This window comes from Lepidochelys olivacea (assembly GCF_965140295.1).
Source record: "Lepidochelys olivacea isolate rLepOli2 genome assembly, chromosome: 6".
In the NCBI taxonomy this organism is placed as follows: domain Eukaryota; kingdom Metazoa; phylum Chordata; order Testudines; family Cheloniidae; genus Lepidochelys; species Lepidochelys olivacea.
Genome location: NC_140416.1, coordinates 184,968 through 298,098, shown reverse-complemented (window position 1 = coordinate 298,098; position 113,131 = coordinate 184,968). Strand labels below are relative to the sequence as shown.

At 57.9% G+C, this 113,131-nt stretch overlaps 8 protein-coding genes and 1 long non-coding RNA gene across 21 annotated transcripts; 4 read left to right on the top strand and 5 right to left on the bottom strand.

Moving 5' to 3' along the window:
• Nucleotides 1-652: 652 nt before the first annotated feature.
• LOC311521707 (protein mab-21-like 3) lies at nt 653-8,411 on the top strand. Of its 2 annotated transcripts, XM_084630202.1 has the most exons (7): nt 653-1,109; nt 1,726-1,869; nt 4,841-4,922; nt 6,204-6,227; nt 6,959-7,232; nt 7,440-7,590; nt 7,851-8,411. In XM_084630202.1, the coding sequence occupies exons 1-7, from the start codon at nt 996-998 to the stop codon at nt 8,256-8,258; spliced, it is 1,197 nt and encodes a 398-aa protein (XP_084486328.1). In that variant the 5' UTR covers nt 653-995; the 3' UTR covers nt 8,259-8,411. The 2 variants fall into 2 exon arrangements, with proteins under 2 accessions (XP_084486328.1, XP_084486327.1); XM_084630201.1 differs by lacking the exons at nt 653-1,109; nt 1,726-1,869 and adding an exon at nt 1,904-4,535.
• Nucleotides 8,412-9,869: 1,458 nt separating this feature from the next.
• LOC311521709 lies at nt 9,870-15,789 on the bottom strand. The gene is made up of 2 exons (XR_014711954.1): nt 15,234-15,789; nt 9,870-12,577 (listed from the first exon to the last, which is right to left on the bottom strand). It is a non-coding gene; the product is annotated as an uncharacterized lncRNA (long non-coding RNA).
• A 59-nt stretch (nt 15,790-15,848) lies between these two features.
• On the top strand, nt 15,849-32,240 carry LOC311521618 (cyclic GMP-AMP synthase-like receptor). Of its 3 annotated transcripts, none has more exons than XM_084629994.1 (7): nt 15,849-16,550; nt 16,750-16,831; nt 22,219-22,245; nt 22,786-23,047; nt 23,289-23,442; nt 23,661-23,770; nt 31,439-31,666. In XM_084629994.1, the coding sequence occupies exons 1-7, from the start codon at nt 15,987-15,989 to the stop codon at nt 31,518-31,520; spliced, it is 1,281 nt and encodes a 426-aa protein (XP_084486120.1). In that variant the 5' UTR covers nt 15,849-15,986; the 3' UTR covers nt 31,521-31,666. The 3 variants fall into 3 exon arrangements, with proteins under 3 accessions (XP_084486120.1, XP_084486121.1, XP_084486119.1); XM_084629995.1 differs by lacking the exon at nt 31,439-31,666 and adding an exon at nt 24,311-24,412; XM_084629993.1 differs by lacking the exon at nt 23,661-23,770 and having other exon boundaries at nt 31,439-32,240.
• Nucleotides 32,241-35,766: 3,526 nt separating this feature from the next.
• Nucleotides 35,767-46,053, bottom strand: THOC6 (THO complex subunit 6). 3 transcript variants are annotated; one of them, XM_084632493.1, is made up of 13 exons: nt 45,935-46,053; nt 42,801-42,916; nt 42,655-42,719; nt 42,286-42,389; nt 41,494-41,531; nt 41,377-41,425; nt 41,217-41,288; nt 39,409-39,511; nt 39,075-39,124; nt 38,336-38,398; nt 37,727-37,837; nt 36,229-36,357; nt 35,767-35,920 (listed from the first exon to the last, which is right to left on the bottom strand). In XM_084632493.1, the coding sequence occupies exons 1-13, from the start codon at nt 46,037-46,039 to the stop codon at nt 35,837-35,839; spliced, it is 1,089 nt and encodes a 362-aa protein (XP_084488619.1). In that variant the 5' UTR covers nt 46,040-46,053; the 3' UTR covers nt 35,767-35,836. The 3 variants fall into 3 exon arrangements, with proteins under 3 accessions (XP_084488619.1, XP_084488620.1, XP_084488621.1); XM_084632494.1 differs by having other exon boundaries at nt 39,409-39,508; XM_084632495.1 differs by lacking the exon at nt 45,935-46,053 and adding an exon at nt 45,533-45,682.
• On the top strand, nt 45,804-51,139 carry HCFC1R1 (host cell factor C1 regulator 1). 4 transcript variants are annotated; one of them, XM_084632496.1, is made up of 6 exons: nt 45,804-45,926; nt 48,035-48,267; nt 48,355-48,417; nt 50,255-50,434; nt 50,544-50,678; nt 50,761-51,139. In XM_084632496.1, exons 2-6 carry the CDS (start codon nt 48,125-48,127, stop codon nt 50,915-50,917), a joined length of 678 nt encoding a protein of 225 aa, XP_084488622.1. In that variant the 5' UTR covers nt 45,804-45,926; nt 48,035-48,124; the 3' UTR covers nt 50,918-51,139. The 4 variants fall into 4 exon arrangements, with proteins under 4 accessions (XP_084488622.1, XP_084488623.1, XP_084488624.1 ...); XM_084632497.1 differs by having other exon boundaries at nt 45,880-46,004; XM_084632498.1 differs by lacking the exon at nt 45,804-45,926 and adding an exon at nt 47,070-47,574.
• Nucleotides 51,140-52,849: 1,710 nt separating this feature from the next.
• Nucleotides 52,850-58,347, bottom strand: LOC311522913 (ras-related protein Rab-35-like). 2 transcript variants are annotated; one of them, XM_084632491.1, is made up of 6 exons: nt 57,920-58,347; nt 55,648-55,698; nt 54,993-55,116; nt 54,604-54,728; nt 53,615-53,739; nt 52,850-53,128 (listed from the first exon to the last, which is right to left on the bottom strand). In XM_084632491.1, the coding sequence occupies exons 1-6, from the start codon at nt 57,972-57,974 to the stop codon at nt 53,003-53,005; spliced, it is 606 nt and encodes a 201-aa protein (XP_084488617.1). In that variant the 5' UTR covers nt 57,975-58,347; the 3' UTR covers nt 52,850-53,002. The 2 variants fall into 2 exon arrangements, with proteins under 2 accessions (XP_084488617.1, XP_084488618.1); XM_084632492.1 differs by lacking the exon at nt 57,920-58,347 and adding an exon at nt 56,463-56,511.
• A 1,249-nt stretch (nt 58,348-59,596) lies between these two features.
• On the bottom strand, nt 59,597-68,968 carry BICDL2 (BICD family like cargo adaptor 2). Of its 2 annotated transcripts, XM_084631404.1 has the most exons (9): nt 68,606-68,968; nt 65,225-65,440; nt 64,418-64,534; nt 63,743-63,889; nt 63,471-63,653; nt 62,726-62,890; nt 62,464-62,594; nt 61,943-62,063; nt 59,597-61,652 (listed from the first exon to the last, which is right to left on the bottom strand). In XM_084631404.1, exons 1-9 carry the CDS (start codon nt 68,891-68,893, stop codon nt 61,473-61,475), a joined length of 1,548 nt encoding a protein of 515 aa, XP_084487530.1. In that variant the 5' UTR covers nt 68,894-68,968; the 3' UTR covers nt 59,597-61,472. The 2 variants fall into 2 exon arrangements, with proteins under 2 accessions (XP_084487530.1, XP_084487531.1); XM_084631405.1 differs by lacking the exon at nt 62,726-62,890.
• A 4,766-nt stretch (nt 68,969-73,734) lies between these two features.
• Nucleotides 73,735-90,884, top strand: MMP25 (matrix metallopeptidase 25). Of its 3 annotated transcripts, none has more exons than XM_084631113.1 (10): nt 73,735-73,901; nt 75,623-75,755; nt 76,089-76,224; nt 76,373-76,668; nt 77,090-77,251; nt 77,441-77,537; nt 77,679-77,761; nt 78,549-78,701; nt 89,952-90,212; nt 90,414-90,884. In XM_084631113.1, the coding sequence occupies exons 1-10, from the start codon at nt 73,809-73,811 to the stop codon at nt 90,668-90,670; spliced, it is 1,671 nt and encodes a 556-aa protein (XP_084487239.1). In that variant the 5' UTR covers nt 73,735-73,808; the 3' UTR covers nt 90,671-90,884. The 3 variants fall into 3 exon arrangements, with proteins under 3 accessions (XP_084487239.1, XP_084487238.1, XP_084487240.1); XM_084631112.1 differs by having other exon boundaries at nt 77,078-77,251; XM_084631114.1 differs by lacking the exons at nt 89,952-90,212; nt 90,414-90,884 and adding an exon at nt 82,144-83,553 and having other exon boundaries at nt 77,078-77,251.
• A 1,756-nt stretch (nt 90,885-92,640) lies between these two features.
• On the bottom strand, nt 92,641-99,381 carry LOC311522598 (caspase-14-like; the record flags this gene model as incomplete). The annotated part of the gene is made up of 5 exons (XM_084632070.1): nt 92,641-93,536; nt 93,840-93,941; nt 97,518-97,624; nt 98,403-98,522; nt 99,318-99,381. 5 exons carry the CDS (start codon nt 99,379-99,381, stop codon nt 93,531-93,533), a joined length of 399 nt encoding a protein of 132 aa, XP_084488196.1. The 3' UTR covers nt 92,641-93,530.
• Nucleotides 99,382-113,131: the final 13,750 nt, after the last annotated feature.

Sequence of the window (113,131 nt, the reverse complement as noted above, 5' to 3'; positions counted from 1 at the left end):
GGGACATTTGGGGTCTCTGAGGGGATATTGTGTATTTCTGAGGAGGCATGGAGTTCTCTGAGGTTCAGGAGGGGTCTCTGAGGAGAAACAGGTGGGTGTCTCTGAGGGGAGTATTGGAGGATCCCTGAGAGAGGGTCTGTCATAAATATCAAGGGAAGGGTAAACCCCTTTAAATCCCTCCTGGCCAGAGGGAAACCCTCTCACCTGGAAAGGGGTAAGAAGCTAGAATAACCTCGCTGGCACCTGACCACAATGACCCATGAGGAGACCAGATACTTTCAAAGCTGGAGGGGGGGGAAACAAAGGGTCTCTCTGTCTGTGGGAGGCTTTTGCCGGGGACAGAACAGGAATGGAGTCTGAGAACTGAGGCAGTAATCTAGCTAGAGACGCGTTAGATTCTGATTTCTTTAAATGGCTGCTAAAATAGGCTGTGCTGAATGGAACGGAGATTCCTGTTTTTCTGTCTTTTTGTCACTTAAGGTTTTGCCTAGAGGGATTCTCTATGTTTTGAATCTGATTACCCGGTAAAGTATTTACCAGCCTGATTTTACACAGGTGATTCTTTTACTTTTTCTTCTATTAAAATTCTTTGTTCTCAAGATCCAAGGGTTTGGGTCTGTGGTCACCTATGCAAATTGGTGAGGATTTTTATCAAACCTTCCCCAGGAAAGGGGGTGTAAGGTTTGGGGAGGATTTTGGGGGGGAAGACATTTCCAAGAGGGCTCTTTCCTGGTTATATATCTGTTAGACGCTTGTTGGTGGCAGCAATAAAGTCCAGGGGCAAAAGGTAAAATAGTTTGTACCTTGGGGAAGTTTTAACCTAAGCTGGTAAAAATAAGCTTAGGGGGTTTTCATGCAGGTCCCCACATCTGTACCGTAGAGTTCAGAGTGGGGAAGGAACCTTGACATGGTCTGTGGAGGGGATATTGCTGGGTCTCCAGTCTAGGGCTTGTCTAGGAGTACAGGATTTGGGGGTTTTTTTATGTCTGTGCAACATGCCCAAACCACTTCAGTCTTCTTTTTCCAATCATTATCTCTACAGCCTGTTTGTTGGACAGTCCTTCGTAACACATCAGGGTTGGTTACTTTGTCCCCACGGTGGACACCAGGTATTCTCAGCCAGCATCTCTGATGGAATGTGTTACATTTCCTGTTGTGGGCTTCTAGCACTTGCCAAGTTTCAGAAGCATGTAACAATGTCGGTATCACAATGGCATTGTATAATTTTTATCTTAGTTCTGATGTGAATCTCTTTATTTATTCAGATAGTCTCAAAAAACGCCGCTTGCCTTCCCAGTTCTTGTTTCGACTTCTTTATGGAGTTGGCCATCAGCACTGATTGTGCTTCCAAGATGTACAAATTCGTTAACCATGCCATATTCTTCACCATCAATCAGATACGCAACATTATTGCTGACTCCTCTTTCAACAATCATGACTTTTGTCTCCTTTTGGCTGTTTCTTAATCTTCTTTGATGGCACTCCATTTGACACTGTAGTGGTCTTTTCATGGCATCGTCATCTGTGTCCAACAGAACAATGTCATCTGCAAAGTTGATCTCTTGAAGTTTTTCTCTACTCCACGTAACTACTGTATCTTCCTTTGATGTTGCTTTTTGCATCACGTAATCTATGCAGAAAAGGAAAAGTGGTAAGATACAACCCTGCCACACTCCAGTGATGATCGCAAACCAAGCTGTCTCTCCACTTTCTGTCCTTACACAGCATTTTGAACCTTCATACAGCATCTTGGCCTGTGACACTATCTTTCTAGGAAGACCATATTGTCGCAAGATCTGCAATGGAGACCCTATGGATGCAGATGAAAGATTTGATGAAATCTGTGAAGTTCAAGATTCATCTTCTCTGGTAAGCAAGCCCTTTCTCAATCAATTGTCTCAGGGTAAAGATGTGATCTACACATGATGGTTTTGTGTTCATTCAGTACACAGTTTTTCATTGATGACCACTTTGGTTCTGTTCAGTCGTACGCTACAGAACACTTCTGTGGTACTGAAAGTAGTGCCATACTTCTGCTGAGTAGGGACCTAGCTGATGGTCTCAGCTTTAACAAAACTGTTTTTGGGGAGCGGTGGAGGGTTTGAGGAGGCACGAAGGAAAACAAGATCCTAAAAGGCTCAGAAACCCAACGGTGAATAAAGAGAACCCAACATTTTCTCCCTCCAAATCTCATGATTTTAAGCCATTTTCATGACTGTTGAATGTTTGTGATTGGCAACACTGGGTATCTCTCCCGGAGCAGGTAAGAGTCTATAAGTAGAGTACCGACATGGGGAACAGAAATAATAGGGAGCTCTTCAATCTAGCAGATAAGGTATAAAATCCAATGGCTGGAATTTTAAGCTGGACAGGTTTAGACTCGAAAGAAGAATGAATTTGTTTGTAGTGTGGGGACTTAACGGCTGCAACAACCTACCAGGAGCTCAGGTGGATTCTCCTTCACTGGCAAGTTGTAAATCAAGATGGGATGTTTTTCTGAAAAATCTGTGTGATGCTGGCAGACCAGGTGCCAGCTCATGCTAAGGCCCCAAGGTCTCAACCGAACACTGACAAATACATAGCTGGAAACCAGTCTGGCTCACCTGTGTGTCAGCAGTCTGTTAAGTTTCTAAGAATGTATTTAGGGTTCAGATTTTATGAAACGCTTGTAGGATGCTGCATGCATTAATCTCACTTATACCATCTGTACCCCATGTTCTAAGGTGGCAGGAAGTGCTTGTATTGTAATCCTCTGTAATTGTATAAATCGTCAAACAGGAAAGAAGCATAAATTAATGTACAATGCCAGCTTCCTACAGAAGGTGTTAGGGTCTGCCCACCAAGAAGGCTCATTGAATGCGCCATTGTGAAACCTCAAAGAACAAAGACTTTGTTAATTGCATTCCACCCCACCCAGTGAAGAGAAGACCTGTACATGAACTCATCCCATCAGCCTGAACTCTGGGAGGAAGGGAATAAAAATCCCTGACAGTAAGAAACTGTGTCTTTTTACTGCCTGGTCTCTGAGGGGTCAGGGTCACTAAGCATAAGCAAAAGATTCCCCAGTGCGTGGCAAGGGCTAGCCCTAAGGGATGTATAGAGCTTGCACATTGTAGAAGCTTCTGTCATCGTTTGGAACCTAAGGCTGTAACTCGTTTGTGTGTGTGTTACCTGCTTTAACCTTGTAAATAACTTCTCATTTCTTTTTCTTAGTAAATCTTTAGATAATTTATTATAGGATTTGCTACAAGTGGGTTGTCTTTGGTATAAGATTTAGGGTGCAATTTATCTGGGGTAAGTGATCGGTCTTTTGGGCTCGGGAGGAACCTGAATATTGTTGTGATTTTTGGTGTAAGGGACCATCTATCACAAAGGCAGGTGTGTGTAGGTGCAAGATAGATCAGAGTATCCAAAGGGACTGTCTGTCACTCTATCTTAAGGCTGGTATAGTGCCAGAGGAGTTTACACTTGATAACTAGTTGGCAAAATCTAAGTATAGAATTCACAACCAATTTTTGGTTTGTACCCTGCTTCTTAGCAGTCTGCCCTGAGGTTGGTGCTCATGCTCTTGAGCCGCTCCAGACAGCCTGCCAATATGAACTAGGGTTAGGTTCAAACAAGAATGAATTCAGGGCAGTCCACTGGCCTGTGTTATACAGGACTTTTCAGTAGATGATTACAGGGGTCCCTTCGGGTCTTAGAATCTATGAATCGGTGAGTCTGAAAGAAGTGGAATTTGTCTCCTAATGACTCATGTTTTTACTATTGTATTATTGTGGTGGCGTCATTTCCGGTAAGTCAGATGCCGAAGGTCTCTCTGGCAGAAATAACCAGCTGATTCCGCCTGCAAACAACACTCCCTTCCCCCATGCAGCTCAGCTATGAGCAGGAGAGGGGGTGTCTTTACAGGAAATGCAGAGCTGAACCACAAGAGTTTGTCAAGGGACTGAGGAGGGCTCAGCCCTGCCAGGAGCCATCTGTGCCTCGCAGGGATGGCGGGCAAGTACCAGAGTGAGGCAGGAGTGCCAAGGGAAATGGAAGAGGAACAGGCTGAGTTTCCTTCACATGTCCAGGAGTTACTGAAATGCTTCTTGGGGAACCATGTGTATCCCGAGCAAAAGGAACAGCAGAGAAGAAAGCAGGAGTGCCAGCTGGTGCAAGCTCTGGTCAGCAGGATCATGACTTCAGTGTGTAAGTGCAAGGTGGAGCTGTTCACAGGGGAAGCCATCCTAGTGGGCAGCCAAGCCCAGGACCTCCACGTCCAGACAGAGTCCAGCAGCAGCGACTACGACTTCCTGGTCCCCATCCATTACAACATGAACCTGATCCTTATGGGCAGCCTGTACAGCAAGCTGTACACCCCAAAAGGTCTTCTGCCTGTCTGGGACAGCTTGAAGCCCGAGGTGCCGGTGTACCGCTGGGGGAACAAGGTGGTGGTGGATTATAACAAGCTGATAATGAGAGATCTCTTGGAGAGGAAGACTGTAGACATGGACCTCACAGAGGAAGACATAAAAACAATAAATAAGCAGCAGGTAAATGAGATCATAGGGCATTCAAAAAGTCATTCCCGGCTAGCCCAGTTCTAGGATCTTCCCCCCGGCGCCCCCTCAGGTCTGCCAGTGCCCCTCGATCCTGATCTGCAGCCCCTGGCTAGCCCAGCCCGGGGCTTTCTGCCCCCACAGCTCTGCTGGCATCCCTTAGTCTCCACCCACAGCCCCCAGTCTCTCAGCCCTGGACTCCCCACCACAGCTCTGCTGGTACCACTCAGTCCCAACCTGCAGCTTCCTCTTGATTTGGATTAAAGCATCTAAAGATGTCTTATTACATCCCTTTTCAGCTACAGATTTGGAAGAATGGCATTGATCCATTTCGTGTAATGAAAACATTGTGGGACTGTGTCCAGGAAGCTCTGACTAAAGGTAAGTTTCTGTGTGAATATTAATTCATTATTACTGCATCAGTTAATTAAGGCCACAGGAAGATGATAAACACTGCCATAGAGTGTTTGTTTTGTTTTGCTTTCTTGGTTTTTTTCTATTAACTTTTAAGTTTTTTAAATATCTATATATATAAACAACAAACATAACAAACTATACGTAAACTTCTCGAGAGGCAATGTGCTTGGAGTCGGGCTCTCCAAGGTGGATGTGCACCCAGTGCCCTGGGATCATGGGGGTGTGGGGGTGGGTCGATACAGTGCACTGGAATTGTGGGGGGGGGGGCGGGTAGATGCTCTCACTGCACTGAAATCTTCAGGGGAGGGGGTAGAGGCTCCCAGCACACCAGAGTCCTAGAGGTGAGCTGGGGTGGGTGGATGCGCCCGGCACAATAGACTCTGGGTCACCCGGTGTCCGGTTTACCTCCTGCCGCCCCACATCTGCTACATTAAAGAACCAGTTAGTACCTGGGATTTTCTCCCCATGAAGAGCCTTATACACTGTAATCAAGTCACCTCTTACTCTTTTTTTTTTTTTTTTTTTGATAAAGTAAAGAGATTGAGCTCTTTCCAACCTCGTCTACACAGAAAAGTTAGGTGCATAGCTACGGCACTGAGGGGTCTGAATACTCCGTACCGTGAGTGCCGTAACTAGGGCGACCTAAACCCCAGCAGCTCGAGTGAGGAATATTTTTCAGGTTTATCTTTTTGCCACCTGCTGAAAATTCATTCTTTAACTTCCCAAGTAGTTTGCCAAAGAGGTGCGACCTTGGTAAAGGCATAACACCACCTTGCACTGGGTAACCGTTGTGTTTTTATATCCATGGCCTGAGGATGTTCTTAATTCCATTTCCACCGGGCTTGTGTTGCTGTAGCTCCAGTCAATTCTTTGCCAAGCGCGACAGCCCTTTAATAATGGTAGAACAGCACCCATGCGAGCAGGGGTTGTAAGGATTTTCCTATACTGGGATAAAAATCATCCCCATAAGTGAAGTAGTTAAACAGTGGAACAGTCGAGAGTGGAACAGGGCTAACATCGTATTTCCAGTGTGTGTTGATTTCAGCACTTAAGACAACCCCGTAGCTGTAACTGTGAGTTGGCCAAGACTTGATTAATATAGGCACAAAGAAATTCGACTTCTTCCAACCCTGCAGGAATCTCATCATTTTCTTCCAGTTTTACCTTTGTGATCAACCTTCTATACAAGACTCTGAGTGTCATAGATTTTAACTAGCCCTTTTCTTCTCCCATCTCTGTTTTTAGAGAGAAGCCTTGCTACCGGAATTAGTAAGTAAAAGTTATATACATTAAGGGACTCTGTAAGTGGAGAAATTATAAGCATGAGGGAAATACAGAAGGGAAAACTGTTAAATTGCATAGGGTAAAATAGTAAATACATTGAAAAGGGGGCTATGGGTCGGGTTTGAGGGGCATGACAGAGCTGTGCGGGGTGGGAGAACTCCTGGCTGGGATAGTAGGGGCTGCTGGTTGGGGTTCAGGGGCACAAGCAGAGCTGTGCGTTGGGGAAGCCCACAGCTGTAATAGCGGGGTCTATGGGTCAGGGCATCGGCAGAGCTGGGGGGCATAAAGGGGGAAGCCCAGGGCTGGAGTTCAGGATTAAGGGGCACCAGCAGAGCTGTATGGTGAGAAATTTTTCACTGTTCCTTCATAATCTCTCTCACATATTGGAGTTCCCAGAGTTAGGGATTGGGAGTCAGGATTCCTGGTTTCTATTCTCAGTTCTTCCACTAACTCACCGTGTGCCCATGGAGATGAAGTTAGTTACACAATGTCAAAGAGACACAGAAATAGAATCCAGGAATGCTGGCTGCCAGCCCCCACTGCTCTCACCGCTAGACCCTGCTCCCCTCCCAGAGCTGGGAGAGAACCCAGGAGTCCTAGGATCTTGGCCCTCATTCCCTTAACCTTTGCTCTTCCATCATCTCAGATCTGCAAAGCTTTGACCTATGTCAACTGTTTGCTTTTAACTCCCACTCCTCTGTCTTGCCTTCTCCAAGGAAACATTAAACTGGAGAACACTGTGGGTATTACACCAGTTAGTCCAGCTGTGCAGCTCAGTGCAGAGGTGAATGGCCGACCTGTGTCTATAGACCTGGTGCCCACCATCCGGAATAAAGTGGACATGTCCATGGATTGGCCGCAGCAGGATCTCAGGTGGCTTTCCGACTGGTGGGACCGGGAGCAGGGCGCTGAGCAGAGAAAACCCACCTGGAATATCATGGAAATTTACAAAACTGGGACCGATCTGGTGGCCAAGAATTCATACTGGAGGTAAAAATGCAAATTTCATGTGTTCCAGCAGAAGGCAACAGAAATGTACACCGAGCAGGGCTCATCCCCTCCAGCAGGGGGCGCAGGGGGACGGGGACACACACACACACACACACACACACACACAGAGTGTAGGTTTGGGATGGGGGTCTGTCTGACCCTGTACTCCCATTCAGCCCTGCCCCATTTCCCTCCACCCCACTCCAGGCTGACCTTCTCCCTGGCTGAGACCCAGCTCCTCAAGGACATTGACACCGATGGTGGGTGCAGGCTGAAGGTGTTGCGGATGCTGAAGCAAATCAATATGGAAAAGTGGGTACCGCGCTACGGCAAAGTCCTGACCTCCTACCACCTGAAGGTAACTCAAACTGAGGAGCCAGGGTAGGAGGGGGTGGAAAATGGGTGATAGGAGCATCCTTGGATATAGGGGAGAAAGATCTAGAAGGCTAGAGGGGGGGTCGGGGGGGGCTGGGAGCCAGGATTCCTCAGTTCTCTCCCCAGCTCTGGGAGGGGAGGGGGTTAGGGGAGGGGGGCCAGGAGCCAGGACTCCTGGGTTCTAGCCCTTGTTGTGGGAGGGTAGCAGTCTCTAGTGGTTAGAGCTGCATATTTCTTTTGCAGATGGTTCTTTTTTGGGCTTCCCACCTCAACCCAGAGACAGAGAACTGGGCCATGGAGCTGGATGCTCTGGGGACCCTGCTGAAGGTGCTGGAGTTCAGCCTGGATAAGAAACAGCTGCCCAGCTACTTCCTGCCTTCGATGAATTTCTTCGACTGGCACCGGAGTGAGGAAGAGAATTCCCTGAAAAACCGGGTGCTGGAGGTGCTCAGACTGGAGGTGAGGCTGATGAGATGCAGCCCAGAACAGTACCTCCAGCTGAGCTACGACCTGGCCAAGCCCCAAGGCCCGGGACCCTTCATCCAACGGGCGCGGGAGCTGGATGAGTTTAGAAAGAAGCATCAGAAAGACTTTGAAGAGTTCAAAAACCTGAAGATATCTTCTGACAGAAGCATCTTCAGGGAGTTGTGAGCAACCTCTGCTCCCAACGAAGATATTTGGGCTTCTGTCTGAACTGACATACCCCAATGGATCTGCAATTGCTCTGGATTTACACTGGGGGAACGGATACTTTACTTCAAAACCTTGAGATATGGAACAATAAATAGTGTCGGGTTCTTTTCATAGGTCTTCTGGGTTTTGTGAGAGTGGGGCTCACATGGGGTGACTCTGGCATGACCCCAGCATAACTGAGATCAGAATCCAGCCCTGATCTCATTGCAATCAGGGGTGACTCCAGATTGACCCTGGGGGGCTGAGATCAGAATCTGGCCTTGCCTTCATTGCAGGCAGGTGGTGACTCCAGATAGACCTGGGGGAGCTGAGATCGGACCCCACTGCAGTCTGTGGATATAAGAAGATCCAATGGCTGGAAGTTGAAGCTGGACAGGTTTAGACTTGAAATAGAGTGCAAATTGTTAACAAGTGATGGTAATTAACTATTGGAACAACTTAGAGAGTCATAGATTCTAAGGCCAGAAAGCTTCATTGTGATCATGTATTCTGACCTCCTGTATAACATGGGCCAAAATAATTCCTGGAGCAGATCTTTTAGAAAAACATTCAGTCTTGATTTTAAAATTGTCAGTGGGGGAGAATGACCCGTGGTAAATTGTTCCGATGGCTAATTAGCCTCACCATTAAAAATCAATGCCTTAGTCCCTGTGTGAATTTGTCTTGCTTCAACTTCCACCCTTTGGCTCATGTTAGACCTTTCTCGGCTACACTGAAGAGCTGATTATTAAATATTTTTTTCCATGTAGCTACTTATAGACTGGGATCAAGTCACCCCTTAACCTTCTCCTTGTGAAGCTAAATAGACTGATCTCTTTGAGTCTGTCACTCTACGGCAGATTTTCTATTTCTTTAATCATTCTCGTGGCTCTTCTCTGAACCCTCTCCAATTTATCAATATCCTTTTTGAACGGTGGGCACCAGAACTGGGCACAGGATTCCAGCAGCGATCACTCCAGGGCCAAATAGAGAGATAAAATGACCTCTCTGCTCCTACATGAGATTCCCTTGTTTATGCCCAGATTCCCAGGATCTTTTGGCCACCGTGTTGCTCTGGGAGCTCCTGTTCAGCTGATTGTCAACCACAACTCCCAAATTTATTAAGTCACTGCTTCCCAGGATAGAGTGCCCCAGCCTGTAAGTATGGCCTGCATTCTTTGTTCCCAGAGACATGCATTACATTTCGCTGTATTAAAATGCAGGGTTGGCTTAAGTCCAGTTTACCAAGTGATCTAGATCACTCTGAATCAGTGCCCTGTCCTCCTCATTGTTTTCCACTCCCCTAATTTTTTGTGTCATCTGCAAACTTGATCAGTGATGATTTTATGTTTTCTTCTAGGTCATTTATAAAGATGTTAAATAGCATAGGGCTAAGAACCGTCCCTGCGGGACCCCACTGGAAACGATTCGTTTGATGACGATTCCCCATTTGCAGTTACATTTTCAGACCTATTAGTTAGCTAGTTTTTAATCCATTTAATGTGTTCCATGATGATTTTATATCGTTCCACTTTTGTCATCAAAATGTTGCCCGGTACCAAGTCAAACGCCTTACAGAAGCCAGGTATATTACATCAAGACTATTACCTTTATCAATCAATTTGTAATCTCATCAAAAAAAGATATCAGACTAGTTTGACAGGGTCTTTCTTCCATAAACCCATGTTGCTTTGCATTAATTACATTCTCTTCTTTTAGTTCTTCATTAACCGAGTCCCGTATCAGCCACTCCATTATCTTGCTCAGGATTGATGTCAGGCTGACAGGCCTCAACTTACCCAGCCCATCCTGTTTACTCTCTTTAAAAATGGGCACAACATTAGCTTTCTTCCGGTCTTCTGGAACTTCCCCAGTGCTCCAAGATTTACTGATAATCAGCATTTAACAGTCCAGTGAGCTCCTCAGCCAGCTCCTTTAAGACTCTTGGATGCAAGTTATCTGGACCTGCTGATTTAAAAATGTCTGACTTTGGTAGCTTCTGTTTAACATCCTCCAGAGATACTAATGGAATGGAAAGAGTTCTCATCACCATTTGCTTTAGTTAATACAGACAAATATAATTGGGATTATAGAAGAAATCAATATGCATAAGTATAAGACAGTTGAATCAACGGATCATATATTATACTACAAAACAGTGTCATAAGGTATAATATGAAAATTGGAGACTCACTGGTCATGAATGTTTTTGGGTGATGTATGTACGGGTTGTGTATAAAGAGCTATGTACGTGTGCTAGAAATATGTTGTTTTGGAGGCTGTTGATAAACAAGCCTGTCCTAGACAAAGGAACGTGGATTTACCTGTCTGCCTTGCTTGATCACAGGCAGAGGACAGTGAAAGTGCATTGACATGTACCGTCAAGCTCACAAGTGGCGGAAGAAACAGCTTGGTGACACAGTAGGGGACACTCTGGAGTCTGAATCCCAGGAGGGCTTCCTGGCTTTTCAAGCAGACCGTGAACTCTGGGAAATATAAGGAGAGCAACAAGACATTTTAATTATCCATCACTTAGGGAACAGCACCCTCTAGTTCTGTGAACGCTGGATCCTCCTGCCAGATGGGCTGGCGATGCTGGTAGCTTGATGTACTTGAGAAAGCTGTTTAGCAAGTTACAATCTTTGCCTGAAGTTAGTCTGAGACACTAGAAAGCTTTTTTATTTCTAACCGTTTCCTGTTTCTCTTCTCTCTGCTTAGTATCACCAATAAGTAGCCGCCCGCAAAAGAACCTGTCATCTGTGACAAGTGCAGGTTGTACCCCCATAAATAATCTCGTAAGTGTAATAACTGATCATGCAGCACACCGAACTCTCTGTTCTGTATTAGCAAACTTCTTAGCTTCACTATTAACCGTCTCAGGGCTGTGTTATGAAGTGTGAGACCTCAGCTACACTAACAGGCTCTTGGGAGGCAGTGAACTTAATCATTTCTGTGAGTGTCCAATGGGAGGGCAAGAGTCTCTGGGGAGCTCTGGGCTTCGCTGCATGTTACCGGCAAGGCAAGGTTTGGGCTGGCAGAGTCCTGAGGAGTTTTTTGGGGCTGGCTGACAGGCTGGGGTGGCCGGGAGCGGACACAGTTTAAGCACCAGCAAAGTGCTCTCTCTTGCTGTGGCAGAGGGCTCACTGGCTGAGGGTTCTGGGCTCCCTGAGGAGAGCATCGCTCCCGTTGTCCTGTGTCTCTGTTCCTGGTGTCCCAACGACAGCTTGGATAATCACATCTTTTAAACACCTTTTCCTATTTCACCCAGACGTGTCCAGGACCACAGCTGCTGCATTTTCAGCCCGTCCAGTGCCCTTAACCGTGCCCATTTGAACATAGCAGAGTCTAAAAACCGTTTTATTTATTTCCCCCTACTTGCTGTTGTAGCTTCAAGAACTTCCTTTGTTTTTCCTGGAAGAACGCTTAGCAAATCAATGATATTTTACCCCAAACTACGCCCCCCTTCAAGATCAGGTTAGGGATCAAGTTCCTAGCAATGTTCAGCTAGTCTCGGAGGTGCCCTGCGCTGTCGTTTGGACCTCAGGGCTACCCCGAGACATCAGCACCATTGCTCTCAGGAGGCAGCAGGCCCACGTGTTCCGGTTTTACCCTGTCCTGCGGCTCTGTTGTCTCATTCTCTTGTATTTGTTGCCTGTCTGAGACCCTCTCAGGCAAGACGGCTGCTTTGATGCCCCTTATCTCTCTCGCTCCCTGGGATTTGGAGGTGTTGCCTATTCTTCTGTATTATGTCTCCATCTGGGGTGACAGCCTCAAATGACCCCATGGCAACCACTGCATCATTGTGAAGTGGATCCGAAATCATGCTGATTGCTTTGTTCTGCCTCGTCTGTCGGCAAGTCCCAGTGTCTTGCTGATGTCCGTGTCTGATGGTGAAAGCATTCTTCTTCTCCGTTTTCTGTTGATCAGAATGGCAGCGGGAACACCCCCTGGGGGCCAGTCTGTAATTTCATAGGGCTAAATACGGACCAGAGTCTGACTCGGCAGTCCTTTTCAGTAGCGGCTTAGGACATTTGACACTGTTCTCCACCATCCCGTTCGATGGGGGATAGCATGGACAGGGGTTCTCACAACAAAGTTTTTGGTGGCCCCCGAGTGCGGCCACCAAATCTTGCTAGTGGCCGCTCTGACAATTTTTCCTAAAATACTTAATTAACTTTAGGAAAAACAAATAAATATTCACATGCACATGTCCAAATTACTGTAGTTTATTTAGGTAGGGTTTGGGGTTTTTTTTGAAGACTCAATAATAAAAATCATGTCTCTGTTCTTTACTGGACCTAAACAGAATAGAAACACAAATAAGTTGCTTTACATGTTTTCCTTTTTTTGGTAGGGTTTTTTTTTCTTTTCTTTTTAGATTTGCTAGCTAGTAAATCTGCCACTGTGAAAAGTGAGATTTGTCTATTTGTTAATATCACTTTCCACAGCAAATTTACTCAGCCCTGGGAAGCTGGGAGCCAAATTAAGCCCCAGATGGGGAGGTGGGTAGGGAGGCGGAGAGGGCCATGGGGGACAGAGCCTGCCACCACACGGCCAGAGCCTGCCGCGCCCCCCCAGGGCTGAAGCCCAATGCCCGAGCCCCACCGCCCCGGGAAGGTGGGGAACTCACACTGGTCACCTGCTCCTACAGTGTTTGTGGCTCCAGACAGGGCAGGCACCACTGCTCCCCCCCCCTGCACCCCGTCACCACCCAGGAGGTCGTGGCAGCAAGAAAAGCCCCTGGTGGTCACCGTGGGCACATTTGAGAAACGCTGGACAAGTGGCTATATTCTAAACCCAAATTTCACTGCAAACTGCGTAACCTCATGGCCACCGAACTGCAGCCCCTGTCGGACATTACCATGACAGGTAGACCATGTCTAGCAAAAACAGGTTTGATATGTGCCATCACCCGTTTAGCCCTAGTGTCTTCTCGTAGGGTTATCTCGGGGAGGTGAGAACTATAGTCTAGGAGAAGTACACCGTTTTCTCCAGCCTCTGTAGACAAATCCAGGCTTCCTTTGCCCCAGGGGGCCAATCTTTTCCTGTGCCACCAACAGGGGCTCTTTTGCTTGACTTGGCCTGTATTTTTGGCACATACAGCAACTCTGGACAGTTTCCTCAATGTCGCTGTTCATGTGAGGCCAGCATAGAAGGGCTCTGGCCGTTCTCTGAGGTTTTCCAATCCCCAACTGATCTTCATGACTCCTTTCTAATGTATTTTTCTGTAACGCCTTGGGGATCGCCCTCCTGTGGCTTTAAACAAAATGCCATCTAGTGCTGAGAGCTCCCCTTGTATTGATAATAGGGGTTGGGAATCTGCTCTCCCAGCCACCCTGCGCTAACAGCCTCAGTTACTTTCTGCAGGCTTTCATCCCGAGCAGGAGCTCTGGCAATCCCGGTCTGCATTTTGCCTGAGACCGGACGGGATTTTTAAAATTCTGAGCAACGTACAAAATCTAGCTCTGAACTTTGCTCCACCGCACTTGTGTCCAGTGCTTCAGCGAGTGTGTTTGCAAGCAGCCAGCCAGCCTCTCCCAGGTTTGGGAGCAATGGGCAAAGGATACATTTGGAACCAAACATCTAGCCTCTGTATTCTGGGGGGAAGCGGGAGCTGGGAGTGGCAATGAGTGGCTTATGGTCAGTTTCAGCTACAGGGTCTTCCCATAAATAAAGATGTGAAACTCTTTTATGCCCATGGACTAGGCCCAAAGCCTCCTGCTGTATTTGAGTGTATTGGCACCCAGTTTTTGTGAGTACCCATGGCACACAAGTCACTGGTCTCCAGTTGGGACCTTGGTGCTGTAAGAGGACTACGCCAATATCTCCTTGGAGGGGTCCATGGACAACTTAGTTCTGCATGTACCCTCCTAGTACCTAGGACTGGGACCTCTTCAATTCCATCCGTTTCTCAGACTCTTTATTACGATTGGCAGCCCGTGTCTACATTGTAGCGCTCTCAGGTGGCTGGTCCGAGCAGCTACCTTAAGCACAAATTTCTCTCTATATTTCCCCATTCCAAGGAATCTTTGTCCCACACCCCCACCCCTTGTCTGTTGGCAAAGGGACAAGCAAGTGATCTACTCCTACACCTTCATGTGTGAATGTCTCTCCTGGGTATGTTATTTCCATTACACTGAATTTACATTGGTTTGGTTTAGCTTTAGCCCGGCACCTCTGGCTCTCTCCAAAGCTGCTCAGTGCCTCTGGTCATGCTGTTTACCTATTGTTTTTCCTTCTCCTTTCTGTACCCTGTTAGGGCTCCCCTGCCCTCCCTCAGTTCTCGCCCCGCAGACAGAAAGCAGAAGGCCAGAGTCCAACGTGCAGGCAATGTGCTGTTTAGTGGGGTCACCAAGCAAGCATATCCATCCATACGGCTTTTCCTGGCCTCCCTCCTCTTTCTTAGCAGGCTCAATTGTACCTGCAGTGCCCGCCCCTGGTCCCACCCCTTACAATTTATGGCCATGTTCTGTTTGGAAGGTCGTGAGTCTGGGGGCTTCAGTACCACCTCTTTTGTACCCGATGGGAGGAGTAGGCAGTGAGGTTGTGTTTCGGCCAGGGTCCCCTTTTCTCTGGCTTTTTAGTGTTTCTTATGGCTCCCCCTCCCAGCTGGTTGCTTGGCCTTGCCTTGAGACAGGAGTCGAGGCCATTTTCAAGTGTGCGCTCGTCTATTAAACTCCCCCGTGCCCAGCTATACCTTAACTCTCTTCCTCATCTCGTCTCCTTGTGCTAGCAACCACATCCGGCTGTGGGCAGATGCAACACCCCGGGTCTTTGTTCTTTGTTCACACGGTAGTAAGGATATAAGCATATCAAAAGTTAAACAAGCAAACAAAACCCCAAACTCTATCTCAGGCAAATATACAGGCCTGAATGCTATATTCCCCTCACTGACATATCCTCTGATTCAAAACATCTCTCTCCTCATAAGAATGAAACAGGAGTGCGCTATACCTCAACTTTCTCTCCAGTTTCATCGTTCGCCTCTCTGCCAGAGATAACTGAAACACATCAACGGCTTCCGGACCAGCTCTTGTCACGACTATCGCTACCTTCTGATTGTCTTCCTGTTTGCTGGATCCCATTGTTGCCAGTACAGAGGGAAGCGCTGTTTAAACCACCTCCAGTTTCCCACAAAGTTTTAACTCTGGTGGGGCTGTTCATTGCTCCATCCTTCCACCCAGCATCTGTTCTTCATTCATTTACTCCTGGTACCGGGTGGTGGTCAGTGATCACTCGATGCTCGCCAGGGCTCCGCTCTATCCTCGGTGTGGTTCCAGCCAGCTGTGCAACACAATAGGAGCTTCACAGCATCCCAGTCTGGGAGCTCAGCCCTTAAAGGCACAGCCCCTGACAGCACAATCCTACACCCTGTGTTATACAGGAAGTCAGACTAGAAACTATGAGTCCAAGTGGAATTTATCTCCGAACAACTGACACTTCTACTATTATAGTATTATGGGTGTGTCACTTTCAGTAAGTCAGAGGCCAAAGGTCCCTCTGGCACAGATAACCAGCGTACTCCCCCGGCAACCCCCCCCCGCCTCCCCCCCCCCACACACACCACCACACAGCTCAGCTACGAGCAGGAAACAGCTACAGCCAGGAGAGGAAGCACCTACAGGAAGTGCAGAGCTGAACTGCAAGAGTTTCCCCAGTGCCTCAGGAGGGCTCAGCCCTGCCAGGAGCCACCTGGGCCCCGCGGGGATGGCTGGCGCAACCCAGGGTGGGGCCCGAGGGCCAGGAGAAATGGAAGAGGAACAGGCTGAGTCTCATACAGTCGCCCAGGAGTTCCTGAACTGGTTCTTACGGCGCCATGTGTATCCCGAGCAAAGGGAACACCGGAGAAGGGAGCAGGAGTGCCAGCAGGTGCAAGCTCTGGTCAGCAGGATCATGGCTCGGGTGCATCAGTGGAATACGCTGTTGTTCACGGGGGAAGCCATCCTGGTGGGCTGCCAAGCCCAGGACCTCCATGTCCGGGCAGAGTCCAGCAGTAGCGACTACGACTTCCTGGCCCCCATCCAGTACAACACGAACGTGATCCTGCTGGGTACCCTGTACAGTGCGCCGTGCACAGAGCTCCACTTCCTGCCTTCCTGGCTGAGCCTGAGGTCTGGCGTGCCGGTGTACCGCTGGGAGAACAAGCTGGTGGTGGATTACAACAAGGTGACACTGAGAAAGATCTTGGATGAGAAGGCTGTAGACTTCGGCAGGAAGGATCTAGGCTTGGACCTCACGGAGGAAGACATCAAAGAAATAAATGGCCGACAGGTAAGTGAGATCATATCAGAATGTATCCTCCAGAGCCGTCCACACACTCAGCTCTGCCGGTGCCCCTCACTCCCGACCCACAGCCCCTGCTAGCCCAGCCCTGCCCCCCAGCTCTGCCGGTGCCCCTCACTCCTGAGCTGCAGCTTCTTTTTATTTTGGATTAAAGCATCTGAATAAATTTGATTTCACCCCTTTTCAGAAGGATCTTTGGACGGGCGGCATCGATCCATTTCTGGTAGCTAGAAAGTTCCATGAATTTGTCGAGAATGCTCTGGCTGAGGGTAAGTGTTGGTTTTAGCATTAATCCATTAGTGTTGCATTAATTAATCAAGGCCTGAAATGAAGATGATAAATAAACCCTGTGACGCTCCTCAAACTAATCCCCAGATATTCTCGTATCACAATCCCAGCTCTCCCAAAATGCTCCGGCTAATCCTTCCCCCAGTCAATACGGCCACACGTAACCCAGTCACTGCAGCTGCAGGGCAAGGGGGTCATTCTCAGGGGCTATTGCTAGAATTAGCCCTGTGCAGGCATTTACCTTAACTCTGTATTTCCTGGGCAATACAGGCCAGAGCATGAGTTAACCAGGCAACCTTAACTCTGCGTTAATCACGCTTTGGTCAGTGATTAGAATCGTAGATTCCAAGGCCAGCTGGCTTTGTTTGCACTAGGAGAATCGACCTCTCCCCTCTGGGCCTCTGTGGGGCAGAAACAGGGTAGAAAACGGTTGTAAATGTCTCTCAAGCCCTAGGCTGGGCCCAATTCCAAACCCGGGCGGCTGCCTTCCACCCTTCTCCTTCCTTCTAGGGCTGGATTTTTTAGCTCATCTCTGTTAGCAAGTTCCAAGATGGCGAGAGCTTTCAAGGAAAAACCTCTGGTCCATGGCAGTCAGGATCCTGGTCCCCTCATCGATCCGTCTTGTCATTCCAGACCAGGAGTGCTTTTGACCCGGGCAGTTGACCAAATCTGGGGAGCTGTTGCTTGTTCCTGCTAGGAGGAGAAATTGATGATAAGAGTCAAGTGTTTTCTTTGATGCAGTCTTGTTTGTTGACAAAGTTTATGCAGAAAGTCCTGTTTCCCTAAACGTAGTAGGAATCAAACAACAGAAAACCAGTTTCTCTGCTCACTGTCCCAAACATGCCTTTCCTAGGGTTACCAAACGTCTGGGGTTTCCCGGACAATATCTCTTTTTTTGAGCTTCCATTCTCTGTCCGGATGAATTGCTGAAATAACAGGAAATGTCCTGGATTTTTGCAGAGCAGATGCTGTAGCTCGGGGGCGAGGGATAGCTCAGTGGTTTGAGCATTGGCCTGCTAAACCCAAGGTTGTGAGTTCAATCCTTGAGGGGGCCATTATAGGGATCTGGGGCAAAAATTGAGGATTGGTCCTGCTTTGAGCAGGGGGTTGGACTAGATGATCTCCTGAGGTCCCTTCCAACCCTGATATTCTATGAGTCTATGAGAAGGAGCCCTGATTGGTCTGCTTCCCGATGGGTCTGTCTCCTGCATCCACAGCTGATTGGTCCATTCCCCGGGCATCCGCAGCTGCCAGATCCCACCCACCCAGGCCCCGATTCCCAGCCCTGGGGAGGGGGTCCCGCAGGGAGTCGATGACTGACGGCTGTCACTGCCTCCTGGGCTTGCGCCAGCCGCTCAGCCACCATGACAGGGAGAGCCCCCCACCTCCAGTGAGCACCCCCACTGCAGGTACCCCCTCCAGCTTCCCCAACTGTGCTCCCCAGTTCCCTCCCCCCCCAGTGTCCTGTTTTGGGGAACCTGAAATATGGTAACCCTAGCCTTTCCAGCCAGCACTCTGCCCAAAAAGCTTTTCTTTTAGCCACATTGCTAGCAGCGCTTCTATTCCTGTCTGCTGGGCTTTCTTCCTGCTTCTGTGTGTACTTGTGTACACACACACACACACACACACACACACACCGAACAGTGCCCAGCTAAGCCCCTGCCCACTAGTTCACATTGCCCCAGGTTACACCCAGTCCATAACAACAATTTTGTTTAACGCAACCTTTAACTAAGGCCTGGTCTGCGCTACAGAGTTAGGTTGACATAAGGCAGCTTACGTCAACCTCACTCTCTGTGTCTACACTACAGCCTTATTCCTGCTGATGGAAGTGCCCTACATCACTGACATCATAACTCCACCTACACATGAGGCGTAGGGCTTATGTTGGTGTAGTTAGGGTGACGCAGGGTCCCTGTAGACACCGCGTTACTTACATCCGCTGTTGGCTGTCATTCATTCAGCTAGAGCCCTGCTTCCCCCACAGGTTCCCGGCTCCCTGCTCCCAGCCGGGCTGCCACCTGGGCTCACTGATCCCCGCTGGGAGACCTGCTTCCCCACCCAGGTTCCCCGCACCCTGCTCCCAGCTGGGCACCCCACCGGTCTGAGCCAGACAATAGCAGCGTGAAATCGGCAAGTATGTCAATTTCCCTCTTGGTAGGCTCTGTGCTGTGAAATGGAACCTGCCCCGAGCTCACAGCTGGGGGTGTCACCCCGGGGCGGATGGGGGCCTCCAGCTGTGAGCCCCATATGGCTGCCAGTGCCCCACAATGCCCCACTTCAGTCTGTGCAAGTGTTCCTGGTAAGGACACGCTGCCCCAGCAGAAGGAGGGCAGCATGGACACCACCAGCCCATTGAATTACTGCGGTGGCTATAGGTTGACCTACATTAAGTTGACCTAATCTTGTAGTGTAGACAAGCCCTAGAGCCCTTCATTTTTTACTGGTTTTTACCCCCCCCCCCCCCGCAAAAAAAACAAACAAAAAAAAACCCTCCTGGGTTTACAAAAGCTCTTATTCAGCTTTTACCAATTTTCACCCAAATTGTGGATCACTCAAGTACATGAAAATACCAGTTATGTTAAGGAAATCCAATCCGTGACATCCGGTAGACGTGTTTATGTTAATAATGAATTCGTCTAAGTGTAAAAGCGAGGCTGTCTGTTAAAGCAAGGTAACGCCGTGGAAGATACACACACACGTCAGTGCTTGACTCCTAAACAAAAGGAAGCGCCAGAACCTGGCTGTCTGCTCCAGAAGGAGAGATGGTGGCTCAGTAACATGTGGCTCAAACCCAGCTCCCTGCTCTGGAAGGAGAGATGACATCTCAGTTAGCCTCAGCCACCATCTCTCCTTCTGGAGTAGGGAGCCAGGTCCGGGGAGCTTTTAGGACTGGAGCACGGATGTACTTTTCTTGATTTGTTGCTTTTTCTCTGTCTTCCCATCCCCCAATATCCATCCCGATGTTGACCCAGAAAACTGCGACTTTAATTTTTTGCACCGATTCTCATCCATCTTTAAGTTTTTTTAATAAACCCTTATGAATTCCCAAATAAAATCCGAAGGTGAAGGGCCTTGCCTACACCAACTTTTCGTGGCCTTACAAGGATTTAATTAATCCATTTTACAACCGACATCCATCTATTTCTGGCACTGTTTAACTAAGGATCTGTTTCCACAGCACACTAGTGTGTATTTCCATTTAGACCTGGGTGACATTTTTCAGCCAAAACTTTTCTTCAGTGAAAAATGCAGATTCAGGTCAGCTGAATCATTTTGCAAATTCATGCCTATTTTGGCCAGTAATTTAAAACAACAGGTTTAAAACAAACAAAAGGCAGTATTTCTTCACACAACGCACAGTCAACCTGTGGAACTCCTTGCCAGAGGATGTTGTGAAGGCCAAGACTATAACAAGGCTCAAAAAAGAACTAGATAAATTCATGGAGGATAAGTCCATCAATGGCTATTAGCCAGGATGGGCAGGGAGGGTGTCCCTAGCCTCTGTTTGCCAGAAGGTGGGAATGGACGACAGGGGATGGATCACATGGTGATTCCCTGTTCTGTTCATTCCCTCTGGGGCACCTGGCATTGGCCACTGTCGGAGACAGGACACTGGACTAGATGGACCTTTGGTCTGACCCAGTATGGCCATTCTTATGTGATGGGCATGTGTAGGACCCATGGATCTTGAAAGGTGCATTATGGGGAGTGTCGATCATTGTAGCAGTGGAGATGTGTCCGCAGGTTTTGCATCTGTTGTTCTGGCAGGGTCTGGTGCTACTTTGAGTTGGTGAGTCCTGGTCTGTGGGGAGCTTGCTTCTGTTGATGAGGTTGGAGCTTGTTTGAAGGCCAGAAAAGGGGGTTCAGGAAAGAACCCATCAGTATGGGTTGTAATTATTTGATGATACCCAGTATGGGCTCCAGTCTGGGGTGGTAGGTGACAACTGTGTGCGGTTGGTGGGATTTTTTCCCCCCTGTATTGAAGCAGGTTATCTCAGCGTATTTTGGTGACCCGTTCCATGACGCGATCTACTCCTCTTATGGAGTGTCCTTGTTTGGTGAAACTGACTCTGAGTGTGTTAAGGTGGGTGTCCTGGACTTTCTCCTCGGAACATATTCTGTGGTATCTGAGTGCCTGACTGTCGAGAACAGATTTCTAGGTGGGTTTGGGGTGGTTACTGGATCTGTGAAGGTAGGTGTGGTGATCCGTGGGTTTCTTGCGTCCATAGGGTTCCATTGCTGAAGTTGATCGCAGTGTCCAGGAAGTTGATGCTGGTGTGGGAGTGCTCCAGAGAGAGTTTAATGGATGAGTGGGGGTTGTTGAAGTTGTGGTGGAAATCTCTGAGGGAGTTTAAGTTGTCTGTCCAGAGGGTGTAAATATCATCAGTGTATCTCAGGTGTATCATTGGTTTTCTGGTGCACTTGTCCAGAAATTCTTCCTCAAGGTGGCCCATGAAGAGTTTGACATATTGGGGAGCCGTCCTAGTACCCACGGCTGCTTCCGTGGTTTGAACAAAGTTCTCATTGTCGAATGTACAGTTGTTATGGGTGAGGATGAAACGGACGAGTGTGGGGCGGGTATCTGAGGGTTGTCCCTTGTCTTGTAGCTATTTGAGGCAGGCAGCTCTGCCGTCATTGTGAGGGATGTCAGTGTACAGGGAGGTGACATCCATGGTGGCTGGGATGGTGTTCTGAGACAGGTTGTTAACGTTGCAGAGTCCGCGGACTGTGTCCTGTAGGAATCTGGTGTGTGCTCTGTCTCTTTGGCAGCAGCGAACCTAATAATTTCTGTGAGTGTTGAATGAGAGGGACTGGACCTGCAGGGAGAGGTCTCTGGGGAACTCGGGATGGGCTTCACTGATTGTTTTCTACACGGCAATGTTTGGACTATCAGATTCTCCAGAAGTTCGCGGGTGAGGCGGACAACTGGGGTGGCAGGGAGCTGGCACACAGTCTGATCTCCAGCAAAGCTCTCTGTTGCTAAGGCAGTGAGGTAAACTGGCTTACGGTTCTAAGTGCCCCCAGCAGAGCATCACACCGGGGTTGTATGGATTTTCTTTACTGGGATAAAAATCATCCTGTAAGTGAAGTAGTTAATCAGAGGAACTCACTGCTAAGTGTAGAACAGGCCCAGCTGATCGTATTTCCGGTGTGTGTTGATTTCAGCACTTCCGACAACCCGTAGCTGTAACTGTGAGCCGGCCAAGACTTGATTAATATAGACACAAAGAAATCCGACTTCTTCCAACCCTGCAGGAATCTCATCGTTTTCCTCCAGTTTTACCTTTGTGATCAGCCTTCTATGCAAGATTCTGAGTGTCATAGATTTTAACTAGCCCTTTTCTTCTCCCATCTCTGTTTTTAGAAGGAAGCAGCCCTGCTCCCGGAATTAGTAAGTATTAAAAGAGATAGAATAAGGCGCTCTGTAAGTGGAGAAATTACAAGCACCACCTATGAGGGAAATGCAGAAGGGAAACTGTTAAATTGCATAGGGTAAAATGGGGAATACATTTAAAAGGGGGCTGCAGGTCGGGATTCAGAGGTATCGGCACAGTTATGGGGGGAGCCCAGGGCTGGGCTAGCAGGGGGCTGTGGGTCGAGATTATGGGGCACCACAGAGTTGTTTTCTGAGAAATTTTACCCTGTTCCTTCTTAATCTCTCACACAATGGAGTTCCCAGAGTTAGGGGTTAGGGAGTCAGGATTCTTGGTTTCGATCTTCAGTTCTTCCACTAACTCACCATGTGCTCATGGAGGTGAAGTTATTCACACAATGTCACAGAGACTCAAAAGAAGACTCAGAAATAGAACCCAGGAGTCCTGGGCTCTTGGCCCTCATTCCCTTAATCTTTGCCCTTCCATCATCTCAGATCTGCAAAGCTTTTATCTCTGTTTGCTTTTGACTCCCACTCCACTGTCTTGCCCTCTCCAAGGCAACATTAGACTGAGCAACTTTGCAAAATGCTCTGCCGTGCAGCTCAGCCTGGAGGTGGACGGCCAAGCTGTGTCTATAGACCTGGTACCCACCATCCGGAATAAAGTGGACATGTCTATGGATTGGCCAAGGCAGGATCTCAGGTGGCTTTCCGACTGGTGGGACCAGGAGCAAGACACTGAGCGGATCAAACCCACCTGGAATATCATGGAAATTTACAAAACTGGGGCCGATCTGGTGGCCAAGAATCTGTACTGGAGGTAAAAATGCAAATCTCATTTGTTCTAGCAGAAGGCAACAAAAACACACACAGAGGGGGCTCAGCCCCTCCAGCAGGGGGGAGCAAGGACACACACACACACATACACACACAGCAGGGGCCATCCCCACCAGCAGGGGGCAGCAGGGACACACACACACCCTGGTGCAGGTGTGGGATGGGAGTCAGTCTGATCCCGTACTCCCATTCAGCCCTGTCTCATTTCCCCCACCCCTTCCCAGGCTCTCCTATTCCCTGGCTGAGACCCGACTCCTCAGGGACATTGACCTCGATGGTGCTGGGTGGAGGCGGGAGGCGCTGCAGCTGCTGAAGCAAATCAACATGGAGCAGTGGGTACCGCGCTACGGCAAAGTCCTGACCTCCTACCACCTGAAGGTAACTCAGACAGAGAGGGCGGAGTGGGAGGGGGTGGGGAATGGATGATACGAGCATCCACAGGTATAGGGGAGAAAGATCTAGTGGGTTAGAGCAGCAGGGGAGGGGCGGCAGAGAGGGCTGGGTTTTATTCCAGCTCCGGGAAGGGGAGTGGGGTCTAGTGGTTAGCGCTGCGTGTTTCTTCTTCCAACTGTTTCGCTCTGGGTTCTCCATCTCAGGTGCCCATGCGCCCCAGATGCCTTTGTTGGGAGAATTTTGGTAGCGGTGCCCATTCCGCCCAAGCACGCCCTCCAGACATCCTCGTGCCCCATACCGAGGATATAGAGAGGTGAGCAGGAGAACCACCCTCAGTTCCTTCTCTGCCGCCTGACAGCCTAAGATAGTGTCTCATGTGCCCGCTTCACCTTTGCTTAGCTTAGTCAAGCCTCCAATTTTAGTCACAATTAGAGTGCGGTGCTGTTTAGCTCACCTCGTTTATTTCTTTATACTTTGTGGGGGGGTCTGTTTAATGTTCCCCTTGTCCCCTCCCTCCTCCGCCTGCCCCTTCCCCTCCATTCTGAGAGGTTTATGCTTCGGGAGTTGTCATCAACTTGGTATGCCGGGATCCCCAGGATTTCAGCTTTCCCGGTCAGTGACGGACATTCCCGGTGTAGCTGCTGCCTGAGATACCCACAAATCCCAGCTAAGTGCAAAATCTGCTCGGCGGTTAAAAGGAGAGTTTGTAAAAATTGGAGATTAAATTTAGGCTCTTCACGATGGAGCTCTCCCTCTGACCAGTCATGGGTCCAGGCCCAGGTACCCCTTGGACATTGGCCTCTGAGTGAAAACAGTGCTCTGCTGATCTCAGTCCCCTCAAATTCCCGACCAGATTTTCCTGACGTGAGGGTTTCCAGAAGTGGACTTCTCTCCGACCACCACCAACAGAAAGTGTAAGAAAATCTGTTCGAGAGGAGGTCTGGATTATCAATCCTTGGGAGACGCCTTCCTCATTCCTTGGACAAGAGCTCTTCTTCATGCATATCCTCTGACACCATTGATTCAGAACAAGATCAAATGAGACAGAGACGGAGTCACTCTAGCTGCACCAACTCGCTCGAGCCAGGTCTGGTTCTCTGACCTGATTCGTCTCACTTCCTATCCAGCTGCAGCTTCTGGTTGTTTCCTGTCTGTTGCCCCAGGACTCCAGTTGGTCTCTCCACTTCAACATGGCCATCCATGGTTCCTCAATGGTTCTCGGGGATCATAGAATCATAGAATATCAGGGTTGGAAGGGACCTCAGGAAGTCATCTAGTCCAACCCCCTGCTCAAAAGCAGGACCCATCCCCAATTAAATCATCCCAGCCAAGGCTTTGTCAAGCCTGACCTTAAAAACTTCTAAGGAAGGAGATTCCACCACCTCCCTAGGCAATGCATTCCAGTGTTTCACCACCCTCCTAGTGAAAAAGTTTTTCCTAATATCCAACCTAAACCTCCCCCACTGCAACTTGAGACCATTACTTCTTGTCCTGTCCTCTTCCAGGGATAGAGGTTTCCTGCTCAGCAGATATAAAAGAGATACAGTGATCTGTACTAGAAATACTTACCTTCAGAAATGGAAGAGATTTTACCATTGGGGTCCCCAGTGACAGTTTTCACCTGTTCATTCTTCCCTCTCCGATATTCTTAATTATCTGATGGATTTTGAGAAATCAGGTCTTTCTATGAGTTCCGTCAGCGTTTGTTTCGTGGCTATTACAGCCTTTCATTCCCCTGTGCAAGGATTTTCAGTCTTTGGTCCAAGAGGTGAATCTAGCTAAATCGCTCAGTAATAGTGACCACAATGCAAATAAATTTAGCATCCTGGTAGGGGGGGATAATTAACCCCCCCCACACACACACACACACTGTAATATTTAACTTTAATGAGAAGCAATTTGCTAAAGATTGTGACGGGCTTGTACCAACCCTACGCTGGAGAAGCGAAGATTAACAAACTGCTCTGGGCCCAAGAAGCCACGCCCCCTCGCCCCTACTGGGCATGCTCCCAGTGGCAGGAGCATTGAAAAGGGAGCCGCTCGGCTCAGGCTGGGCTGATGGAGGAGGAGAGCGGTTGTTGGCAAGAGCCTCCTGCCGGGAAGCCTTCGGGGCTCCAAGCCACCGGGGTCAAGCCGCCTAGCTGCAGCGCGGGAAGCCAGCCAGCTGCGGGAGCCGAGAGGGACGACTTGCTGTTCCCAGCGAAGGAGTTGCCGGACACAGAGCAGGGCGAACACAAGAAGGACCCCACGTCCAACCCCCGGAGATGCCACTGGAGGGACAAGGGTAGAAAGCGACACAGGGAAAGCGCTCTGGGGTATCAGGACATGAACCCTGTGTCAGGGTACCTTGTTTTGAAGGGCCCTGGGTCAGAACTTGGTCGAGTAGGGTGGGCCTGGGTTCCCCTACCATCCCCACACTTGCCACTGGGCAATACTCCCCTTCTGCTATTGCTGCTAGGCAAAGCGACCCCTGGGACCGCCACTGGTGGATGTTATATCCTGGAGCGTCACCATTAGGTGGCACTATCCGTCCGAAGCACCCAGCCAGCCCCCCCGACAAAGATACAGAAACTAACAGTACAAATTTTTTTCAATACATCAGAAGCAGGAAGCCTCTCAAACAACCAGTGGGACCACTGGACAATGAGGGGCTAAAGAAGCCCTCAAGGAAGACAAGGCTGTTGTAGAGAAGCTAAATGAATTCTTTGCATCAGTCCTTACTGCAGAAGATGTGAGGGAGATTCCCACATCAGAACTGTCCTTTTGGGGCACCAGATCTGAAGTACTGACCCACACTGATGTGTTGTTGTCACGGAGTGTGGGGGAGTCCAGGCCCTGCACCCCTCTTCCTAGGATTCACTGAGACTCTCAGCCAGCCAGTAAAACAGAAGGTTTATTGGACAACAGGAACACAGTCCAAAACAGAGCTTGTGGGTACAACCAGGACCCCTCAGTCAAGTCCTTCTGGGGGAGCAGGGAGCTTAGACCCCAGCCCTGGGGTTCCCTGCGTTCCTCCACCCAGCCCCAAACTGAAACTAAACCCACCCAGCAGGTTCCCTGCTGTAGCCTCTGTTCACATTCCCGGGCAGAGGTGTCTCCTCCCCCTCCTGGCTCAGGTGACAGGCTCTCAGGTCTCCCATCCCCAGGGCACATTCCCAGGTCAACACTTCCCCCTCCCTGCTGCATCACATCCTCACATCTCTCCCCCCTTCGAGACTGAACTGAGCGGGGTCACTGTGACCAGTGACCTGGGGAAGTTCGGGGCCCCCTCTCCAGGACAGCGCATCCGCTATCAGGTTGGCCCTTCCCTTCACGTGGACCACGTCCATGTCGTAATCCTGCAGGAGCAGGCTCCATCTCAGGAGCTTGGCGTTGGCTCCTTTCATCGGGTGCAGCCAGGTCAGGGGAGAGTGGTCGGTGTAGACGGTGAAGTGTCGCCCGAAGAGATGGGGCTCTAGTTTCTTGAGGGCCCACACCATGGCCAGGCACTCCTTCTCGACGGCCGCGTAGTGTTGCTCCTGGGGTAGCAACTTCTTGCTCAGGTACATGATGGGGTGTCTCTCCCCCTTTTCATCCTCCTGCATTAACACCGCCCCCAGTCCCATGTCTGAGGCGTCGGTGAACACCACAAAGGGCTTGTCAAAGTCTGGGTTTGCCAGAACTGGGCCACTGACCAGAGCCTCCTTCAGCGCCCGGAAAGCCTCCTGGCACTGCTCGGTCCAGACCACCTTGTCTGGCTTCCCCTTCTTGCATAGCTCAGTGATGGGGGTGGCTATGGTGCTAAAGTGGGGCACAAATCTTCGGTAGTATCCTGCCATCCCAATAAAGGCTTGGACCTGCTTTTTGGTGTGGGGAGCGGGCCAGCCTCTGATCACCTCCACCTTGGCTGGTTCCGGCTTTAGGCGGCCGCTCCCCACCCGATGGCCCAGGTAAGATACTTCAGCCATCCCCACCTTGCACTTCTCCGCTTTTACCGTCAGCCCAGCCCCCTGGAGTCGGTCCAGCACTTGTCTAACCTGGGACACATGGTCCTCCCAGGTCTGGCTAAAGACACAGATGTCATCAATATACGCCACGGCAAAACTCTCCATCCCCCTCAGGAGCTGGTCCACCAGGCGCTGGAAGATGGCCAGCGCTCCCTTGAGGCCGAACGGCAGGGTCAGGAACTCATAGAGCCCCAGAGGGGTGATAAAGACGGATTTCAGCCGGGCATCTACATCCAGCGGCACTTGCCAGTAGCCTTTTGTAAGGTCCATGGTGGTAAGGTACCGAGCTCCTCCCAGCTTGTCTAGGAGCTCGTCAGGCCTGGGCATGGGGTAGGCATCAGATACAGTGATGGCATTGAGCTTCCGATAGTCCACACAGAACCGGACCGACCTGTCCTTTTTGGGGACCAGCACCACCGGCGAGGCCCAAGGGCTGGCAGAGGGCTGGATCACCCCCAAAGCCAGCATGTCCCGGACCTCTCTTTCCAGGTCCTGAGCAGTTTTCCCTGTGACTCGGAAGGGGGAGCATCTTATCGGCGGGTGCGACCCGGTCTGCACCCGGTGGACAGTCAGATTAGTGCGTCCAGGCTGGTTGGAAAACAGCTGTCGGTACGGATGCAGCACCCCCCTGATCTCAGCTTGCTGGGCAGGGGTTAGCTGATCCGAGAGGGGAATTGTTTCCAGGGGGGAACCAGCTCTGGTCCCAGGGAATAGATCTACTAAAGGGTGATCTCCCTGCTCCTCCCACTGTCCACACACGGCCAACACCACATTCCCCCTGGCATAATATGGCTTCATCATATTCACATGGTACACCCGGCGGTGGTGCGCCCGGTTCGACAGCTCCACCACACAGTTTACCTCATTGAGCTGCTTGACGACCTTGAAAGGGCCCTCCCAGGCGGCCTGTAGTTTGTTCTTTCTCACAGGGATGAGAACCATCACCGGATCCCCGGTGGCGTAGGCACGGGCCCGCGCCATGCGGTCATACCAGACCTTCTGCTTCTTCTGGGCTCGGGCCAGATTCTCGCTGGCCAGGCCCATGAGTTCAGCCAGTCTCTCTCGGAAGATCAGGACATACTCCACCACTGACTCTCCATCGGGAGTGGCCTTCCCCTCCCATTCGTCTCTCATCAGGTCCAGGGGGCCCCTCACCCTCCTTCCATATAACAGTTCGAAAGGCGAAAATCTGGTCGACTCCTGGGGCACCTCCCTGTACGCGAACAGCAGGTGAGGTAAGTACTTGTCCCAGTCCTGCGGGTGCTGGTTCATAAAGGTTTTCAGCATCATCTTCAGCGTCCCATTGAACCTCTCCACCAGCCCATTGGACTGGGGGTGATAAGCTGAGGCCCAGTCGTGCCGGACCCCACATTTCTCCCACAAGCACCGGAGCAGGGCCGACATGAAGTTGGAGCCTTGGTCTGTCAAGACTTCCTTGGGGAACCCCACTTGGCTGAAAATGGTCAGGAGCGCATCGGCCACGGTGTCGGCTTCAATGGAAGCTCAGGGCACTGCCTCGGGGTAGCGGGTGGCAAAATCTACCACCCCCAGAATGTATTTCTTCCCCGACCGGGTCGTCCTGCTGAGAGGCCCCACGATGTCCATGGCCACCTTCTGGAAAGGCTCCTCTATGATGGGCAAAGGTCTCAAAGCCGCTTTCCCCTTGTCTCGGGCCTTCCCCACCCTCTGACAGGGGTCACAGGATCGGCAATACTGCCGGACCGTGGTAAAGACCCCGGGCCAGTAAAAGTTCTGTAGCAACCTCTGCCGGGTGCGCCGGATTCCCTGGTGCCCTGCGAGGGGGATGTCATGGGCCAGGTACAGGAGCCTGCGGCGATACTTCTGGGGGACCCCCAGCTGCCTCCTGATCCCACAGGACTCTACTTCCCTTGTGGGAGCCCATTCTCGGTACAGGAACCCCTTCTCCCACAGGAACCTCTCCTGGCAGCCTCTCCTCATGGTCCGTACCACACCAAGGTCGGCCAGGTCCCTGAGCTTCTGCAAGGAGGGATCTTTCCTCAACTCGGCCTGGAACTCAGCGGCTGGGGCAGGGACGGGGCCCGGTTCCCCCTCAGTGGCCAGGTCTGAGGCCTCCACCTCTCTGAGCCGTGCCCCTCGGCGCTCCCTCCCCACCAGGGTAGGGTCCTGCGCCTCCGGTGTGATACCCTCCCCGAGGTCAGGGCGCAGTGCCCCTCGCCGGCTCTGGCTACGCGTCACAACCAGGGCGGCCTGGGGCTTGCTTGGCCAGTCCTCTAGGTCTCCCCCCATCAAAACTTCAGTGGGCAAATGGTGGTGTACCCCCACATCCTTGGGGCCCTCCTTGGCCCCCCATTTCAGGTGTACCCTTGCCACAGGCACCTTAAATGGGGTCCCGCCCACCCCTGTCAGGGTCAGGTAGGTGTTGGGCACCACCCGATCTGGGGCCACCACCTCGGGCCAGGCCAGCGTCACCTCCGCGCCCATATCCCAGTATCCATTGACCTTCCTCCCATCCACCTCCAGGGGAACAAGGCACTCTCTCCGGAGGGACAGTCCCGCGCCCACCCTGTAAACCGAGCACCCTGAGTCCAGAGCCTCCAGCCCTCTGGCGGAGCTGGCCGGGGGTACTCTTCCCTCCTGAGCAGGTGGTAAACTGGTAGCCCCCCTTGCCTGGGTCATCTGCCCCTCGTCCAGCTGAGTCCCTACCCAGTTAACCCTGGGTAGGTTGGGTCTGCTCAATTTGTCCCTGAGCCCGGGGCACTGGGTCCGTACGTAGCCTCTCTGGCTACAGTGATAGCAGCTTAGGTCACATTGGTCCCCTCGACCAGTGGCTGGCTTCCCGCGCTGCAGCTAGGCGGCAGATGGGATTCACCCAAAAGTTCTGAAGGAACTCAAATATGAAATTGCAGAACTACTATCTGTCGTATGTAGCCTATCGCTTAAATCAGCCGCTGTACCAGATGACTGGAAGATGACCACGCTAACGCCAGTTTTAGAAAAGGGTGCCAGAGGTGATCCTGGCAATTACAGGCCGGTAAGCCTGACTTCCGTACCAGGCGGCTTGGTAGAAACTATAGTAAAGAACAGAATTATCAGACTCATAAGCATGATTTGTTGCAGAAGAGTCAACCTGGCTTTTGTAAAGGGAAATCATGCCCCACCAATCTGTTAGAATTCTTTGAGGGTGTCAACAAACAAGTGGACAAGGGGGATCCAGTGGATACAGTGTACTTGGACTTTCAGAAAGCCTTTGACAAGTTCCCTCACCACAGGCTCTTAAGCAAATTAAGCTGTCATGGGATAAGAGGGAAGGTCCTCTCATGGATCGGTAACTGGCTGAAAGATAGGGCTGGAATAAATGGTCAGCTTTCACAATGGAGAGAGGGAAACAATGGGGTTCCCAAGGATCTGTACTGGGACCTGTGCTGCTCAACATACTCATTAATGATCTGGAAAAAGGGGTGAACAGTAAAGTGGCAAAATTATTCAGGATAATTAAGTCCAAAGCTGGCTGCAAAGAGTTGCAGGGGGTGTCACAAAACCGGGTGACGTATCAGTATTGATAAGTGCAAAGTAACGCACATTGGAAAACATAATCCCAACTATACATACATAACAATGGGTTCTCAATTCGCTATTTCCACTCGAGAGAGAGAGTTTGGTCACTGTGGATAGTCCTCTGAAAACTTCCACTCAAGGCGCAGCAGCAGTCAAACGGGCTAACCGTGTGTTAGAAACTATTAGGAGAGGGATAGAAAACGAGACAGAAAATGTTTCATCTTGTGGGACATCACAGTAGAGACGGAATGGAGGGTGGTTCGTCCGCTCACCTCTAGGGCTCGCGGTGTGGGACACACGGGTGTGTGGAGCTCACGCACAGAGCAGATGCTGCTACCGAAAAATCTCTGCTCGACGGCACAGGGGTGTGCGCACCTGAAGGGCAGCATCCGTCGGGGCCTGGTTCTGGGAGAACTCCAGCTGCTACACGAGGTGAGTAACTTCTCCTTCTCTCGCAGATGGTCCTGTTTTGGGCAGCCGACCTCAACCCAGAGACCAAGAACTGGGCCACGGTGCTGGATGCTCTGGGGACCCTGCTGAAGGTGCTGGAGTTCAGCCTGGAGAAGAAACAGCTGCCCAGCTACTTCCTGCCTTCGATGAATTTCTTCGACTGGCACCGGAGTGAGGAAGAGAATTCCCTGAAGAACCGGGTGCTGGAGGTGCTCAGACTGGAGGTGAGGCTGATGAGATGCAGCCCAGAACAGTACCTCCAGCTGAGCTACGACCTGGCCAAGCCCCAAGGCCCGGGACCCTTCATCCAACGGGCGCGGGAGCTGGGCGAGTTTAGAAGGAAGCATCAGAAACTCTTTGAAGAGTTCAAAAACCTGAAGGAAGAAAAACAGCCGGGACAGGGAGCTGCGAGTATCTTCTTCGCCCAACACAGACACTTGGGCTCGTGTCTGCAGTTGAATATTCTATGCCAGGGGTTCTGAAACTGGGGGTCGGGACCCCTCAGGAGGCCGTGAGGTTATTACATGGGGGGTCACGAGCTGTCAGCCTCCACCCCAAACCCTGCTTCGCCTCCAGCCTTTATAATGGTGTTAAATATATGAAAAAGTGTTTTTCATGTATAAGGGGGGGTCCCACTCAGAGGCTTGCTGTATGAAAGGGGTCACCAGGACAAAAGTCTGAGAACCCCTGTTCTACGCTAACTTCACTTGGCTTTGGATTTATCCTGGGGGAACAGAGTCTGCTTAAAAACCATGAGACTTTATTTAAAAAACCAATGTTTTTAAACAATAATAAATGCCAGGTTCTGTTTATTGGCCTTCAGAGTTTTGCAGTGGGTGTCACATGGGGACGCTCTGGGTTGACCCAAGGGGAGCTGGGATCAGAATCCAGCCCTGACCCCACTGCAGTCGGGGGGTGACTCTGGTTTGACCCCAGAATCCAGCCCTTTGGGAGTAGAAACCGAACCTCTTTTCTCCTTTTGCCCTCAAACACCGTTCGGTGGCTTAGTAGAGCACGTCCGCTTCCTTTCCGAAGGCCCAGCCCACTCCCTCCCTCCGCACGCCGGGCTCCAGTTACGCCGGCTCACGGAAATGTCGCCGTTCCTAAACCTCCGTTGTCTCGTCTCTGCTGTCAGCGAGCCTGCGTGTGGGCCCGCTCCACTTCAGTGCGTGTTGGAACGTGGGCTCGTTCTCCACGGGCCTAGAACGTGCGGGAAAGCACCTGCCGACCGCGCTCCTTTGAACAGCCGCTGCTTCGTGCCAGGCAGCCGTACCAGGCTCCTTGACACGGCTGCCAGTCAGCTGCGACTGGCAGGGGGTGAGTCCACCGCGCTCTGCCTGCCCCGCTGGGAGCCCACTGTCCGCTGGGTAGGTATCCCAGGGAGCCCAGCGTGTCGTAACGAGCATCCCACCACCCTGGCCACTGCATCCCATGAATCATCTGGTTCCTCACCATTTTCAGGGAGCTGTCAGAGGTGCAGGCTCCCAGGAGCCAGTGACAAGAGGGGCAGGATGGGGTGGGGTGGGTGGACAGACAAACGGAGGGGCAGGGAGGGAGGGGAACATGACAGGGTTGTGTGTAGTGAGGAATGGGGGGATGGAGTGCTGGCGGGGGGGGGTAGACAATTCAGCCTGCACTGAAATCACACCCAACAGCTGGCCCATCTCTGCTATTTGCCCCCTTCTGGCTCCCAGTGCTGACACCTGCCTTTCCACTGGCTTCTCTTACACAGCTCTGGGTGATTTCACTCCACACTTCTCCCTCCCCAGCATGCCCCCCGCCCACCTGTGTCATCACCCCCCAGCCTCCTCCCTCCCTGTTAATACCCAGCCACCCCCCCACCCCAGCCAAGTGTCACTCAGCAAATGGGGACCCTGACACCCCGACACACTATCCCCACCCTGTTCCCCGAGGCACGTGGCACCCTTTGGTGGCAGCAGTGGGCTAGTGCCAAGGGTGCCCACACACACAGCTGCCCCCTGGTGGCAGCAGTGAGATATGGCGCAGACACACATCCCTGTGCATCCAGGTGCTCCCTGGTGTTCGTAGTGGGGTACGGCACAGAGACTTTCCCAACCTTGGCAAAGAGGAGCTAGGGACACCCTCCCTGCTCTTCCTGGCAAATAGCCATTGATGGACCGATCCCCCATGAATCTATCTAGCTCCCTTCTGAACCCCATTACCGTCTTGGTCTTCACAACACCCTCTGGCAAGGAGTTCCCCAGGTTGACAGTGCGTTACATGCAAAAATACTTCCTTGTGTTTGTTTTAAACCTGCTGTCTAATTTCATTGGGTGGCCCCTTGTTCTTGTGTTATGAGGAGTAAATAACACTTCCTTATCCACTTTCTCCACACCAGCTGTGATTTTATAGACCTCTATCAGATCCCCCCTTAGTCTCCTCTTTTCCAGGCTGAAAAGTCCCAGTCTCATTAATCTCTCCTCATACGGAAGCTGTTCCAGACCCCTGGAAGCCGTTCCAGACCCCTTTCCTATGAAACCTTTAGGGCTAGACACTGAAGGACTGACCGTCCACGCGGTACTTTGCGTAAAATCCAGACTGCTATTGACCTGGCAACGTGGCTGGCCCTAGGGTCAGAAGAGCACTTTGTGTAGCCAGCAGAGATTTTATGTAACTTCTCCCTGGACTGGAGCTCGGTGCTGGTTGGGACCAGAGAACGGGATGGCAGGAAAGGGGGCTGGGTGGCTGCTTTTTTCAGCTTCTCCATAACCAGGGTGGGGGATCAGGAGCTCCGTGTGTGACGGGTTGGGGAGTTTAACTTCAGTGTTACCCACCAGTCGTTGGGAGGATCTGCTCCCCCCCTGCAGCCTGCCCTGGGCATGTCCAGCGTGGGCTGCCCCAGGCTCCCCGGGACACATGAGCCAAGACGATCATTAGGCTCCCTCGTTAATCTGGGGCGTGGCAGAAGACTGACATGCTCATTGAGCTCGGCAGAGCCAAAGCCCTAAAATGTGGGCTGTGGATTTTGCCAGGCTGCCTCGGGACAGAGGCCGGAAGCTGGCTCAGTTCCACCCCTCCCGGAGCCAAGCCGCTGTCCTCACCTCCCTGGGCTGTGACGTTTGTGTCACCGACGCAATCGCTAGAGAAAGCACACCCCATGGCCTGGCTGGGAGCCAGGACTCCTGGGTTCTCCCCGGCTCGGGGAGGGGAGTGGGGTCTAGAGGGGTTAGAGCAGGGGGGCTGGGAGCCAGGACTCCTGGGTTCTCCCCAGCTCGGGGAGGGGCGTGGGGTCTAGAGGGGTTAGAGCAGGGGGGCTGGGAGCCAGGGCTCCTGGGTTCTCCCCAGCTCGGGGAGGGAAGTGGGAGCTGGTGGGTTAGAGCAGAGGGGGCTGGGAGCCAGGACTCCTGGGTTCTCTCCCTGGATCGGGGGAGGAGAGTGGGGGCTGTTGGAGGATTTGCTGCCTGGCTCCCCTCCCTGGGCCAGTTCCCCGCAGATACACCCGTTACAGAACCGCCCATGTTTAGACTCTCAGCTCCAGCATCTGCTGCTGCGCGAAGCCCTGGGACCGGGACCCCCAGGGCTCCTTCTCTGATCCAGGCCGGCTCCCCCTGCGATCGCCAGTGTTGCCCCCGTTCCCCTCCGCGGGGTCCCCCCCGAGCTGCCCACCCCGGAGAACCAGGCAGCTGCCGGCTCCCCGCAGCCCGGGCTGAGAGCGACCTGGGGATGAGCGTGGAGCCAGGTCCCCCAGGCCGAATACCGAGATACACCCAGCTCCGGGCAGACGGAGCCCCCAGCCTGGCGGCCTGGGCTGAGGCGGAGTTGCTGTAACGCGAGCTGTGACAAAAACGGCAGCAGGCCGCACACCAGAGCTGGGCGCAGTCAGGGAGGCTGGAGAGAGGTCAGAGGTGGAGCCGGCTGCATAGCCCGTGCCAAGGGGCCCGGCTGGGGCTCGCCACACAGCTCTGGGTAACACAGGTTTGCTAAACGCGCTCCCTGCCCTCCAAGTCAAACGCCACCTCAATGCACCCCCAGATCTGTGGGGCGACAGCTCCGTGCACGCCCCCCGCCCGGCTCCAGATCTCCCAGCCAAACCCCTGAGCCGCAGCAGCCCTTCAGGCACAGAGACGTAGGGGGGGGGCCTGGATTTTATTAAAAAAAACAAACAGAAGAGAAAAAACCAAAAGGGAGCAGGGAAAGGGGGCTTGGGGGGGCTCTGGGGTGGGGGAGGGGATTGGGGGGTCCTGGGGGCAGGAATTAGGGGTGGGAGGAAGGGAACGGGGGAGGAGATTGGGGGTTCTGGGGGGCTCTGGGGTGGGAGGAGGGGAGTGGGGGGTCAGGGAGGGGAACTGGGGGTCCTGGGGGTGGGGATCGTGGGTAGGGGGAGGAGTTTGGGGGTGCTGGGGGAGGGGATCAGGGGGTCCTGGGGGACGGGGTGCTGGGGGGAGCTAAGCGAAGCAGAGGGAGAAGGCCCGGTAGCTGAAGTTGGTGAAGACGTCGACTTTGTGGCTGCTCCCAGCGGCCGTCAGCACCTGGGGGGGACAGATCAATTCGGGGGGGGGGGGGGAGTCAGTGGGGCCAGGACCCTGGGGTCCCCTTTGGAGCTGGATTAGCTTCATTGGAGTCCCTGCCCCAGAGCCCCCCTCTTCCCAGCCCCCTGCCCTCCCCCCGACTAGATGCCTGACTCTACTCGAAGCCCCCCCAGTTAGGTACCTTCCCCTCACTCCAATTCCAGCCCCTTCCCCAGCTCCAGGCCCCGCCTCTCTCCCAGCCCCTCCCACCTCCCAGCTCCTCCCCCACTCCTCTTCCAGCCCCCCCATGTGCGTGGGGCGCCCCCTACCTTGTGCTCAGGGGAGCGCTCGTTGACACAGAGCGAGTGGACGGAGCGGGGCGTGCAGGGGATCTGAGCCCTGATTTCCCCACTGATCTGCAGGTGGTTGATGGCCGGGCTGTGCCCTGCGGAGAGGATCTGGGGGGCAGAGACGGGGCGGGGGGGTTAGTGAGAGACCTCGGGAGATAACGGAGGGAAAGAACCAATGAACGTGCGGGGCCTGGAACGAGTGGCGGGATGGGAATAGAAGGAGAGAGGAGAGAAGAGAAAAGACGGGACTAGACTGAATGACGAGAGCATTAAAAAGAACCAACAAACGAAAGGGGGAACGGGACAAAGAGGGAAAAAGCCGCAAGGAATGAACGAAAAGGCAAACGAACAAAGAGACGAACACAGGAACAGAGCGGCTGGACAGGAACAGAAGAAAAGAACGTCAGACATCAAATGAAGAAACGAGAGAGAGAAGGAACGGGGAAAAAAGAGTGAAAAAGTGACCTGGGGGCTAGAACGACAAAAGGAAGGAAGGTAGGGCTAGAACAAAGGACTGACTAAAAAAGCGAACAAATGAACAAGCAGAGGACTGGCACAAATGAAGAGGGCAAGAAAAAGAACGAATGTAAAAAGAAAGAAGGAAGGGAGTAATAGAAAGAAAACAATGAACAAACCAACAGGAGAACAGAACGAATGGGGAAAAAGTAAATACAAACATGGAGGAAGAGAAGGAAAGGAGGAAAAACAGAACGCAGGCGTGAATGAACGGAGAAGAGAATGAATGAAGAGAACAAGAGAAAGAAGGAACCAAAACAAACGGAGAAAAGAACGAAAGAATGAACGAAGAGGGAAATAGACATAAGAACGGCCAGACTGGGTCAGATCAAAGGTCCATCTAGCCCAGTGTCCCGTCTGCCAACAGTGGCCAGTGCCAGGCGCCCCAGAGGGAGGAAGGAAGGAAGAAGGCAAGAGAAAGAAAGAACGAAAAGAAAAATGAAGACAAACGAATGGGAAAAGAACAAACGAAGGAAGAACCCCAGTGACGAATGAACGATAAAAGAGAAGCAAAGAAGGAAAAAAGAGCGAACGGACAGGAAACGGAACAAATGGAGGAACAGGACGGAAGGATGGATGAACGAATGAATGCTAGAAAGAATGAATAAAACAAACGAAGGAATAAATCAGGGAACAGAAAGAGGGAAGAAAACGCGTGAATGAAGCAGTCAAACGAACGAATGAACCGGGGAGCAGAACGACTGAATGAAAAGCGCGAACGAACCCGCAGGGCAACAGGAAGAACCAACGAACGGGGGAAGAAAACGAAAGAAGGAAGGAAGGATCGCCCACTGGGTGAAAGAACAAACGCCCCCCCGAAGTGCCCCCCACCTGCCCACCCGGGGGAAGGACGCGATGCCCACCCAAGCGTGTGCCAGGAAGAGGCCGGACCGGAGGGGAGGAGACACGGAGGAGCCCGGGCCTGGCGCAGGCCGAGGGGTGCAGGCCGGGGGGCACTCACCAGGTCCTGGTAGAACATGACGTGCTGCTGGCAGTGGGGCAGGGGGAAGACCGTGGTGGGGGTCACGGAGCGCAAGTGCCAGAGGGTGAGCGCCGGGCCCCCCCCGCACACCTGGGGGAGAGACGGGGTCAGACGCCGCAGGGACCCCCAATAGCCCTGCTCCCCCCGCACCCCATGAGCCTCGGCGTCTCAGGCCAACCCCTCGCAGCCAGCTGGGAGGGGGAGACTGCTACCGGGCCCAGCGCGTCCCCGGAGCCCCCCAGCCGGGCGCCACGGGGCGGGGTGCGTCCCCGGAGCCCCCCGGCCGGGCGCCACGGGGCGGGGTGCGTCCCCGGAGCCCCCCGGCCGGGCGCCACGGGGCGGGGTGCGTCCCCGGAGCCCCCCGGCCGGGCGCCACGGGGCGGGGTGCGTCCCCGGAGCCCCCCGGCCGGGCGCCACGGGGCGGGGTGCGTCCCCGGAGCCCCCCGGCCGGGCGCCACGGGGCGGGGTGCGTCCCAGCAGATCCCTAGCCCCACAGCTCAGGAGACGGCGACTTTACCACCCCAGGTGCAGCGGGGGGGGGGCCCCCAAACCAGAGCCCCCAGCGCCCCCTGCTGGGAACTCACGCACCATCCAGTCACAGTCTGTTGCCAGGCAACGGATCCACTTCCCGAGCTGGGGCCGGCTGCATTCCTGGGGGAGGGGAACGAGGGCCCGTTATGGGGGGAGCAGTGGGGGCTGGTGGGTCAGAGCTGGGGGGTCTGGGAGCCAGGACTCCTGGGTTCTCTCCCCAGCTCTGGGAAGGGAATGGGGGCTGGTGGGTCAGAGCAGGGGGGGCTGGGAGCCAGGACTCCTGGGTTCTCTCCCCTGCTTTGGGAGGGGAGTGGGGGCTGGTCGGTTAGAGCTGGGGGGTCTGGGAGCCAGGACTTCTGGGTTCTCTCCCTGGCTCTGGGAGGGGAGTGGGGGCTGGTGGGTTAGAGCAGGGGGGGCTAGGAGCTAGGACTCCTGGGTTCTGTCCCCAGCTCTGGGAGGGGAGTGGTGGCTGGTGGGTTAGCGCAGGGGGGGCTGGGAGCCAGGACTCCTGGGTTCTCTCCCCGGCTCCGGGAGGGGAGTGGGGGCTGGTGGGTTAGCGCGGGGGGGGCTGGGAGCCAGGTTCTCTCCCCGGCTCTGGGAGGGGAGTGGGGGCTGGTGGGTTAGAGCAGGGGGGTCTGGGAGCCAGGACTCCTGGGTTCTCTCTCCGGCTCCGGGAGAGGAGTGGGGGCTGGTGGGTTAAAGCAGGGGGGGGCTGGGAGCCAGGTTCTCTCCCCAGCTCTGGGAGGGGAGTGGGGGCTGGTGGTTAGAGCTGGGGGACGGGGGGAGCTGTCGTTACCTCGTATTTGTGCACTTCGATGAGCTGGACCTGGGCCCCGGTGCGTAGATCTGCGACACAGAGAGCTCGGTGTGGGGGGGGGCAGGGCCTCCTTCCCCCCCCCCCCCCCCCAGTCATCACCTGCCCCGGCAGAGAGACAGTGGCGGGATGGGCCATTCTCACCGCTCAGCCGGGGGCAGGGGGGCACATGGACGGGTCCCTGCACATCCCGGAGGACATGGATGGCCCCAGGCTCCGAGCCACCCCCTCCCCCGGCCCACGGGCCCGCCCGAGGGCTCAGGATGGGGCCAGGGTGTCAGGACGGCGGCGCCGTGGGGGTCCTCCGGCTCCTCACCCCACATGCGCACGGTGCCGTCCTCGCTGCCCGACAGGCACTCCTGGGCCTGGTCCCGCAGCGCCAGGCAGTGGACGTAGTCACTGTGCCCCCGAAACTCCTGCTGGGGAGACAGGGAGAGAGAGTGGGCAGGGGGGCACGGACAGATGGGGTGGATGGGGATGGACTGACAGAGAGGGGGAGGGGACAGACAGACGAGGACAGACAGACGGGAAGACGGGGATGGACAGACGGGAGGACAGGCACACACAGAGGGGGACAGACAGACGGGAGGACGGGGACGGGAGAACGGGAGGATGGGGACAGGAGGACGGGGACGGACAGACGGGAGGACGGGGACAGAAGGACGGGCACACACAGACGGGGACGGACAGACGAGAGGACAGGCACACACAGACGGGGACGGACAGACGAGAGGACAGGGACAGGAAGACGAGGACGGACAGACGGGAGGACGGGCACACACAGACGGGGACGGGAGAACGGGAACGGACAGACAGGAGGACGGGGACAGAAGGACGGGCACACACAGATGGGGACGGACAGACAGGAGGACGGGGACAGAAGGACGGGGACGGACAGACGAGAGGACAGGGACGGGAGGACGAGGACGGACAGATGGGAGGACGGGGACAGAAGGACGGGCACACACAGACGAGGACGGACAGACAGGAGGACGGGGACGGGAGAACGGGAGGACGGGGACAGGCGGACGGGGACGGACAGACGAGAGGACAGGGACAGGAGGACGAGGACGGACAGACGGGAGGACGGGGACAGGAGGACAAGGACGGACAGACGGGAGGACGGGGACGGACAGACGGGGACGGACAGACGGGAGGACGGGGACGGGAGGACGAGGACGGACAGACGGGAGGACGGGGACAGGAGGACAAGGACGGACAGACGGGAGGACGGGGACGGGAGGACGGGGATGGACAGACGGGAGGACGCGAAAAGGAGGACGGGGATGGACAGATGGGAGGACAGGCACACACAGACGGGGACAGACAGACGGGAGGACGGGGACAGGAGGACGAGGACAGACAGATGGGGACGGACAGATGGGAGGACGGGGACAGGAGGACAAGGACGGACAGACGGAAGGACGGGGACGGGAGGACGGGGACGGACAGACGGGAGGACGGGGATGGACAGATGGGAGGACAGGCACACACAGACGGGGACAGACAGACGGGAGGAAGGGGACAGGAGGACAGGGACGGGAGAACGGGAGGACGGGCACACACAGACGGGGACGGACAGACGAGAGGACGGGGACAGAAGGACGGGGACGGACAGACGAGAGGACAGGGACAGGAGGACAAGGACGGACAGACGGGAGGATGGGGACAGACAGACGAGAGGACGGGGACAGGAGGACAAGGACGGACAGACGGAAGGACGGGGATGGGAGGACGGGGACGGACAGACAGGAGGACGCGAAAAGGAGGACGGGGATGGACAGATGGGAGGACAGGCACACACAGACGGGGACAGACAGACGGGAGGACGGGGACAGGAGGACAGGGACGGGAGAATGGGAGGACGGGCACACACAGACGGGGACGGACAGACGAGAGGACGGGGACAGAAGGACGGGGACGGACAGACGAGAGGACGGGGACAGAAGGACAAGGACGGACAGACGGGAGGACGGGGACAGACAGACGCTACCCTCCCGTTTCAGTGCGTTCCGGCCCATTTCCCCAGCAGTGACCGAGGGGGGGGCTCCCCCTGGTGGCCCACCCCTGCACCCACAGGCTCCCATGGCCCCCCCAGCTCCACGGTGACCCCCCCACACTCACGGTGAAGGCGCCGGACTCCAGGTCCATGGCGTGCACGGCGCAGTCGCCCCCGGCCAGCAGGAGGCTGTTATCCTGCGGGGGAAGGGCAGAGAGACAGCAGGTAAGGGGGGTCTGGGGGACCGAGGGGTGCCCCCCCTTCCCACAATGCACGGCGGCTCACCTTGGGGTTCAGCTGCAGGCTGTTGATCTCAGGCACCTCCAGGCTGCTCCTGGCACAGGAGAGAGAGCGGGAGTGTGAAAGCGAAGGGGGTGGGGGCAGGGGGACGGGGGGGCTCACCTGTACGGGGGTCTGCGGCTCCAGGCTTCCTTGCACCCCTGCCAGGGAGAGAGGCGGCGTTAGGAGGGACCCAGGCGTCCAGGGCGGGAGAGGCGGCGTTAGCAGGGACCCAGGCGTCCGGGGCGGGAATAGGCGGCGTTAGGAGGGACCCAGGCGTCCGGGGCGGGAATAGGCGGCGTTAGGAGGGACCCAGGAGCCCGGGGCGGGAATAGGCGGCGTTAGCAGGGACCCAGGAGCCCGGGGCGGGAATAGGCGGCGTTAGGATGGACCCAGGCGTCCGGGGCGGGAATAGGTGGCGTTAGGAGGGACCCAGGCGTCCGGGGCGGGAATAGGCGGCGTTAGGAGGGACCCAGGCGTCCGGGGCGGGAATAGGCGGCGTTAGGAGGGACCCAGGCGTCCGGGGCGGGAATAGGCGGCGTTAGGAGGGACCCAGGCGTCCGGGGCGGGAATAGGCGGCGTTAGGAGGGACCCAGGAGCCCGGGGCGGGAATAGGCGGCGTTAGCAGGGACCCAGGAGCCCGGGGCGGGAATAGGCGGCGTTAGGATGGACCCAGGCGTCCGGGGCGGGAATAGGTGGCGTTAGGAGGGACCCAGGAGCCCGGGGCGGGAATAGGCGGCGTTAGGAGGGACCCAGGCGTCCGGGGCGGGAATAGGCGGCGTTAGGAGGGACCCAGGAGCCCGGGGCGGGAATAGGTGGCGTTAGCAGGGACCCAGGAGCCCGGGGCGGGAGAGGCGGCCTCAGCAGGGACCCAGGCGTCCGGGACACGTGGGGGAGGGCAGCGGCACGTCTCACCTTCTTGACGATGTCGCTCCAGTTCCAGGCCTTGAGCTCGCCGTTACCGGAACTCAGCAGCTGCCGCTCGGTGGAGACCATGGCGTAGACCGGCCCGTCGTGGGCTGCGGAGGGGAGCAAGGCGGGCGTCAGCCCCGGGGCAGGGCATCTGGGGGACGCCCCAGCTGGGGCAGCTGGATTCGGTGCGTGATGGGAGCTCCCTGGCATGACCGGGTGCTGTGCGTTCCGGGAGCTCCCCAGCTTGGTGCAATGCATTCTGGGACCCCTTGGCTTGGCAACAGTGGGCACGACGCATCCCAGGTTGGCGCAAGTGGCCCCAGTGCATGCTGGGAACCCTCCCTCACTCCCCCACCCGCGAGAGGCACCTACCTGTGAAGGACACCACCGGCTTCTTGCTCTCCTCCTTGGCTTCGGAGCTCAGCGCCGCCGAGAGGCTGGGGGGGAGCAGAGGGGGGTGAGCGGAGGGGAGCAGCCCCAGGAGGGGCAGGGGGTGACGGGGGCAGGCCGGGGGTTACCTGAAGATGGCGATCTCCCCATAGTTGTTCCCAGCTGCCAGGTACTTGCCGCAGGGCGAGACGCTCTGGGAGAAAACGGTCATATGCAGCAGCTCCAGCGCGCGCTGGGCATCCCTCTGGGGGCGGGAGGGCGACATGTTAGGGGGTCAACTACTGGGACATGTATTCCCAGCATGCACCGGGCCGGGTCGCGCCAACCCGGGGGGGCTCCCAGCACGCACCGGGCCGGGTCGCGCCAACCCGGGGGGGCTCCCAGCACGCACCGGGCCGCGCCAACCTGGGGGGTCCCAGCCCGCACCAGGGCCGGGTCGCGCCAACACGGGGGGCTCCCAGCATGCACCGGGCCGGGTCGCGCCAACCCGGGGGGTCCCAGCCCGCGCCAGGGCCGGGTCGCGCCAACCCGGAGGGCTCCCAGCATGCACCGGGCCGGGTCGCGCCAACCCGGGGGGCTCCCAGCATGCACCGGGCCGGGTCGCGCCAACCCGGGGGGCTCCCAGCATGCACCGGGCCGGGTCGCGCCAACCCGGGGGGCTCCCAGCCTGCACCGGGCCGGGTCGCGCCAACCCGGGGGGCTCCCAGCCTGCACCGGGCCGGGTCGCGCCAACCCGGGGGGGGTCCCAGCATGCACCGGGCCGGGTCGCGCCAACCCGGGGGGCTCTCAGCCTGCACCGGGCCGGGTCGCGCCAACCCGGGGGGCTCCCAGCCTGCCCTGGGGCCGGGTCGCGCCAACCCGGGGGGCTCCCAGCCTGCACCGGGCCGGGTCGCGCCAACCCGGGGGGCTCCCAGCCTGCACCGGGCCGGGTCGCGCCAACCCGGGGGGCTCCCAGCCTGCACCGGGCCGGGTCGCGCCAACCCGGGGGGCTCCCAGCCTGCACCGGGCCGGGTCGCGCCAACCCGGGGGGCTCCCAGCCTGCACCGGGCCGGGTCGCGCCAACCCGGGGGCTCCCAGCATGCACCGGGCCGGGTCGCGCCAACCCGGGGGCTCCCAGCCTGCACCGGGCCGGGTCGCGCCAACCCGGGGGGCTCCCAGCCTGCTGGGGCCGGGTCGCGCCAATCCGGGGGGCTCCCAGCCTGCTGGGGCCGGGTCGCGCCAATCCAGGGGGCTCCCAGCCTGCACCGGGCCGGGTCGCGCCAACCCGGGGGGCTCCCAGCCTGCACCGGGCCGGGTCGCGCCAACCCGGGGGGCTCCCAGCCTGCACCGGGCCGGGTTGCGCCAACCCGGGGGGCTCCCAGCCTGCCCTGGGGCCGGGTCGCGCCAACCCGGGGGGCTCCCAGCCTGCCCTGGGGCCGGGTCGCGCCAACCCGGGGGGCTCCCAGCCTGCACCGGGCCGGGTCGCGCCAACCCGGGGGGGCTCCCAGCCTGCACCGGGCCGGGTCGCGCCAACCCGGGGGGCTCCCAGCCTGCTGGGGCCGGGTCGCGCCAATCCGGGGGGCTCCCAGCCTGCTGGGGCCGGGTCGCGCCAATCCGGGGGGCTCCCAGCCTGCACCGGGCCGGGTCGCGCCAACCCGGGGGGCTCCCAGCCTGCACCGGGCCGGGTCGCGCCAACCCGGGGGGCTCCCAGCCTGCACCGGGCCGGGTCGCGCCAACCCGGGGGCTCCCAGCATGCACCGGGCCGGGTCGCGCCAACCCAGGGGGCTCCCAGCCTGCACCGGGCCGGGTCGCGCCAACCCGGGGGGCTCCCAGCCTGCTGGGGCCGGGTCGCGCCAATCCGGGGGGCTCCCAGCCTGCTGGGGCCGGGTCGCGCCAATCCGGGGGGCTCCCAGCCTGCTGGGGCCGGGTCGCGCCAATCCGGGGGGCTCCCAGCATGCACCGGGCCGGGTCGCGCCAACCCGGGGGGCTCCCAGCCTGCACCGGGCCGGGTCGCGCCAATCCGGGGGCTCCCAGCCTGCACCGGGCCGGGTCGCGCCAACCCGGGGGGCTCCCAGCCTGCACCGGGCCGGGTCGCGCCAACCCGGGGGGCTCCCAGCCTGCACCGGGCCGGGTCGCGCCAACCCAGGGGGCTCCCAGCCTGCTGGGGCCGGGTCGCGCCAATCCGGGGGCTCCCAGCCTGCTGGGGCCGGGTCGCGCCAACCCGGGGGGCTCCCAACATGCACCGGGCCGGGTCGCGCCAATCCGGGGGCTCCCAGCATGCACCGGGCCGGGTCGCGCCAACCCGGGGGACTCCCAGCCTGCACCGGGCCGGGTCGCGCCAACCCGGGGGGCTCCCAGCCTGCACCGGGCCGGGTCGCGCCAACCCGGGGGGCTCCCAGCCTGCACCGGGCCGGGTCGCGCCAACCCGGGGGGCTCCCAGCATGCACCGGGGCCGGGTCGCGCCAACCCGGGGGGCTCCCAGCCTGCACCGGGCCGGGTCGCGCCAACCCGGGGGGCTCCCAGCCTGCACCGGGCCGGGTCGCGCCAACCCGGGGGGCTCCCAGCCTGCACCGGGCCGGGTCGCGCCAACCCGGGGGGCTCCCAGCATGCACCGGGGCCGGGTCGCGCCAACCCGGGGGGCTCCCAGCCTGCACCGGGCCGGGTCGCGCCAACCCGGGGGGCTCCCAGCCTGCACCGGGCCGGGTCGCGCCAACCCGGGGGGCTCCCAGCCTGCACCGGGCCGGGTCGCGCCAACCTGGGGAGCTCCCAGCCTGCCCTGGGTCCGGGTCGCGCCAATCCGGGGGCTCCCAGGGAGCCCCACGCCCGGTGCATGCTGGGATTGCCTCCCCCCGTCCTCTGCCTGTGCTGCGGCTGCAGTTACCTCCCCAGGTGCCATGAGGCCTCCTCACACAACGTGCCTCCGCGTCGCGCTACTCTGACGTCGTCACTCCGCGTCTCCCCCGGCCGAGGACTACAGCTCCCAGCAGGCTGCGCGGGCCCGCCCGGAGCGGCTCGGGCAGCGAGCGCGCGCGACGCCCGATGGGAAATGGAGTCCCCACGCGCCGGACGGTCTCGTCCCAGCAGAAGGCCAAGGACTACATTTCCCAGTAGGCCCCGCGCCGCCGCAGTCCATTGGCCCGCTCCTCTCACGTGATGGGGGAGGCTGCGCACGCATCCCGGAGGAAGGTGGTGGCGGAGAATCCTGAGGACGCTGAGGCGGGGGGGAGGGGAGTAAGAAAAAGGACCCCGGTCGGTGCGAAAAAAATCTCTGTCAGGTCCGTACCGCGCATGCGTCGAACCCCACCCAATCGCTGCCCCCATCGCGAGACGAACGGTGGAAGCCACGCGCCGAGGTGCCAACCGCTACACCTGGGGTCGCTCTGCGCATGCGCGCGGGCTGACTTCGGCCTGTGGCGCGCCCCCGGAACTGCAGCCCCGCCCCCTGCGTCTAGCCACGCCCCCTTTCGAGGGCCCGCCCCATCTCTTCAGGGGGTTGTGGGTGGGTGCAATGCATGCTGGGAGCCCCCCGGCTCCACGTGACCCCCCCGGTGCATGCTGGGAGCCCCCCCGGCTCCACGTGACCTCCCCGGTGCATGCTGGGAGCCCCCTGGCCCGGCGTGACCTCCCCAGTGCATGCTGGGAGCCCCCCGGCCCCGTGAGGCCCGGCGCAGTGCATGCTGGGAGCCCCCCCGTCTCCATGTGACCTCACCGGTGCATGCTGGGAGCCCCCCCGGCCCCACGAGACCCGGCGCAGTGCATGCTGGGAGCCCCCCCCCCGGCCCGGCGTGACCCCCCCGGTGCATGCTGGGAGCCCCCCCGGCTCCACGTGACCCCCCCCGGTGCATGCTGGGAGCCCCTGGCCCAGCGTGGTCCCCCCGGTGCATGCTGGGAGCCCCTGGCCCGGCGTGATCCCCCCCGGTGCATGCTGGGAGCCCCCCCCGCCCCGCGTGACCCCCCCGGTGCATGCTGGGAGCCCCCGGCCCCGCGTGACCCCCCTGGTGCATGCTGGGAGCCCCCCCGGCCCGGCGTGACCCCCCCGGTGCATGCTGGGAGCCCCTGGCCCGGTGTGGCCCGGCGCGGTGCATGCTGGGAGCCCCTGGCCCGGCGTGGCCCCCCCCGGTGCATGCTGGGAGCCCCTGGCCCTGCGTGACCCCCCCGGTGCATGCTGGGAGCCCCTGGCCCTGCGTGACCCCCCTGGTGCATGCTGGGAGCCCCCCCGGCCCGGCGTGACCCCCCCGGTGCATGCTGGGAGCCCCTGGCCCGGTGTGGCCCGGCGCGGTGCATGCTGGGAGCCCCTGGCCCGGCGTGGCCCCCCCCCGGTGCATGCTGGGAGCCCCTGGCCCTGCGTGACCCCCCCGGTGCATGCTGGGAGCCCCTGGCCCGGCGTGGCCCCCCCCGGTGCATGCTGGGAGCCCCTGGCCCGGCGTGGTCCCCCCGGTGCATGCTGGGAGCCCCTGGCCCTGCGTGACCCCCCCCTGTGCATGCTGGGAGCCCAGCAGCTCAGTCCCTCTGGCGCCCTGCGCCTTGGGAGCCGGCCGAGCCCGTCAGCCTGGGCGTGTCTGCCGCCCTGTCAGGGATCCCTCCCCCACTCTGAACTCTCGGGGACCCGCATGAAAACCCCCTAAGCTTATTCTTACCAGCCCGGGTTAAAACTTCCCCAAGGCACAAACTATTTTACCTTTTCCCCTCGGACTTCATGGCTGCCACCACCAAGCGTCTAACAGATACATAGCCGGGAAAGAGCCCGCTTGGAAACGGCTTTCCCCCCAAATCCTCCCCAGACCCGACACCCCCTTTCCTGGGGAAGGCGTGATAAAAATCCTCACCAATTTGCATCGGTGACCACAGACCCAAACCCTTGGATCTTAAGAATAGGGAAAAATCAATCAGGATCTTAAAAGAAGAATTTTAATTGAAGAAAAGGTAAAAGAATCACCTGTGTAAACTCAGGCCGGTAAATACTTTACCGGGTAATCAGATTCAAAACACAGAGAGTCCCTCTAGGCAAAACCTTAAGTGACAAAAAGACAGAAAAACAGGAATCTCCATTCCATTCAGCACAGCCTATTTTAGCAGCCATTTAAAGAAATCAGAATCTAACGCGTCTCTAGCTAGATTACTGCCTCAGTTCTCAGACTCCATTCCTGTTCTGTCCCCGGCAAAAGCCTCCCACAGACAGAGAGACCCTTTGTTTCCCCCCCCCTCCAGCTTTGAAAGTATCTGGTCTCCTCATGGGTCATTGTGGTCAGGTGCCCGCGAGGTTATTCTAGCTTCTTACCCCTTTACAGGTGAGAGGGTTTCCCTCTGGCCAGGAGGGATTTTAAAGGGGTTTACCCTTCCCTTGATATTTATGACAGCGTGTAACTCTCCCTTGTCTCTCCAGGCGATGACCCGCGGATGGGTCCCCAACCCTGGCAGCTGGGGGCGGCGGTGACCTCGAGCCCCATCACTGCCCCTTCCTAGGGGGGCGGACATGGGCTGGAGCCGCCGCCCGTGGCTGGGCTCCCCCCGCTGCACGGCCCCGACCCCTGACTGGAGGCAGGAGGTGCCCCGCAGAATGCCCTGGGCCGCTCGGGATCAGGGGCTGGTCAGCTTCACCGGCACGGCACTGCCATGGTGAGCGTATGCGGGGGCTGCTGGGACTGAAAGAGCTGGGACGGGGCGCTGGGACCCCCTGATTTTGACTCTCTCCTCCTGTTTCAGCATCCGCCAGCTGCCCCACGTGGCGTCGCTGGCCCTGAAACGCCGCCTGGAGAAGGAAGAGCAGTGAGTATGGGGGAGGTGACATCAATGGGGGAGGCCTGGGGGTCCCCCCTTATATTGGCCTTCATCCCCCTTCCTGGTTAAACCCTGCCTGGTTCCTCACCACAGCCTGGCTGCAGTGCATGCTGGGGGATCCCTAGTTTGGCAGGACCGGGGGCGGGACTTCCTGAGAGCTCCCCCGGTTGGCATGAGCAGGGGCAGTGCCTGCTGGGAGGCCGCTCTCTTGGCGTAACTCAGTGCAATGCATTCTGGGAGGCTCCTGGCCTCATGTGACTAGGCGCAGTGCAGCCCAGGAGACCCGTTACCAGCTTTGCCCGTTACTTTGGGGTTCACTCATTTATTAGGGTTACCCTTGGGGAGGGGGGTTGTGTACAGCTATCAACGTGCTGCTTGTGTCCCTTGTGTTCTCATACGGAGCTCTGCTTCTCCCTGCTGCACGTCCCCTCCCAACGGCGTGATCCTGCAGGACCTCGGTTCCCTAGGGCTGTAAAAACACCGTGAAAACACACCCACACCCCCACCCCACCCCAAGTGGACCAGGTTAATCAGCACTTTCACATCACAATTGTTCTGGCCGCAACCCACTGGCTGAGCAAACCCCAGGGGATTTGGGGGCATTGCAGGGATCTTTAGCTTAGGGACGAGGAGCCTTGCTGCAGAGCGAATGCGGAACCAAAAAAAACCCCACGAGGGGGAGACGGAGACGTAACCGGCTTAACCATGAAAGTTATTTATTGCCAGGTAATAACCACCGGGGAACCAAACCAAACCGTGATCATCTTAAATCCAGATTATAAAAGTCAGATTTAGAAAACTCTATCTGATCACACACGTCAGGGTCAGGGGGCTGCACCTAGAGAGCGAGAGAGCTGGGTTCTCACCACTCCGTGAAGCTGGAGTCGATTGGGGGTCCCAGGGGGCGGTGGTAGCTGAGGGTCTGGAGTGCTGGGGTCCCAGTGGACCTGCTGCAGAGTTTGGATCCAGTTAGCAGAGCATGGGCTGGAGCGTGGGTCGGGGTTTTGTAGGGGAAGAACAGTGGTTCAAGGGAGATGCTCGATTTGTTTATGGGCAGACGGATGGCTCAAGGGAGGATCCCAAAGTTGTTTTGCTCATGACAACAGGAGCTGAGCTTCCTGGCTGTGGGCGCTGTTCCCTGGAGGGAGCTCACAATGCAGTTAGGGAGCGTCACCATTTTGGATACCAATAAAGGATTCATGACTAGAATTGCTCTGATCACCACTGAGCTGAGGGCGTGGAGGCGGGGGTTCATTAACATCTGGGGCAGAGATCCCCCATCATGCCGTGCTGCCCTGCTTTTCTGCTCCCAGAGTTCCCTGCGGTCCTTGCCTTGGAATCTCCATTCTGTAGGCTGATGGAGATGCCTCCTTGTCCCATCTTCCATGCAGATGAGGCTAGGGGGGTTTCCCTATTCCTGTCCCCCTTAGCCTGGGGTTTAGGGGTGTCTCCCACAGCCTTTCCATTGCTTTTTGTACGTCTTTCTTCTGGTGCAGATTTGGTTCAAGCAAAGGCTGGGGCGGGAAGGTCTTTCGTGAGTCAGCCAGGCTGGGCCCTGCCCCCGGTTCCCCAAGAACACAGAGCTGCTAGGTGGCTCCCCAGCTTGGCGTAAGGTGGTGCAATGGCTTCTGGGAGCTCTCCAGCTTGGCTGGACTGGTCACGCGGGCGCTTAGGCACGCAAGGCTCGGCACGACCGTGCGCAATGCATGCTGGGAACCCCCGTCTCGCTGCAAGTGGGCACACAGCAGCCCAAGAGCCCCCCAGCTTGGCGCGACCGAGCGCAGTGCATTGTGGGAGCTCCCCTTTCCCTCCCCACCCGCTGCAGGCAGCCCGGCCCAAAGCAGTTCCTGTCGGAGGAGAAGATGGCGGCCCGCTTCAACACGCTGAGCCTGGAGAACGACCACGTCTACAGCGGCAACGGGTTCCCCGCCCGGGGCCCGGCGCCCGACCCGGCCTGGCCGCAGTGGGTGCAGGATTACGCCCGCTGCCGGCAGCCGGAGCAGAGGTACCCGGGGCGCACCATGGGCAGCAGGGCGGGGGAGCATCGTGCTGGGGGGAACGGGGGACTCGCCCCAGAGGTGGCTGCATCTCAGCGCTGTGTGTTCCCCCCCCAGGCTGCCCCCGGCTGGAGGGAGCGAGGACGCCGGCGGGGCGGAGGCCGAGGAGGGCAGCGTGGTGCTGGAGGGGGAGTTCAGCATGGCCGACTGCACTCCCCTCAGCCTGGCAGAGCCGGGCCTCCTACAGTACCTGTGAGTATTGCCCCATGGAGGGGCAGGAGGGGGCAGGGAGGGGCTGGCGTTATCTAACTTCCGTCTCCTTCCCCTGCCCCAGGAACCCCGCGACGGAGCTGGTGCTGTGGACCCCCCCGGGTAGCCAGGTGCCCCACTCCATCCGGACCCTCATGCTGCCCCCCAGCGCCCTAGCTGCCCCCCCGCTGCTCTCCCCAGGCCGGGGGCAGGGGGTGCGGCCGGAGGAGATGGAGCTGTGATGCAGGACCGTTCCCCATCCCAGCTGGGGAGACGCTGGGTATGGACTCACCCCAGACAGACCCACAGGGGCTGGACGCACCCTGTCGCCAGCGCAGCGAGCTTCCCCGCAGCAGTGCCCCGAGCTGGGGCGTCCCCACCACTGCGACCACAAGATGAACTGTACTGAAGTTTGTGCGCCTCGCCCGCTGCCCGGGAGTCAATAAAGGAGGAGAGAGCCCTGAGGCTGGGGAGGTCTGGAATGTTTTGGGGGCTGCCCCCCCCCCCACGGGGAGGGGGAATTTTGGAGGAGTCCCCTCTCTCCCTGCTGGAGGGACCAGCCCCCCTGGGGAAAGATTTCTCGCCCCAGGCAGAGGGTGGGGACAGCGTTTCTCCCCCGGCCTGGGAGTTCAAAGCAGGTGAGGCGCTCGAAAGGGGTTTGCAACCCCCCAGCCAGGAATAGTCCCCTCTCCCGGCAACGCTGCGAGCTTCCCCCAACAGTGCCCCCAGCCAGTGACTACACAGCCTGCTGCTGTGAGCTTCCCTCTAGAGGTGCCCCCAGCCAGACACTCCCCCAACACCGGCCCACCCCCAGCGCTGTGCCTTGCCTCAGTGGCTGCCCTGCTGGTGAGTTCTCCCTCCCCCACCCACTGTCCACCCCCCAGCACTGTGCCCTGCCTCAGTGCCCCTCACCGGCGAGTTCTCCCCCAGACTGTCCGCCCCCTGGCGCAGTGAGCTTCCTCACCACAGTGGCCCCGGCCCTTGGCTGAATCCAGTTTCCGTTTCCCTGCTCAGGGTGAGGGGACCATCCACACAGATCCCTCGCTGGCCACCGTCTCCCCCCAGAGCAGGTCTGACCCAAAGCAGAATGGCGAAGTGTAAACGTCCTGAATCTGAATTAACTGGGTTCCTCTTAAGGGGAGGGTGTTCCGGGGCCCCCCAGCCTCACGCCGCCCTCAGAGAGTCATAACTGGCTAGCGCCAGGGGAAACCGAGGCACGCACAGTGAGGAACAGAGCCCGGGAGTCTTGGCTCTGAGCCAGGAGAGAACCCAGGCGTCCAGGCTAAGCAAGCAGGCTTCTTTTCATACCTAAACTGTCTTTATTAAAGAAACACTTGTTTTCGTGGCTAGGGCGGGGTTAGGGTCAGTTCACCCCCCCGGGGCGGGGCCAGATTATTGCACAGTTATTAGGGGGCCAGCCCCACACCCCACCCTGTTCCAGTGCTGGGGTGAACCCACTTCCAAGCTCCCCTTATTGCCCCCAGGAGGGGGCTCCAGGGCTGCACCCCACGACTGAACTGCCTCCTTTTGCTCCCAGTGCGGGGGCTGCCCCCCACTGCTGAGCTCCCCCACCCCACTCCTAGTGGGGCGGGAACTCAGAGCCGGGCAGCAAACCCCAGATTTGATCCCAGAGGGGGCAGCTCTCGGAAAAGAGGGGTGAACCCCATCTTGTTCCCAGTGACGGGGCCATATCCCCACATGCTCCCAGAGTGTGGGGTGCAAGGAGGGGGTTTGGGGTGCTTACTGCCCCCCATTTCCTACATGCTGCCTTTCCAGTGCTCAAGAGGGTTGGAGTGCATAGGGGCACTTGGGGGGGCCTGCGCTGGGGAGATTTGGGGTCCCCTGTGGGAGAATGGAGAGCTGGAGCAGGGAGACACCCCCAAACAAATGAGGGCATGGGGGAATATGGGGGGGTGGAGCAGCAACTCCCATGTGTTCCCCCACTCCAGAGTTGTGGGACCCTGCTGCGTTCAGCACCAGAAAGAGGCATCTTCCCTTTCACAGTGGGGTGGAGAGATAGGGATGGGGGGCAGATTGGGGGGCAGGAGGAAAGTTGGGGGCCCAGGACCCCCCCAGGGCAGGACAGTCTCCTCTAGTCCCCTTTCGCTCTGTTCCTTCCACCATCCCCCCACTCCCACCAGCCCCCCAGGCTCCAGCCAACCCCCACCGTCCCCCCTCTCCAGACCCCCCATCCCACAGCCGCAATGGCCAGGAGTCCCCCGGGGCAGGGGGGCGGATACCCCCCCCATACACACACAGTCCATCCCTGCCCCAGGGGGGTGGGGGCAGGGGCTCAGCTCCCCCCAGGTTTTGGGGGGCCCCATCCCTCAGCAGCATTTCTTGACGGGAGGCTTTTTCTTGGGCCTGTTGATCTTCACCACCTCGGGGTGCTGCAGCCGGGCCAGGTTCTCCTGCTTGGTGCGGAGCACCATGGCCGTCACCGCATTGAACATCTGGGGGGCGGGGCAAAAGGGTGGTGAGCTTCCCCGCAGCAGTGCCCCCGGCCCGATCCCCCCACCCAGCGCCACGAGCTTCCCCACAGGGCTTCCCTTGGCCAAGGTCAGATTCCTGCAGCCTCTCCTCCCTCCTCTCCCCATGGTGCTAGGAGCTTCCTGGCAACTCCCCCCACGCACACACAGTGCTGCGAGCTTCCCCACAGCAGTGCCCCTACCAGCTTCCCTCCCTGCCCCCTGCAGGGCTGCAAACTTCCTCCCAGCAGTGTCCCAGGCCGAGGCAAACTGCCCGGCAGCCCCATCCCCCCTTTCCCGGAATGGGGCTGGGAGCTTCCCAGCAACAGTGTCCCAGCCATGGACTGTTCCTGCACCCCACCCCCCATCCCGAGACACACACACAGTGCTGCGAGCTTCCCTTCAGCAGTGTCCCCAGTCTGGCTTGCCCCCCCCGCCGCGCTGCGAGCTTCCCCACAGCAGTGCCAGTACCTCCTCGACGTTGAGGTTCTCCTTGGCGCTGGTCTCAAAGAGCCGCACCCCCATCTGCTCGCTGAAGCGCCGGGCGTCGGCCGTCTCCACCTGCTTCCGGGAGGGGTCCTCGCACTTGTTCCCCACTGTGGGGAAAGAGGGGGGAGGGTCAGGCACAGGGGAATGGGCCCCAAGGGGTTAACCCAGAGTCCCCTGGGGTAGCGGGATGGGGGCAAGGGGACACATCCCCTTGGGGAGGGCAGTTCTGGGGGAGCTGAGGGGGGCCCCAGACTCACCCAGCACCTTGCAGACACTGTGGGGGAAGGGGGACCCTGGGGGGATGAGGGGGGCCCCAGCCTCCCCCAGCACCTTGCAGACGCTGCGGGGGAAAGGGGACCCCAGGGGGATGGGGGGGCCCCAGCCTCCCCCGGCACCTTGCAGATGCTGCGGGGGAAAGGGGACCCCAGGGGGTTTGAGGGGGGCCCCAGACTCACCCAGCACCTTGCAGACACTGCGGGGGAGGGGGGACCCCAGGGGGTTTGAGGGGGGCCCCAGCCTCCCCCAGCACCTTGCAGACGCTGCGGGGGAAGGGGGGCCCCAGGGGGTTTGAGGGGGGCCCCAGCCTCCCCCAGCACCTTGCAGACGCTGCGGGGGAAGGGGGGCCCCAGGGGGTTTATGGGGGGCCCCAGACTCCCCCAACACCTTGCAGACGCTGCGGGGGAAGGGGGGACCCCAGGGGGTTTGAGGGGGGCCCCAGACTCCCCCGGCACCTTGCAGACGCTGTGGGGGAAGGGGGACCCCAGGGAGTTTGAGGGGGGCCCCAGACTCACCCAGCACCTTGCAGACACTGCGGGGGAGGGGGGACCCCAGGGGGTTTGAGGGGGGCCCCAGCCTCACCCGGCACCTTGCAGACGCTGCGGGGGAAGGGGGGCCCCAGGGGGTTTGAGGGGGGCCCCAGACTCCCCCGGCACCTTGCAGACGCTGCGGGGGAAGGGGGACTCCAGACTCACCCAGCACCTTGCAGACGCTGTCGCAATTCTGCCCAATCTCGTGCAGCCAGCGCTTGACGTTGACGAAGGATTCGGGGTTCGTCACGTCATAGACGACGATGACACCGTGGGTGTTACGGTAATACCTGCCCAGGGGCGTGGGGGGACGAGACAAGCCATGGGACCCAGGCATCCGAGTAATCAACAAGCCCCCACGCCCCTCCCAGAGCCGGGGAGAGAACCCAGGAGTCCTGCCTCCCAGCCCCCCCTGCTCTAACCCAACAGACCCCCAGTCCCCTCCCAGAGCTGAGAAGAGAACCCAGGAGTCCTGGCTCCCGCCCCCCCCCCCCACTCTAACCACTGACCCCCTCCCCTCCCCACCCCAGATGGGACCCAGGCGTCCGGCTCACGTGGAGGTGATGGTGCGGAATCGCTCCTGCCCGGCCGTGTCCCAGATCTGCAGCTTGACCCGCTCGCCGTTGATCACCAGGGTCCGGATTTTGAAATCCACACCGATGGTGGTGATGTAACTGCCTGCCGGGGGGGGGGCGGGGGGGCAGAGGAGCCGGTGGGGGGACGAGGGAAAGGAGAAAGGAAGGAGTGGGCCGGGCGGGACAGAGATGGAGGGGAAGAGAGAGGAACCAGGAAGGGGAGGGAGCCGGGAAGGAGAAAAGGGAGGAAAGGTGAAAAGGGAGGAAGAGACGAGTGATGCATCCAGCCGATGGGGTCACGGGGCTCTGTGACGATCCCCCCGAGACACCCCCAGACCCAACAGTGCCCCTCCCAGTGGGGTCCGTCCCAGGGAGGGGGGCTCGGAGCCAGGAGTGCAGTCGCTCCAGCCCAGATGTGAACCCCTGGGGACCACCCCAAGCACCCGGAGGGAAGGGACCCCCCCAGAACCACACGGCCCATGGGGGGGCAGAAGGAGGATTTGGGGACTGGGGTGAAGTGGGGAGAGGAATTGGGAGGCCAGAGGAGTTTGGGGGGCAGTGAGGGAAGGAGGCTGGGGACCTGTGGGGGGGTTGGAAGAGGGGGCAGCCAGGCTGTGGGGGGGGGGGTACTTACCGGAGAATGTGTTATCTGCAAACCGCAGGAGGAGGCTGCTCTTCCCCACCCCTGTGGGGAGAAAGGGCTGGTTAGGGGGAGCAGCCGGGACCCCCCGCCCCCCAACGTTGGTCCCAGAGCGACCTGCCGCACCCACAACACAAACAGACGTGAACCACTCCCTCCCAGAGCCACCCGGGGTGTTTACCCACCGAGCGTCACCCTCACCCCACCACCTGGAGAGAACCCAGGAGTCCTGGCTCCCTGCTCCCTGCCCCCCCCCGGCTATAACCACCAGACCCCACTCTCCTCCCCGAGCCAGGGAGAGAAGCCAGGAGTCCTGGCTCCCAGCCCCCGTTATAACCACTAGACCCCACTCCCCTCCCCGAGCCAGGGAGGGAACCCAGGAGTCCTGGCTCCCAGCCCCGCTTGCCCTAACCCACCAGATCCCACTCCCCTCCCAGAGCCGGGGAGAGAACCCAGGAGTCCTGGCTCCCAGCCCCCCCCCCCCCGCTATAACCACCAGACCCCTCTCCCCTCCCCGAGCCAGGGAGGGAACCCAGGAGTCCTGGCTCCCTGGCTCCCAGCCCCGCTTGCCCTAACCCACCAGATCCCACTCCCCTCCCAGAGCCGGGGAGAGAATCCAGGAGTCCTGGCTCCCAGGCGCCCCCCCCCCCAATAACCACCAGACCCCTCTCCCCTCCCAGAGCCGGGGAGAGAACCCAGGAGTCCTGGCTCTGGGCCTGTCTCGGGCCCATAGGGGGTGCCCAGCTGCTCTGGAGGCAGGGGGTGGGTGGCGCTGGGACTAACTGGACTGAAGGGAACAGCTGCCTTGCCGGGTGGGGAGAAACCGGGACAGGACACAGGCATCCGGGGCAGCTCCGCTCGCTCCGTTACAAACCTCACCCCGAGGGCAGGCCGGGCAGGGCAGGGCACCGGCTGAGATCTGGGGGTTCTCCCCCCCCCCGATCTGCCCCCCAAAATAATCTCTGCCCCCCACTATAGGTGTGGTCTGCACAACTCCCAGGACACACCCCAGAGGGGCACAGAGAGAGTAGGTAGAAAGAGGAGGACTGAAAAAGGGGGGACGAGAAACCCCACCCCACCTCTGTGTTATACAGGGGTTGATCTCAATGCATTTCAACCCCCGGGGGTTGGGTCTATTTACCCCGCTGCACTCATGGGGAAACTGAGGCACAGATGCGCAGGGAATTGTTCAAGTTCACAGAACTGGGAATAGAACTCCCAGCCCCCCCTGCTCTAACCCACCAGCCCCCACTCCCCTCCCAGAGCCGGGGAGAGAACCCAGGAGTCCGGGCTCCCAGCCCCCCCTGCTCTAACCCACCAGCCCCCACTCCCCTCCCAGAGCCGGGGAGAGAACCCAGGAGTCCGGGCTCCCAGCCCCCCCTGCTCTAACCCACCAGCCCCCACTCCCCTCCCAGAGCCGGGGAGAGAACCCAGGAGTCCGGGCTCCCAGCCCCGCCTGTTCTAACCCACCAGCCCCCACTCCCCTCTCAGAGCCGGGGAGAGAACCCAGGAGTCCGGGCTCCCAGCCCCGCCTGTTCTAACCCACCAGCCCCCGCTCCCCTCCCAGAGCCGGGGAGAGAACCCAGGAGTCCGGGCTCCCAGCCCCCCCTGCTCTAACCCCTAGGCCGCAGGGCGGGTGGCAGAGAACAGGCCGAAGGGGAAAGCGCAGCGGGGTGCAGAGCGGGGAGCAAGGGGAGGGAAGAGGCGCGGGGGGGAGAAGAGAAGGGGGGCAGCGCGGGGGGGGGGGGACGGGGGGAAGGAGACAGGCCGGACAGAAGAGAAATGACCCAGAGGAGACGGAAGAGGGAGGGTAGGGGAGGGGTGGGGGGAAGAGGGACCAGGGCCAGGAGAGGAAGAACATGGAGGGAGGGAAACTTAGGAAGGGGGAGGGGGGGAAGAGAAGGATGGGGGGCGGAAATCTTCCCCAGGGGGCGCCAGGAAGCGGGGGGGGGGCGAAGAGAAGCTGGAACAAAGGAAGGAAACAGAGACACGAAGCGGGGAAGGGACTTGGAGAGAGGGAGCGAGGGAAAGGAAAGAAGGAGGCAGACGGGGGGTGGGGGGGGCCCAGGGGAAAGGGGCCCGGGGGGGGGCAGGGAACACACCATGGGGGAGGCAGGGGAAGGGGGTCCCGGGGACAGGAGGTCCCGGGGAAAGCGGGGTCGGCAGGGGAAGGGGGTGCCGGGAAAGCGGGGAGGGAGGGGGAAGGGGGGGTCGGCGGGGGAAGGGGGTCCCGGGGAAGGGGGGACGCGCCAGGCCCGGCCCCTACCCGAGTCCCCGATGATGAGCAGCTTGAAGAGATGGTCATAGTCCTTGCCAGCCATTCGCCTGCCGGTCCCTCCCTCCGCCTGCCCGGTCCGGTCCGGTCCGGTCCCTCCCTCCGCCGGTCCGGTCCTGCCCGGCGCCCCCGGGCTGCGGGGGTTCAAAGTCCCGGCCCCCGGGAGCTGCCTGGGCGCAAGGGGCCTCTGCTCAGGGGGTCATGGCTTGGGGGGGGCGCCTCTCCCGGGGGGTCCCCTAATCCCGGGCCCCCGGCTGCAGGAAGGAGGGGGCGGGCAGAGCCGGGTGCGGACGGGAATCGGGCCCCCCAGAAACCCCCCTTTTCCAGCGGCGTCCGCGGCCCGGCGGTGGGTGGACCCGGGATCAGCTGACCCAGAACCTCCCTTCCTGCGGCCTCGGCCCGGGCCGGCTGGGCTGGGAAGGGGCGGGGCCTGATGGGGGCGGGGCCAAGTGCCCCCCCTCCTCCCTGGACACGCCCAGTCCGGCTGATAGTCCCTGCCCCCTCCCCCGGAGCCCCAAACACCCACGCTGCCACCCCTATGCACCCCTCCCCCCAGCACCCCAAATCCCCACCCCCCAGACCTCCTCCCCTGCACCCCCAAACACCCACCCCTCCCCTATGCACCCCAAATCCCCACCCTCCAGACCTCCTCCCCTGCACCCCAAACACTACCCCACCCCAATGCACCCCTCCCCCAGCATCCCAAATCCACACACCTCCTCCCCTGCACCCCCAAACACCCGCCCCTCCCCTATGCACCCCAAATCCCCACCCTCCAGACCTCCTCCCCTGCACCCCAAACACTACCCCACCCCAATGCACCCCTCCCCCAGCATCCCAAATCCACACAACTCCTCTCCTGCACCCCCAAACATCCCCCACCCTCATGCACCCCACCCCCTGCACCTCCAAACACCCACTCCACCACTATGAACCTCACGCTCCAAATCCCCACCCCCCCGGGCCCCTCCCCCAGATTGGGGGCCCCCCAGGCTGAGCCCCATAGATGGTCAGGTCCACCCCTCCCAGAGATGGAGTCACCCCCCACTCTGTCCCCTTGCTGCACAGGAAATGGGTTCCTTCTTCCCCATCCCCCCAGATGCCCCCCTTCATCAGCCCCCAAGAAGATGGCTCCCCCGACTCTCACGCACACTCAGTCCCTATCCTCCAGTTGATCTCCCCCAAAATCTGGGGTCCCCCCTCCCACAGCCCATTCCCTGTGTGCGGGGGAGGGTGTCTGGGCTGCATTTGTCCATCTGTCTGTCTGGGCCCCATTCCTCCACCCGGAAAGGACATTCCAGCCTGGCTTCCCATCCACCCCCCCACACCGCTACAAGTACCCCATTGTTCTCCCGCCCCCAGGGCGGCAACCACAGCCGCTCGCTCCTCTCCCAGAGCTGGGCAGAGAACCCAGGAGTCCTGGCTCCCAGCCCCCCCAACCCTACTCCCCTCCCACCCTCCCAGAGCCAGGGAGAGAACCCAGGAGTCCTGGCTCCCAGCCGCCCCAACCCTACTCCCCTCCCACCCTCCCAGAGCCAGGGAGAGAACCCAGGAGTCCTGGCTCCCAGCCCCCCCTGCTCTATCCAACTAGACCCACCTCCCCTCCCAGAGCCAGGGAGAGAACCAGGAGTCCTGGCTCCTTGTGGAAATGACACACACACACAGCGCTTAGTAACCATCTCTCTCTATACTTGCTCGGTGCAAATGATAGCTGCACAAGGCAGCGGGATAGAAAAATCCCCGGTCACAACCCGAGCGCGTTAACTACAGAGACCGACAGCCTCTGCGTCACCGTGGTTAGTACGGGAGCGTGTTCCCTGTGTCGCTAGATAGACCTTTGATCCCATAACAACCCACGGTGCACGGGGCACCTTGAGCAGATAAGGAAGCAAAATATTCTGCCCCCAGCTGGAGGGGGGTGAGCCCTGCTCTGCGTGTGTGAGAGAATCTAGAACCTCACAAGTTCTGCGGCTTGAGCGGGAAATACTCGCCCAAAGTAGCAGTTAAGAGGATGCTTTGTGGAAGGGGAGTAGGGCCTAGTGGGTTAGAGCAGCAGAGGGGGGTCGGCATCAGGACTCCTGGGGTCTCTTCTCTGCCACTGTGTGACCTTGGTCAAGTCCCTTCGCCTATCCGTGCCTCAGTTTGCCCCATGTGAAGTGGGGATAAGGGTAGGAACTCAGTTTATGGGGGCTGGGTTGAGGGGGTTAATCAGTGTTAATAAAGTGCTAATCAAGTGGAAGGTGCTGGCTAAGGGCCAGTGCTGAGGGTTATTACATGGCCGCTTTTCTCTTGGCTTCTCTAGTGTTCTGGCCAGCCACCTTTTGTGCCTTTTATTGAGTCACCTAGAACCTGAAGCAGATATTTTTACAGATGCCTTATTCTGCACCTTCTGTCTGTCCATAATACACGTTAGTCCTGAGTCCTCATCTGAAAAACACAGATGAGCAATGCGTCTTGGTAGCTAGAGATCCACGGGCAAGGGAGTGAAGAGCAGGCTAATCTAGAACAGGATTTAGGGTGATCTAGAAGCGTCAGTTGGCTGACACCAAACCTCCCGTTGGGAAGCATAGGGGGCAGGAGGATTTGCCAGCAATGAAGAGCCCACTTGAAGTGAGTTCTCTGATCTAGAACTCCAAACAGGATATGATGTAGGACCATGTCTTTGTCAACAGGGTGCATCCACTTGGAGTGAACGGTGTAACCAAGAACCCCGGCTGGGATCACGCACCATAACTGTTACCGCCACAGATAGTCCAACTGGCCAATTTAGAAAGGGACGTCTGGGTATCCTTGCACATCCAGTAGCCTAACCTAGAACACTCAATTGGCTCACATGAAACATTCATTTGGCTAATCAGCACCATCCAGTTTGTCAAGCCATGGTGAGAAGGGTTGGATAACCTGGTAAGATAACCTAGAACCCTAGTGTGTTCAATATGGAGAATCCAGTTGAATAGAGTTGGCCAACCTAGATTATGCAGTAGGATAACAGGGAACTCGGGGTTGGTCAATACTACATATCCAGTTGTATAAAGCTGGCCAATATAGGTCACTCAGTAGGATAATCTAGAACCCTAGTCCAGCCAATATGGAGTAAACAGCTGGTTAGTTAGCCAACAGATTGTGCAGTAAGAAAACCTGTGGGCTGCTACTACAGATGACCCAGTCAGATAGGATTGGGCAACCTAGAGCAGCAATTGCTTGTTCCACATGCAGCATTAAACCTAGGAGGTTGAGGACCTAGAATGGCTGTTGACCCACCTAGAACATCAACTTGGGCAATTGAGAGGGGACGGTTTTGGAAAGCTGGGACTTGCAGTGGCGTGCCTGCAAATCCTCTGGACAGACTTTCTAGCTGAGTGACCTAGAACCTCCTGTTGAGTGACCTTGCAGCTAGTTACCCAAGACTCATCTCAGTGGCACCTCGGTAACCAGCCGGTTTGGCCGCGTCCTTTGTTTGGTGCTGGTGTGTTGTGTCCACTCACCCCATCCTGACCCCTCTGCCTCTCCACTCCCTAGAACTCCAGAACCAGCCCCCAGTGTCTCAGCTTTTTTTGAAGAGCGATAGGAAGCTGGTGCCATTGGGGGCGCTGTTCCCGCGCCGAAAGAAAGGCGAGGTCTTGGCCTGCTCTGGGGTCCTGGAGGGAGCTGGGGGGGACATGGGGATCCCTTCTTGCTGCCGCTGGAGCTTCAGCTGCTGCTTGATAATGAACTCCATGTCGTCCTGGGAGAGAAATGGGGGCACAGAGGTGAACATTGCCATAGGCTAGGGCGGGGACCCAGGAGTCCGGGTCACAGTCCCGGAGACTGTAGCAGCTGGGAATGGTACTCAAGTCTCTGGGTCACTGTTCTGAGGGCTTTACCCACCACAGATGGGACCCAGGAGTCGTGGTGATTCTAGCCACTGAGGTAGGAACCCAGGAGTCCAGGATACTATTTAGGGCCTCTACCTGCTAAGAAAGGGACTCAGGAGTCCTGGGGGGAACCTTCCCACCCCCCAGAGTCGGGACCCACCTGCCAGCCCTCCAGCTCCTGGGACAGCGCCATCTTCTGGCGGATGGCGGCGAGCAGCTGTTGGCTCATGGAGTCCCGCTCCAGAGAGACCTGGGCCAGCTCCAGCTCCATCTGGCCCTTCCTGCGGTGGGGGGGCCACAGGGGTCAGACCCAGCACCCAGCCCTGCTCCCCTCCCCCCAACCAGCCACTTGCCCGATCTCCCCCATTCCCCTCCCCTGATCAGCGCCCCTCCAGCCCAGCCCCCTCCCGCCCCATCTCCCCCACTCCCCTCCCCCATGATCATTCCTGTGTTCCCCGCTCACATCGCCGCCCCCCCAGTTCCCCCTCCAGCCCAAACTCCCTGGATAGTCATTTGGGGGCAGTTCCGACTTGTGAGCACAAGGGGTCTCTCTTCCTCAGTGGTGCATCATGCAGGGGGGTGGGGAACAGGGCACGGGGCCTTTCCCCTCTCAGGGGCACCAGCTCCGGGGGAGGGGGACGGCCTGGCTCGGGGCAGGGGCGGCATGGGGGGGGGTCTCACTTTATTATGGCTTCATCCCGATCAGCCACGGCCAGTTTGAGGGTCTCGTCCCGGTCACTCTCCTGGAAGAGGCGTCTCTGGCTCGCCAGCTCCCCCTGCAGGCCGCAAAGCTCCACGTGCTGCAGGGTCAGCTGGGGGCAGAGAGAGGGGGTAGGGCAGGGAGAGCGCCCCCTGCTGGGGAGCCCCCCATGCCCCCCACCCGGGGTCCCACTTATGGCCTCCCACCCCAGCGAGGAGAGAGCACCCCCCCACATACACTCACCTGGTCATGGAGTTTTTGTATCTCTACCTCTTTCTGTCTCAGCAGGTCTTGATCCAGTTGGGTCAGAGCCAAGACCCTTTTAGCATATTCACCCTCCTCTTCCGACCCCCGGGCTGGGGTCTTCGGACCCCCAGGGGCAGCCTCGGATACGGTCCTGGCCAGGGGCTAACCCAACACGAGAACAACATCTTTGGCACTGAGATGCAGCCACCTCTGGGGTGCGGCATGGGGGCTGTTTATACAGGGACCCCTCACCCAGTGCTTAGATGGGCAATTTCTAGGTTCCCAAAGGAACAGGTTCTAGGTTCCCCAATGATGGATGAATTCTGGGTAATTTCTATGGCCCCAAAGAGGGAGGGTTCTATGTCCGTCACCTACTTTGGGGTACTAGGTACTTAGTTGAGCCGTGGTTCTAGGTTCCTCAACAACCATTGGGTTCTGGGCGACTCACACAACCCCCAAAGAGGAGGTTCTTGGTTTCCCAACATTGGGTTGGTTCTAGGTTCCTCAACAACCACTGGGTTCTGGGTGACTTACACCCCCCAAAAGAGGAGGTTCTTGGTTTCCCAACATTGGGTTTGTTCTAGGTTCCTCAGCAGGGGATGGATTTCTGGGCAACAGCAAGACTCACCAAGAGATTGGGTTCTAGGTTTCCCAACAGAAGACTCGTGCTGATTTAACGGAGGTGAACATACCCCAGCCCATACAAGGATGTTGGGGACCCCCCAAGAGCCCTTCCGCTCACCTTAGCAGGCCCCCCATTCTGCTCCGGGCTCCCCTCGCCGCTCTGCTCGATCTCCGACTGCAGGGAGGCGACCGAGGCATCCGAGTCGTGGAGACGAATCTCATCCGTCATCTCCCTCACCCGGCGCTGGAGCCACCTGTTGGAGACTCGGAGCTCCTCTGCCTCGGCCCGGAGCTGCTGGGCCTGGGGGGCGGGCAAGGGGAACAAAGGGTTAATACAGCCCCCCCCTCTGCCGCCGAGCCTCCCAGCCGCGCGGCGCCCCCGGGCCGTACCTGCAGCTCCTTCTCGTGCACCTCCCGGCGCAGGAGCAGGAGGTTTTCGTGCAGCGTCTCCACCAGCCCCTGCACGGCCTCGGTCTCCTCCCGCCGCTGCCGGGCCTGACGCTCCAGCTCCTGTTTCCGCTCCTGCAGCATCAGGTTCTGGGGAGCGAGAGACGGGTCAGAACTGGCGCCCCCAGGAGGGGAAAGGCCCCAGGTCCAGATCCCCAGCCTCCGAGCCAGCCAGTCCCCGCCCTTTGGCTGGACCGGAGTCAGCGCCCCCTGGAGGGGAAAGGTCCCCTGCCCCATACCCCACCCCTCTGAGCCAGCCAGTCCCCGCCCTTTGGCTGGACCGGAGTCAGCGCCCCCTGGAGGGGAAAGGTCCCCTGCCCCATACCCCACCCCTCTGAGCCAGCCAGTCCCCGCCCTGGGGCCGGATGGGAGCTGGCGCCCCCTGGAGGGGAAAGGTCCCCTGCCCCATACCCCACCCCTCTGAGCCAGCCAGTCCCCGCCCTGGGGCCGGATGGGAGCTGGCGCCCCCTGGAGGGGAAAGACCGCAGGGCCCGTTCCCCACGGCGCCCCCTAGAGGAGAAAGGCCCCAGGTCCTCCCCCATCCCCTGAGCCAGCCAGTCCCCGCCCTGCGGGCGGACCGGAGCCGGCGCCCCCTGGAGGGGAGGGTGCGCATCTCACCTCGGCCTGCAGGCTCTGGGTCTGGGCCGCGTGCTCGGCGCTGCTCATCCCCAGGGTGCGATTCTCAACCCGCAAGGCCATCAGCTCGTCCTGCAGCTGCTGCTCCAGCTGTGAGGCCTGGGGGGGGAGGGGCAGACAGACGGACAGATGGACGGGGGCAGAGGGGAGTGAGCTGGGCCCACTGGGGGGCTCAGACACAGCATCGGGGACCTGCCTGACCTGTGAGCTGAGAGGGGTATGGGGGGGTCCCTAGGACCCAGCACTGGCCCTTTAAATCCACCCACTCAGGAAATTCAGCCCTTGCCCCCCCATCTCCTCCCCCCCTCCCCTGATCCTGAGCCACTTAAGGGATTTCAGCCCAGTAGGATCATGGGACACAGAGGGGATGTCCAGGCAGCCAATATTACCCACTCCTCCCCTCCCCTCCCCTCCCCTCCCAGGGAACCCAGGAGTCCTGGCTCCCAGCCCCCCCCCGCTCTAACCACTAGACCCCACTCCCTTCCCAAGGAACCCAGGTGTCCAGGCTCCCAGCCCTGCCCCCCATGCTGTGACCACTAGGCCCCCCCTCCCCTCCCAAGGAACCCAGGTGTCCAGGCTCCCCGCCCTGCCCCCTCGCTCTGACCGCTAGGCCCCCCTCCCCTCGCAAGGAACCCAGGTGTCCAGGCTCCCCGCCCTGCCCCCTTGCTCTGACCGCTAGGCCCCCCTCCCCTCGCAAGGAACCCAGGTGTCCAGGCTCCCCGCCCTGCCCCCTCGCTCTGACCGCTAGGCCCCCCTCCCCTCGCAAGGAACCCCGGCGCCCGGGCTGACCTGGCTCAGCTGCTCGGCTAGGCGCTGGTTCTGCTCGGACAGCTCCTGCGCGACGTGGGAGCTCTCCCGGCTGGTGTCCTGCTGCTCCAGCCGCTGGTGGCCCAGCTGGGCTCGTAGGGCCGCCAGGTCCCCCTCCAGCTCCGCCCCCCGCGTCTGCCACTCGGCCACCCCCGACGCCAGCCGCCGGCGCAGCTCGTACTTCTCCTGCTCCAGCCTCTGCGGGGGGGTGGGGGGAGATCAGCCCTGGGCAGCCCCCCCAGGCCCAGAGGGGAACCGCCCCATTCCCTGCCCCCTGAGCCAGCCAGCCCCCCCCAGGCCGGATCGGGGTCGGCGCACCCTAGGGGGGAACAGCCCCATTCCCTGCCCCCTGAGCCAGCCAGCCCCAGGCCGGATCGGGGCTGGCGCCCCTAGGGGGGAACAGCCCCATGCCCCATTCCCTGCGCCCCCCAGGCCGGATCGGGGCTGGCGCCCCTAGGGGGGAACAGCCCCATGCCCCATTCCCTGCGCCCCCCAGGCCGGATTGGGGCCGGCGCACCCTAGAGGGGAACCGCCCCATTCCCTGCCCCCTGAGCCAGCCAGCCCCAGGCCGGATCGGGGCTGGCGCCCCTAGGGGGGAACAGCCCCATTCCCTGCCCCCTGAGCCAGCCAGCCCCAGGCCGGATCGGGGCTGGCGCCCCTAGGGGGGAACAGCCCCATTCCCTGCCCCCTGAGCCAGCCCCCCCCAGGCCGGATCGGGGTCGGCGCCCCTAGGGGGGAACAGCCCCATTCCCTGCCCCCTGAGCCAGCCAGCCCCCCCCAGGCCGGATCGGGGTCGGCGCACCCTAGGGGGGAACAGCCCCATTCCCTGCCCCCTGAGCCAGCCAGCCCCAGGCCGGATCGGGGCTGGCGCCCCTAGGGGGGAACAGCCCCATTCCCTGCCCCCTGAGCCAGCCAGCACCCCCCCAGGCCGGATCGGGGCTGGCGCCCCTAGGGGGGAACAGCCCCATGCCCCATTCCCTGCGCCCCCCAGGCCGGATCGGGGTCGGCGCCCCTAGGGGGGAACAGCCCCATTCCCTGCCCCCTGAGCCAGCCAGCCCCCCCCAGGCCGGATCGGGGCTGGCGCCCCTAGGGGGGAACAGCCCCATGCCCCATTCCCTGCGCCCCCCAGGCCGGATCGGGGCTGGCGCCCCTAGGGGGGAACAGCCCCATGCCCCATTCCCTGCGCCCCCCAGGCCGGATTGGGGCCGGCGCACCCTAGAGGGGAAAAGCCCCATTCCCTGCCCCCTGAGCCAGCCAGCACCCCCCCAGGCCGGATCGGGGCTGGCGCCCCTAGGGGGGAACAGCCCCATGCCCCATTCCCTGCGCCCCCCAGGCCGGATCGGGGCTGGCGCCCCTAGAGGGGAACAGCCCCATGCCCCATTCCCTGCGCCCCCCCAGGCTGGATCGGGGTCGGCGCACCCTAGGGGGGAAAAGCCCCATGCCCCATTCCCTGCGCCCCCCCAGGCTGGATCGGGGTCGGCGCACCCTAGGGGGGAAAAGCCCCATTCCCTGCCCCCTGAGCCAGCCAGCCCCAGGCCGGATCGGGGCTGGCGCCCCTAGGGGGGAACAGCCCCATGCCCCATTCCCTGCGCCCCCCAGGCCGGATTGGGGCCGGCGCACCCTAGAGGGGAAAAGCCCCATTCCCTGCCCCCTGAGCCAGCCAGCCCCAGGCCGGATCGGGGCTGGCGCCCCTAGGGGGGAACAGCCCCATGCCCCATTCCCTGCGCCCCCCAGGCCGGATCGGGACTGGCGCACCCTAGAGGGGAAAAGCCCCATGCCCCATTCCCTGCGCCCCCCCAGGCTGGATCGGGGTCGGCGCACCCTAGGGGGGAAAAGCCCCATGCCGCATTCCCTGCGCCCCCCAGGCCGGATCGGGGCCGGCGCACCCTAGGGGGGAAAAGCCCCATGCCCCATTCCCTGCGCCCCCCAGGCCGGATCGGGGCCGGCGCACCCTAGGGGGAAAAGCCCCATGCCGCATTCCCTGCGCCCCCCAGGCCGGATCGGGGCCGGCGCACCCTAGGGGGAAAAGCCCCATGCCGCATTCCCTGCGCCCCCCAGGCCGGATCGGGGCCGGCGCACCCTAGGGGGAAAAGCCCCATGCCCCATTCCCTGCGCCCCCCAGGCCGGATCGGGGCCGGCGCACCCTAGAGGGGAAAAGCCCCATTCCCTGCCCCCTGAGCCAGCCAGTCGCAAGCCCTGGGGCCGGATCGGGGAGGCTGCCCAGCCCTGGGGTTGCCCCGGTACCGGCTGCACCCCTGGGTGGTGCTGCTAGCCGGACCAGTCGGACCGGGTGCTGGGGTGTGTCAGCCCCAGCCGGGCAGGGACGGGGGTAATTACGGGGGCAGCCGGAGAACAGGAGCGAAACAGAGCAGGAGGGTGAGTCATGGGGGCGGGAGGGGGGGGGAGAAAGTCCCAGGGACCAGCCCCCCCTCTGAGCCAGAGAGAGTGTGGTTAGAGCAGGTGGGGGTGGGGCTGGGAGCCCGGACTCCTGGGTTCTCCCCCCCGGCTCTGGGAGGGGCGTGGAGTCTAGGGGTTAGAGCAGGGGCGGCTGGGAGCCCGGACTCCTGGGTTCTCTCCCGGCTCTGGGAGGGGAGTGGAGTCTAGGGGTTAGAGCAGGGGCGGCTGGGAGCCCGGACTCCTGGGTTCTCCCCTCCGCTCTGGGAGGAGCGTGGAGTCTAGGGGTTAGAACAGGGGCGGCTGGGAGCCCGGACTCCTGGGTTCTCCCCCCGGCTCTGGGAGGGGCGTGGAGTCTAGGGGTTAGAGCAGGGGCGGCTGGGAGCCCGGACTCCTGGGTTCTCTCCCGGTTCTGGGAGGGGAGTGGAGTCTAGGGGTTAGAGCAGGGGCGGCTGGGAGCCCGGACTCCTGGGTTCTCTCCCGGTTCTGGGAGGGGAGTGGAGTCTAGGGGTTAGAGCAGGGGCGGCTGGGAGCCCGGACTCCTGGGTTCTCTCCCGGCTCTGGGAGGGGAGTGGAGTCTAGGGGTTAGAGCAGGGGCGGCTGGGAGCCCGGACTCCTGGGTTCTCTCCCGGCTCTGGGAGGGGAGGGGAGTCTAGGGGTTAGAGCAGGGGCGGCTGGGAGCCCGGACTCCTGGGTTCTCTCCCGGCTCTGGGAGGGGAGGGGAGTCTAGGGGTTAGAGCAGGGGCGGCTGGGAGCCCGGACTCCTGGGTTCTCTCCCGGCTCTGGGAGGGGAGGGGAGTCTAGGGGTTAGAGCAGGGGCGGCTGGGAGCCCGGACTCCTGGGTTCTCTCCCGGCTCTGGGAGGGGAGGGGAGTCTAGGGGTTAGAGCAGGGGCGGCTGGGAGCCCGGACTCCTGGGTTCTCCCCCCGGCTCTGGGAGGGGCGTGGGGCTGGGCCCGGGGGGGTCTCACCTCCAGGGCGGCCGCGTGGTCCCGGGCCAGCGCCTGGCAGCGCCCCCGCAGCTCCTCGTTCTGGTCCAGCAGCATCTTGCCCAGCTCGGCGGCCAGCAGCAGGTCCTGCTCCTTGCGCTGCAGCAGCACCCCGGGGTCGTCGGTGTCGGGGTCCCCCCCGGCCCCCGCCCCGGGGCCCCCCCGCCGCTCCGTGGCGAAGGGGTAGAACTCCTCGCCCAGCGCGGGGGGCGTCGGCAGGAAGGGGGCGCCCCGCGCCTCCTCCTCGGGGTAGGGCGAGGGGGCGGACATGGGTGGGGGGGTGCAGGACGCCTGGGTTCTCTGCCACTGGATGGGAGCAGCAGGTACCCAGGGCTCAGTTCCTGTTTCTTTCCCGATTCCTCCCCCCGCCCCCAAGGGGCCGGCACAGGTGAGTCCTGCCCCCCCTTCTCCGGCCCTGCCCCCTTCCCTCCTTCCACCCCTCCACCCGCCCTGCCCCGCCCCCTTCCCTCCTTCCACCCATAGGTGCCGACTCCGTGGGTGCTCCGGGGCCGGGGTGCTCTGCCCCCCCCCCGCAGCCGGGGCGCTCGGGGGAGGGGGTGGGGCTGGGGCGGGATTTGGGGAAGGAGTCGGAATAGGGGCCGGGAGGGGGGGGGGTCAAGCCCCCACCGGCAGGAGCAGAAGTCGGCGCCTTTGCTTCCAGCCCCGATCCCCTGTCCCTTCTCCCCCCTCCTGCCCCCCACCTCGCCCTGCCCCCCTGAAACCTCCCAATCCCCCCTCCCTCAAACCCACGGCCCCAATCCCCCCAACACCGGCGCCCGGCCCCCACAAATCCCCGACGAACCCAAAGGCCCCCAAAGCCCTCGGCCCGGCCCCCCGACAGGGACCCCAGCCCCCCACCTCCCCACCAGTCCCCGGACTGCCTCAGCCCCCCCCCGCGTCCTGCCAGCTGCCAGCGCCGCCCCCCAGCCCATCCCCCAATCCATTAGCGGGGTCCCCTGGGTGCCCGCGGCCGCGTCCGGGAACCGGCTGCATTCGGGGAGCGATCGATGGGAGCCGGGGGGGGGGGTGGACAAGTGTGAGGGGGGCGCCCTGGGGCCGGGTGGGGGCCGGAGCCCCCCGGAGGGGACGGGCCCTGAGCCCCGAAGCGTCCCGACGGCGTCACCCGGCTCGAATCCCCCCACGCACCCCTCTGGGGGGGGGCCCAGCCTGAGCTGTGGGTCAAACCCCTCCCCCGCCCATGCGCCCCTGCCCTGCCTCATACCCTGCCCCCCTTACCCCTCCCCCGGCCCCCTCTTCCACCTATATACCCCTCCCCCTCCTGATACCCCACCCCCACCCCTGCACCCTTCCTCATACCCCTCCTCCCCAATACCCCTCCCCTCCTGATACCCCACCCCCACCCCTGCACCCCTTCCTCATACCCCTCCTCCCCAATACCCCTCCCCTCCTGATACCCCTCCTCCCCAATACCCCTCCCCCTCCTGATACCCCACCCCCACACCTGCACCCCTTCCTCATACCCCTCCTCCCCAATACCCCTCCCCCTCCTGATACCCCTCCCCCACCTATATACCCCTCCCCCTCCTGATACCCCACCCCCACCCCTGCACCCCTTCCTCATACCCCTCCTCCCCAATACCCCTCCCCTCCTGATACCCCTCCTCCCCAATACCCCTCCCCCTCCTGATACCCCACCCCCACACCTGCACCCCTTCCTCATACCCCTCCTCCCCAATACCCCTCCCCCTCCTGATACCCCTCCCCCACCTATATACCCCTCCCCCTCCTGATACCCCACCCCCACCCCTGCACCCCTTCCTCATACCCCTCCTCCCCAATACCCCTCCCCCTCCTGATACCCCACCCCCACCTATATACCCCTCCCCCTCCTGATACCCCTCCTCCCCAATACCCCTCCCCCTCCTGATACCCCACCCCCACCCCTGCACCCCTTCCTCATACCCCTCCTCCCCAATACCCCTCCCCTCCTGATACCCCACCCCCACCCCTGCACCCCTTCCTCATACCCCTCCTCCCCAATACCCCTCCCCCTCCTGATACCCCTCCCCCACCTATATACCCCTCCCCCTCCTGATACCCCTCCTCCCCCAATACCCCTCCCCTCCTGATACCCCTCCTCCCCAATACCCCTCCCCCTCCTGATACCCCACCCCCACCCCTGCACCCCTTCCTCATACCCCTCCTCCCCAATACCCCTCCCCCTCCTGATACCCCTCCCCCACCTATATACCCCTCCCCCTCCTGATACCCCTCCTCCCCCAATACCCCTCCCCCTCCTGATACCCCACCCCCACCCCTGCACCCCTTCCTCATACCCCTCCTCCCCAATACCCCTCCCCCTCCTGATACCCCTCCCCCACCTATATACCCCTCCCCCTCCTGATACCCCTTCCCCACCCCTGCACCCCCCTCCTCATACCCCTTCCCCACCCCTGCACCCCCGTCCTCATACCCCTCCTCCCCAATACCCCTCCCCCTCCTCATACCCCTCCCCCGCCCACGCACCCTTCCCCACCTATATACCCCTCCCCCTCCTGATACCCCACCCCCACCTGTATACCCCTTCCCCACCCCTGCACCCTCTCCTCATACCCCTCCTCCCCCAATACCCCTCCCCTCCTGATACCCCTCCCCCAATACCCCTCTCCCTCCTGATACCCCACCCACACACTCCCTGCCCCCACAGCCACACTCCCCGCGTGGCCCCCCCCGTCGTGCAGGGTTATGGGGTAACTCGGGCAGCTCCCCACATCCTGTTGTTCTTTGGGTGTTGGCGAAAACGGCTGTTGGGCAAACCCGAGTCCGGCCAAGTGGCCAGCCCAAGGAACCAGCTTCACCCTCCAGCCGTGGGGCGGGGGGGGCTAGTGGTTAGAGCGGGGGGGCTGGCAGCCAGGACTCCTGGGTTCTCTGCCCGGCTCTGAGAGGGGAGTGAGAGCTGGTGGGTTAGAGCAGGGGGGGCTGGGAGCCAGGACTCCTGGGTTCGCTCCAAGGCTGGGGGTGGGGGGCTGGTCTCGTTGCCTTTCACTGGTTCCCATCAGCCTCCGGCTGGGGTTATTTTTATCCCCAGTAACCGCTTTGGAGCCGTTGGCCCTGAGCTCCCTGCATCCTCCAGCCTTGTGACTTGGGGAAACCTTCTTCCCTAGACCCTGGGGATGGGGGCCTGGGGCTGGAGAAGTCAGGGAGGCCCCTGTCACAGAGTCCCCGGGCGATGCTCGGGAACTGCTCCCCATGAAGCCAGGCAGGACTCTGGGGAGTCTCCTCTCGGGGAGCAGCCTGTCTGCAGGACACACAGCTCCCCCGGCTCCACCTTCCTGAGTCTGACCGCGGAGCATTCAGCCTCCTCTGCCCCTCCGGGCGCTTCCCACAGCGAGTCCGCTCAGGCGGGGTCCTGGGGGAGCCAGAGGGTCCTGCCCCCCAACTCCGCATTCAGACGTGACTCTCAGCCAGCCAGTAAAACAGAAGGTTTATTAGACGACAGGGACATGGTCTAACACAGAGCTTGCAGGTGCAGAGAACGGGACCCCTCAGCCAGGTCCATTTTGGGGGGCAGTGAGCCAGACAACCCCGTCTGCCCTTCACTCCATGTCCCAGCCAGCCCCCAACTGAAACTCCCCCCAGCCCCCCCTGCTCTGGGCTTTGTCCCTTTCCCGGGCCGGGAGGTCACCGGATCCCTTTGTTCTCCAACCCTTTAGCTCTCACCTTGCAGAGGGGAAGGGTCCAGGCCATCAGTGGCCAGGAAACAGGGTGTCGGCCATTCCCTGTGTCCAGACCCCTGCACACACCTGCCCTCTAGGGCTCTGCAACGATCATACACCCTTACCCCACCCCCTAGAGACTTAAGAACTGATAGGGGAAACTGAGGCACCCCCACAATATTCGGAGGAAACATTAAGAACAGTCCCACTTCATCACAACCCCCCCTTGGGATGGGGTGGGGGGCTGGGCACACGGGGACCCCTCTCCCGGTGCTGGGGCAGCTGGGGGGGAGCTGGGCACACGGGGACCCCTCGCCCGGCGCTGGGGCAGCTGAGGGGGGGGCTGGGCACACGGGGACCCCTCACCCGGCGCTGGGGCAGCTGGCGGGGGCTGGGCACACAGGAACCCCTCGCCCGGCGCTGGACACAGTCTGGTGGTCTCCGGCCCCCGGGGCTGTGGGGCTGAGGAAGGAGATGGATGGCAGAAGGGTGGGGGAGGGGTCCCTGCCTTTGATCTGCCCGGCCCAGGGTTAATTGCCGAGCAGAAGGGGCCTGAATGTGGGGTGGGGGACGGGACCAGAGACAGCTTGGGGGCTCCCCTCCCCCCTCCGCTGGCTCTGCCATGTTTAGGGTGCGCTCCCCAGCCAGGGGGCAGAGTGTGGGGATGGATGGGGAGGGGGGGGCTGGGATGGGAGTGAGGGGGATTTGGGGGCTGGGGAAATGCGGGGAGTCGGGGGGGGATTTGGGGTAAGCTCAGGCTGTGGGAAGTTCTAGAGGAATTGGGGAGATTGGGGGATGGGCAGGGGAAGCTGGGGGGCTGGAGGCAGATCTGGGGTGCTGGGGTATTTGGGGGAGCTGGGGGGCTGAAGGCAGTTCTAGGGGGCTGGGGTATTTGGGGGAAGCTGGGGGGCTGGAGGCAGATCTGGGGGGCTGGGGTATTTGGGGGAGCTGGGGGCAGTTCTAGGGGTCTGGAGTGTTTGGAGGTGACTGGAGTTTGGGGGAGATGATGCAGAGGGGACCCCTTTTCCTTTCAAGGGTCGTGGTCTGTGGGTCCCCCCATGTGAACCCCACATGCCGGGTGCTGGTGGGGGGCAGCCGGGTGTGACGGGAGGAAATAGAGGGAGATTAGTGGGGAAGGAAGGGGGTGGGATCAAAGCAGCAGGTCGGGGGGGGGGTTCCTCCAGGGGGGCAGAGCGGCTAATTGGGGTCGGGATCTGAGAGAGAAAGAAACAGACCCGCCCCCCCCATTCCCCCCCCCGCCGGCTCTGCGACTTGCTGAGCTAATTCCCCAACTCCCGAGCCTGGGGGGAGTTTGGAGGGAACCCAGGAGTCCGGGCTCCTGTGTGTGGATCGATGCAGGCTGGGCGGGGCTGGGGAGGAGCCAGCCGGGGGGGGGGGGGGGGGGGGCTGGTATATAGGGCAGAGGAGCTCGCTGGGCAGCATCACGTCCTCAGCGCCCCGTGGGGTGGAGAGAGACACCCCCCCCCACACACACCCCGGCCAGTACGATGCTGTGGCTACCGGCCCTATGGCTCGGGCTGGCCACCCTGCCCCACCGCCCGGCCGGCCGGCCCAGCACCCAGCGCCTCAGCAAGGGAGTGGTGAGTGCCCGGACTCCTGAGTTCTCTCCCTGGCTCTGGGAGGGGAGTGGGGTCTGGTGGGTCAGAGCAGGGGGGGCTGGGAGCCAGGACGCCTGGGTCCCCTGGAAGGGCAGTAGCGTGGCAGAGGGGAGCCAGGACGCCTGGGTCCCCTGGAAGGGCAGTAGCGTGGCAGAGGGGAGCCAGGACGCCTGGGTCCCCTGGAAGGGCAGCAGGGTGGCGGAGGGGAGCCAGGACGCCTGGGTTCTCTGGGAGGGAAGTAGGGTGGAGGAGGGGAACCCCTGTCTCTCTGCCTGATGCTTCGGGTCGGGAATCGACCGGGGTTTCGAGTTACTCCTCACCGCAGGCGCCGGCAGAATGGAGGCGAGAAACCCATTAACTCCTGGCTGCTTCCTCCCCTGCCCCCCGCACCCTGGGAGAGACCCACTGGATCCCAGATCCCCAGGATCCAATCCATGACCCTGCACAGGGAGAGACTCGCTCCCAGCAGCCACATCCCCCTCGGGATCCAGTCTGCTTCCGCCGGTCACCCGGGAAAGGACCGACTGGATCCCACAGCTGCGGGGCACCCCGGGGAGGTAGATCCCAGTCGATCCTGCTTCCACCTGCCTCCGCAGAAGGAGCTGCCTGGTCCCATGTTTATTTGCTGCCCTAGGTGATCCGCTGGGTGGCTGCTTGTGGGATCTACTTGATTCCACCCACCATGTGTGGGATCCCCTCTGTGTCCAAATAGTCAAGGGGATCAGCTCCATCCAATCTGTATCATGGGCAGGATCAACTGGATCCCAGCACTTATTGCCTGGCTCTGTGGGGAAGATCCACTTGATCCTGTACCCTGCATGCCCCCCCCAGGAAAGCCCCCAACGGATCCCAGACCCAGTGAGGAGAATTGACACGATCCTGCTTTTGCTCATCTCCATGGGGTCAAGTTGCCTCCTCATTCCTGTGGCTGGGATCAACTGGATCCAACAACCTCCTGATCCTGGGTCTGCCTCGGGCACGGGGCAGAGTGTGGACCCACTCGGTCCCTCCACCCACCATGGGAAGGATCTACTGGGTTCCCATATCGTGTGCGCCTTGGGAGGGATCTGGTGGATTTGAGCTCCATCGGCCGCCGGTGGGTGGATCTAACGGTCTCTGGTGGGAGGATCCATCGACTCTCAGCTGTACCCAGCTTCCGGGGACGGATCTAGGAGATCCCAGCTCCAGGTGCAAGGGACCCCGCTTGGGGCAGGATTTTGCGGGAGGGAATCGATTGGATCCCAGCACCACTCACCTCCTGGGTTCCCGAGTTCTCCTTCTCCCCGGGAAGGGATCTACTAGGTCCCGTCCCCCTGTGCATTGCAACTGGGCCTGGTAGCTCGCCCCATTCCCTTCCCCGCCCCCCATCCAGCAGCAAGCTGGCAGGGGGGAGGCAGAGGAAATGGGGGGGGGCAGAGAAACCAGGGGGCGTCTGTTTGATCTTTACTCTCCTCTGGCTGAACAATGGGAGCTCTGAGCCCATGACCAGACAGTGGGGTGCAGGGAGCGAGAGCCCCCCACAGCGCCCCTCCCCACAGCGCCCCTCCCCACAGCGCCCCTCCCCACAGCGCCCCTCCCCACAGCGCCCCTCCCCACAGCGCCCCTCCCCACAGCGCCCCCTGCAGGGAGAGGCTGGGCTGGAGTAGCTGGGAGCTCCCGGCTTCTCACCCTTTCTTTGCTATTCGTCCCCTCCCCCCCGCCAGGACTGGCTGACCCGCTACGGGTACCTGCCCCCCCCAGACCCCATGCAGGCCCGACTCCAGACTGAGGAGGGGCTGCAAGATGCTGTCAGAATGATGCAGAAATTTGCAGGACTGCAGGCGACGGGGATTCTGGGTAGGTGTGGCAGGACGCCTGGGTTCTCTCCCTGGCTCTGAGAGGGGAGTGGGGGCTGGTGGGTTAGAGCAGGGCGGGGCCTGTGAGCCAGGACTCCTGGGTTCTCTCCCCAGCTCTGGGAGGGGAGTGGGGTCTAGTGGGTGGGGTCTGGGAGCCAGGACTCCTGGGTTCTCTCCCCAGCTCTGGGAGGGGAGTGGGGTCTAGTGGGTGGGGTCTGGGAGCCAGGACTCCTGGGTTCTCTCCCCAGCTCTGGGAGGGGAGTGGGGTCTGGTGGTTAGAGCAGGGGGGGCTGGGACCCCGGACACCTGGGTTCTATCCCTGCTCTCTCTGCAGACGACAGGACCCTGGCGATGATGGACCAGCCGCGCTGCTCCCTCCCCGACATCATCGGCACCTCGGAGCTGATGCGCCGGCGGAAACGTTATGCCCACAGCGGCAGCGTCTGGCCCGTGAAGGAGCTGACCTGGATGTGAGTGCCGGACGCCTGGGTTCTTTTCCCGGTTTTCTCCTCTCCCGTCCCGTTTTCTCCTTCACTCCCTTGTTCGCCTCTCGTCCTCTGTCTCGTCTTCTGCCCCCCGGTTTCTCATTCCCTCCGTTTCCTTCCCCTTCCCCGGCAGGGTCCGCTCCTACCCCCAGGCCTCCGGCCTGCCCCGGGACCAAGTCCGCACCCTGCTCTTCTACGCCCTGCAGGCCTGGGGCAACGCGTCGGCCCTGACGTTCCACGAGGCGCCCGACGCCGACGCCGACATCCTGGTGGATTTCAGCCGCTCCTTCCACGAGGACGGGTACCCCTTCGACGGGCCGGGCAGCACCCTGGCCCATGCCTTCTTCCCCGGGGAGCACCCCATCTCCGGAGACACCCACTTCGACGATGAGGAGACCTGGGTCTACGACCCCCAGGCCACGCAGCAGGGTCAGCAGGGAGTGGGGCGGATTGGCGGGGGGGGCAAGGGGCAGGTAGCAGCTCAGGGGGCCCCGTGGGGCAGGGAATGGCATGGGGGGGAAGCAGGGGGTGCCATAGGGCAGGTAGTGGCGGGGGAAGCAGTGGGGGGAAGCAGGGGGCCCTGTGGGGCAGAGAGTGGCATGGGGAGGCAGCAGGGGGTGCTGTGGTGCAGGGAGCAGCAGGGGGCTTGGCAGGGGGTGCTAAGGGGGGCTTAACAGTGTAGGGGATGGGGGGGCAGCAGGGGCTGCTGCAGGACAGGGGACGCCGTGGGGTGGGTAGTGGTGGGGGGAGGCAATGGTATGGGGGGAAGCAGGGGGCACCGTGGGCCAGGCAGGGGCCGGGGGGGGGCGTAGTGTCTCTCTTTCACTGTGCCCCCCAGGTGCCGGCACAGATCTCTTCGCCGTGGCGGTTCACGAGTTCGGTCACGCCCTGGGGCTGGCCCACTCCTCCACCAAGGAGTCCATCATGATGCCCTATTACCAGGGCCCCGTGGGGCTGGCCCACCTCTACCAGCTGCCCCCCGACGACGCCCTGGGCATCCAGACCCTGTACGGTGAGCAGCCCCCCCAGGCCCTGCTCCGTCCCCTCCGCCCCTGTCCTCCTCTCCTCCTCCCTTGATCCTTTCTCCTTCTCTCGTTCCTTCTTCCCGGGCCTCGTTCCTTCCTTTGTTCTTCCGCCTTTTACTGGTTCGCTGGTTCTTTCCCCTTCGTTCGCTCACTCCTTCCTTCTCTCCCCGCTCCAGGGAGGAGAGAACTTCGCTCCGGAGAGGAGCCGCCGGCACGGCCCATCCCCACCCAGCCCCGCATCCCCGATCTGCCACCCCACAGACCCACCTGGCAGTGAGTATCGGCTCCCTGGCCCCACATCCCTTCTCCTCCTTCACCCCATCGCTCCCCACTGCACTGAGCCTCGTTCCCTCCTTCCCCGGTGCCTGCCGGGGCCATGCAGCGCACCCCACTTGTGTTTGTCTGTCCCCGCAGGCCCCGCCCACCGGCCCCCGATCGCTGTCAGGCCCATTTTGACGCCATCGCCAACATCCGCGGGGAGGTTTTCTTCTTCAAGAGTGAGTCGCTTCCCCCCCTGCCCCGTGGTCTGATTTCATGTGGCAGGGAGTCCCGTGGGTTAACGCCACCCCCACCCCCTCCGGTCTCCTCTCAGGGGGCAGCATGGGAGTCAGTTCAATCTCACTATAATCCCATGCAGCATGGAGTCCCACGGGGTAACAACACATTTTTGTAGCAATCTCACTATAATTTCATGAGGTGGGGAGTCCCACAGGGTAGCGGTGCACAGTTTGGCAATCTGGCTATAATTTGATGTGGCTCGGCTTCCCACTGGCTAACACTGTTTTCTGGGCATCTGTCAAGCTGATCTCTTGGTTAACAACCCAGGTTTTGCACAGCCTAATTAGGGCACATTTCTTGGCATCATGGGGAGTTGGGCTAATTACAGGTGTGTGTGTTTTTTGTTGGTCACAGTCCACCTTCCCGGGGCAAGAAGTGAAAAACATTGCTGCGAATTTGTGGTTAACATTCTTGCAGCTCTCTGTACATTTCCTGGGGGGGGGAAGTTCTGCAGATTAAGGACATTTCATCACAGTCCGGGGGTGGGGGCGGGGTGCTGTTTCTTGGAGGAGGCTTGGGGAGGGGAGAGTTTGCCAAGATAACAGCCCCTCAATGGGAGGTTGCTCTGGAGGGGTGTCCCGCAGGCTAAGTTCACTTTAATGTCCAAATTCATGTAGCGTGGAGTTCCATATGCTAACACTGCTTTCTGAGACCTTTGGGCAGTGGGAGGGTTGAGGGGGCTCATTTCTGCCCCCCCCCAATGTCTGGGTCCCCTTTCCCTGACAGGGAAGCATTTCTGGAGGATGCAGCCAGCCCGTAACCTGGTTTCCCTGGAGCCAGCGCAGACCCAACGCTTCTGGATGGGGCTCCCCCTGGATTTTGGGACAATCGATGCCGTCTATGAGCGGAGTAACGACAGCAAGATCGTCTTCTTCATTGGTGAGGGGGGGTGACCCCCACATTATACCTCAACCCCCTTGTATCTCCAGCCTGACCCATATGACCGCACAGCCTGCCCCACACTGTAACGCTGCACCCCATAACCCTCATAGCCTGACCCTATAGCCCCCCCAGCCTGCTCCACTGCACCCCATAGCTCCCAACCTGCCCTGCATATGAGCACCCATAGCGCCCCCCCATGACGGGATCCCCAGGGTGCAGCCTGGAACTGGGGTACCGCTAACTCTCCAGCCTGGGCAGTCCCTCACAATGCCCTGCCAGTGACATGCAGCAAACCCCTCCGGGTGCTGCGATCACTCAGCCGTCCGCATGTGGAGCCCCAACATCCAGCTCGATGGCATGAACGCTCCCAGAGCCACTCACGGATCACACACAAAGGCACCAGCCAAATCCCCCCAGCCTTGCCCCCCAGAAATATTCCGCCTGCCACTGAGCTCGACTCCCTGAGTTCGCCACTTCCTCAGGGGAAAGGGGACACGCACCAGCCTTTGTAACCGGAGCCGAGATTCCCCTGAGCATTTCAACCCCAAACCACTGTTCTAGGTAAAACATCAAACAGGTTTAGTCACAACAGGAAGACAGGTTTTTAAGTGATGGGACGGCTCAGGCGCAGAGCTCAGACTCGGTTACGTAAGAATAAACTCGACGTCTAAATGCCACAGACTAAGCAAGATGTCACTCAAGTCGTCTCCCACCCTAGAGGATGGTCCAGGCAGCTCACAGTTGTCAATACGCCGGCTGGATTCCCTTCCCGCCTGGGACCAGTCTCCCCAGTTCAAAGTCTGTGTCTTCCAGCCCATCTTCCAGGGGTTCAGTTGGGGAAGGAGAGAGGCCAAGTGGTGATGTCTCCGTCCCTCCTTTATACTTTCTTCCAGCTGCTAGAAAGATCCTGGTTGGGACTCGGGCTTGAGCAGCCCCTGTTGGGTCCATGGCCTCTCCAGGGAGTCCCTGCGAGAGCAGATTCCTGTTGAGGGGCCGTCAACACCCGTCTGGGCAGAGACAGGGGCTCTTTTGTCGGTACTGAAAGGCTGGTTGTGGGGGTTCCCAACCTCACAACATATTTCAGTCCCACACACACGGAGAAAAACTTCCGAACTCCCCACCCAGGGACAGCTCACACAACCCAACCGGGTGCTAATGTGCCACAGATCAAGACTTTTCAAACCATCCTTCACAAGGCAGGCTTTGTACCACCCCCGGCATCCTCACATCACAGTGATGAACACAGAGTGGGTTCCCAGCCTGGTGTTTTAAGACACAGAGTGTCACACCTCCGCCCTCTGCAGGAGTGTGAATCACTGACTAATGCAGCAGCTGTGGGCCCAAGGTCCACTTTAGGGTCTGACCGTGCCACTCCCAAGCATCACTAAACCTTGTGGTATTACCCACAGACGCCCTTGCAAAGTCTGTGAACACGTTGTGGCTCCTCTCCAGTGATCTCACCAGTTAGTAAGTGTGTCTTCCCTGGGCGGCTAGAGAACATCTGTGTAGCCGTGTTAACTAAACTCTTGATCACAGGTCAGTCTTCGCTAGTGTCTTGGTCAGATCGTGCCTTCTGTTTAGACGGTGTGGTTTGCTCAATACCCATCGTGTCTTTGAACGCCTCCATGAACCTCAGCGTGTGTTCCGTTCCTGGGTTTCTTCCCTTCAGTGTGGGTTCTCCAGCCGATCCTCTCCGTGGGGCTGTGGTGCTCTAGGGTGCAGTGTGGGAAGGAGGTCAGGGGACTTTGCATGTTGGCCAACCCGCTGCGGAGCTGTCTGTCAACCGCAGGGTGATGCATATGCACATATTCCAGCTCCCCTCTTGGGGACGGGCGGGGAAGGACCCAGTGCTGGCTCCTCTCCCTAGAGGGCTGTGATCTCTTTGGTCAGAGGTGCCTTTTCCTGGCATCTCTCCCTCATCTCTCCTGTGTCTTACCAGCCCGGGGGAAGCCCTTCTCCCCTCTGCCAGCTGGGTCACTTGCATTCCCACAGACAACCACTGCCTCGAAACTTCCTGCACCCGACTCCTTGGCTGTCACAGGCGTGGGAGCTGCACCGTGGTTTACAGAGACACAGTTACTCTCCAAAAGCCTATCAGGAGCAGCAGCCTGAAGACCTGGATCGGGGTATCCTCTGTCACCCCCTTTCTCTGTCCCAGAGAGGTCAGCCGCCTGACTGCTCCCCTCCAGGAGGTCGGTTACACCGTTCCCAGGTCCCAGGCTGCGTGCACAGATGCTGAACCAGCCACTCTGTCCTGGGCATCCTCTCCCAAGCGACCAGTGAGGAGGCATTCCTCTACTTAGACAGCTTATTCCTTCTCTCTCCCGCTTCCCTGGTCCTTCTCGTGTGAACAGAGAGCAACTCTACCCGAAGTCCGAAGGTGCAAACAATTCAATGTTTGTTGGGATGAACTTCCAGCAAGCTTAAATCCAAGTTCCTTTGTCCTTATTTTCGACTCCCAACTTACTTCCTGTTTGCCTCTAATTTATATAGTAGTATTCTCAGCTGTACCTTAACCAATCATTCTACTGAAATTTACCTAACCCATCCTAACATATTGTAACATAATTCTCTAACCAATTATATCCCACTACCCTAATTAACTTACCCCTATAGCAGACCGAAACAATTAGGGAACCAGACAGATTAGCAATAGACAAGTGGGGGCCAGAAAGATAAACCAGACAGGAATGAGGGTTTCGCACCCACAACTATTGAGAAGTGAGTTCTTGCCAGACTGGGTGCTGTCAACCTAAGTTTTCTTTAACTATCTTTGTCTGGTGGTGATGAGCACTCTCGGGACAGGACCGTATCCTAACAGCCCAGTAGCCCCTTATTTCAGCATGACCAGTCTGGGACGTGAGGAGGTGACCGTTCGCGTCCCAGCTTATGGCTGCCCCTGCTGCTTAGCCAGAGGCCTGAGCCTAAGAACAGGGTAGGGTGACCAGACGGCAAATGTGAAAAATCGGGACGGGGTGGGGGGTAATAGGAGTCTATATAAGACAAAGACCCAAAAATTGGGACTGTCCCTATAAAATCGGGACATCTGGTCACCCTAAAACAGGGCCTCAGACTATCCTCATCAGAGAAGGCCCTTGCACAGATTTTCTGTTATACCTCTGCACCCCAAACCCCTGCCCCTGCCCAGAGCCTGCACCCAGCACCGCAAACCCCCTCCCGCACCCCCTCCTGCACCCCAACCCCCTGCCCCAGCCCAGAGCCTGCACCCAGCACCCCAAACCCCTTCCCAGAGCCTGCACCCAGCACCCCAAACCCCTTCCCAGAGCCCGCACCCAGCACCCCAAACCCCTTCCCAGAGCCTTAGGCAGGTGGGGGGGTGGCGGGACTTGGACCCGTTCCGGACACCATCACAATTGATACAAACCTGCTGCCCTGGCTCTGTTGCCTGGTGAAGTGCCACTCCCTCTGTCTGCTGCAGGGCCTCTGACCGGCCAACACCTCGGCTTGTTCCTGGGCCCCTCGTCCCGGCGCTGTGCACGGCTTCCCCTTTGGCCTTTTCTGCTTCCTTCTTCGAGGCTCGCTGGGAAGCCCCGACCTCCAGCTGCTGCAGCTCCCAGGTTTGCTCAGGTTCTTGCTCCTCCGTGCGGTTTGTGCAGCGCTGAACTGGAAACGGCCTCCCCCTCGCGCGTCTCTTTCTGTTCCTCCTTCCTGGTCCCGAAAGCAGCAAACTGAGAATAACCAACTGGCAACCGGCTCTTGGCTGGTCTCAGCCACCGCACTCAAAGCCTCACCTCAAATCTCCACACCAGTGTACGAAGTGCAAGTCTGGCTGAGTGCAAGCTGTGTGTTTCACCCCACTGGGCCGGGACCCCCGGGGTGCAGCCTGGGGCTGTGGGACAGCCGGGGCCCCGAACTCTCCAGCCTGGGCTGTCTCTCACAACGCCCTGCCAGTGACACGCAGCAAACCCCTCCAGGCGCTGCGATCACTCAGCCGTCCGCATGCGGAGACCCACACCCAGCTAAACTGCATGAATGCTCCCGAGAGCAGCACCAGCCAAACCCCCAGCCTTGCACCCCAGAGATATACCGTCTGACGCTGCTGCAGACTCTTTGGCCACTGCAAGCTCGTTAATTAGTTCCTCAGAGGAAAGGGGACGCGCACCAGCCTTTGTAACCGGAGCCGAGATTCCCCTGAGCATTTCAACCCCAAACCACTGTTCTAGGTAAAACATCAAACAGGTTTAGTCACGACAGGAAGACAGGTTTTTAAGAGATGGGACGGCTCAGGCGCAGAGCTCAGACTCGGTTACGTAAGAATAAACTCGACGTCTAAATGCCACAGACTAAGCAAGATGTCACTCAAGTCGTCTCCCACCCTAGAGGATGGTCCAGGCAGCTCACAGTTGTCAATACTGTGACGAAGTGGGACTGTTCTTAATGTTTCCTCTGATTAGTGTGGGGGTGCCTCAGTTTCCCCTAGGCAGTTCTTAAGTATCTAGGTGCTGGGGTAAGGTTGTATGATCATTGCAGAGCCCTAAAGGGCAGGTGTGTACAGGGGTCTGGACACAGAGAATGGCCGACACCCTGTTTCCTGGCACCTGATGTCCTGGCCCTTCCCCCCTGCAAGGTGAGAGCTAAAGGGTTGGAGAACAAAGGAATCGGGTGCCCTCCTGGCCGGGGAAAGGGACAAAGCCCAGAGGAGCAGGGGCTGGAGGGAGTTTCAGTTTGGGGCTGGCTGGAGACATGGAGTGAAGTGCAGACGTGGTTGTCTGGCTCACCGCCCCCCAAAATGGACCCAGCTGAAGGGTCCTGTTCTCTGCACCTACAAGCTCTGTGTTAGACCATGTTCCTGTCATCTAATAAACCTCTGTTTTACTGAATGGCTGATGGTCACGTCTGACTGCGGAGTTGGGGGGCAGGACCCTCTGGCTTCCCCAGGACCCCACCTGGGCGGACTCACTGGGGGAAGCGCACGGAGAGGCAGAGGACGCTGAATGCTCCGAGGTCAGACCCAGGAAGGGGGAAGCTGGGTGAGCTGTGTGTCCTGCAGACAGGCTGCTCACAGAAAGGCAACTGCCCCAGAGTCCTGCCTGGCTTCGTAGGGAGCAGTTCCAGAGCATCGCCCGGGGACTCCGTGACAACTGGTGGCAGCGGTGGGATGTACTGCACCCCGTGGATGGTGCTTCCTGCAGTAAGTGACTGGGGAGCAGTAACACGAAGGGGGATTGACGGGGACCAGGCCTGCTGAAGGCTCAGAGAGGAGCGGTTTCGGGGGGCGGTTAACCCCTGGGAGTGTGTGACCAGCGAGAAGGACTTTTGCAGTAACAGGGTCCCCCGGGGGATTGCAGCGAGCGGTCCCAGGGACGGAGGAGTCTGCAGCTCGACCCTGGCAAAGAGGGGGTGACCTCGAGAAGGGCTGGCACACTAGGGGTTCTCCCTGGAAACCGTGGGGAGCTGAGAACACACGGGCCTGTGAGTCCACAACAACTTGGCAGGAGCGGAGTGATGGCCTGTCACCGTCTCCTGAAGAAGGACATTGTAACCCTGTGCAGAAAGAGAGGGTTGAGCCTTGGAAAGTTCACCAAAGCAGAGTTAATCGTGCAGCTGGAGGAGGATGACCGCTCTAAGGAACAGATTCCTGACCCAAATGGGGCTATCGCAGGATCTGGGAGCAGCGGGAGTGGGAGCCAGGCATCCCCAAGACTCCTGTTCCCGACCAGACGGGGGTCTTCACGATCGGGTTCCCCATCGGGGGATCGGAGACGGACGGGATTGGAGCTGAGTCCGAGAGAGCAAGAGGACTGTGAGAGACAGCGAGAGCCCGAGAAAGAGCTGCAGAAGCAGCAGCGGCATGAACTGGCGGTGGTGGGGCGGAGAGGCCTAGGGGACCCCCCAGGGGTGAGTGGGGATAGACCCCGGGGGGCCAGTTCCGCAGGGAACCTCGAGAGTAAATCGCTGCCCCTGGTTAAGGGGGGTGGCGGGGATGTGGAAAAGCCCCGGTGTCTAGCTCCCTTGCTGGGTCCCAAGGCCACAGACTCCGTCAGCCAGATGGGTGGGGAGGTGGACACGCTCCCACTCCTGGTACCAACCTATATGTCTGTGTGGAGTTTCCTGGGGCCAGGCCCCTCGGACCCCCGGGGGAGCGGAAGGTGATGGTCAATGGGGAGACGTTCCTGGGGTGGCGAGATCCTGGGACAGAGAGAACTGGTGTCAGGCCCTGGGTGATGCAGCCTCAGAGGCTGAGGGGCTGTGTGAGCTGGATGAGGGTCCCAGGGACGAAGCCCCTCGCCCTGCCTATGGCCCAGATCCCTGTGCAGACCCAGGAGGGGTGGGGCTGGCTGGTCGTTGGGGTTCTCCGGGATATCGGCTGCGAGATCCTGTTGTGGGGTGACTGTGTCTCTTTGGGACAGGATCCAGGCCCCGCTCCTGTACGGCCAAGGGTTTGAATTTGAATCCAGGGAACCAATCGGCGGAGAGGGAAATGGTCAGTGAAAATGCAGATGACCTGGCTGGCAGCGGGGAGGAGTTGCTAGGCTCAGGCTACCTGCCTGCCTGTAACCAGACCCCTGGGGCTCCCCGCCCCATTGCACACCGGAGAGGGGGCTCAGGCTGGCTCTGATGCTGTGAGGAAAGCAGGGAGCTTGCTGCCTATCCCCACTGGGACAGCAAGGGCAGTGCTGAGCACAGTGGGAGCTGAGACCCCAGCTGAGTGGGGGGAGACACAGGCAGGGCAGGGGATCTGTGGGGAGTAGCAAGGTGCTTGGTAAGGAAAGTCTGGATGAGCCCAGGCAGCCTTGTGAGCTGATGGCTGTGTCTAGTCAGCAGTGGGGGAAGGCGAGGAGAGTGGAAGATGAGAGTCTCTGGACCTTACCAGGTACCTGGGTGGAGAATTGTGACAGTGAAGGAAACGTGCCTGTGTCTGTCAGGGGTATTGACTTGCCTATGGAGGGAGCTACCCTGATCTCCAAGCAGTTGTCTGTGACCAGCCTTGTGTGCTGGGACAAAGGGAATGAGATCCCAACCTGTGTGTCTGGTAAAGGAGAAAGTGTGTCCGGCTCTTCTTGGTCTGTGGAGCAGACAGAAGGGGCCTTTCAGCCTGTGATGGTTGAGGGTCGTGCAGTTGTCACAGAGCTGGTTCTGGATTCAGCTAAAGCCCAGGAAGGGAAGGGTCCTAAGTTTGTGTCTGCTCGGGAGAATGGCCCTGTAACTAGGTCGCATCCAGTTAGTGTCTATGTAAAATCCCAGAGCCCAGACAATTCTGGTGCTTGTATTTTGCCCATTGCTTGTGTGTTGTTGGAAAGGGTGCAGCAACTCTGTCTAATCAGGGTGAGATCCTAGCCAGGGCACAAGGAGAGCATGAAGATGTGTGATTGTGTTACCTACTGAGGGAGTGGAAACCTGTAGCAAGAAGGAAAAGATTCCTGAACTTGTGTGTGGCAAAGGGAAGGAGAATGCTTCTAACCTTTTATCTAGGGAGTCTGTAAGTTTGCCTGAAAGGGGATTGTGTAGGAACCCGCTGGATGGGCCAGAGGTGATTCTGGATGTAAGGGAGACCCAGAAAGAGTCTGTTGTTGCTCAGGGAAGTGTTCCTCTAGAGCAAGCCCTAGGTGAAGAGGGTAAGGGCAGAATTTCTGGGAGGGGTGAATTACTGCATAGAAAAGCCCTAGGGAAAGGAATCCTCATGGAGTCTTTGCAAGCAGTTGACTGCCACTGAAGGGGGTGAAAGTGATTTAATCCAGAAAGTTTCAGTTCCTAACAGCCAGAAATTTTCTGTTGTGAATGGATCCACTGACTTTCCTGTTGAAAGATCCAGTGTGGATAGCTTTGAGAAGGTCTCAGATGAAGTGAAAGCTGCTAAGAAAGATAAACAGTCCTATAACCAAGTGGCTGTGTTTGGCCAGCTTGTTGGGGAGAAGACCCAATCCCAGTTTGACCCCCTGGGGTTTTGGGGTGGCCAAAGGGCACGGGCCGCATAAATCTTCCCACATGCGGCCTGCGAGTGCTATCGACCACCCCCGACCTAAGGGAGGGTGTGAAACTGGAAGGGCCTGGTGTAACTCCTGCCAAGGAATGGGAGAGATGCTGGGGCATCCATGGGAACGTTGGTGGCTTCGAACTTCCCCAGGTCACCGGGTAAAGTGACCCTGCTCAGTTCGGTCTCGAAGGGGGGAGAGATGTGACGAAGTGGGACTGTTCTTAATGTTTCCTTCGAATATTGTGGGGGTGCCTCAGTTTCCCCTAGGCAGTTCTTAAGCATCTAGTGGTGGGGTAAGGGTGTATGATCATTGCAGAGCCCTAGAGGGCAGGTGTGTGCAGGAGTCTGGACACAGAGAATGGCCGACACCCTGTTTCCTGGCCACTGATGGCCTGGGCCCTTCCCCCCCTGCAAGGTGAGAGCTAAAGGGTTGGAGAACAAAGGAATCAGGTGACCTCCTGCTCTGTTTTCACTAACAAGGTCAGCTCCCAGACTGCTGCGCTGGGCATCACAAAATGGGGAACAGATGGCCAGCCCTCTGTGGAGAAAGAGGTGGTTAGGGACTATTTAGAAAAGCTGGACGTGCACAAGTCCATGGGGCCGGATGAGTTGCATCCGAGAGTGCTGAAGGAATTGGCGGCTGTGATTGCAGAGCCATTGGCCATTATCTTTGAAAACTCGTGGCGAACCGGGGAAGTCCCGGATGACTGGAAAAAGGCTAATGTAGTGCCCATCTTTAAAAAAGGGAAGAAGGAGGATCCTGGGAACTACAGGCCAGTCAGCCTCACCTCAGTCCCTGGAAAAATCATGGAGCAGGTCCTCAAAGAATCAATCCTGAAGCACTTGCATGAGAGGAAAGTGATCAGGAACAGCCAGCGTGGATTCACCAAGGGAAGGTCATGCCTGACTAATCTAATCGCCTTTTATGATGAGATTACTGGTTCTGTGGATGAAGGGAAAGCAGTGGATGTATTGTTTCTTGACTTTAGCAAAGCTTTTGACACGGCCTCCCACAGTATTCTTGTCAGCAAGTTAAAGAAGTATGGGCTGGATGAATGCACTACAAGGTGGGTAGAAAGCTGGCTAGATCGTCGGGCTCAACGGGTAGTGATCAATGGCTCCATGTCTAGTTGGCAGCCGGTATCAAGTGGAGTGCCCCAAGGGTCGGTGCTGGGGCCGGTTTTGTTCAATATCTTCATAAATGATCTGGAGGATGGTGTGGATTGCACTCTCAGCAAATTTGCGGATGATACTAAACTGGGAGGAGTGGTAGATACGCTGGAGGGGAGGGATAGGATACAGAAGGACCTAGACAAATTGGAGGATTGGGCCAAAAGAAATCTGATGAGGTTCAACAAGGACAAGTGCAGGGTCCTGCACTTAGGATGGAAGAACCCAATACACAGCTACAGACTAGGGACCGAATGGCTAGGCAGCAGTTCTGCGGAAAAGGACCTAGGGGTGACAGTGGACGAGAAGCTGGATATGAGTCAGCAGTGTGTCCTTGTTGCCAAGAAGGCCAATGGCATTTTGGGATGTATAAGTAGGGGCATAGCCAGCAGATCGAGGGACGTGATCGTTCCCCTCTTTTCGACATTGGTGAGGCCTCATCTGGAGTACTGTGTCCAGTTTTGGGCCCCACACTTCAAGAAGGATGTGGATAAATTGGAGAGAGTCCAGCGAAGGGCAACAAAAATGATTAGGGGACTGGAACACATGAGTTATGAGGAGAGGCTGAGGGAGCTGGGATTGTTTAGCCTGCAGAAGAGAAGAATGAGGGGGGATTTGATAGCTGCTTTCAACTACCTGAAAGGGGGTTCCAAAGAGGATGGCTCTAGACTGTTCTCAATGGTAGCAGATGACAGAACGAGGAGTAATGGTCTCAAGTTGCAGTGGGGGAAGTTTAGATTGGATATTAGGAAAAACTTTTTCACTAAGAGGGTGGTGAAATACTGGAATGCGTTACCTAGGGAGGTGGTAGAATCTCCTTCCTTAGAGGTTTTTAAGGTCAGGCTTGACAAAGCCCTGGCTGGGATGATTTAACTGGGAATTGGTCCTGCTTCAAGCAGGGGGTTGGACTAGATGACCTTCGGGGGTCCCTTCCAACCCTGATATTCTATGATTCTATGATTTTCCTGGCCCAGGAAAGGAACAAAGCCCAGAGGAGGAGGGGCTGGAGGGGGTTTCAGTTTGGGGCTGGCTGGGACATGGAGTGAAGGGCAGACGGGGTTGTCTGGCTCACTGCCCCCCAAATGGACCCAGCTGAGGGGTCCCGTTCTCTGCACCTGCAAGCTCTGTTTTAGACCATGTTCCTGTCGTCTAATAAACCTTCTGTTTTACCGGCTGGCTGAGAGTCCCGTCTGACTGCGAAGTTGCGGGGCAGGACCCTCTGGCTTCCCCAGGACCCCGCCTGGGCGGACTCACTGTGGGAAGCGCACGGAGGGGCAGAGGATGCTGAATGCTCCGAGGTCAGACCCAGGAAGGTGGAAGCCGGGTTAGCTGTGTGTCCTGCAGACAGGCTGCTCCCAGAGAGGAGACTTCCCCAGAGTCCTGCCTGGCTTCATGGGGAGCAGCTCCAGAGCATCGCCCAGGGACTCCGTGACAAATACGCCGGCTGGATTCCCTTCCCGCCTGGGACCAGTCTCCCCAGTTCAAAGTCTGTGTCTTCCAGCCCATCTTCCAGGGGTTCAGATGGGGAAGGAGAGAGGCCAAGTGGTGATGTCTCCGTCCCGCCTTTATACTTTCTTCCAGCTGCTAGAAAGATCCTGGTTGGGACTCGGGCTTGAGCAGCCCCTGTTGGGTCCATGGCCTCTCCAGGGAGTCCCTGCGAGAGCAGATTCCTGTTGAGGGGCCGTCAACACCCGTCTGGGCAGAGACAGGGGCTCTTTTGTCGGTACTGAAAGGCTGGTTGTGGGGGTTCCCAACCTCACAACATATTTCAGTCCCACACACACGGAGAAAAACTTCCGAACTCCCCACCCAGGGACAGCTCACACAACCCAACCGGGTGCTAATGTGCCACAGATCAAGACTTTTCAAACCATCCTTCACAAGGCAGGCTTTGTACCACCCCCGGCATCCTCACATCACAGTGATGAAGAGGGGGGGTTCCCAGGGTGCTGTTTTGAGACAGAGTGTCAGACCCCCCCACAGCCTGACCTCCCACAAACCCCCCAGCTTGCCCCACAGAACACTGGACCCCATAACCACCCCCAGCATGCCCTTCTGCACCTAATAACCCCCCCAACTTGACTCCCCAGCCTGCCCCCCACTCTGCCACCCTCCATACTGACTCTCCACCCTCTCTACAGGGCAGCAATTCTGGGTCTTCACTGACACCCGGGTGGATCCAGGGTCTCCCCACCCCATCACCGACCTGGGGCTGCCCCCGGGGGTCACGGTGGAGGCAGCCTTCGTCTGGGGGCACAATGGCAAGACCTACTTCTTCGAGAACTCCCACTACTGGCGCTTCGACGACCGAGCCGGAAACGTGGAGCCCGGGTACCCCAGATCGCTGACCCTCTGGAAGGGGGTGCCCCCTGGGCTGGATGACATCATCAGCTGGAACGATGGTAGGTGGCATTCCCAGCGGCGGGCAGTTCCCCAGGCTAACGCTGCTTCTCAGGCGGGCCTCCTTTGCCAACACAGAGCTGTGCTGACTGGTGTCCAGCTCCCTCTTGTGGCACAGAGCGGTATTGCGGGGCCACCCATCTAAAGTCACCCCTGCAGCGAGTGCCCTGGTTCTCATCTCTCTCTCTCTCTCTCCTCTGCAGGAAGCACGTACTTTTTCAAGGGCACCCAGTACTGGCGCTTTCTGGGGGGCAGCGTGGAGGCTGAGAGCGGGTACCCCAGGTCAGCCCCCCAGGACTGGATGTACTGCCAGGGCTCCCCCACTGCATCTCCGGCCCCAGGGCCACGGGGCGGGAGCGGGAAGCCTGGAGGTGGCCAGTGTCTCTGCAGTGGGGCCCTGCCAGGCCCCCTGCCGGCCTTCCTGACTTGGACCCTGGCTCTGGCATGGGCCCTGCAATGACACCTGCCATGCTGCGCCAATGCACTTTACGCCCTACCATATCCCACCGCTGCCACCAGAGGGCAGCTGTGTGCAGTATCCCACTCTTGCCACCAGAGGGTGCAGCATGCCCAGGCGAACAGGAGAGTGGGTCGGCGGAGCACTGGGGCTATCTGTCGTAGTTATTTCTCGCTTGCCCCGTTTGCTGGGTGCCGGTGCCGGGGGGAGTGGGGGCGCCGCGGGTTAATGGGAAGGCCGGGCCGGGGGGCAGCGATGGGAGGGGGATCGAGGGGAGCCCGTGAAATTGTCCAACCCAGGGTTTTCTAATAAAAGCCAATGGAAACAGCTGCCTGGTGTCTGGATCGGGGCAGGGAAGAGGGTTGGATCGGGGGCAAGTGGGGAGGCGGGAGGGAGCAAATGGCATAGCTTGGCCAGCTGGTGGGTGTGTTTGTGTGCGCCCCCTGAGCTGCCCACCCCCCCTCCCTCCCACGCCCTCTCCATGTATGTGCCCCTCACTTGCCTGCATCCCCCTGCACCCTTCCATCCATCCCTCCCCCCACACGCCTGCAGCCACACACCCCCCTCCAGCCCTCATCCATCCACCCCCCCATCCACCTCCACACACCCCTCCATCCATCTTGCCCCACACACACCCCTGCCCCCAGCCAGCCAGATACCCCATGGATCTGGCTTGGGGTGCTAAAATCTGTCTCTGTCAGGGGGGGTCTTTTTGTTTTGTTTATTCTGGGGGGGAAACACTTGCTGGGAGGGGCACTGGGGAAAGGGGGTTCAGGCACAGTAAGTGGCAGGGGGATGGGTACAGGGCTGCAGGGGGATAGGGAGATGGAGGAGAAGGACAGGACAGTAGGAAGAGGCAGAGAACAGGGACTGAGGAAAACATGGGCATGCCAGGATTGGGGTGGCTGAGCCCCCTCCCTGCCCCCCGTGAGCCAAGCTATGGGGCCGGGTGGAGCTGAAACAGGCCCCAAGAACTCACTGGGGTGAGGAGCTGAGGCTGGGCATGCTCGCTGCATGTCCCAGGCTCCCCAGAAAAAGCTCATTCTACTGCTTTGAGCCCCACTGAATCTCTGGTCAAAGTGGGGCACAGCTGGGGCCCCCCGGGCCTCGATTGCTGGGTTTCTCACTCATTTTCTGCACCCGCAACTCCCAGTTACACTTGCTGTTTATTCCAACTCGCCTGCTGTTTATTAATTAGCTCATTTGCCTTTAGGGCGGCCCAGATATTTCTTCTGACAAAACTTCGCTGCCCCGGAGCAGCTGTGGTGGGAGGCCCATTTAAAATCGTGTTGCTGCTAAAACCCACCAGCATTAGAGTGACTGAGTTCCTGGAGTCTGTCTAGTTAACTTAACAAAGAGGGTTAAGGGGTGACTTGCTCTCAATCCATAGCTACATGGGGAATATTTAACAGGCTGGGAATTATTTGGGGGCCATTCTCTGGCCTGTGTCATCAAGGAGGTGTCACACCAGATGACCACAATGGTCCTTGGAATCTATGAATCATTAAGACTCAATAATGATGACACTTAACTATATATCAGTAGGTTTCAGAGTCAACACCACATCGAGCAACCCTCCCCTCATCCCTGAGCAATTGTTTCAAGCAAATTGGAAGGGGTGCATAGAAGAGAACCAAAAAAAGATTTGCTGGCTGGAGAAAATGCTTTCGGTGACAGACTTAAATCTGCAGAACTTCCCAAAAAGAAAATTGAGAAGTGACTTGATCGAGTGTATAAACACCTTCCCAGGGAGAAAATCCCAGGTACTGAAGAGCTTTTTCATGAGCGGAGAAAGGCAGAACATGAACCAACGGCTGGAAATGAAAGCCCGACACATTCAAATTAGAAAGGAATACCCCTCGCAGAATTCAGTTTTTATGTTTCCGTCATTTCGATGGAGAACAGCAATGGTGATTTTTAAAGCTTTTTTTTCTTATCATTGATTTAAATTTTCACACTTGTGCACAATGCTGGGGGTGCAAGCAAGGGGAGACAAACACTATTATTTAACACCTGCAGCCACTGAAATTCAAAGTTAACACACCCGTTGTCAACGTCCCACATCAAAACCTTCCGAGTCACTATCCATCAAACAAACGCTCAGACATTCTCAAGCGGTGTTTTTCTTACCTTGCCTACCTGCAGTGGCAGATTAGCCCTGGGCAAAATGGCTGCCTTTCTGGAAGATCTTTAGCCAAACAAGTTATTGTTCCTGTGGCAATAACTTAACCCCCCCACAGCTGGGAGGTGTAACGTGAAGAGAAGCAGGCATGGTGAAGACATAACAAACCCAGTGAATTACCCGTCTTCCCTTTGTCTATGCTTTAGCTAAACAATGCTTTAGTAGGGCACAATGCACCAGTAACGGGGTGACATTTTTGGTCCTGGGTTATACAGGTCAGACTAGATGATCAGATGTCCCCTTCTGGCCTTAAAAATCTCTGTCTCCGGCAAACTTTCCTTCCTCAGTTAGACTCGGGGCAGTTCACACCACTCCCTGCGATCGGCTCAGGCTCTCTGCAGACTCAGGCAGTGTCAGTTACACCCCAGGCACTGGTCACACTTGGGGCAGTTCACACCTGTCCAAGCAATCGGTTTAGACTCTCTGCAGATTCAGGTGCCAGTCACACTTAGGCCAGCGGCGCCTCTGACCCCATTTTCTCTGCAGATGTGAGAGCTGGAGACCTCGTTGTCTCGAGTGAAGGCTGTGGGTCTGGATGCTTAGAGTGTGTGTCTGAATGCACTAAATGTCTGATGCGCAGGGGTAATGGAGTAAAGACTGGGTTGGAGGGCGGAAAGTCTCATGGGCACAACAGGACAGAAGAAGCTGTGTTAGACAGGCTCAGGGTCTGATCTGTGAGTCTTACTCCTGGGGGAAAACAACAAAGCGTATGTTGACCATGGAAAGGTATAGGGAATACATCCGGGCTAGGGAGAGAACCCAGGTGTCCTGACTGTCAGCCCTCCCCGGACTCCACTCCTCTTCCAGAGCCGGGGATAGAACCCAGGAGTCCTGAGTTCTCAGGCCAGTGCTCGACTGGTTGATCAGAAGGACAGGCATAATGGGTGCTGCTTTCTTTTACCTTTGGCGCTCTGAGATTGATGGTGGAGTTAGCTGTGTGAAATGTATGTTTCGCAAACCAGCGGGAAAACAGTTAAGACTCCGACTTACCTTCAAACGGAGCTTTTTTGTCAGAGTGGACTTTATTTCTGGGTGAGTCATTCTGATTTTCTCCTTTATCATGAATTCATTCTGAGCAATCATGTTAGTTACCTAGAAGAGGATCGAGTCATTTGAAAATACAAATCTATCAGGGGAAAGTTGTTCCTGTGGCAGTAACTTAAACCCCCCACAGCTGGGAGGTGTAACGTGAAGAGAAGCAGGCATGGTGAAGACATAACAAACCCAGTGAATTACCCGTCTTCCCTTTGTCTATGGTGTGTAACTGCTGGAAAATGGAATTGCCGTTCCGCGAATTGGGACCAAAAAACCCCAAACCAACCAACCAAACATTATTTTTGCAGACCGAAGAGTTCTGAAAAGTCAAGACATGGAAACACCAAAATTCAAGAACTGGCAACTTCGAATTGGAACAAAACTTTTCCCCTCTCTAACCCAAGTAGCTAGCTAAAATTCAGGGATCGGTAGGTTATTTGGGAAGAGAAATGGAGATTGGAGTCTGGTACCTTTGAGGCAATTTTGTTTATTTACGCAGAACATACAGAATCCAGGGAAGCACACGGAAGCAATCAACCGAGAGACACTTTTCTTGCTCAGAGTTCCAAACCTCTTTCAGCCAGCACAGTGCCCAAAAGCTCTCTCTCTAGGCTTGGTCTCTCCCCTTGTACCTGCACCGGCACCTCTTAGCTAAAACAATATCCAGAGAAACCTTCTGCCCAGATGGTCCAGATTCCTGCATGGACTCACAAAGCGCTTTGTTCTGGGCAGTGACGTGTGCTTATCTATCACTCACAGCTAGCTCAGGGCAGTGGTTAAACCTACCTCAATCTTTGGCTCTGGAATGCTGATTTGAAATAATGCAGCATTGGCTCCAGGATAATAGAGACACAAGGTGGGGGAAGTGACATCTTTTATTAAGATATTATTGTCTAATTCGAAATAATGTCAGTTCATTGTTTCCTTGCACCCCACTTCTCCTCTGCCCAGTCTGTCTGTGTCCTCCTGGCCTCTTGTACTCAGATTGTCAGCTCCTTGGGGCATCTTTCATTCTGTGTCTGCCCAGCACCTGACACAGTGGGGTCTGGGCCAGGATTGAGTGCCTAGGCACGACCGTAATACACCTCACGTACAGTGCCTGGCACAATGGGGTTCTGGGCCATGACTAAGCTCCTAGGTGCTAAGACCTCGCCCACCTTGTCTCTTTAAAACAAGGGAGCTTTGTATCTGTTTTCTGGTGCGGGTGAGGTCACGGCTTTTATTGGACCAACTTCTGCTGGGGAGACAGACAAGCTTTGGAGCCCTGCTGCAGGGCTGGAGGGAGAAATCGGCACCTCTGAGCTAAATCCCAGTTGGGACTGACAGGAAAGTTTATGGGGCCACGCCTTGTAGGTGGTCACATGAGAGGGGGTTTGATTGTTCTGCAGAAGGGGTTTGAAGTGTGACATTAAGGGCTAGCAGACAGGTGCGGGTTACAGATTGTTGCCAGGAGCCAGTGTCCCTGTTAAGCCCACGGGTTGTACTGTCTAGCAATGTTATGACGTAGTCCCAGGCTGGCCTTTGGAAGCGCTGGGCAGGTTTCCTTGGAGGGGGCGGACTGACCGTTATCATTTGAAAGCTTGTCCCTTGGTCCAATAGAAGATATGACCTCCCCCCACCTTGTTGCGTTAACATCCTGGGACTCACACGGCAACAACCTGGCAAACAACTGGGGACGGCATCTTTTTGGGGGGAAGTTCATGATTTTTAATCCAGGCTCAGGAGTTTGGAGGCCTGATCCCTGACCTCTGAACACACTGTGATGTTACACCCCATATTCTTCATGGAAATATGGTTCTGATATGAATATGGTATGACTAAGATGTACTTTATGCAAGATGGTTCATGTGAGGTCTCATTGGAAAGGTTCTGATTTACTGAATGTGTTTATCCAATTTGTATGCACGTATCATTGCTGTATTTGAAGCTGGGAATATTGACCATGTCTCTGTATTTCAAATGTGCTGTGTTTGATGAGGCCAAACAATGTTAGTGGCTGATTGAAGAAATGCACACAAGCATAAGGATCACCCAAGGAACTGTGTGCAACAGAGACCTCTCAGAGATAGCTCTACACAATGGAAACTGTTTGACCCAGGTCACAGCAAAAAAGCTTTCCAGCAAAAGCAGGGAAGATATAAAAGAGGGACAAGGACAACATGAGGGGTCCTCACTCTCCCTACAACACACCTGAAATCACCTGAGGAACAAAGACTGAACTGTGAGAAGTGATGGTCCCAGGCTAAGATCTTTAGCCTGTGTATGAAAACCTGGGAAAGCAAAGGCAACTTGTGCCTTAAGAATCGGCCAGCCTGTTTATCACTCAGGGTGAGAATTTGCTAATTGATATCCTACCGATCTAGTGCGTTAAGCTCAGTCTGCGGCTTTTGTTTATTTACTAAGGTAATCTGCTTTGTTCGGTTTGCTATCCCTTTAACCACTTAAAATTCACTTTTTGTCGTTAATAAACTTATTTCTTCTTTATAATAAAACCCAGTTTATGTAGTTTCTAACGGGGGGGGGGGAGAAGTTGTGCTCATCTCTCTTCACATTGAGGAAGACGGCGGATTTTTATGAGCTTGCACTGTGCAGATTTTTCTGCACAGTGCAAGACAGTATTATTTTGGGTTTATCCCCCAAAAGGGGCGTGCACGTGATTGCTGGGGGAGTCCTCTCACACAGAGCGGACTTCACTCAGTGTCTGCCGCAGGGTGTGGCCCTACCTGTGTGTGGGGGCGTGTGCTGCAAGAGGCCGGACATTCAGCAAAACAGGGAGAAGGAACCCAGGCTGGTGGAGCAGGGCAGGCTCAGTGAAACGGCAGTACATCAGGTGGCATCCCGGAAGGGGGGTGCCCCACACACACTTTTCCTCCTCTGTAAAATGGAGATAATGATACATCCTTGCTTTGAAAAGTGCTTTGTCATCTACTGCTGAGAGAAGAGCTAGATAAGCGCCAGGGATTAGAATGTATCTTTGTTTTATATTTATACCCACATACATCTTACGTACTATAAAATATATATGTTGTGTGTATAAATAATATATTCATTAGAATTTTATAAAATATAGAAAAGGTGGGTATAAATAACCTGTTGTATATTTCGACACAGGGTTGTGTGTATAACGCATATGTGTATATACACAAATACAGCTGTAGCTGTATTATACCTACGGTCTATTTGTATGAGTGTGTTATATAAATGCACGCGTGTAACAGTTAAACGTCGTGGGACCCGTTTCACTCTGTCGCACCCCGACAACTGTTCCCACTCAACTTAGAATAGCCTGGAATAGGCCATGTTTAAATTGAAGGAAGCATGTTGGGTTTGCACCACTTTGATAGGTCGGTTTAAATTCCCACCTTAGGTTATAGGGGTGCTGCTAAGCCCTCAATGCCCCTTGGAAACAGTCTTCCTGTGGGCCAGCCACATGCTGTAAAAGCACCAGCCACGCTGATGACAGACACCCATTCCTTCATTCGATCACACACAGCCTTGGGCAGCTGGATTTGAACTCTGCTGCATCTCTAGAAACAAAAGGGCTAGGGAGATCTCCCTTTGCCGGGCACAGTATAAGGTCACTTATCCTCCCACTCAATAGCAACATAACCTCCCCAGATGCCATGCGTTTACCTTGGTGAATAGCTCCATGATGTCCCAGTGGGGGTTTGTAGTGAAGACATCCACCATGGTCTGAATCAACCGAGAGTCTGTGGTTTCATTTCTAATTGAGTAATAACCTGGGGACGAAGGAGGGAGATTCATTAAAACCACAGACCCACGTGGGACTTCACTGCCTCCCAGTCTGAAGCTGCTGGAGTCAGGGTGAGACCAGATACTTGGATTCACTGAACAAAGATACCTCAGGATGTGCCAGAGGGCTAGGGCTTCGAATAGCAAGACCACACTGTCGGGGGCAAGTTTTGCAGAATACTGATAGACCCCATTTTTCCCCCAGAGCTGGGATGGAACCCAGGAGTCCTGGCTCCCAGCCCCCCTGCTCTAACCCACACTCCCCTCCCAGAGCTGGGTCAGAACCCAGGAGTCCTGGCTCCCAGTCCTGCCTGCTTTAACCCACCAACCCCCACCGCAAGTAGTGGATAAAACCCAGGAGTCCAGGCTCCCAGCCCCCCTGCTCTAACCCACTAGCCCCCACTCCCCTCCCAGAGCTGGGATAGAACCCAGGAGTCCAGGCTCCCAGCCCCCCCTGCTCTAACCCACTAGCCCCCACTCCCCTCCCAGAGCTGGGATAGAACCCAGGAGTCCAGGCTCCCAGCCCCCCCTGCTCTAACCCACCAGCCCCCACTCCCCTCCCAGAGCTGGGATAGAACCCAGGAGTCCAGGCTCCCAGCCCCCCTGCTCTAACCCACTAGCCCCCACTCCCCTCCCAGAGCTGGGATAGAACCCAGGAGTCCTGGTCTCCCCTTATAACAAAAGTGTAACGAGCCAAGTACACCACAAGCCTGTAGCTTCCGCTACTTTGATACGAGCAGGGTGGAAACAGATTCACGTTGGTACCGTTTGGGGATGAAAAGACGAAGAGGCAGTCAGCGTGTGTAGGAATCCGCCACTGAGGGACCTGGTTGTCTGAGTCAGCTACAAGATTATCACATTGACGCACACCTGGGTCTCCTCTTCCTAAAACAGAAAATAGCTTCCTTTCAGAAACAGAAATTAAAATGTAGCAGAGTCACACACACCTAGCTAGTGGTTGCTAGATCCAGCACACATAACGTCTCAAAACAAGCACTAGAAGGACATCATTTAAAACCAATGCAAGGAAACATGGTTTCCATACAAAGCATAATTAGCCTGTGGAACTCCCTGCCACAAGATGCCCCTGAGGCCCAAATGTAATGTTTTATTGTAACTCCTCTCCTTCCTCTGATTTGTCTGTTCCTGGCCCTCCCACGATGAAATGGGGTATTAGAAAGTATGGGAAAAAATTCATTTTTGATTAAAATGCTCTCCTTTTCATTGTAAAAAACAGAGAATTTTTGGTTTTCAGCAAGTTACAAGTTGCAGTTTAAAGCCACCATTTGGCCGTTTTAAGACGAGGGGGGATTTTTATGGTTTCCTGCATCTGGTTTCACTTCGGAGTGGATTCCGCTCCCTGCCTAACTACCCGTTTTGATGTGCTCGTGGGGGGTGGGGATTCCAGAGAACAGGGTCCATTTAAGACAAAAATTCAGCAACAAATCCAAAGCGGGGATGCGGCGCTGTCAGCTGGCTAGCAGGTTAAGGCCTTAAAGCAGGGGAGGGCAAACTATGGCCCGCGGGACCGTCCTGCCGAGCCCCCGAGCTCCTGGCCCGGGAGGCTAGCCCCCGGCCCCGCCCCTGCTGTCCCCCCTCTCCCGCAGCCCCAGCTCTCTCAACCGCCGGCACAAGGCTCGGGGGCGGTGGGGGGGTGAGCTCCTGGGGCAGCGGCCTGACCCGGTCTCTGGGCTGTGCCATGGCGGCGTGGCCTGGCTCGAGCAGGGTGGCACGGCTGTAACATCGCCAGCCACCGGTGCTCCCGGCAGCGCGGTAAGGGGGCAGGGAGGGTTGGATAGAGGGCAGGGGAGTTCGGGGTGGTGGTCAGGGGTGTGAATAGGGGTCGGGGAAGGAACAGGGGGTTGAATGGGGGCAGGGGTCCCCCGGGGGCAGTCAGGAAGGAGGGGGGGTTGGATGGGGAAGCAGGGGGCAGTCAGGGGCAGGGTTTCCAGGGGCAGTCAGGGAGAAGGGGTGGTTGGACGGGGCAGGGGTCCCGGGGGGGCCGTCAGGAATGAGAGCAGGGGTTGGATGGGGCAGCGGGGGTCTGGGGGCAGTCAGGGGACAGGGAGCGGGGGTGTGTGCAGGGGACAGGGGTCCCTGAGGCGCCGTCAGGGAACGGGGAGGGGGGTTGGATGGGGCAGGAGTCCTGGGGGTGGGGGCAGATAGGAGGTGGGGCCCAGGCCACCCCCCCCCAACCAGCCCTCCATATAATTTACAAAACCTGATGCGGCCCTCAGGCCAAAAAGTTTGCCCGCCCTGCCTTAAAGTGTTCCATTCACTCGTCTGCTAAACGTTGAGGTTATCGTCCTTATTTGTCTGTGACGGGGTGAATGCCTTTTGCATTGTACATATATCCTGTACTAGTGTAAGCAAATTAACCTGTTGTTGCAATGTCCTTTTTCACGTCTGTATCCTGTGCTTAATTAGCCTTAAATCAGAGACGACTAAGGGGGGACATGATAGAGGTCTATTAAATCACAACTGGTGGGGAGAAAGTAAATAAGGAAGTGCTAATTACTCCTTCTCGTAACATAAGAACTAGGGGGTCACCCAATGAAATGACTAGACAGCAGCTTTAAAACAAACAAAAGAAAATATTTCTTCACACAATCATAGAACAACAGGGTTGGAAGGGACCTCAGGAGGTCATCTAGTCCTCAAAGCAGGACCAATCCCCAACTAAATCATCCCAGCCAGGGCTTTCTCAAGCCTGACCTTAAAAACCTCCACAGTTAACCTGGGGAACTCCTTTCCAGAGGATGTTGTGAAGGTGAAGACCATAACAGGGTTCAAAAACGAATTAGATAAATTCTTGGAGGATAGGTCCGTCAGTGGCTATTAGCCAGGATGGGCAGGGATGGCGTCCCTAGCCTCTGTTTGCCAGAAGCTGGGAATAGGAGACAGGGGAAGGATCACTCGATGATTCCCTGTTCTGTTCATTCCCTCTGGGGCACCTGGCACTGGCCACTGTCGGCAGACAGGACACTGGGCTAGATGGACCTTTGGTCTGACCCAGTGTAGCTGTTCTTATGTTCTGATGATGTATTAGCATTTAGATGAAGATTTACTTCATGCACGAATACTAATGCAGGATACCTGAAACGTTTCCACGTCTCCGGCCCTCCTGGAACAAACGGCCGGCAATTACATTATGTAGATCACTGGTTCTGGGTCACTTGTGTATGATAGGAAGTAGAACATTAACTTCAAAGCAACGGCGAAAGCCCACAGACGGTCTGCACTGGCGATCCCTCAAAGCCCATGCTGGGATGAAGGCGCCTGTGAGCAAGATCGATAAAATACTGGATCCTGGGAGCGATTCTCGGTCTCTGGACTGCTCGGGTTCTGCCCGGGAGAACCTGGTGCCATTGGACTACAGGCTCTAATTCAGCGAACGTGCGCCCTGCTTTCTCAGTCTGCCCTGAGGCAGGCACTTGCAGCTGTGAGCCGCTCGGGGAATGAAAAGAAACCACTCTTTAAAAAAAGAACAGGAGGACTCGTGGCACCTTAGAGACTAACCAATTTATCTGAGCATGAGCTTTCGTGAGCTACAGCTCACTTCATCGGCTGCATCCTGTGGAAAATACAGTGGGGACATATATATACACACAGAACATGAGAAAAAACAAAACCAAAAACCCAAACCTGTAAGGAGAGTGATCAGTTAAGATGAGCTATTACCAGCAGGAGAGCGGTTTGTCGGGATAATCAAGGTGAGCCATTTCCAGCAGTTAACAAGAACGACTGAGGAACAGTGGGGGGGGGGGAGATCAATCAATCCCTGTCCTCTTTATAACAGCCCTTGACAAGTCTGAAGTTTATTCTCAAGGCCTCCCTCAGCCTTCCCTTCTCTAGAAGAACCATGCCAGGTTCTTCCCAGCTGAGGGGGTGTAGCGAGGGACGGATACAAATTTAAATACACCCTTGCACTCACACTGTAATTTATAGATCGGCGTGGCAGAATTCAGTATTCATTTGTGCATAATTGTGACAGATTATCTTGATTTAGTTTGTAGCATGTTTTTCCCCATTAATCTATTTAAATTTTCACAATTACGGGAAGTAATGTGGGAGGTCAGACAATAATTAGCTAATGACAGTAGACGCTGAGATTCAAAAAGTTAAAACTTTGTCTTACTTTGCCTAGCTATGAATTTGGATCATCATCAATGGAAGTATGTGTCAATTTGGGAGGGGGGGTTGAAATCAATATTTACCAATAACACTCCCCTCCCCAGGCTCCCCCATCTTTTAAGGAAATACAAAGCTCTAAAGCTTTGTGCGAAAAGAGAAAACTTTATTTCCCTTGTAAGTTGGGTTTTGCGGCTGCCTGTAGTCACCAGATCTCACAGAAACCGTCAGTTTCTGTTTAGCATAAAAGCTCTTCACTAAGGCTTGACAAAACACATTTTGCTCTGTGTTGGTTCCAGGATGTGAAAGAGACAAGGTGGGTGAGGAATCTCTTCTACTGGACCAACGTCTGTTGCCTCTAGCGTCTCTCTCAAAGCATGCTTCCCATCTAAAACAAGCCGAAACATAAGGGCTCAGCTGCAGTGGCTGTGAGAAAGGATCAGACCTTTGTATGGTAACTCACGGGCCCCATCGGGCTCCTTACCACTACGGGCTGCCTATTTCTTCTTTCACAGCTTGCTACTGTCCAGTGGTGACCTGTCACTTCAACCGGCTTCCCTCAGATATTAAGTCATGCACCATGGAGGGACAACGTTGAACTATTCCCATTCTCGATTAACAGGAAACACAGGAAAACAGTCCCGGGCACTGTGGACAGCTCCTTGAAGATCTAAGTGCACAGGATGGTCCTGGGCGAGAGGGCTGGACTTCCTCAATGACCTCTCAATGTCCCTCCCAGCCCTACGTTTCTCAGAGATGTTTTCCAACGCGCTGACAGTTTTGTTGCTCTCCTCTGGACTCTCCCCAGTTTGTCCACCTCTTTATTCAAGAGCAGTCCTCAGACCGGACACAGTCCTCCAGCTGAGGGCTCCCCAGCCGGCCAGTTACCTCCCATCTCACAGAGGACGTGAGAAAACCTGGATTTGTGCTGGAAATGGCCCACCTTGATTATCATACACATTTTAAAGAGAGTTGTCACTTTGGATGGGCTATTACCAGCAGGAGAGTGAATTTGTGTGGGGGGGTGGAGGGTGAGAAAACCTGGATTTGTGCTGGAAATGGCCCAACTTGATGATCACTTTAGATAAGCTATTACCAGCAGGACAGTGGGGCGGGAGGAGGTATTGTTTCATGGTCTCTGTGTGTATATAATGTCTTCTGCAGTTTCCACGGTATGCATCCGATGAAGTGAGCTGTAGCTCACGAAAGCTCATGCTCAAATAAATTGGTTAGTCTCTAAGGTGCCACAAGTCCTCCTTTTCTTTTTGCGGCCCAGAATGGCACTTCCCTTTTGCACAACAGCATTAACTCACATCCACACCGGAAAGCTGGCTTTGTGGGAGGCAGCTTCAAGCCGACAGGGTACAAAGTGCTATCAAATGCAAAAACTGAATACGGGGGGATTATTTCCTTGCTGATCTCTTGGCTATGATAATTGTAAGGGATGCTTGTAATTAAAGCAGGGAAAGTAAATTCAGATATGGGGATTTTAAAAAAAAAAACAACAACATGGCAGCCCTTTAATGCAACCAAGGAAGAGAATTTAAGTGCACCTGAGCCATGAAACCTCCAAAATAATCCTAACCTGAAATCCTGACCTGCCAGACATCACAAAACCAAACAGTTTGAGATTTAATTTTCATTGGTGTTCAATCTGCACCTCTAGAGGAAAGGGGGCTGGGGGCCAGGACTCCTGGGTTCTGTCCCCAGCTCTGGGAGGGGAGTGGGGTCTAGTGGGTTAGAGCAGGGGGGGCTGGGGGCCAGGACTCCTGGGTTCTATCCCCAGCTCTGGGAGGGGAGTGGGGTCTAGTGGGTTAAAGGAGCGGGTCTGGGTGCCAGGATTCCTAGGTTCTATGCTCGGGGAGGGGAGTGGGGTCTAGGGGTTAGTGTGGGGGAGGGACTGGGAGCCAGGACTCCTGGGTCTATCGCTGCCTGCACTTCCCCAGTTGAAAGGGTGGTGTCAGACTCAGCCAGAAAACACACCTGCGCCATGCTCATGTCAGTGCGCTCAGACTGTTTGGCCCCAGCTACTGATCCTAGGCAACCCGGACCATTGTCAGCCTTCGTTTTCCAAACAGACAGACAGGGATTTCTCTACCCCCACCCCCCGAGTAGATCCCCCCTGAATTCCCCGATTGCCCCCCGGCAAGTGGTCAACTACTTACATCATGCAGTGTTGCCAATCTAATCATTTCCCAAACCTCCCCTCTGCCCTTCCCCGCTCAGAAATTCGAACACCCTCTAGTTTCAATTCCTGGGGGACGTAGTGAGACACGGACACAGAGAAAAGCTTTACCCGGAGCCCACCGCCGGCTCTGTTACCTCGGCTGGGAGCAGTGAAAGAGAGTCCCTCTCCCTTGTAACATGGGTGGGGACCAAAGACAGGGTTTCTCAGAATGTAAAAGGAAAGCAGAAGAGCTGGAAATCACAGGAGTCCAAAAAGATTGAGAGCTGCTTTACCAGGGGAAACCGAGCAGGGAGGGGATTAGGGTTGTGATGAAATCACCAGGATTGGCAATGTCACACAGCAAATCGGGAGAAATGGGGAGAACCCAGGAGTCCTGGCTCCCAGGCCCCCTGCTCTCACCCACCAGGCCCCACTCCCCTCCCAGAGCCGGGGAGAGAACTCAGGAGTCCTGGCTACACACACACACTAACTGGCTAGCTCATGTCAAATGTCTAGCAGTAGGAGGGAAAGGGAGAGGAAGATTCATTTCAATGTAGGTTGTAAATCTGGCTAAGATTTTGTCGGAGGTCATGGAAATCACAGAATCCACGACTCCCTCTGTGACATTTTCACTTCAGCCCTGAGGCAGCAGGGTCCCCGGGGGGGCAAGGCGTGGGGGAGTGGGTCTCTGAGGGGCCAGTGGGGGGCGCTGGGCTGTGAGGGGGCATTGGGGGAGGTTTATGTGGTTTGCGGTGCTGGGCAGTGAGGGGCTGTGGGGAAGGGCACTGGGTAGTGGGCAGGGGGAGATCTGTGTGTTTTGGGGTGCTGGGCAGTGGGGGTTCTGTGGCATGCTGGGCAGCTGTGGTAGGGAGAGTGGGGGGGCACTGGGCATAGTGGGCCTGGGGCATGCAGGGCATAGGGAATCAGGGGGTGTTGGGTGGGGGGTTCTGTGGCACTCCAGGGGGCGACCTCCCTGCACTGTGCTCCATTGCCCCCATGGGGGCCCACAAATATGTTTGTCACCGAGCCCACAAAAGCTTAATCTGGCCCTGGCCCCCCCGCAGCCCTGAGCCGCCACCCAGCACAATATCCCCCTCAGAGCCCCCCCAGTATCCTCCCTCAGAGTCCCGCTGGGGGGGGGGTTGTCTCTGAGGTGGATCCTGGGGGTCTGAGTGTCTCATTCGCAGAACCCATCGGAGGGAATGCGGGGCAGCCCCAACACGGCTGGGGATGTGGCAGGGTGGGAGGAGAAAGCGGGAAGGAGGCAGGGGTACCTTTCAAAGAAAATCGGAGTGGGGGCTTTAATTCTTCCCAGCAAACAACAGGAATGAGGCAGACAGAGGGCCGGAGAGAACACAGAGCAGGGAGGAGAGATGCACAGATTAGGGCCTTGTCTACATGGGGAAAATTCCCAGCATCACTCTGCTGTTACAATCATACCGCTGTGGCTATACTGGTTTCACTCCTCCTGCCAACAGCCTCCTTCTGAATGAAAGTGGCCTTAATTCGGTTTCATTTCATTCACTTTGGAAGCGAAGGCCACTTGTACACCGCGTGAAAGTGGCCACACACGGGTGGAATCCAGATTCAGTAAACCTCTTTAATTGCACACTTTAGTTAATCTGGATTAAATTTCCTGTGCAGGCAAGACCTAGGAATGTGTCAGAGTTTCCCCGAGGACCTGTCGACATGGAAAAATATTACCGCTCTAATTATATTGGTATAATGACGCCAGCAGAGTTATATCCCCAGCAGGGACAGGCTTATTCTGGGGTAACTGGCCTTTTTCTGTTTACCAAAGTGGTGTTAAAAAAAGCAAAAAAAAAAAAAAGGGGGGGGGGTGCTTTTTTACCAGAATAAAACTCCTTAGTTTTACAGTGGAGACAACAAAGCTGTCTCGGACTAGCCACAGCCCCGCCCGACGCTGCTCTGCTGGCAAACCGAAAAATGCAACCGTGGTGCCTCTGAGGGTACAAACTCAGGAGCAACCATCTGAGGTGCGTGGTCATTCTGCCAAGGCAGGGCTCCCTGTCGCGCTCAGGACTCCTCCCGCCGGCGATCCGGATACTCGACCAGCTCTGTCAGCAGTGGTACCCCCGGGAAATCCCCCCAAACTGCAAATTAGTTATACGCACCAGAAAGCCAAGAACAAGCAAATTAATACGTACGAGGGCAGCTAGATTTTTCACTCGCCCCTATACACAGAGGAGGCCACAAAGCTCATCTTCTTTTCCTTTCACGTAACTCACCAGGTCTTCCTGGCCCCAGCTGTTACGCTGCCCCCCTCTGGCAGGTCAGTCCGCAGGCCAGGTCCCTGCTGACCGTGCACGGGGGGATGCTGCAGGCATTGTGATAGTCGCTCCACTGGAGTGAGTGGGGCCAGACTCCCAGCTGGGGTCAATGGGCCCTAGCTCCGCTGGAATCAATAAAGCAATCCTATTTTCCTGATAGCTGAAAACTGAGCTCTTCATCTGCCAAATCTCCTCTGTCTTCCACTTTAGGCCTCAGTCCATTTAGTATCCAGGCTCCAGCAGTTTGTGAGAAACAGTGGAAAACCACACAAGAATGTAAACCATGGGATCTAGTGGTTAGAGCGCGGGGGACGGGAGCCCGGGGTCCTGGGCTCTGTCCCCAGCTCTGGGAGGGGAGTGGGGTCTCGTGGTGGGGGGCAGGGGGGGACGGGAGCCCGGGGTCCTGGGCTCTGTCCCCAGCTCTGGGAGGGGAGTGGGGTCTCGTGGTGGGGGGCAGGGGGGGACGGGAGCCCGGGGTCCTGGGCTCTGTCCCCAGCTCTGGGAGGGGAGTGGGGTCTCGTGGTGGGGGGCAGGGGGGGACGGGAGCCCGGGGTCCTGGGCTCTGTCCCCAGCTCTGGGAGGGGAGTGGGGTCTCGTGGTGGGGGGCAGGGGGGGACGGGAGCCCGGGGTCCTGGTCTCTGTCCCCAGCTCTGGGAGGGGAGTGGGGTCTCGTGGTGGGGGGCAGGGGGGGACGGGAGCCCGGGGTCCTGGGCTCTGTCCCCAGCTCTGGGAGGGGAGTGGGGTCTCGTGGTGGGGGGCAGGGGGGGACGGGAGCCCGGGGTCCTGGGCTCTGTCCCCAGCTCTGGGAGGGGAGTGGGGTCTCGTGGTGGGGGGCAGGGGGGGACGGGAGCCCGGGGTCCTGGGCTCTGTCCCCAGCTCTGGGAGGGGAGTGGGGTCTCGTGGTGGGGGGCAGGGGGGGACGGGAGCCCGGGGTCCTGGGCTCTGTCCCCAGCTCTGGGAGGGGAGTGGGGTCTCGTGGTGGGGGGCAGGGGGGGACGGGAGCCCGGGGTCCTGGGCTCTGTCCCCAGCTCTGGGAGGGGAGTGGGGTCTCGTGGTGGGGGGCAGGGGGGGACGGGAGCCCGGGGTCCTGGGCTCTGTCCCCAGCTCTGGGAGGGGAGTGGGGTCTCGTGGTGGGGGGCAGGGGGGATGGGAGCCCGGGGTCCTGGGCTCTGTCCCCAGCTCTGGGAGGGGAGTGGGGTCTCGTGGTGGGGGGCAGGGGGGGACGGGAGCCCGGGGTCCTGGGCTCTGTCCCCAGCTCTGGGAGGGGAGTGGGGTCTCGTGGTGGGGGGCAGGGGGGGACGGGAGCCCGGGGTCCTGGGCTCTGTCCCCAGCTCTGGGAGGGGAGTGGGGTCTCGTGGTGGGGGGCAGGGGGGGACGGGAGCCAGGACGTCTGGGCTCTATCCCCAGCTCTGGGAGGGGAGTGGGGTCTCGTGGTGGGGGGCAGGGGGGGACGGGAGCCCGGGGTCCTGGGCTCTGTCCCCAGCTCTGGGAGGGGAGTGGGGTCTCGTGGTGGGGGGCAGGGGGGGACGGGAGCCCGGGGTCCTGGGCTCTGTCCCCAGCTCTGGGAGGGGAGTGGGGTCTCGTGGTGGGGGGCAGGGGGGGACGGGAGCCCGGGGTCCTGGGCTCTGTCCCCAGCTCTGGGAGGGGAGTGGGGTCTCGTGGCTAGAGGGGGGGGCTGGGTGCCAGAATTTGCCAAGTGTTGCAGGGTCACAAAATCTGCATTTTTTGCTGATTCAGCCAGGTCTACTCCAAACTAACTTTTTTAAAATAGTCAATCTGAGATTCCCTGTAACCATGTAACTTGGGGGAAAAACAAATCCAAGACTAGCAATAAAATCATGAGATTTGGCAATGCAATGAAATGGATTTGACAGATCAGTCTCTGATCCTGCCTCCTCCCATCTCACTGGTTTGTTTGTCAACTCACCTGTGACTTTGGTGGATGAGGGCAAGCAAACTCCCTGCGGTCTACGTGGGAAAGCTACTCCACTTTAATTTATGCCGCAGGGACACCCCCTCCCCAATATCACCTGCTAAGACACATCCAACATCCCCTCTCATAGATCATCACCCCCCCCACCAACATCTCCCCACTCAGAGATCCCCCGATATCCCCTCTCAGAGACACAGTGACAGGACACACTCACCTCTTGTGAGCGCCTCCTGTCGGCTGGGTGGGAACCTGCACTCTCTCTGCTTGCAGTGCCCCCTGTTGGCCTCATCAGGCAGGTTTTCAGTGGCTCAGCCCTCCAGCTAAGTCACACTGTCTCAACAAATGAAGGAACACCTTCCGGGGTAACAAAGGTCCAACAGGACCTGTCCCTGTGCTTTCTCCCTGGAGACGCTTAGCCTTATCAGTTCTTATTGCCAGGAGACTCCTTTGCTCTTAAGCAAAGTGAGCTGTCATGGGATAAGATAAGATTATCTCATGGATCAGTAACTGGTTAAAAGATAGGAAACAAAGGGTAGCAATAAATGGTCAGTTTTCAAAATGGGGAGAGGTAAATAGTGGTGTCCCCAGGGGTCTGTACTGGGCCCAGTCCTATTCAAGGTATTCATAAATGATCTGGGAAAAGGGGCAAACAGTGAAGTGGCAAAATTTGCAGAGGATACAAAACGACTCAACATAGTTACGTCCAAAGTAGACTGTGAAGAGCTACAAAAGGATCTCACAAAACTGGGTGACTGGGCAACAAACTGGCAGATAAAATTCAGTGTTGATCAATGCAAAGTATGTACGTTGGAAAACATAATCCCAACTCTACACATAAAATGATGGGGTCTAAATGAGTTACTACCACTCAATGGAGTCATTGTGGATAGTTCTCTGAAAGCATCCACTTAACGTGCAGCAGCAGTCAAAAAAACAAACAGAATGTCAGGAATCATTAGGGGAGGGATAGATAATATGAAAATCCCCAAATTTTGCCCCAGATCCCTAAATGGCCCCCTCAAGGATTGAATTCACAACCTTGGGTTTAGCAGGCCAATGCTCAAACCACTGAGCTCTCCCCCCATTGTTTGCTCTGGGAGATAAAGCGAGTCCCTTGCTCCAGTCTCAGCCCCTGCCATTGAAATTTAGGGTGAGACTTAGCACCTGTCGAAACAGCTGCTTCACTCCAGAAACAGCCACATCTCATGTCTGGCTTATGTTCCTATAAGTCAGGCCCACCCCATTACAGCCTCCATCTCAGGGCTCATGGGGGACAGCTTCAGTCAAGATTGTTGGTCCCTCCACAGCAATGCCCCCCCGCCCCCGCCCCCGCCCCCAGGTGAGACTGGGAAAGAGTCTCATCGATGAAGTGAGCTGTAGCTCACGAAAGCTTATTCTCAAATAACTTGGTTAGTCTCTAAGGTGCCGCAAGTCCTCCTCTTCTTTGTATATATAAAAATATCTTAATAACCAAAACTATGTAATAAGAAATAAATATATTATGCAGCAGTAAAATGCTAGATCACAAATGCTTAGGAACAATATTAATAAGTAATAAAAACAGTGCTTGATCAAATAATGAGAGAAATTTAATAATAAAACTATTAATGACCCGTGCATTATGACAATACACTAGCAATGTGATAATTAATATTAACGGCGTATTAAAATCAAACGGGGGTGTAAGAGTGGCATTCACCAGTTATCGCCCACAGAGACAAGCCGTGAAACACCATGAAGAGGAGCGTGGGGCCGCAGCAGCCCAGTCATGAATGGATTATAAATTAGTTTTTCACACACACCAGCACAGACGTGAGTGGGACTAGCTGGCTGAAGAATTAATCTGCATGGCCTGTGTCCATAGGTAGTGATACGCGCATCACGGGGCCTAACGCATCTTCCCGGGAGCTGGAGGTTTTCCCAGGAAATCCTCCAGCCAAAAACCCCAACCCCGCACCCTGCCAGACTGCCAGCGGAAGTTCTTGTTACGGATTATCTTATTGGAACTCATCCTCGGCGATTGTGCCGAACGCAACGAACGGAGAAAGGGGAACTGAGCTCAGAATCCGTCTCTCACCCCACGGCAGTCAGGGGGTGACTCCGGATTGAACCCGGGGGAGCTGAGATCAGAATTCAGCCCTGACCCCGTCTACACTGGGGCCGGATTCTGATCTCAGCTCCCTGGGAGTAAATCCTGAATTCTCTCAGGTGACTCCAGCCGTCACACATTTGCCAGCAGGCAAATAAAAAGACCGTTTTTTAAAAAGTCTCCTGGTTCGTAACCGAAATCTCAGGATTGTCAACCGAATCTCCGGCCTTTTCGGGGCCCGGGCCAGTGATTATTCAGCACTTAGGAATCACAGGCTGGGGCGGTTCCTGGTTCCGTGTGTGCCCTGGGCAGTTCCTAGGTTATTTGCCAGCAGAGGGGGATTGTGTTTGTTTTTTGTTATCTATTAACCCAACTTCTTCACCTCCTTTTTTTGAGAAACTGCTCCCAGCTGCCAGCTGTTACTCAGCTTGTTTGGGTTGGCCTGGCCCCCCTCAGTGCCCTCACTTCCTTTGGGGTACGGAGAACACAGGGGAAAGGTGGCTTTGTTTCCGGCTGACCCCTGCAGGGGGCGCCCTCCCACAGTGAGACAGGCATGTCCTGCCTCAGTTTACCATTCAGACCCTGCATTGCCCCTCTCCTCCACCCCGGCTCAGACCCACGCTCACCTCACCTGCCTGGGAAAGGGAAATTGTCCCACTCCAAGTCTTTCTACTCCCTGCTGGGTTTCCCAGCTCCGGCCAGTTTCCTCCAGCAGCTCCCATAAAATCTCTCTCCGCTCTCACGCAGCTTCCTCCAGCACCCGTCTGCTCCCCTTTGCTTAGCTGCCGGCTGGGTCTTTTCCAAAGGCCCCCATCGGGCAGCTAACCTGTCCCAGGTGAACCTGACCTTAAAGGGGCCAGTGGCCGGGCGACAGGTTCGAAGCCACTTGCCATGAGGAAATCCATGTTGCTTTGGGTTTGCCAAGGATCGAGGAAGGACTGGTTTTGTTTGGGTTTCAGAGAGCCCAAGGGGAAACACCGTGTTGTCGGGGTCGCAGACACAACAAAGCGACGGTTGTGATGTCTGGGTCTTAGGCCCCGCACAGGGGCGTCTGATTTCTCCACCTCGCAGCCACAACACGGCAACGTCTGGTCCGCCTGAGTCGCAGACAACACAAAGGGCAACTCTGGCTCTGTCTGGGTGCAAAGGCCGATTGTGCCAAACGTGAAGAATGGAAAAGGGGGAGCGAAGATCAGAATCCGTCTCTCACCCAACGGCAGTCAGGGTCAGGGGTGACTCCGGATTGACCCCAGGGGACCTAAGATCAGAATTCAGCCCTGAACCCATCTGCACTGGGGCCGGATTTCGATCTCAGATTCCCCGGAGTAAACCCTGTATGCTCACAGGTGACTCCTGCCCTCACACAACACCGAAGGCAAATAAAAAACATTTTTTAAAATCTCCTGCTTAGTAAAGAAAATCTCAGGCTTTTCAGCCAACTCTCAGGGCTTTTCGGAGCCCGGCCTAGTGATTTCTCAACATTTAAGGATCCCAGGCTGGGGCAGGTTCATGGTTCCTTGTGTATCATGGGCAGTTCCCAGGTGATCTGCCAGCAGATACATAGACTGTATTTGTCTTTGGCTGTCTCTTAATCCAACTTTCTCACCTCCTTTTCCTATGTAACCACTCCCAGCTGCCAGACTCCCATCTCCGACCCACAGGCAGGTTAAGGACATTGAGGGGGGTCTCCAGATGGCTTCTGTGGGTGGCAAAAATCCCACAAGGAAAATCTCCTTGTGTTTGGGCTGCCAAGAGCGCTGAGGAAATCTATTTTCTTTGCGTCACAGAGTTAACTCTGATCCACTAGCCCCCACTCCCCTCTCAGAGCTGGGAGAGAACCCAGGAGTCCTGGCTGCCAGCCCCCCGCCCCGGCTCTAACCCACCAGACCCCACTCCTCTCCCAGAGCTGGGGAGAGAACCCAGGACTCCTGGCTCTTAGCCCCGCCTAGATGCCCGGACTTACGAAGTTTAAATACTATTTTCTAACTGGAGTTAGGCACTTAGGAGCTGCGGGCCTAGCAGCCGGCGCCGGGCCTAAGGGAAAGTGAACCGTGGGTTTAAACTGAGCCTGGCGAGGTGCACCAGCAATGGGGCCTGACCGCGTGACCCCCCCCCCCCCCCAGCGTCATTTCGGTGACGTTTGCAGCGACGCTTGGAGTGCCAGCATTCACCTGCTTTGGGGGTAGGGTTGCGGTGATGGCAATCTGGATAATTGGGCCCCGGGGCAGTAAAGTCTGGGTCTGAGGCACTGAGTCCAGGCGTTGGGAAGAAATACGGCAAAGCAGGATAAGAAATCGACCGGGAGAAAAAGGCGCAACCATGAATCTTGTCCCAACTGAGCAAGAAACCAGGGTCCAGGCCTAGCTGCCCATCCAGCCTTCGCGAAGGGCCGGTGAGAGCATCCAGCCGGACCTCAGACCTGTGTTGTTGTTAGGACGCAGGATACAGCTGGGCACGTCTACACTGGTGTTTGTATTTTGGGTGTAAGCGGCACCCAGGGGTGTTTGGGCCACCCCACGAGGGCATGTGTGGAATCAGGTGTGAAACGCGACTGGGAAACTGAGGCAGCTGACCCAAAGGAAGGGTCTTGCCTGTCTGCTGGGTGGACGAGAAGGCAAATGCCTAGGTCAGAAGTGAGGCTGTGATGTCCCCGATCCTTGGTCATGAAAAAGCGGATTTGACCTACTTACCCACAATCCTTTGCTACAATTCCCAGAACCTCCCCCTCTAATTCCCCCTAAGGACCCTTGCAAATATTCCTCTTCTTAGTCTGATAACAATGGTTTATCCAGGGACCCCTCGCTCGGCGCTGGGCCGCGGCCCCTCGAAGCCACCAACCTTCCCATGGATGCCCCAGCATCTCTCCCATTCCTTGGTAGGAGT

Bases quoted from the DNA above. Each gene is read 5' to 3' on its own strand.
- LOC311521707 (XM_084630201.1), top strand. From the start codon at position 3,993: ATGGCGGGCAAGTACCAGAGTGAGGCAGGAGTGCCAAGGGAAATGGAA. The intron at 4,923-6,203 runs GTAAGTTTCTGT...CTCTGTTTTTAG, and splicing joins CCAGGAAGCTCTGACTAAAG to AGAGAAGCCTTGCTACCGGA. The intron at 6,228-6,958 runs GTAAGTAAAAGT...GCCTTCTCCAAG, and splicing joins AAGCCTTGCTACCGGAATTA to GAAACATTAAACTGGAGAAC.
- LOC311521618 (XM_084629993.1), top strand. From the start codon at position 15,987: ATGGCTGGCGCAACCCAGGGTGGGGCCCGAGGGCCAGGAGAAATGGAA. The intron at 16,551-16,749 runs GTAAGTGAGATC...ACCCCTTTTCAG, and splicing joins AAGAAATAAATGGCCGACAG to AAGGATCTTTGGACGGGCGG. The intron at 22,246-22,785 runs GTAAGTATTAAA...GCCCTCTCCAAG, and splicing joins CAGCCCTGCTCCCGGAATTA to GCAACATTAGACTGAGCAAC.
- THOC6 (XM_084632493.1), bottom strand. From the start codon at position 46,039: ATGCGCAGAGCGACCCCAGGTGTAGCGGTTGGCACCTCGGCGCGTGGC. The intron at 41,426-41,493 runs GTGAGCCCCCCC...CTCCTGTGCCAG, and splicing joins AGCCGCAGACCCCCGTACAG to GAGCAGCCTGGAGGTGCCTG. The intron at 35,921-36,228 runs GTAGGGGGCGCC...TGTCCCCCCCAG, and splicing joins AGCGCTCCCCTGAGCACAAG to GTGCTGACGGCCGCTGGGAG.
- HCFC1R1 (XM_084632496.1), top strand. From the start codon at position 48,125: ATGGGCTGGAGCCGCCGCCCGTGGCTGGGCTCCCCCCGCTGCACGGCC. The intron at 48,268-48,354 runs GTGAGCGTATGC...CTCCTGTTTCAG, and splicing joins ACCGGCACGGCACTGCCATG to CATCCGCCAGCTGCCCCACG. The intron at 50,435-50,543 runs GTACCCGGGGCG...TTCCCCCCCCAG, and splicing joins TGCCGGCAGCCGGAGCAGAG to GCTGCCCCCGGCTGGAGGGA.
- LOC311522913 (XM_084632491.1), bottom strand. From the start codon at position 57,974: ATGGCTGGCAAGGACTATGACCATCTCTTCAAGCTGCTCATCATCGGG. The intron at 55,117-55,647 runs GTAAGTACCCCC...CCCCCCCGGCAG, and splicing joins TGCAGATAACACATTCTCCG to GCAGTTACATCACCACCATC. The intron at 53,129-53,614 runs GTACTGGCACTG...CCCGCCCCCCAG, and splicing joins AGAACCTCAACGTCGAGGAG to ATGTTCAATGCGGTGACGGC.
- BICDL2 (XM_084631404.1), bottom strand. From the start codon at position 68,893: ATGTCCGCCCCCTCGCCCTACCCCGAGGAGGAGGCGCGGGGCGCCCCC. The intron at 65,441-68,605 runs GTGAGACCCCCC...ACCCCCCCGCAG, and splicing joins ACCACGCGGCCGCCCTGGAG to AGGCTGGAGCAGGAGAAGTA. The intron at 63,654-63,742 runs GTACGGCCCGGG...CCCGCCCCCCAG, and splicing joins TGCACGAGAAGGAGCTGCAG to GCCCAGCAGCTCCGGGCCGA.
- MMP25 (XM_084631112.1), top strand. From the start codon at position 73,809: ATGCTGTGGCTACCGGCCCTATGGCTCGGGCTGGCCACCCTGCCCCAC. The intron at 77,252-77,440 runs GTGAGCAGCCCC...TCCCCGCTCCAG, and splicing joins GGGCATCCAGACCCTGTACG to GGAGGAGAGAACTTCGCTCC. The intron at 77,762-78,548 runs GTGAGTCGCTTC...TTTCCCTGACAG, and splicing joins GGAGGTTTTCTTCTTCAAGA to GGAAGCATTTCTGGAGGATG.